A 124,482-nucleotide genomic window follows, 5' to 3' on the forward strand; every position below is an offset into this window, starting at 1 on the left:
ACATACTGGTACAGTTTTTAAACATTCGTGCACATACTTATTTTGTTTGTCTTATTTGTGTCCGCATAACTTTTTTCAAGATATATATCTTTAATACAAGTAATCAATTTGACAATGAGTTTAGTCTTGTTTTTGTATAAAATATAATCTCCTACAAAAACCAAAAATAATCTCATTACCGTTTTCAGATTTACAGGGAGCGGAACTCACCGTCATGTTGAACAACACGTGAAGCTGGTTGTGCTTGGAGCCTCTCAGGTTGGCAAGAGCGCTGTTGTCCAGCAGGCGCTCTCACGCAACTTCCCGTCTGAGTACCGAGAAACCATAGAGGAGCAGCTCTTCTACCAAGGTGATGGCTTTTTGCTGGAGATAACAGATACATCAGGGTCGTATAACTTTCCTGAAATGATGAGACTCTCAATTGGCGAAGGCGATGTGTTTCTGTTAGTTTTTTCTGTGACGGACTGGCCCTCATTTGATAGAATAACACGTCTTCGACAGCAAATCATAGAACTGAGAGGACCGGATGTTCCAATGATAGTGATTGGAAACAAGACGGACCTCATAGAACAGAGAGAAATCGCACCGGAAGTTGTAGACTCAATTGTGACAATAGACTGGGAGGCCAAGTACCATGAAACATCTGCTAAGAGTTTTGACCAAGTGGCGGAGGTATTCAGAGACGTTTTCAAGTGTTTTCCCGCCCTGTATGGAGAAAGGCTGGACATAGACGGGAGTAACTTAAGGCTAAGGCGTTCTGCTTCTAGAGAAACCTCAAACAATGACACAATTAAACCAAGCAAGTCAAAACTTCGACGATCTCTCGGTGCCTTATTTAAGAAATTGCAAACAGTTGTAGAACGGTGAGATGAAGTTTTGGCTTTTGTTGTGAGTGCACTGTAGTTAGCAAACACAATGAGTGTAATGTTAAACCCGTTAAAATAACTGCATATTGAATTTGCCGTTTACAAAGGGAATCTATTTTAAGGATCTGAAAATAAATACTAACATCTGCAATACCTTGAATTATTACATACACAATATCAATTCCCTATATATTTCTGTCGTTAACAAGTGTCCGATATCATTTGCTGATGTCGGACGCGGAACTACTTAAAGAGAGAAATTTCGATGAATTAGTGAACAATCAGTTATTTAAATGGGGGTTCATGAGGATCCCAACAATCATGAAAACAGAATACATGTTTATCTTCATAAATACAATTACGGAATGATTCGCTCCAGTGCCAGTCCTAGAAAATAAACAATCCGTTTGGTTTTCCCACTGATTTTCGACATTTTTAAGCCACGAAAAGGACGTTTTGTGTATGAAAAAACCCGTTTTCCTGAAAAATGTTAAATATTATTTATATCTGTCTGACGTTTTTGTAATAAATTGGTATATATTGTATATGAAAAATATTCACTCGTTCTTGCGCGTAATAATAGTATGGTCCTTAGGTCGCGCAATATTACTCCACCACGGGAGCTGTTTCAATCAAGATCTGAGTAGACTTAATTTAGTTCGATTTTAGTCGTAAATTGGACTTATGATTGTGTTGTAGTTTCAGTATATTTTGCCAACAATTTGTGTAAATCGAACTTCAGCTAGAATTGAAAATCAACACAAAGTTGAGCAAATAAGAACAATCTATGTTTTGCCATTCTTGACGTTCTAAGATTTAAGATTATTGAAGTAACGACTTAAATAGTTTATAGAAGCGAGCCCTAGATTCGTGCCTATTTTTTATATATATACATTCAATAACTTGAAAGAACATGCTGTATTTTGCTAACAATGTTTTGATATGATATGTAATTAAATGAGGTTTAATTGAATAAGTTATATGTTTAACAATGTTTTACATTCAATCACTGATTAAATGCTTCTTATATAAGGGTCTCGGTAAATTTTTCGGTGAACATTTAGGTTAACAAAATAGAGCTACCCGAGCAGGTAATTCAAGGTAATAGAGCTACCCGAGCGGGTAATTCAAGGTAATAGAGCTACCCGAGCGGGTAATTCAAGGTAATAGAGCTACCCGAGCGGGTAATTCAAGGTAATAGAGCTACCCGAGCGGGTAATTCAAGGTAATAGAGCTACCCGAGCGGGTAATTCAAGGTAATAGAGCTACCCGAGCGGGTAATTCAAGGTAATAGAGCTACCCGAGCGGGTAATTCAAGGTAATAGAACTACCCGAGCGGGTAATTCAAGGTAATAGAACTACCCGAGCAGGTAATTCAAGGTAATGAATCACTAATACCCTATTGAAGTAGGTTGTGGTCAAAATATTGAGATAATTGATAGCTGAATATTTCACTTGTGTAGTGGGTATCGTTCAGGTGATGAATTTCATTTATTTTCTTGTTTGAATGTCAACATTTTTCAGATAAATAAACCTTAAAATTTGGTAAAAACATTTCAGACAATTTTTTTCTCAACATAATACTAAATTATAAAATCCAGCAATATTTTGTAGTTTGAATTGTTTCGATCGGATTTGATCGATTGTAATACAAATGTATTTAACTTACAAGTCCCTTAATTGATGCTAAATTGGTCTTACTATGTCTATAGGTTTTAAAACAGAATGACGAGTATATGATATGGTCTGCAAATTATGATAAAGTATTTTCGGAAGAAAAACATCCGACGTCTGTCTCTGTTTAAAGAACCCATATGGCGAAGCTCATGTGACAGCATTCTTTTTCTAGAGCACTAGGTCATACTTTAAACGCCATTTAATTATTTCCTTTGTAAAAGCAAGTCACACTGATAACCGCATCGTTGGATGTTGGAGCAAAAACATACCTCCAAATATTCACTCAAAATGACAAGCTGGATGCTGTCAAGAGGACGAAATTGTATAACACATGTGTCATGTAAATTTACGAGTCTCCTTAAATGGTTTAAAATTAGGTGGTACGAAAGGATTTTACTTATTAATTATAACTCGTATAAGCTTAAACAATGGTACATTGACTACATTCATATACGTAGACGCTATTTTATGCTATGTTTAAATGTTTAACTATATAAAACATGGGGGGGGTGGGGGTTGTGACAGTGGTTTGATGCAGGTAAACATATAAATATTTAGTTGATGTATTGGAAGCTATTTTAAAACTGCAGTTTTTTCTATCAATTCACTAGATTAACATATTAGTGTTTATATTAATTTGATTGATAAACAGGGATAGCAATTAGAGTACACATTTCAGAAAGACATTAGTGCACGTACAGGTGTGCGTCCGGTTGATAATGACGACCTTGAGTGCCGCACTTGTTTGAGACCGGTTGCCATTGACGTCCTGAAGTGCCGTACTGGTGTGACACTGTTGACACTGACGTAATGTAGTGCCTTATTGCTGCGCTTCCGGTTGACATTGACGTCGTGTAGTTCCGTCCGGTTAACACTGACGGCATGAAGTGCCCCACTGGTGTGCGTCCGGTTGACACTGACGTCCTGTAGTGCCGAGCCGGTGTGCCTCTTATTAACACTGCCGTATTGAAGTGTGCGCCCGGTTGTCACTGACGGCCTGTAGTGCCGTTCCTGTTTGCGTCCTGTTTACACTGACGTCCTGTAGTGCGGTACTGATGAGCGTCCGGTTGACAATGACCTCCTGTACGGCTTCCGGTTGACATTGACGTCGTGTAGTTCCGTCCGGTTAACACTGACGGCATTAAATGCCCCTTTGGTGTGCGTCCGGTTGACACTGACGTCCTGTAGTGCCGAGCCGGTGTGCCTCTGATTAACACTGCCGTATTGAAGTGTGCGCCCGGTTGACACTGACGGCCTGTAGTGCCGTTCCTGTTTGCGTCCTGTTTACACTGATGTCCTGTATTGCGGTACTGATAAGCGTCCGGTTGACAATGACCTCCTGTAGTGGGGTACTGATGTGCGTCCGGTTGACACTGACGTCCTGTAGTGCCGTGCCGGTGTGCCTCTGATTAACACTGCCGTAGTGAAATATTGTACTTGTTTGCGCCCGGTTGACACTGATAGCCGGTAGTGCCGTTCCTGTTTGCGTTCGGTTTACACTGACGACCTGTAGGGCTGTACTGATGTGCGTTCGGTTGACACTGACGTCCTGTTGTGCGGTACTGGTGTGCGTTCGGTTGACACTGACGTCCTACAGTGCATCACTGATGTGCGTACGATTGACACTGACGGCCTGTGGTGCGGCATTGGTGTGTGGCCGGTTGACACTGACGGCCTGAAGTGCGGCACTGATGTGTGTCCGGTTGACACTGACGGCCTGTAGTGGGGTACTTGTGTGCGTCCAGTGGATACTGACGTCCTGTATTACGGTACTGATGTGCGTCCGGTTGACACTGACGGCATGAAGTGCCCCACTGGTGTGCGTCCGGTTGACACTGACGTCCTGTAGTGCCGAGCCGGTGTGCCTCTAATTAACACTGCCGTATTGAAGTGTGCGCCCGGTTGTCACTGACGGCCTGTAGTGCCGTTCCTGTTTGCGTCCTGTTTACACTGATGTCCTGTATTGCGGTACTGATAAGCGTCCGGTTGACAATGACCTCCTGTAGTAGGGTACTGATGTGCGTCCGGTTGACACTGACGTCCTGTAGTGCCGTGCCGGTGTGCCTCTGATTTACACTGCCGTATTGAAATATTGTACTTGTTTGCGCCCGGTTGACACTGATAGCCGGTAGTGCCGTTTCTGTTTGCGTTCGGTTTACACTGACGACCTGTAGGGCTGTACTGATGTGCGTCCGGTTGACACTGACGTCCTGTTGTGCGGTACTGGTGTGCGTTCGGTTGACACTGACGTCCTACAGTGCATCACTGATGTGCGTCCGATTGACACTGACGGCCTGTAGTGCGGCACTGGTGTGTGGCCGGTTGACACTGACGGCCTAAAGTGCGGCACTGGTGTGTGTCCAGTTGACACTGACGGCCTGTAGTGGGGTACTCGTGTGCGTCCAGTGGATACTGACGTCCTGTATTACGATACTGATGTGCGTCCGGTTGACACTGACGGCTGGAGTGCGGCACTGGTGTGCGTCCGGTTGACACTGATGGCATGTAGTGCGGCACTGGTGTGTGCGTCCGGTGGACACTGACGGCGTCCGGTTGCCACTGGCGGCCTGTAGTGCATTACTGGTGTGCGTCCGGTTGACACTGGCGGCCTGTAGTGCGGTTCTGGTTTGCGCCCGGTTAACACCGACGGCCTGTAGTGCGGTTCTGGTTTGTGTCCGGTTGACACTGGCGGCCTTTAGTGCGGAACTGGTGTGCGTCCGGTTGACACTGACTGCCGGTAGTGCGGAACTGGTGTGCGTCCGGTTGACACTGACGTCCTGTAGTGCGGCACTGGTGTGTGTGTCCATTTGACACTGACTTCATGCAGTGCCATGCTGATGTGCGTCCAGTTGACACTAACGTCATGAAGTGCCATACTTGTGTGCCTCCAGGGAATGTTTCTTTCCAAAGATCTTCGATGGGGTGCTCATATCAACTATATTCAAAACAAAATGTTGGAAGAGAATAAATATGATGCGTAAATTATTATACGTTTTTGGATCGAATATCACTTGATACAATTTTCATTTCGTTTAATATGCCCCATTCTAGAATACGGTGACAAACGTTTTGATAACAGCAAGAAAAACAAGATCCAACAAGAAGCTGAAATAATCACGACAGGCGCCACTAAACTTGTATTTATCTCTAAACTTATGAAAGGAGTCGTAAGGGACACAATTGAAAATCGTTGTAAAGAACATAAATCAATTCAATTCCTTAAAGTAAAAAATCATCTAGTTCCAGAATATCTTTGTGATTTAGTTCCATAAACTGTCGGAAACTGGAATACCTACTGGTTACGCAACGCAGATCATCACCAGCACGTTCCCGCTCGCACGTTGTATCACTTTAACTCTTTTTTTTCTGTCTGTAGTCCGTTGTTTTAATGTCCTCCTTAGTTTCCAAACAGCAGGCTTGATTTCCAAACAGCAGGCTTAGTTTCCAAACAGCAGGCTTGATTTCATTATTCATCATACTTAGATAAAGATATTCCGCATGTACCTGCTCATTATTATTATGGAAATAAAACCCTCAAAGTGCTTCATACGCGGCTTGTAGTGTGCTAAAACATTGTGAACAGTCCGTACTGTATCATATGTGGCGAGGTAGAAAACAGTCATTCCTATATTAAATGGACACGTTTCTCGGCTCCCAGGCTGCAGCTACTTGAGAACATCTCAGAAATTACCACACCCGCTCTAAATGACATCTTGTTTTGTGACCAGACTTTTAGTCCAGAATCCAACAGGTCCATTTTCAAATACGTGCAGATCATCTTTATACGGAAAACAAACAGATTCTAGTTCGCACAATCCAGTCTACTATACTTTTTTTCTTTCATAATGTCGCTCAACATACCTTAAGTCATACTCGTCCTCCTTCCATAGTTTGTTTCCAACTTTAATACACATTCTCAAACAATCATTATTTGTACATTTTCTGATTTAATTAGTTTTTTTTCCATTTACAATTTAATATTAACTGAAACGCCATGATACGCTTAACTTCTGTACAGACTAAACAAGTGAGAAGGACTTTCATAAGATGTTTACCATCTTCCAGTCCGATCCTATATTTTGATATTGAATATACGACCTTTCAGACTCTGTCTGTTACTGCCTTGTATACTCTGTCTGCTACTTCCTTGCATACTATGTATATTACTGCCTTGCATACTCTGTCTGTTACTGCCTTGCATACTCTGTTACTGCCTTGCATACTCTGTCTGTTACTGCCTTGCATACTCTGTCTGTTACTGTCTTACATACTCTGTCTGTTACTGCCTTGCATACTCTGTCTGTCACTACCTTGCATACTCTGTTACGGCCTTGCATACTCTGTCTGCTACTTCCTTGCATACTCTGTCTGTTACTGCCTTGCATACTTTGTCTGTTACTGCCTTGCATACTCTGTCTGTTACTATCTTGCATACTATGTCTGTTACTACATTGCATACTCTGTCTGTTACTGCCTTGCATACCCTGTCTGCTACTTCCTTGCATACTCTGTCTGTTACTACCTTGCATACTCTGTCTGTTACTACATTGCATACTCTGTCTGTTACTACCTTGCATACTCTGTCTGTTACTACATTGCATACTCTGTCTGTTACTGCCTTGCATACTTTGTCTGTTACTGCCTTGCATACTCTGTCTGTTACTGCCTTGCATACTTTGTCTGTTACTGCCTTGCATACTCTGTCTGTTACTACCTTGCATACTCTGTCTGCTACTTCCTTTCATACTTTCATGGGTGTTACCTGTCAATGATGTTAAGTTGAAGGCACTCCTTTTGCAGCTTCCACCAATCATATACTTGCAGACTGAGGAAAGAAAATCAACAGTCATCATCATTAGTTCTGTCTGCAAAATAAATAATCGTTTTTGTTTTACTTTTGCTTTTTTATTCGTTGTGTCACTGGCTACAGGAAGAAATAAATAACCTGTTAAGCGAGGAATTTTAATTTTAGCGAGCTTTTAAAAATCCGAGTGTGATAAAGCAGTCTCTCAAAAAATGTTGACACATGCTTTATGAAATTAATGACTGCTATCAAACCCATAGCTCTAACTCTGAATAAAATACAGTCGAAATTATGCCTACATACTAATAGTTAAAGTAGAACTGAAATATCAATCGCTACCATACAAATGTCATTTTGTGTTTGGACCAAAGGCATTACGTTATTATTAAACATGTTTTTGTATTGAACCGTCTAGGACAGATATTGGACTACAATATGCACTCTTACTCTTAAACAAGATGTACAACAATTAATATAATTCTTTTAATTTACCGAAAAGGATGAATCAATGTCGAAAACAATGGTTCTTATGAAGGATACCGTGTTTAATTTGAAGGGAAGGTATTACTACCTTATGAGACATTAGTTGACCGCTGTAAATCTTTTAGCACACACCAATCATTTAATATTTGTGCGTTTACAGCTATTAAATACACGGTTACAATCTTGTTATCAGTAATTATCATTTTCCATCAATGAATTATTAAGTAAGTAGTTATTTTTAAAAGGTACATCATTCAAAGTTTATGTGTGCTAAACACGTGTGTGTATTGATTTCAAATACGAGTGTCACTTTAATATGAAAGTGTGTCTTTGCAACAAATTAACAGATGGTCTATTGAATATCTCAATTGAAACACAACCTTGGTATATGGAATGAAATTCTTCTAACCAACAAGTGTTCATTAGTTTGAATGGCACCATTATATAAATATCAGATCCCATGAAGGTCGATGGCATACAACATTGAAGTAAAATACTTAAAGTATTTCCATGGCCGCTCGTTCATCCCAACCCGATCGAAGGGTGCAATGCGGAAACGAGATTTACAGCGGATACTGGCAGTGGTTTGGGATGATGGTAGGGGGTTGAGATGATGGTCGGGGATTGGGATGAGGGTAGTGGATTGGGATGATGGAAGGGGGTTGGGATTATTGTAAAGAATTGGAATGGTGGTAGGGGGTTGGGATGATGGTAGGGGTTTGGATGATGGTAGGGGATTTTGGGATGATGGTAGGGCGTTGGGACGATGGTAGGGGGTTGGGATGATGGTAGGGGGATGAGATGATGGTAGGGGCTGGGATAATGGTAGGGGATTGGGATGATGGTAGGGGGTTGGGATGATGGCATCGGATTGGGATGATGGTAGGGCATTGGGATGATGGTAAGGGATTGGGATGATGGTAGTGGGTAGGTATGATGATATGCGAGGCATGATGGTAAGTGATTATGTGATGTTAGGAGATCGGAGGATGCTAGGGGATTGATATCATGCTAGGGGAGGGGTCGTGGTAAGTAATTTAGATCATGGTATGGGAAGAAGGAAGGCAGGAGTTTGGAATGATGATAGGCGATTGAGATGATGGTATTAAATTAGGATGATGGTAGTGGATCGGATGGAGATCATAGTCGGGGATTGATGATGGTAGGGGATTGGGATGATGGTAGGGGATTGGGATGATGAAAGGGGATTTGGATGATGGTGTAGATGATTGGGGTCGTGTTGCGTCGTCCTTCAAAAGTTATATTTCTATGGTGAAGTTACATTTTGTAATGTATGCTTCTGTTGACATTTTGAATTGTGCAATCACTGCATGGGTAACTTTCATACCACTCGGTCATACATTTTTATCCATACATAATCTGATTGGGGGTTTGTGTTGAAGTAGTCATTCATAATAGAAATTCGTTTTAACAGTATTTATCGATTTTAGTAATTACTTAAGATGTCACGGAACTGTCATTTTTCCGCATTGTTTATTTTGGAAACTGCATAGTGCGTCGTGATACATTATTGCCTTTTCAAAACATGAATGTTATTTCCAGCTTTTATTTTCATTTCATAATTACAAATCATATCTTTAGTTGAATACAAACATGCATTTAATTAATGCATTTCATTACTTGCTACAGTTAACTGCCATGTCATTGCACTATTTTTAATATCCACGCGTTTTAGATCTGGAATCATAGGGCTATTTAAAATACGTATGTGTGTTGTGATAACTGCAAATGTTTCAAGGCAAATGGCAGTAAATTGATTTCACTATGACAACAGTTACAGTTACTGCACTTTGTATGTAATTATATGTTTAACCCGATGCTTTTATTAGTGATACCACTGGCTATTTCCTCGACCAAGTACTGTCGTTTGGAACTAGGATTTTCTCGACTAAGCCAATAAGCTTATAAATTCCTAGGGATTTTTATATTGGTCAGAATCCATAATTCCTGAATTTCTAGCGGGCTGTCGGGTATATACTCGGCTCGTTTTAAGAATCTGCATTTCATTTGATCTGATCTTTTTTATCAGATCTCTTTTGATAACTTTAGACCAGACACACATATTGATTATGTAAAGTCAAGTAAATATACTTAAATGGCTTTGACATAAATCTATGGAACAGTTACTGTATTAATTAATATACCGATCCATTGTATTTTGCGCTGCTAATGTTATTAAGAAACCACAGTTGCTTGAAGTTGTACCTTATGATTGAACTTGAAAGAAACTTACTGAAATGGAGACTTTGTCTCTCCTTGTTCCACACCGGTTTATTAAACGCCATTCTGTCAGAGACTAAATATAGCCATTGCAATCTGGGTTTTTACTTTTATGACACTGGACAAGACCATACATTATTGGGAAGTGGGTGTGTCCATGTAGTTTATTGTTATGTTATGTGTTTAAATGGTTAAAGCCTCTACTTATCTGCCCACTATTCAGATGTGAGGTACCGTCGACTGTCACAATCAGAAGCAATGTTTCTAAGTGACAAAGTTCCATCATGGCGATCTATATAAAAATAAATCCGGTGCCCATGTCATATCGACGACTTTTTTAATAAATAGTATGAAACAAACGGCCATAACGTTTATTTTTAGCATTTCTAACATTGCATATCAATAATATTAATTACAGTCAAACAAACTTCAAACATCTACATTGTGTTACAGAGAAAATTCTAACAGTTTTTTTCATTTCAAATACACTAGTCTAGCTGAGTGATAACGGCCGTTACGTCATATGAAGTTGACATTACCTTGTCTTGGTAAATATCGTGTTGGCCGCAGGTGTGTTTTTGCATTAAAGGAACTCGCTTATGTTTTTATAAAATGCATTTTTATGTATGCATGTATGCATGTTTGTGTGGCAAATTATTAGGAGTGTTAAAACTAAGATACCAAAAGATGGAACCCTTCAGCAAATGTAAATATCGCCTTTGTTATCAATGTATTGTTAAAAAGTCAAAATATTCATCACTTTTGTATAAGTCTTAGTAGCATAGGGGTTAAGGCGTCTGTTTTCTATTTTTCTTGATTTGGCACCCCATTTAAAGCCAAATACATTTTTACACTATAATGGTATTTTTCTGCAATTATGATAAAAAATTTATCATAGAGTAATATAATGACAAAATAAGTGTTTTCAGATGCATAAACAGGAAACGGATTTTTGGTCCCAAAAATATGAGCAAGTCCTTTTAACACGACCAAGGTATAACATTTCTCAGACAGAGAAAATAAAGTTTGTACAGAAAAGATATTCTTGTTACCATCACAATTATCCTCATTTAGCGTAAGTAAATATTAGTAAAGAACAGACATTTGAGAAGTGATTATATTCTATGACAGAAAAATGTGCCTACCCTAAATCCATTTATATCTATTTTACAACAAACAAAGAACTTGAGCACAAGTCAGTGCACAACCATCGGATATTAAAACAACGGACACATTGGTAATGATCCGCGATAAAATCTTTCTACTACTGTAACAATAGATATCAGGAGAATAAATAAACCACTCTGCTATTTGCATGTTTGAACACAGTCATGAACGAATGTACCACTCAGTCTACAGTAATCTTTCATCTAAGGACGTTTTATCTTATTTATCCACCAGATTATTTTGTTCTATTATTGTTAAATGCTTTTCATATATCCTGTTCATCATCTGAATAGTATACATGTTCATTAGCGCGTTTTTGCACAAGTTCTTCTTTCGTTTCATAAACAGGTTGTCCATATTGCGAGAAGTAGTCCGTATTAATTTTGACAGGTTCATCATATCCATAACCGCTGTCGTCCACTACTCTTCCATGTTCTTGAACGCTACCATTCTGCTTGGTGTAATCTAACTTCTGATCGTAATCCTCATATCCGTAACCGTATCCGTCTCCAGCAATGCTATTGCTTTGCACGGTCCCGTTTGGTTTGGCGAAGCTTTCTTTACCCAGGCTTCCATACGAAGTGGTCATGTCCTCAGATTTTAGCGTGTCTTCTGGTTTCCACGATTCGTCGTTTGGCGGGTCCGCCCATTCCTGTTTGTCGCCGGAAGCGAAAATGGCGTAGAAGATGACGCCAGCAAAGTGGACACAGCTGGCTATGATGAAAACCCTCTCCCAATCGTCGGCAGTCTGAATGATTAAATTGTCCATGTTACGCGTTAGTTTAAACATTACATTTTTTACAATTGCGAATTGTGAAGAAAGTAGTGATAACTTATACTAAGTCACTCTCGTTGGCACGATGTTGCGCGAGTGTGTAGACTTGTGTTGTGGGTAAAACCGAAGTACGCGGAGAAAACTCACTCATCCGGCTTGGTGACCACTAACCAAACTCACATGCGACCAGGCTGGGAATCAAACCCGGGTCGCCTTGGTGAGCGCTAACCGGACAACTGCCGGGCATCTTATGTAAATTACAGTACAATCGCATAGTTTTAAGAAAAGTTAACTAAACAATTATTCAATCCAGAGTTATGGACCTTTATTATAATGTTTGTCTTGTTCTGTTTGCAATTTGCACTCGAATATATCGAACCGTTTTTTAATACGGCCAAAAAAGACACGTTCGCATGCCGAGGTCGTTAATGACGTTGAAAACGAGAAAAAAGATCTCGGTTTCTTCTTCGAAAAAGCAACAACAAAGGAAGTTAAAATCTGGATTCAGCATTCACTAAACATACATCACCGTAAAGGTTGGTCTATATTTAAGCGTGTAATACCTCGTGTTTGGTGAGGGACTCCGTGATGATAGGACACAGCATGCCGGCGATGGTGCCGAACCCGTTACTGAAGCCCATCAGGATGCTGGCATAGCGAGGTGCAATGTCCAGGTGGTTCACGTTGAAACCTACAAACAAATCAGCTATCAGATGGAAGGGTATATCTTTATCAATGCCATTTGTATTATGGTATATTGTCCTTGAGTTAAAATGGAATAACATGAAAACACCGTGCAACAAAACAAAGTTATGTTTATCAAATGTAATATGACACCAAGACCATGTGGCTATGAGATATTGATGGCATGAAGAATAATGTCAAGTTTAGATGTCGCTTGTATTTTACTACACAAGACACCATAAGCGCAAATAACACGTAAACGGTAAAAAAGGGAACATTGTCAGTAATTTTGAAACGTCAATGTGTTCATACCGAATTACAGATACAGAAGGGACGGGGAAAACACCACTGTCAAATGCCTCATTTCGTCAGGCAGAGCTCACCACTATAATTATGGTAATAATAAACACAGTTTATTAAAACTGAAAACTGTTTAAGTCTGAAATGGCGTGTGGGGCATCAGAATACGCCATATCGCAATTTAGTGAGAAACAAGTGGCATCTGGTTCTTTGAGACATTATGATCTTTTTACTGCCATAAAGGGAAACAAACAAATGTTTTGCGAAGATGTGATTAGGTTTCAGAATGTGTCGTTTTTGATTGAGATACTTTACTGTTTTAACGCTTATTATCATAAAACAAGATTTCCAAACATATCTGACTACTCTTTTGTATAGTTTATATCCATGTTGTTGTAGTCTATTAAAACAGTTCGAAGAAAAATGCCATAAAATATGTTTAAATCCAATCAAATTCTATTCGCATTGATGTAATATCATACCTATATCCTGAGAGTAGGATTACATGTATAATTTTTGGTCCCAGCTATATCAAATTATGAAATAACCACAGTTAGTGTCACTTTCACGAAATATCTATGATGAAGTGAAATCATCTGAAACTTATAGCAATGTACTTCTCAGTACGTTTGTCTGTTTTAGAAAGTCGCACCTTTTTTACGCCACTTTAACATTCGTACGTATAAAAGATATTTTGTAAGAGATTGATGTTTTTCCCGTAAATACAAAACAAACAATTCAATGTTTGCTAAGAAATTATTTTGTAGCAATTAGAGACCAGGCTTGAAAAGCGAAGAGCATTACAATAAAGCGATGAAATTGTAAGTAAAGCTTGATAAGTAGCGCTGAACGAACGATAAAAACACACCTATAACATTAACTTATTCAGACAAAGGTGCCGTAAAATCATGAAAGGTCAGTATATGTTGGAAAATCGTATTCGGTGATGACGCTCATGTCTCCGCAAATGCGAAGGCGGACGTATTCTGATTAACCATTAAGAAAGCTTCCGACGAGAATAACCAGATGTCCATTTAGTAATTACATTATTGGTACGCAAGTGTTTTGCTTTTCTAAAGAATTAATTCGGCAGCTTGGTTTGTCCGGCTTAACCCGAATTAATGGTTAAGTAAAGAAAAGAAAACACTATTACTTGATATCTTCTGACACTTCTATTGGAATCACACATAGTAACCATTGTAACGGAGCACGTGAGCACATGAGCGCGTGCCTTCCATGTTCTCATTGCGTCACATGTGTTTAAATGAAGTTCGACTTGATAAAAACGTTTTAAATCTTTTCATCAGATAGTACGTCTATTTACCTTATACACGCATTTCCATTTTAATTGCATACATTAAAAAAGCGCTAAGTTAAGACCGTGTGTGCTATAGCATGACACGTGACTAGTTTCAAGTTTGGTCTGATCCCGTTTGTCCATTTAAGTTATAACAGAGAAAAATGGTTGCTTCATGGAACTCTGCACTAATTCCCTGGGTACAGAAATAGTCCTGGAATATTTACGGGGTCTTTTGTGCAATGTGTTGATTCCGTTCCTCATTGCAATTGGTTATAAAACCGATACATTGTAATACCTATTCAACACTTGTTTTCAGATGTCACGTTTTTGAAGATGTAGGTGACTTATTTATTGTAACACAGGCATATTCATTGTCCGTGTTAATACAGCACGATTTCAGTGTTTAACCTAAAATTGGTTTCCGTGTCTTTATTTACTTAAACACAAAGGGTTCTCAATCGGAATGCGCCGTAAATAATGTGGCAGTTATTATTTCACACTTGAAATGTATTTATTTCGAAATGTACATAGCATTTGTTTTTCTAACATCGTTATCTGAATAAAACATTCAGGGAAAACGGGCTAAACAGTCTGTTGAAAATCAGTATTGTATATAATAAGTAAACGATCCAACTATTTATAATTTGTTTGTCATTCCACTATGCGCTGAGTCATGTGCCCAACTCATCCAATATATCACTATATCTCATATTATGGGTTCAAATCGAATATTTGTTCGCATTGCTCAGTGAACGTGAAGTATAATAATTCTAATGATTAAAATTAACTGGGAAACGCGCACTTTTCTGCCGATTGCGATGATATAATTATGATTATTAATGAAATTTAAATTCTACAGAAATGGCAAGAAAAAAACCCCATAAACTATGTCTTATTATTCTCTAGTTGACATGACCTTTCGACGATACGTCTTTAACGTAATCTGTTTAAATATCTGGTGTTTGTGTTTAAAATAAACGTTGAAAGTAGTTTTAGAGGTAATTAGTTGTGTTTTTGCCTTGTGGTGTTATCGAAATTCGGTTAAGGTAATTAGAAAATGAGGTCTTATCCCATTTCAACGAAACCATAAAGGCTCTACATAATTATATTATGTGTGTGCATTTTCTCCCTTCATTATATGTTTTTATACATTGTTTTGAACAATGCATCATGAATTACGCAATAAACAAAGCGTACTGTCACGTATCGTATCGTTCTATGTATGATCAATTTACGTGTAAATGTAAAACACCTATAAAACAGACTTTCAGGTTTCAGTTGATTGTTGATCCATCTTATGATATGATTATCTTTCGATAGTAGGCCACACATTTTCTATGACCTTCCACAGCCAATGGAATAAATTGTCGACGGTTATCTTCCGGCTAGGTTGCACATTTTTAAATAATTTCATTGGTAAATAATAATTATTGGGTGAGTATTGACCAATCAATTTACATTTCGAATACCTTTTTTGATAAGTGTCTTTTTGACCTGGATAATTTAAGACTACTAATGTTGTCCCTGTAGTTTAAATAATTATAAAATCCATTAATGGTTCATTCACTTTAGTTTCCACGGTTTTATTAAAGGTTCATCCACTACAGTTTTCAAGGTTTCATTAATGGTTCATTCACTGTAGTTTCCACGGTCTATAAATGTTTCATTCACTGTAGTTTCCCCAGTTTCATTAATGATCCAGTCACTGTAGTTGCCATGGTATCATAAATGATTCATTCACTGCAGTGTAGTTTCCATGGTATCATTAATGGTCCATTCATTCCCCGGTTTCATTAATGATCCAGTCACTGCAGTTTCCACGGTTTCATGAATGGTTCTTTCACTTAAATCTCCACGGTATCATTAATGGTTCATTCACTATAGTTTCCATGGTTTTATTAATGTTTCATACACTGCAGTTTCCATGGCTTCATTAATATATCATTCACTATAGTTTCCACGGTATCAATAATGGTTCATTCACTGTAGTTTTCACGGTTTTATTAATGGTCCATTCACTGTAGTTTAAACGGTATCATTAATGGTCCATTCACTATGGTTTCCACGGTTTCATTAATGGTTCATTTACTGTAGTTTCCACGGTTTCTTCAATGGTTTATTTACTATAGTTTCAACGGTATTATTATTGGTCCATTCACTTTAGTTTCCATGGTTTTATTAATGTTCCATTAACTGTAGTTTCCAAGGTTTTATTATTGGTCCATTCACTTTAGTTTCCACGGCTTCATAAATTGTTCATAAACTGCAGTGTAGTTTCCACGGTTTTAGTAATACTTCAGTCACTATAGTTTCCACGGTTTCATTAATGGTCCATTCACTGTAGTTTCCACGGTTTCATTAATAATTGATAAACTAAAGTGTAGTTTCCACGGTTTTATAAATGGTTTATTCAGGGTAGTTCCCACGGTTCATTAATGGTTAATTCACTGTAGTGTTGTTTACAGTGTATAATAATTGTATGGTTCATTCACTATAGTTTCCACGGTTTCATTAATGGTTCAACCACTGTAGTTTCCATGGCTTAATAAATGGTTCCGCCACTGTAGTTGCCATGGTTTAATTAATGGTTCAGCCACTGTAGTTTCCACGGTTTCATTAATGGTTCAACCACTGTAGTTTCCACAGTATTATTAATGGTTTATTTACTATAGTTTCCATTGTTTCATTAATGATTCAACCACTGTAGTTTCCACGGTATTATTCATGGTTTATTCACTGTTTTTTTCCACGGTATTACTAATAGTTTATTCAATGTAGTTTCCACGGTTTCATTAATGGTCCATTCACTGTAGTTGCTATGGTACCCATAATGGTTCAGTCACTGTAGTTTCTATTGCAACATTGACATATTCGATTTACTTTTCATTTAGTGACCATTGAATGCCATTTATAAGAACTTTAGCTCTCTCTTGGTTAACCAGAATTACACTAAACAAGTGGCATCTGGTTCTTTGAGACATTATGATTTTTTTACTGCCATAAAGGGAAACAAACACATGTTTTGCGAAGATGTGATTAGGTTTCAGAATGTGTCGTTTTTATTGAGATACTTTACTGTTTTAACGCTCATTATCATAAAACAAGATTTCCAAACATATTTGACTACTCTTTTGTATAGTTTATATCCATGTTGTTGTAGTCTATTAAAACAGTTCGAAGAAAAATGCCATAAAATATGTTTAAATCCAATCAAATTCTATTCGCATTGATGTAATATCATACCTATATCCTGAGAGTAGGATTACATGTATAATTTTTGGTCCCAGCTATATCAAATTATGAAATAACCACAGTTAGTGTCACTTTCACGAAATATCTATGATGAAGTGAAATCATCTGAAACTTATAGCAATGTACTTCTCAGTACGTTTGTCTGTTTTAGAAAGTCGCACCTTTTTTACGCCACTTTAACATTCGTACGTATAAAAGATATTTTGTAAGAGATTGATGTTTTTTCCGTGAATACAAAACAAACAATTCAATGTTTGCTAAGAAATTATTTTGTAGCAATTAGAGACCAGGCTTGAAAAGCGAAGAGCATTACAATAAAGCGATGAAATTGTAAGTAAAGCTTGATAAGTAGCGCTGAACGAACGATAAAAACACACCTATAACGTTAACTTATTCAGACAAAGGTGCCGTAAAATCATGAAAGGTCAGTATATGTTGGAAAATCGTATTCGGTGATGACGCTCATGTCTCCGCAAATGCGAAGGCGGACGTATTCTGATTAACCATTAAGAAAGCTTCCGACGAGAATAACCAGATGTCCATTTAGTAATTACATTATTGGTACGCAAGTGTTTTGCTTTTCTAAAGAATTAATTCGGCAGCTTGGTTTGTCCGGCTTAACCCGAATTAATGGTTAAGTAAAGAAAAGAAAACACTATTACTTGATATCTTCTGACACTTCTATTGGAATCACACATAGTAACCATTGTAACGGAGCACGTGAGCACATGAGCGCGTGCCTTCCATGTTCTCATTGCGTCACATGTGTTTAAATGAAGTTCGACTTGATAAAAACGTTTAAAATCTTTTCATCAGATAGTACGTCTATTTACCTTATACACGCATTTCCATTTTAATTGCATACATTAAAAAAAGCGCTTAGTTAAGACCGTGTGTGCTATAGCATGACACGTGACTAGTTTCAAGTTTGGTCTGATCCCGTTTGTCCATTTGAGTTATAACAGAGAAAAATGGTTGCTTCATGGAACTCTGCACTAATTCCCTGGGTACAGAATTAGTCCTGGAATATTTACGGGGTCTTTTGTTCAATGTGCTGATTCCGTTCCTCATTGCAATTGGTCATAAAACCGATACATTGTAATACCTATATTCAACACTTGTTTTCAGATGTCACGTTTTTGAAGATGTAGGTGACTTATTTATTGTAACACAGGCATATTCATTGTCCGTGTTTATACAGCACGATTTCAGTGTTTAACCTCAAATTGGTTTCCGTGTCTTTATTTACTTGAACACAAAGGGTTCTCAATCGGAACTCGAGATTCAAGTATTGCGACGTAAATAATGTAGCAGTTATTATTTCACACTTGAAATGTATTTATTTCGAAATGTACATAGCATTTGTTTTTCTAACATCGTTATCTGAATAAAACATTCAGGGAAAACGGGCTAAACAGTCTGTTGAAAATCAGTATTGTATATAATAAGTAAACGATCCAACTATTTATAATTTGTTTGTCATTCCACTATGCGCTGAGTCATGTGCCCAACTCATCCAATATATCACTATATCTCATATTATGGGTTCAAATCGAATATTTGTTCGCATTGCTCAGTGAACGTGAAGTATAATAATTCTCATGATTAAAATTAACTGGGAAACGCGCACTTTTCTGCCGATTGCGATGATATAATTATGATTATTAATGAAATTTAAATTCTACAGAAATGGCAAGAAAACCCCCCCATAAACTATGTGTTATTATTCTCTAGTTGACCTGACCTTTCGACGATACGTCTTTAACGTAATCTGTTTAAATATCTGGTGTTTGTGTTTAAAATAAACGTTGAAAGTATTTTTAGAGGTAATTAGTTGTGTTTTTGCCTTGTGGTGTTATCGAAATTCGGTTAAGGTAATTAGAAAATGAGGTCTTATCCCATTTCAACGAAACCATAAAGGCTCTACATAATTATATTGTGTGTGCATTTTCTCCCTTCATTATATGTTTTTAAACATTGTTTTGAACAATGCATCATGAATTACGCAATAAACAAAGCGTACTGTCACGTATCGTATCGTTCTATGTATGATCAATTTACGTGTAAATGTAAAACACCTATAAAACAGACTTTCAGGTTTCAGTTGATTGTTGATCCATCTTATGATATGATTATCTTTCGATAGTAGGCCACACATTTTCTATGACCTTCCACAGCCAATGGAATAAATTGTCGACGGTTATCTTCCGGCTAGGTTGCATATTTTTAAATAATTTCATTGGTAAATAATAATTATCGGGTGAGTATTGACCAATCAATTTACATTTCGAATACCTTTTTTGATAAGTGTCTTTTTGACCTGGATAATTTAAGACTACTAATGTTGTCCCTGTAGTTTAAATAATTATAAAATCCATTAATGGTTCATTCACTTTAGTTTCCACGGTTTTATTAAAGGTTCATCCACTACAGTTTTCAAGGTTTCATTAATGGTTCATTCACTGTAGTTTCCACGGTCTATAAATGTTTCATTCGCTGTAGTTTCCCCAGTTTCACTAATGATCCAGTCACTGTAGTTGCCATGGTATCATAAATGATTCATTCACTGCAGTGTAGTTTCCATGGTATCATTAATGGTCCATTCATTCCCCGGTTTCATTAATGATCCAGTCACTGTAGTTTCCACGGTTTCATTAATGATTCATTCACTGCAGTTTCCACGGTTTCATGAATGGTTCTTTCACTTAAATCTCCACGGTATCATTAATGGTTCATTCACTATAGTTTCCATGGTTTTATTAATGGTTCATACACGATAGTTTCCATGGCTTCATTAATAGATCATTCACTGTAGTTTTCACGGTTTTATAAATGGTCCATTCACTCTAGTTTAAACGGTATCATTAATGGTCCATTCATTATAGTATCCACGGTTTCATTAATGGTTCATTCACTATGGTTTCCACGGTTTCATTAATGGTTCATTCACTATAGTTTCCACGGTTTCATTAATGGTTCATTTACTGTAGTTTCCACGGTTTCTTCAATGGTTTATTTACTATAGTTTCAACGGTATTATTATTGGTCCATTCACTTTAGTTTCCATGGTTTTATTAATGTTCCATTCACTGTAGTTTCCATGGTTTTATAAATGGTCCATTCACTTTAGTTTCCACGGCTTCATAAATTGTTCATAAACTGCAGTGTAGTTGCCACGGTTTCATTAATGCCACGGCTTAATTAATGGTTCATAAACTGCAGTGTAGTTTCCACGGTTTTATTAATACTTCAGTCACTATAGTTTCCACGGTTTCATTAATGGTCCATTCACTGTAGTTTCCACGGTTTCATTAATAATTCATAAACTGCATGGTAGTTTCCACGGTTTCATTAATGATTCATAAACTAAAGTGTAGTTTCCACGGTTTTATAAATGGTTTATTCAGGGTAGTTCCCACGGTTCATTAATGGTTAATTCACTGTAGTGTTGTTTACAGTGTATAATAATTGTATGGTTCATTCACTATAGTTTCCACGGTTTCATTAATGGTTCAACCACTGTAGTTTCCATGGCTTAATAAATGGTTCCGCCACTGAAGTTGCCATGGTTTAATTAATGGTTCAGCCACTGTAGTTTCCACGGTTTCATTAATGGTTCAACCACTGTAGTTTCCACAGTATTATTAATGGTTTATTTACTAAAGTTTCCATTGTTTCATTAATGATTCAACCACTGTAGTTTCCACGGTATTATTCATGGTTTATTCACTGTAGTTGCTATTGCAACATTAACATATTCGATTTACTTTTCATTTATTGACCATTGAATGCCATTTATAAGAACTTTAGCTCTCTCTTGGTTAACCAGCATGTGGCATGACATCTCGATTATGGTTTGCCTATGCAATATATACCAATTGGGCCATCGTTTCAACGAACGTACGGCGAAATGACGTAAGGTCAAGAATGTCAGATATTATTTTATTAATAGTATTCTTTTATCAACAAAATAATCAGAAGTTTGAAGTGCAAGTTCAGTTAGTCTTTGGCTTGTATCTTCATCGGAAGTATTTGATTCGAAATATGCTTACTTACTTACTCATGTTTAATAAATATTCCGCTACAGCGAGACTACCGGTACAACACTCAAGTATGATATTTCAAACATATCTGCTGTTTATCTCCCATGGTATCGAGTTGGCTTTTTGCAAATACCAGTATATCAATATGTCTATCAACACATTCCTATGAAATCAAAATATTTCTAGGTATGATTTCAGGGAAACGTTCTTCGAACTGCGTGTAGAGAAAGTTGCAAGTCATTTAGCTGCTGCGCTTACAAACGAATACAGCACTTGGTTTGTCTACTTGGCAGTTCAGCATGTTAATCATTGCATATACGATCGTTGCCGTTTTGGGGTGGAGTTCGACGGTGTCTGGAGATCTAGAACCACAGTGTACGTCGAGATTTGATTACGACTATAAACTGTTAAAAACACTGGTGTCTTTGGAATCAGAGATTGAAAAGTTGAAGGCGCAGCAGCAGGAACTCTCAGACGCTCTTCAAGGTGAGTAAGACTTCGCTTTACTTTCTGTATTAGTAGTCTGGTATGTTCATTGGGTTTGACTTGTTAATTTGAAAAAAAATATTGATTGTAGGGTTACAAAGAGGCCAACCGAGAACTGCCTTTACCGCGACCATGTCAGCTGATAAGTCAGGCATACCCAACCACACCACTATCGTGTTTGACGTGGTCATCACAAACAAAGGGGGAGCTTACAGCCCATCTAATGGGATCTTCACCAGCAAAACAGCGGGCGTGTATGTTTTCTCCTGGGTGACAACTAACAAGAACCGCACATGGATGAACACAGAGTTGATGCTGAACGGTGAAAAGAAGGGTACGGCTATGTCGGACTCCGGCGACATCAACGACTACAGTGTGGCTGCCAACACTGTCTCATTGGAGCTACAGGTTGGCGACCAAGTGTGGGTACGCGCCGGAACCTGGCATAATGGCAAACTGGCGGGAGAATGGCGCACTACCTTTACTGGATGGCAACTATGATGGAGTTGCTACAAGTTCAAGTTCGCAATATTTTGTTTGCAGAAAGTTGAACATGCATGGCACTATAGCCACTATCACCAGAGTATTTGTGCGCAGCTATTTGCCTCTAGTTAAGGGAGTGGATAAATAAAGGTTCACTCATGATATTTTATCTGTCTACCAAATTTAAGACGTGTTCTTACATAACTGCCTGTCACCACGAAAGGAAATGTGTAGATTGTTTTATTTCTGACAGAGAGAATAAACATTATTTTTCGCCGACCTGTTTTAGAAGCTGATTAAACTAATTTGTTTTCCCTCTTTACATTTCCCTGATGCTAAATTCGTGTTTTCATATACATGTACTAAGTATGTAAAAATAAATGATGTCTGATCGGTTTTTAATCACTTACAATAAAGTTTCCTTATAAATGTTATATATGGTTCGTTATACGTTTACTCTTACCGGATATTGCAAATCCGCTGAAGCCGACGGCCAGGGTCAGACAGACAATGGCGGTGGTTGTGTTTCGAGTGAATCCCACGCCCAGCAGAAAAACCGCCTCCATGCCGAAACCTGTAAAACATATTTCGGCTGACAACTACAGAAAATATAAAACCTGAATCAATAACAAGAATTAATATATACAAATCCACAAAGTATTTCAGCAGATAGTAAATACTCTATGTACTCACGGGTGATATCATAAACAATTTAATTAAATCAAAACTCAATAAGATAACTGTTTTGATTAATACGAGTTTAGCCTTACAGTCGACCTTGTACAATTAATCAGTTTAATTAAACATGAAAATCAGTGAAAGTTTGCTCCGTCGAAGTTACCTCCACAGTTAAAGATCTTTCGAACAACAGTTGTGGATAGAATGCCGCGCCTACGCAAGAAGTCGGCAATAAAACCACCAATTGGAACTATAATGGCCATAATCAAATGGGGCAACGCCGACAGTATCCCGCTCTGAAATGGAACACGCATATAATCAATGTCTGCTTTTAAATGCCTCATAATTTTGGGAAATATTTGAATTTAATGTTCTTGTGAAAATATTATTTTCTCGGTGGTCCATTTCTAATCGACTTTTATGTTTGCAATCATGCGATTACATTATTAGTGAGTCCCAAGTGCCAAGAATGTTGGTGTTATGATGTGACCTAGAAGAAAACGCGCTCTCTGTTATACTGACCTTGGAAATGTCAAAGTCGAAGACCTCGCTGAAGTATGATGGCTGCTCGATGATAAGCAGGTAGAATGTCCACGAGCGACAAAAGTTCGCCACCATGATCGCAATCACCGGAAGTGATGTCGCAAACTTCAGCCATGGCGTCTTCATCTCCTGAATGCGTGTTTACGTTGATTATAAGACGTTTAATGTGTGCTGATGACATCATTATTTTTGTTAACATATCATGTATTTACGTTGATTATAAGACGTTTAATGTTTGTTGGGGAAAATATTTTTTCTGAGCGGATTGCGCTCACACACACGAACGAGTGTGCTTACTTTAATTTAAAATATTCTTCTTCTATATTCTAACACACAATGAACCATTTCGAGGTATATTATAACTAAGTTATTTTGAGGTATTCCGATAAGTTGTTTTCAGAAACTATTTTCTTGCTCATGTTGAACATGACTTTTAGTAAACAATAATTTAAACATATCATGGACACCTGCCTACCGTTTTCAAAACGCTGGTGTTTTCCCCGATGCATGTCTCAATGTAGACACGCTCGTGCTCGGTTATATATGGATGCTTACTGGGCCTCTCAAAGGCTAGGAACCACCAGACCACGGCCCACACCATCCCCATAGCACCTGTAACACAACTCATAAACCTATCTATATTGTAATAAAATCATTCAAAATACAGGGGATATCTGTATAGCCTACAATGTAGCCATTTACAGGTACAAGGATCGAGGCCAAAACTAGAGGTGGAAGCTGTGACGCCTACAATGTAGCCACTAACAGGAACAAGTATCAAGGCCAAAACTACAGGGGATATCCGTGTAGCCTACAATGTAACCATCTTCAGGTACAAGAATCGAGGCCAAAACTACAGGTTAGAGCCGTATAGCCTACTATGTAGCCACTTACAGGAACAAGGATCAAGGCAAAAACTACAGGGGAAAGCCGTGTAGCCTACAATGTAGCCATTTATAGGTACAATAATCAAGGCCAAAACTACAGAAGAAAGCCGTATAGCCTACAAAATGGCCATTTGCAGGAACAAGGATCTAGGCCAAAACTACAGGGGATATCCGTGTAGCCTACAATGTGGCCATTTAGAGGAACATGTACAAGGATCAAGGCCAAAACTACAGGGGAAAGCCGTTTAGCCTACAATGTAGCCATTAACCGGTACAAGGATCAAGGTCAAAACTTCGGGGGAAAGCCGTGTAGCCTACAATGTAGCCATTAACCGGTACAAGGATCAAGGCCAAAACTACAGGGGAAAGCCGTGTAGCCTACAATGTAGCCATTTACAGGTACATGGATCAAGGCCAAAACTACAGGGGATATCCGTGTAGCATACAATAAAGCCATTTACAGATGCAAGGATCAAGGCCAAAACTGCAGGGGAAAGCCGTGTATCCTACAATGAAGCCATTAACCGGTACAAGAATCAAGGTCAAAACTATAGAAGAAAGCCGTGTAGCCTACAATGAAGCCATTTACATGTACAAGGATCAAGACCAAAACTACAGGGGAAAGCCGTGTGGCCTACAATTTAGCCATTTAGAGGTACAGGTATCAAGGCCAAAACTACAGGGGTAAGCCGTGTAGCCTACAATGTAGCCATTAACCGGTACAAGGATCAAGGCCAAAACTACAGGGGAAAGCCGTGTGGCTTACAATGTAGCCATTTGCAGGAACAAGGATCTAGGTTTGGCGTCATAACTGTTTTCTATAATATGAACCACATTGATGAATGTAAAATGAAACTCCTTATATGGCTAGATACGTAATAAGGCAAAGTTACCATAACAATGAACTGAGACGGACGGGTGGTTCACAGAAATAAGAAAAAATGTCTAGTACAACAATGTTTTTACCTTGAACTATGGTGGTGAAACAGAAACAAGTTATAATGGTGGGTAATTGAAGTTAAACAATCCAGTATCCAACATACATACTACAAAGACCAGTTTGATATGCCTTATACAAAATACACATCCAAATTAATCACGACCACAGCCACAGAGTTAAAAGGTGTACACGTACAAGTACGGTCGCAGTCTGTAGGCTGGCAGGATTCAACTTTCTTTAAGGATATTTAATATCAGCGCCAGATATGTACGTAAAAATGGCGTATAATTTAGTACAGACAGTAAGAAAATATTGTATATCTTTACTTTTATTTTTTAAAACGTTATTGTCGTAAGCGCATATCGAATGGCCAATAGAGCTGAGCGAGTGCCAAGGATTTCTAAAGACTCCTCTCAATGAGGACATGGTGTACATCAAATGCCACATTATCTATACAACATTTTCCAACACATGCCAAGAAATACCAAAGTGCTTGCAATGCAAGAAAATTTGACATAAAGTTTCGGTATATCATAATTTCCATACGCATATTGTGCTCGAGCTGTATGTTGAATATATTAATATGTTTTATTAGTCGATCTGGTTATAATCAAGGGTATCATAATGACATGCCGGGGGACAATATTACATTTCTCTCGTGATGATCATACTGAAGCTTAAGCTTATGAGTGATAACTTAAAGGTCAACTTCCATGATCACAAACCTTTCAGGAAAGTTATAGATTTACAAACTGTGTCATTAAATGCTTCCAAACCTCCTTAGATATAAAACGGATTTAAAATGTGTTCCTTTAATGGGGCACTATAGGTGTGGTTTTGTTTTTATTTAACTGCATTATCATGTTAAACTCATTTTACTTTAATGATCAAACCAAAAAAACAAAACAATATAATTTATGTACAGATAAAAAGAAGACTTGTGTACAGATTTAAAGAAGATTTGTGTACAGATTTAAAGAAGATTTGTGTACAGATTTAAAGAAGATTAAAAAAAAAAACACACACATTATTTTCGTACTGATAAAAATTAAAAACCCATATGATTTTTGTACAGATAAAAAATAGACTTTATTATTAACAGCTACGTGGTCACACATTTCTAAGTTGAAAGAGAGCAAAATATCGCTAATATTTTTATCACAAACATATCCTTTTTTTGTTTTGATCATAAATGTATAATAGACCGGATGGATTAAAATTAGAAAAAAACAACAATTTTTTTTGCATCAACATGTATCTCCAACTATTAAATATCGTTATGCTTAATTCATTCTATAATTTAGCAAGGTAGACGAACTAAACACATTGGATTCAGACTGACAGCCGAGTGTTGAAGATTCAAAGTGAATTTTCCAAAGACATAGAATCCGGACTGCCACACGACTGTTGAAGTTACAAAGTAGATATACCAAATACATAAAATGCAGACTGACAACGTTCAAAATAGACTTACCAAAAACGTAGAATCCAGACTGCCAGCCGAGTGTTTTAGTGAGGATTCCTGAGAGGGGCATCCCGATCACGGCCCCTGCGTATGATCCTAGCAAATAGAAGTATCAGGATTAGGGTTTTACATTAAGTGACAGTAAAATGGTGGTTTAGTGATAAAGGTCCCCTTCTCTCACTTAAGTGGTAGTTCGATCCCCACCAAGGTCGCTTTCTCATGGCCACTTAAAAACGACACCAGTACTGGTTTCTACCCAGGTAACGGACTCAAGAGGGATTCTTTAAGCTGTCAGCTCTCTTCACAATCGAGATAAAATAGATAATTATAACGTAAACTAAGTGACATCTACGCATATGAATGTGAACGTCACAATATGAGATAAGTACGGTGGTACACTAAAATTATGCTTTGGTCACAAGATACAAAGTTGGGGTCACAAAAAATAACGGTGTAGGCACAAGTTATTAAATTGTGGCAACAATTTTTCAAATCGTAGTCAAACTTATTAGATTGAGGTCACGACTTAGTTTAGCCAATTAAAACGGCCGTTTCATCTTTACCGCTTTATGGTAAGAACTGGATGACTAGACTTACCAAAATACGACTAATTACCGAAATACGAAAACAATTACTGAAAAAAACACAAGAACGTACCGAAAGAGGCTTCGTAGTCCTTTTTGAATTAACCTATTCATATATATATATATAAACGTCTTGTAGCCAAAAATTACACAAAATATTTAGAAATAATTTATTAACATACGATTTTCGATAATTTAGCCAGTAAGAGTTATCTCCCGTCGCCAACCGAAATACGATTTAACCGAGTATGGTTTTGTGTCCGTAGGCAAAATACATTCGCCAAGCATCGTTGTCGTCAACGATTTCAGTACTCTGGGCAAATGACGTAAACTAATTTGAATTCCCTCTAGCCCTGTCTTCGTCCAGATTATTCATTTGTTTTGGGAACAAATGACACATTAGTATCAGGGTTTACCATAAATCGTGGGTTGCAACGGCTTTCGATTGGCTAACCTAACTCGTGGCTACAAGATTTGAACTGGTCACGAGTTGATAATTTGTGGCCACGGCCACAGGTTACTAACGGTCTTTGGCGAAAGGATTGGCTTACTGACACAAGGTGTTGCCACAATATAAATAACATTTTGTGGATGTCATCTCTGTGCCACCGTAGTTAAGTATTCAATACAGCATATCATGACTATTTATACGATTTAAACATATTCTGAGTATTTTAGAACATCAAACCTACACCAATGTCATGTATGTATGCGTCATTATCAAAAACAACATAAAACTCAAATGGTAAAGGAGATCAAACATTCTGTCACATCCCTGGTTCGCTGTTAAATGTGAATGCGGCAAGCAATAGTACACAGTTAATAATGTCGAGTTACCAAAAAAGTATCTTACAAACTTTTGTATAGATTACTTTATTTTTTTCTCGCCTGGTGCCTACCGGTGAAGAAGTACAACTCGGCGTAATTTTAACTACGATTTTACAATATACTTTATGAGAGCAGATTTAAAATTCTAATTCTTTCCCGGAAAAACATTAGCCCTTTATGTCTGAAAGAAGAATTTAATTTCGATGCAAATTGAATTAAAACCACCGGGACAGGATTCACTCCTCTGTTGCCTCCCACGAGACGCAATACAGACGAGAACACCGTAATCGCTCGCGCACGGTGCATCGCGAGACTTGCAGCGCCATCTCAATACAATATGCTGATGAAACCAGGACCAGTTAACGGAAAACGGATTAAATATTTTTTCGTGATGGCAGCATCAACGTCAGAATTAAAAGAATAGACAGTCACTTGATGCTATACTTTAGATTCAGATACTCCCACTGAAACCGTCTTTATTATGTCTAGCTACACATACACCAATTCAGGCTTTCCAATGTTTAATCAACAATTTGTTGATGAGATTACATGGCATTTCTGCCTAACAAACCTATTGAGGACGGTATGGATTGAAAATAACTCTAAAATCACATGAAGCTAGGCTTATTCTGATCAGAAGCAATTTTTCAGCGAATGTCGTCGAAGACTAAAAGCTAAAAGCTCTAAAATATCTCTCTAAAAATAATATCTAGACATTCTGTATGCAGGTCCATCCATGTGTCAGCTTAATATTGTCAGGAATCCGCCGGTCATTCGTGCACTCTCCCCGCCGTGATTGATTAACTGTTCATTCACCGACCATGCCAACAATATACGTATCAATGCGTCATTAGCTAGATTTGCGAACTCAATGGCCTGTACTACCATAAAATGTGCCCTTATAGTTTAGCTATAAATCTGTATTCCTATATAACTTTAACGTTTACACTGGGTAAATATGGATGGCGTAATGCTCCAGTCAATTGAAACCACGCCCCACACCCCCCAGGTCCGGAGAATAGCGGGGACTTTGACTTTCGGTTCAGCCAACCCCGGCTAAAATCCCCGCCCTGCGGGGGTGAACTGATGGTAAAATCCCCGCGAAATGCCTCCGCATCCAAGGGACCTTACGTTAGGACAATTCCCCGCTATATTTTGTGCGAAGACAAAACCACCGCATCGGGGCCACCTGAAAGGTAAAAACACGGTCCATTTCCCCGGCTATCCCCGGTATACGCCCAGACCTGGGGGCCGTGGTTACATTTGACTGGTGCATAACCTACCGAGTTTTTTTTTTAGATATGAACACACATTTCAGATGTAAAGGGTCGTAAAAGCAACTTGTCTTACCACAGAAGGCAGTCGTGGCAAGCTTGGAGCGCTCAAGTGGAGGCGCCCAGTGGCTCCAAATTCCATGGCACGCCGGATATGTTACACCCTGAAGGATACAAGTATAATCTAAGTATATAACATATACATTATGTGAATGATTGAACTTGCATATATGTATCCTAACGATCACATGTTGTTCTAGACTACAATTATAATGTAGTTACAGCTTCAGTTGAGATTCAATGCTGCATCTAAGACTGTGTTACGCCTGGTTTGTACACAATGAGCCGATTGCTCAGAAATTTATTTAAGTTAACAACGTTGTTAACGTCATCATTGTTAACTTTCAATTGTTTTAACTACTCTGGAAGTTTTATACTTCTTACACGTTTTGGGACATTTTTTACCTGAGCTTGTTTCATTTAAATTAATCAGCAAGTCATAAAGAAGTTCACCATTAAAAGTTAATAACATCGTCTTTAAACAAAGTTGTTAACATTTACACCGTTCTTAACATTCGGTCTATTGACGCAATCTCACCTCAACAAATCCTTGCAGAATGCGAACAGCCATGACGACCCCAAAGTGGATCCTAGCGGCCGAAGGGATGAACATGTTCAGGAAGGCGGACGTGCCGATAGCTAGCCCGAATATCCTGGAAATAAAGCTTGTACATTTTAATCACTCGTATATAATGCATTCTTTTATGCAGACTTTCAGTCTTATTTGTCAGTTAATACAATGATATAATGACATGCGATGTCAAGACTTGACTATCTGCACAAAGATTAGGGTTAGAAGCCGATAGATGACACAAACCAGTTGCAATTCCATATGGTGATAAAAACATGTAATTCATATAATGCATAATAAAATGAATTTATTATTCTATATTAGAATTTAAATAATTATAAATATTTCAGAAAACAATTCCAGAAGAAATATTTATAAACATGTAATGTCTTAAAGCTGCACTCTCAAAGATATACCATTTTTACAACTTTTTTATTTTTTGTCTTGGAAAGAGCAAATTTTTGCGTAAATATCTGCAAACCAATGATAAAAGATTGCTGACAAAAGATCATATCGCGGATTTTCATATTTCCGTTCGAAAATCAATGTGTTATTGCTTAAACCGTTACTAACGGTTTAAGATAAATGCATAAAACATCAATTTTTGAATTTAAATATAAAAATCTGCGATCTAATTTTTTGTCAGCAGTCTTACATAAATGGTTTCCATGGATTTACGCAAAAATTGGCTTGTTTCAAGACAAAAAAATAAAAAAAAAGTTGTCAAAATGTTCAATCTGTAGGAGTGCAGCTTTAAATTAACTTAAATGTATTGCATTTCTTACATCAGACAATGTCAATACAATTAGTAATATTGCTGTTTATGTTTGGGACGGTATGGAAATATATATCCTATTTTGAGGGCATCATTATATTCATTATTATTATTATTATTATTATTATTATTATTATTATTATTATTATTATTATTATTATTATCATTATTATTATTATACTACTACTACTACTAGTAGTAGTAGTAGTGGTAGTGGTAGTGGTAGTGGTAGTAGTAGTAGTAGTAGTAGTAGTAGTAGTAGTATATTATAATTCTTTTAAACCTGTTTCAAGTATAAAATGCCTTATTTACTATTTATTTGGTTTTTAGGAGTTGCTTTCAAATACATCAGGTGGTGTGTCAATGCGTACACATGAACATTTAGAGCGTATTTCAGTGAGGTCTGTGTTATAGTTAAAAGTATCTTAGCGAAACGAACTTTACCAAAAGTATCAAGTACTGTTGACCTTATTGATAATGCATACTTTTATGTTAAAGCGCACTTATAAAAACATTTATTTTCATTTCCCTAAACGTGTTTTTAAAAATTGCACGTTTGATTATTTTATTAAAGTCGAATGTCGCATGACACATAGCAATATTCACAAGGAAGAAATTATTCGAATGTGCAAAACATAATCTGTCTCTATTTGATTTCTGAAACGAGAGTCCTAACTAATATCAGTATTTGTCAAGAAAAACACAATTGTGATGAAAGTCATTACGGGATAGAGACAGGGCCTATTCAGTTTAGGAATCCGGTGTTAACATCATTTACCGACTTTCTGAAAGCAAATGAAAGAGGTTGATTCCTTGACACGAACTTTTCCGGAGACTTGCCACGTCCATTATCTATCATACTTTTTGCGAAATTTAATAAACATGTATTTTTGTGAATAGCGTCCTTATTCAGTGTGCAATTTATGTGATGAAAAACGAGGTTTTAATGAAGTCATATTTACATATTTTTTTTCCAATTCCAAATTGAAGCTTAAGAAATGTGTATGTACATAACGCATTGCATCCTTATCATGATTTTTTAAACATATCAACTGATTTGATTTGATCATTCACGGCACAAGTAATGCACCAGTCAATTGTAACCACGGCCCCCAGGTCCGGGGGTATACCGGGGATTTCCGGGGAAATGGGCCGTGTTTTTACCTTTCAGGTGGCTCCGCAGTGCCGGGTGAATGCGGTGGTTTTGTCTTCGCGTAAAATATAGTGGGGAATGGGCCTTACCTAGGGGCCCTGGGGTTCGGGGGCATTTGTTGGAGATTTTACCATCAGTTCGACCCGGGGTTGGCTGGACTGAAAGTCAAAGTCCCCGCTATTCCCTGGACTTGGGGTTGGCGTGGTTACAATTGAATGGTGCATAACTCGAACGCATCGTCATTTAAGTTTATATTGGAGAGAGAAGAACTGTTAAATTTGCATAATCTGTCATTCATCCCTCGCTTGACCCACGTTTTAATGAGGCTGTCCCTATCCTGTGCTGGTATTCAATAATGATCTTAATTTGATCTACGAAGGATGTAGCTAATCGGATTGATTGCTATTAATAAATGACCAATAAAGTGAATGTAGTTAATGGTGTATGACCATAAGATTTACTCAAATTGTATATTGAATGCCACCCGACCGTAACTGCGGATGCGTGGTCTATTGGTAACACACTTGACTGTTAATCCAGGGGTCGAAAGTTCGATTTCCCGCTGCAACACTTAGAAATATGAGTATAAATATGCACCACCACAACCCCCGACCGCCAATAACAGGAAAACCAAGGTCAAGAATGCCCCTTGACATGTCTGGACTTCGTGTTAGTTTGTGGCTCGCCATCGTAATATAATGTTGTACAATTAAATTATCTATTAGAAATGTCTGCATTTAGAGCAGGTTTTAAAGAGATCCATTGATTGTGTGAACATTGCGTCTAGGTAGGGAAAACGGTCTGGCGGTACACATACATGAGATGAAAGTTATTTTAGACACAGACAAGGAGTGCACCTAGACACGGTATTATGGTGATACCACAAGACCACGTGCATTCTTTGCTCTTGTAATTGTTTTGACTGACCTTACAATGCGGCCCCAAAAATATTAGCAGACGACTTATAACATTGGCATCATGTATGTATGTTTCATGCATTGCAGGATTCTTATTGGTAAAGTTCAAAGGCGAGTGATATTTCACGTACACGTGATACTTCGTGCATGACATAGATTGGCGTCCAGTTCAATTCTTCACACTTAACTTAGTTAATTGTAAAATGTAAAACCTTTTGTTGAGAAGCCTATGAATAAAGATGTGTTTATTCTGGTCGGCTTTGTTCTTGTTGCCATAGGATCGCGGGGCTGCAAAACTAGGTTTCGCCAATTTGCCTGCAGATGGATTGGACCGGAAGTGACTTTGGCTTAGATTGGTTGCGGGGGCGTATGTGCTTGAAAATATGATAAAACAACGCTTCTGAAAATGTTTGGATAATTTTATGATACGAACCTAGTTGCAGAGTATCTGGAGGCAAGGTAGCCCCCGGGCACCTGGGTGAGGATATAACCCCAGAAAAACGAGCTGTCAACTACCCCGATCGTCTCCGGCGTCCACGTGAATTCTGGTTGCTTAAACAGAAACACTACACTTACAAACTATTTTATGACATTTTAGTATTTGAAATAAAGTTTTTTAGGGGGCTGGAAGAAGAACACTAAATCATTCATTCCTTCTTAAACAGACACAATCATTAATAGTCTTAACTTGCTTCATTACACAATTCCAGTTCAAGATTTTGTAATAATTACATTCGCTATGTTTCCCAGGGATGAAATAAAGAGCTCTGTAAAGAAATGTTTCTGAAATATTACTGACATTCCCATATAGAGAGACTTGTTTATTGGTCCCTGTGCCCCCATTCAGATGTTTTAAGACGAAAACGCAACCGATAATATAATTCTCCGGGACCACTAAATCTGCGTTTTTGGATCAACACTTAGCTTGTAATTGCTTTTCCTCGTTTATCCAATTTTGTAATACAAGGAGAAGGAACAACATTTGAAGATGGCATTACGTGTAATATGCAGTTTGCATCTTTAAACGGTAGACCACTAGCACCATAGATACAATGTATGTTTTCACTTAAATTTAATGAAAGTTTTATTATGTAGCAAATTTGAACTCGCTTTCAGACAACAATGGTTTATTGCCATCGATCTCTTTTGTCAACGAAATTTATTACCGAGAAACAAAATGTTGAAATTAAATTTATTGTGGCCTTAAAGTAAATTATAATGCTTTCAGACAGTAACAAATTTCCCGTAAAGTTTGAAGTCCCTTAAGAATACAAAAAACATTATACCAATTGAAACAAGTATATTAAAGGAAACAGTAAGCTTAAAACCATAACTTAAAGAAAATTATTTGAGGAAATAAGGAATGCTTTGAAACTATAAACTTTGGCATATCGATAGCTTTCGTCTTGTATTTGATGGCTATATTTCATGGTGGATATTCATCTTCGTGTTTTTGAAATCATACCGGAGAACACAGATCTGTTAAATAGTTAAATCTGACGTTTTAACATTGTGTTTGAGGTACTGATTTATCTTGATGCACGCACATCAAATACTTACGTTCAAGAGACCGTCGCCGTTTGTATCCGAGGTTTCATTTTTGGTCATGCTGACTATAGCCACGCCCATATTACAGCGAATTCCGAACGAGAGCATGAAGCCGATACTGCTTAGAATAGCCATCTGGTAACGGCGCGCGCAGAAATCGCACCTGCAGAACCACGCCATCTGGAAAATACGAAATGCCGGGAAAGAGCTATTATTTACAGTAAAGGCAACATACATGAGTTATAAGATGCAAGCGGTACAGCTATTACATATGACAACACACATAACTACTGATACCATAAGGCTCACTCCATAATAGTGGTGTATTTCTAATGCGTACACGTAACCCGGTGTGTTCTATCAAATTAGTCTTTTTATTCTATTTTTTCAGATACTCTTGCTTTAAAATTCATTTCAATAAAGCTTGCTTTCGACTTTGGAACGCAAACCAATTTAAGCCCTTGTCTTTAAATGTCGTTTAATTTCACGTGTAATAAACTCGTTCGGTGAAAGTGGGATGTATTGCATGTTGACATGATAACTAAATCCTCGGAGAAAAAGGAAGGAAATTTTCAGGGCTTCGTTAAAATCCATACTGTAACCACCTCTTTGACATCTGTTTAAGCTCCGCTTAACTTGTGCAATTATGTTCAAAGGAGTGAAAGTCAAAACACGGATCGAATTTAAACGTTGATCTCTTTATAAATGCTCAGAATGTTTAAATACTTCCCATAACACTTAAACCTCTAAATTAACATTGTTCATTAAAGTTATGGTACGTGATACTTACGTTGTTACAGGGGCAGCGCGTGCACAATTTTGGACAGTTGGACTCTGGCCGAGCCTCCCGTGGCTCCTCATCGTCAGGGCCACCGTACACCTCGTCCAGCTCGTCATACTGAGCGAATCCCTTCTCCTCCATCCCACGCTTGAAAGGACTGCAAAACAACGTGTAGCAAATGTACTAAGTAATCATAGCTTTGTCGATATTGTCATCGCCAACCGAGGAGGTAAATGGTAGGGTTTATGCATGTTCAATGTTTGTAAGATTAAACATTACTTAGCATAAATTAAAATGAGTTTTTGGATATATTTTTCATCGGTAGGACACCGAGTCGTGTATCGGTGATATCGGTGATATATTAAGTCATGTATCGTTAGTACATTGGCCACCTATCGGTAGTCCATTGAAACACGTATCGGTAGTACATTGAATCATGTGTCGGTAGTCCATTGAGTCACGTATCGGTGGTACATTGAGTCACTTATCGGTAGTACATTGAATCATGTGTCGGTTGTACATGAAGTCACGTTTCGGAGTCATGTATCGGTTGTACATTGAATATCGGTTGTAAATTGAGTCATGTATCGGTTGTACATTGAATATCGGCTGTACATTAAATCATGTATCGGTTGTACATTCAATATCGGTTGAACATTAAGTCATGTATCGGTTGTACATTGAGTCATGTATCGGTTGTACATTGAGTCACGTATCGGTGTACATTGAGTCATGTATCGGTTGTACATTGAGTCACGTATCGGTTGTACATTGAGTATCGGTTGTACAATAAGTCATGTATCGGTTGTACATTGAGTCACGTATCGGTAGTGCATTGAGTCACGTATCGGTTGTACATTGAGTATCGGTTGTACAATAGGTCATGTATCGGTTGTACATTGAGTCATGTATCGGTAGTGCATTAAGTCACGTATCGGTTGTACATTGAGTCACGTATCGGTAGTGCATTGAGTCACGTATCGGTTGTACATTGAGTCACGTATCGGTAGTGCATTGAGTCACGTATCGGTTGTACATTGAGTATCGGTTGTACAATAGGTCATGTAACGGTTGTACATTGAGTCATGTATCGATCATTATTTCTTGAAGAATGGTGAAAAAGAATATATTATAAAAACTGTCATAAACTTCAAACAGTTGTTTTAATTTTACAAATGGATAACAACTAGGTAGCATGCTATTTATCATCGTGCAAAAGCAGTAGTTAGTTTCGGTAACATTCTTGTCTGTTCTAGTAACATTCGTTGAAGATGTCCATTATCAGGTCATAACCAACTGAACTAGCACGGCAATAACCAGGCGGAGTCGCAAAACGTCCCGGCAATCCGACTTATTGTTGCGCTTCCCTTTTCTATTAAAAGCTCTTACAATCCGATCAATCAAGCGATAAACACTCGACATGACAAAATAGCTGTGGAAAAGTCTCTTCATAGAAATTGATTTTGGATAATGTCTTGTAAGAAGATTTTAAAAGTAATCCTAGGGAAATTGTGTTCGGATTGGCCGGGACAACCTACTGGATCTCACTAGGACCTGGCGGCTACCTGCTATCAAAGAGGCGCTTTACTGGCAAATAGATAGGCATAGAAAAGCAAACGATAAGCGTAAAATCTATGAAACCTTACCGATAGTCCACACGGACCTGAAACAACGATTCGGCTAAGTATGATAAAGCAGAGTCGAAAAAACGTGAGTGAGAGTAATTTAATTTGAACAAAATTAGTCCTGAAAATGTGGGTGTCTCAGACAACACATGTAAGGCAAACCGTGAATAGTCTCCAGAGATATTGTGTCGATAACAATTTCGCACACTATTTGATTTTGTACCAGTTAACACTCAAAACAGACAATGTATACACTAAACGTTCTAAGGAAGAAACCCCATAACGATTTATTTTGTTTACATGTGTGTTTAATGCTTAAGAATGTCCTGTGAGTTTCCATTAAAATCTTTGACTGCTTGATTGGTATGCTTGATTTGTCTGCTTGATTGTCTGTTTGATTGATCTGTTTAATAGGTCTGCTTGATTGTATGCTTGATTGATTTGCTTAATTGGTCTGCTTGATTGGTCTGCTTGATTTCTGCTTAATTGTCTGCTGGATTTCTTGCTTAACATGTCTGCTTGATTGTCTGCTTGGTTGGTCTGCTTGATTAGTTTGCTTGATTGGTCTGCTTGATTATCTTCTTGATTGGCTGCCCCATTAGTCTGTTTAACTGTATGTTTCAGGAAACAATACGTATGTGTTGAGGTATACGTTATTTAAAATATAAATATCGAAATCTACAGGTAAACAAATTATAATACAGTTCAGATAAATGCAATAAATACCATCAAAAATGACTCATAGGCTCTTAAAATCATTGAGGAGGTATGAAAAACATATAATCTACATTGTACTAGACAGTAAACAAGTTAAAACCATAAAACATACAGTTGCATGCGTCCACTACCCGCTGTTGTTCCATGCACGCGTGTTTTTAAGTATGAATCATGTGAAACGAGAATATAATTATAGAATATTTGCATTTCAATCTACACTAGACTATTGTTCGCAATATTGGAAACTAAATGATGAAATTTAATATCTGAAATGAGAATGCAGGTGCCAACAACCAATAGAAAAATACTGATTAATAATAAACGAAAGTGAAATATAAGGACTTGCAAAACATGACGTACGCGGTGATGATGTCCTTCCCGCTACAAAAAATGGGGTAAAGAATTTTTAATAGAATTATTGGTATCTGACTCGAAAGTTAGTCGAAGCATGGAGGGTTTGTATTTAACCCGTCGCAGCATTGGTTTATATAAACATCCCTCATTTAGACATGTATAGTAGGGCAATTATTATTAAACATATGTGTCTTTCTCTCTATCAGCATACCTTCTCGTTTTCTGTACACAAAACCCTTTCAAATGATACCAACAATGATACAGCGCATCTACATTTCACATATGTTATTGGTCAGATACTTTAAACATGCAGCTATGAGGCAATGTTCTTCTCATGTATCGGACAATTGAAATTCCATTATTGCTTTCATAAAGCAGCTTGTGTATGGCGGAAATATGATATTTACAATGGAAGTCAGCGTAGATTGGATAAGGCGTTTTTGTTTGCCCTTTCCAAGCTATTGTTTACCCACGTCCCTGGCAACTTATGGAGCGACTCTGATGGCTGTTTTAATCCTTATTTATAATGCATAAGGCGCTTATGTCTGTCAAACTCTGAGATGCGCGAAAAAGACTGTGTTGACACTGTCTTACTGCCTTCATAAATAATGTATGTAGAAGGCGATCACTTTCACCGCGCGTCACTTGTTTTCCATTAGCTTTGTTTAGTGACTTCATGTACTTATAGGAAACATATTTTTTATCGAAAGAGTTTTCTTATGCATTACGTTATACTGACCTGACATCTTAGTTGTTCTTGAGTGACGAACATATATACATAATTATGCATTTTAATATAAGAATTACAGTAAAAATACTGCTTCAAAAAAGTAGTAACGATAAGTTCTATGTTCGTATTGATAACGTATGAAATGTTGTCTTTATATTTGAAGTAATAGTATCGATTGCCTTATAAAAACATCATGAATTTAACTTTCATATATTTCTTATGTTTGTTCTTATTGTCATGTCCTTTCTCAAATATCACACAACTGTTGTCGTCACCATGTTCATGTTATTTATTTAATGTGAAAAAGCGTCTAGCGTTTGTTGTGTAAGGCTATGGGCTTAGCACTAACATAGTTGTTTTTGATTGTTGGATCCTTGTGCCAGTTAACAGGATCACAGTTGGTGTTTGACTGCCGCTTGCCATAAACTTGATCACAGTTAATTATTGACTGCTGGATCCCCATGTCATAAAACAGGATCACAGTTGGTGTTTGATTGCAGGATCCCCGTGCCATCAAACTCAATCACAGTTGGTGTCTGACTGCTGGATCCCTGTGTCATAAAACAGGATCACAGTTGGTGTTTGACTGCAAGATCCCTGTGCCATCAAACAGGCTCAGAATTGACGTTTGATTGCTGGATCCCCGTGCCATAAAACACATTTACAGTTGATGTTTGATTGCTGGATCCCTGTACCATAAAACAGGATCACAGTTGGTGTCTGACTGCTGGATCCCTGTGTCATAAAACAGGATCACAGCTGGGGGTTGACTGCCAGATCCCTGTGCCATAAAACAGGCTCAGAGTTGATGTTTGATTGCTGGATCCCTGTGCCATAAAACAGGATCACAGTTGGGGGTTGACTGCCAGATCCCTGTGCTATAAAACAGGCTCAGAGTTGATGTTTGATTGCTGGATCCCTGTGCCATAAAACACAATTACAGTTGATGTTTGATTGCTGGATCCCCGTGCCTTAAAACAGGATCAGAGATAGTGTTTGACTGCTGGATCCCCGTGCCATAACACAGGCTCAGAGTTGATGTTTGATTGCTTGATCCCCGTGCCATAAAACAGGTTCAGAGTTGATGTTTGACTGCTGGATCCCTTTGCAATAAAACAGGCTCAGAGTTGATGTTTGACTGCTGGATCCCCGTGCCATAAAAAAGGCTAAGAGTTGATGTTTGATTGCTGGATCCCCGAGCTATAAAACAGGCTCAGAGTTGATGTTTGATTGCTGGATCCCTGCGCCATAAAACAGGCTCAGAGTTGATGTTTGACTGCTGGATCCCCGTGCCATAAAACAGGCTAAGAGTTGATGTCTGATTACTGGATCCCCGAGCCATAAAACACGATCACAGTTGATGTTTGATTACTGGATCCCTGTGCCATAAAACAGGATCACAGCTGATGCTTGACCTCTGGACCCCTGTACCATTAAACATGATCACAGTTGATGATGGGCTGTTGGATCCCTGCGCCATAAAACAGGGTCGGAGTTGATGTTTGATTGCTGGATCCCTGTGCCATAAAACAGGGTCGGAGTTGATGTTTGATTGCTGGATCCCTGCGCCATAAAACAGGGTCGGAGTTGATGTTTGATTGCTGGATCCCTGTGCCATAAAACAGGGTCAGAGTTGATGATGGACTGCTGGATCCCCGTGCCATAAAACAGGATCACAGTTGATGATGGAATGATGGATCCCTGTGCCATAAAACAGGATCACAGTTGATGATGGACTGCTGGATCCCTGTGCCATAAAACAGGATCACAGTTGATGTTTGACTGCTGGATCCCTGTGCCATTAAACAGGATCACATTTGATGATTAACTGCTGAATCCCTGTACCATAAAACAGGATCACAGTTGATGACTGACTGCTGGATCCATGTGACATAAAACAGGATCACAGTTGATGACTGACTGCTGGATCTCTATGCCATTTATCAGGATAATTAAACATGAATCAAGAAGACAACATCACAGTTTATGTCTCACCACTGGGTCACTGTACCATTACACAGGAACACTCTTGGTGTGTGACTGTTTGTTCTTTAAGCCATGAACTAGACCACAGTTGATGTTTCACCGCTGGATCACTGAACCATTGAACAGGAACACACTTGGTGTGTGACTGTTTGTTCTTTAAGCCATGAACTAGACCACAATTGATGTTTGATCGTTGGATTCCTGTGCCATGAAACATGATCACAGTTGATGATTGCCTGCTGAATCACTGTGACATTAAGCAGCATCAAGAGTTGGTGTGTGACTGTTGGTTCTCTAGGTCATTAAACAGAAACAGAGTCGGTGTGTGACTGTTGGTTCTCTAGGGCATTAAACAGGAACAGAGTTGGTGTGTGAATGTTGGTTCTCTAGGTCATTAAACAGAAACAGAGTCGGTGTGTGAATGTTGGTTCTCTAGGTCATTAAACAGAAACAGAGTTGGTGTGTGACTGTTGGTTCTCTAGGTCATTAAACAGAAACAGAGTTGGTGTGTGACTGTTGGTTCTCTAGGTCATTAAACAGAAACAGAGTCGGTGTGTGAATGTTGGTTCTCTAGGTCATTAAACAGAAACAGAGTCGGTGTGTGACGAAATAATAAACGAAAGTGAAATATAAGGACTTGCAAAACATGACGTACGCGGTGATGATGTCCTTCCCGCTACAAAAAATGGGGTAAAGAATTTTTAATAGAATTATTGGTATCTGACTCGAAAGTTAGTCGAAGCATGGAGGGTTTGTATTTAACCCGTCGCAGCATTGGTTTATATAAACATCCCTCATTTAGACATGTATAGTAGGGCAATTATTATTAAACATATGTGTCTTTCTCTCTATCAGCATACCTTCTCGTTTTCTGTACACAAAACCCTTTCAAATGATACCAACAATGATACAGCGCATCTACATTTCACATATGTTATTGGTCAGATACTTTAAACATGCAGCTATGAGGCAATGTTCTTCTCATGTATCGGACAATTGAAATTCCATTATTGCTTTCATAAAGCAGCTTGTGTATGGCGGAAATATGATATTTACAGTGGAAGTCAGCGTAGATTGGATAAGGCGTTTTTGTTTGCCCTTTCCAAGCTATTGTTTACCCACGTCCCTGGCAACTTATGGAGCGACTCTGATGGCTGTTTTAATCCTTATTTATAATGCATAAGGCGCTTATGTCTGTCAAACTCTGAGATGCGCGAAAAAGACTGTGTTGACACTGTCTTACTGCCTTCATAAATAATGTATGTAGAAGGCGATCACTTTCACCGCGCGTCACTTGTTTTCCATTAGCTTTGTTTAGTGACTTCATGTACTTATAGGAAACATATTTTTTATCGAAAGAGTTTTCTTATGCATTACGTTATACTGACCTGACATCTTAGTTGTTCTTGAGTGACGAACATATATACATAATTATGCATTTTAATATAAGAATTACAGTAAAAATACTGCTTCAAAAAAGTAGTAACGATAAGTTCTATGTTCGTATTGATAACGTATGAAATGTTGTCTTTATATTTGAAGTAATAGTATCGATTGCCTTATAAAAACATCATGAATTTAACTTTCATATATTTCTTATGTTTGTTCTTATTGTCATGTCCTTTCTCAAATATCACACAACTGTTGTCGTCACCATGTTCATGTTATTTATTTAATGTGAAAAAGCGTCTAGCGTTTGTTGTGTAAGGCTATGGGCTTAGCACTAACATAGTTGTTTTTGATTGTTGGATCCTTGTGCCAGTTAACAGGATCACAGTTGGTGTTTGACTGCCGCTTGCCATAAACTTGATCACAGTTAATTATTGACTGCTGGATCCCCATGTCATAAAACAGGATCACAGTTGGTGTTTGATTGCAGGATCCCCGTGCCATCAAACTCAATCACAGTTGGTGTCTGACTGCTGGATCCCTGTGTCATAAAACAGGATCACAGTTGGTGTTTGACTGCAAGATCCCTGTGCCATCAAACAGGCTCAGAATTGACGTTTGATTGCTGGATCCCCGTGCCATAAAACACATTTACAGTTGATGTTTGATTGCTGGATCCCTGTACCATAAAACAGGATCACAGTTGGTGTCTGACTGCTGGATCCCTGTGTCATAAAACAGGATCACAGCTGGGGGTTGACTGCCAGATCCCTGTGCCATAAAACAGGCTCAGAGTTGATGTTTGATTGCTGGATCCCTGTGCCATAAAACAGGATCACAGTTGGGGGTTGACTGCCAGATCCCTGTGCTATAAAACAGGCTCAGAGTTGATGTTTGATTGCTGGATCCCTGTGCCATAAAACACAATTACAGTTGATGTTTGATTGCTGGATCCCCGTGCCATAAAACAGGATCAGAGATAGTGTTTGACTGCTGGATCCCCGTGCCATAACACAGGCTCAGAGTTGATGTTTGATTGCTTGATCCCCGTGCCATAAAACAGGTTCAGAGTTGATGTTTGACTGCTGGATCCCTTTGCAATAAAACAGGCTCAGAGTTGATGTTTGACTGCTGGATCCCCGTGCCATAAAAAAGGCTAAGAGTTGATGTTTGATTGCTGGATCCCCGAGCTATAAAACAGGCTCAGAGTTGATGTTTGATTGCTGGATCCCTGCGCCATAAAACAGGCTCAGAGTTGATGTTTGACTGCTGGATCCCCGTGCCATAAAACAGGCTAAGAGTTGATGTCTGATTACTGGATCCCCGAGCCATAAAACACGATCACAGTTGATGTTTGATTACTGGATCCCTGTGCCATAAAACAGGATCACAGCTGATGCTTGACCTCTGGATCCCTGTACCATTAAACATGATCACAGTTGATGATGGGCTGTTGGATCCCTGCGCCATAAAACAGGGTCGGGGTTGATGTTTGATTGCTGGATCCCTGTGCCATAAAACAGGGTCGGAGTTGATGTTTGATTGCTGGATCCCTGCGCCATAAAACAGGGTCGGAGTTGATGTTTGATTGCTGGATCCCTGTGCCATAAAACAGGGTCAGAGTTGATGATGGACTGCTGGATCCCCGTGCCATAAAACAGGATCACAGTTGATGATGGAATGATGGATCCCTGTGCCATAAAACAGGATCACAGTTGATGATGGACTGCTGGATCCCTGTGCCATAAAACAGGATCACAGTTGATGTTTGACTGCTGGATCCCTGTGCCATTAAACAGGATTACATTTGATGATTAACTGCTGAATCCCTGTACCATAAAACAGGATCACAGTTGATGACTGACTGCTGGATCCATGTGACATAAAACAGGATCACAGTTGATGACTGACTGCTGGATCCCTGTGCCATAAAACAGGATCACAGTTGATGACTGACTGCTGGATCTCTATGCCATTTATCAGGATAATTAAACATGAATCAAGAAGACAACATCACAGTTTATGTCTCACCACTGGGTCACTGTACCATTACACAGGAACACTCTTGGTGTGTGACTGTTTGTTCTTTAAGCCATGAACTAGACCACAGTTAATGTTTCACCGCTGGATCACTGAACCATTGAACAGGAACACACTTGGTGTGTGACTGTTTGTTCTTTAAGCCATGAACTAGACCACAATTGATGTTTGATCGTTGGATTCCTGTGCCATGAAACATGATCACAGTTGATGATTGCCTGCTGAATCACTGTGACATTAAGCAGCATCAAGAGTTGGTGTGTGACTGTTGGTTCTCTAGGTCATTAAACAGAAACAGAGTCGGTGTGTGACTGTTGGTTCTCTAGGGCATTAAACAGGAACAGAGTTGGTGTGTGAATGTTGGTTCTCTAGGTCATTAAACAGAAACAGAGTCGGTGTGTGAATGTTGGTTCTCTAGGTCATTAAACAGAAACAGAGTTGGTGTGTGACTGTTGGTTCTCTAGGTCATTAAACAGAAACAGAGTTGGTGTGTGACTGTTGGTTCTCTAGGTCATTAAACAGAAACAGAGTCGGTGTGTGAATGTTGGTTCTCTAGGTCATTAAACAGAAACAGAGTCGGTGTGTGACGAAATAATAAACGAAAGTGAAATATAAGGACTTGCAAAACATGACGTACGCGGTGATGATGTCCTTCCCGCTACAAAAAATGGGGTAAAGAATTTTTAATAGAATTATTGGTATCTGACTCGAAAGTTAGTCGAAGCATGGAGGGTTTGTATTTAACCCGTCGCAGCATTGGTTTATATAAACATCCCTCATTTAGACATGTATAGTAGGGCAATTATTATTAAACATATGTGTCTTTCTCTCTATCAGCATACCTTCTCGTTTTCTGTACACAAAACCCTTTCAAATGATACCAACAATGATACAGCGCATCTACATTTCACATATGTTATTGGTCAGATACTTTAAACATGCAGCTATGAGGCAATGTTCTTCTCATGTATCGGACAATTGAAATTCCATTATTGCTTTCATAAAGCAGCTTGTGTATGGCGGAAATATGATATTTACAGTGGAAGTCAGCGTAGATTGGATAATGCGTTTTTGTTTGCCCTTTCCAAGCTATTGTTTACCCACGTCCCTGGCAACTTATGGAGCGACTCTGATGGCTGTTTTAATCCTTATTTATAATGCATAAGGCGCTTATGTCTGTCAAACTCTGAGATGCGCGAAAAAGACTGTGTTGACACTGTCTTACTGCCTTCATAAATAATGTATGAAGAAGGCGATCACTTTCACCGCGCGTCACTTGTTTTCCATTAGCTTTGTTTAGTGACTTCATGTACTTATAGGAAACATATTTTTATCGAAAGAGTTTTCTTATGCATTACGTTATACTGACCTGACATCTTAGTTGTTCTTGAGTGACGAACATATATACATAATTATGCATTTTAATATAAGAATTACAGTAAAAATACTGCTTCAAAAAAGTAGTAACGATAAGTTCTATGTTCGTATTGATAACGTATGAAATGTTGTCTTTATATTTGAAGTAATAGTATCGATTGCCTTATAAAAACATCATGAATTTAACTTTCATATATTTCTTATGTTTGTTCTTATTGTCATGTCCTTTCTCAAATATCACACAACTGTTGTCGTCACCATGTTCATGTTATTTATTTAATGTGAAAAAGCGTCTAGCGTTTGTTGTGTAAGGCTATGGGCTTAGCACTAACATAGTTGTTTTTGATTGTTGGATCCTTGTGCCAGTTAACAGGATCACAGTTGGTGTTTGACTGCCGCTTGCCATAAACTTGATCACAGTTAATTATTGACTGCTGGATCCCCATGTCATAAAACAGGATCACAGTTGGTGTTTGATTGCAGGATCCCCGTGCCATCAAACTCAATCACAGTTGGTGTCTGACTGCTGGATCCCTGTGTCATAAAACAGGATCACAGTTGGTGTTTGACTGCAAGATCCCTGTGCCATCAAACAGGCTCAGAATTGACGTTTGATTGCTGGATCCCCGTGCCATAAAACACATTTACAGTTGATGTTTGATTGCTGGATCCCTGTACCATAAAACAGGATCACAGTTGGTGTCTGACTGCTGGATCCCTGTGTCATAAAACAGGATCACAGCTGGGGGTTGACTGCCAGATCCCTGTGCCATAAAACAGGCTCAGAGTTGATGTTTGATTGCTGGATCCCTGTGCCATAAAACAGGATCACAGTTGGGGGTTGACTGCCAGATCCCTGTGCAATAAAACAGGCTCAGAGTTGATGTTTGATTGCTGGATCCCTGTGCCATAAAACACAATTACAGTTGATGTTTGATTGCTGGATCCCCGTGCCATAAAACAGGATCAGAGATAGTGTTTGACTGCTGGATCCCCGTGCCATAACACAGGCTCAGAGTTGATGTTTGATTGCTTGATCCCCGTGCCATAAAACAGGTTCAGAGTTGATGTTTGACTGCTGGATCCCTTTGCAATAAAACAGGCTCAGAGTTGATGTTTGACTGCTGGATCCCCGTGCCATAAAAAAGGCTAAGAGTTGATGTTTGATTGCTGGATCCCCGAGCTATAAAACAGGCTCAGAGTTGATGTTTGATTGCTGGATCCCTGCGCCATAAAACAGGCTCAGAGTTGATGTTTGACTGCTGGATCCCCGTGCCATCAAACAGGCTAAGAGTTGATGTCTGATTACTGGATCCCCGAGCCATAAAACACGATCACAGTTGATGTTTGATTACTGGATCCCTGTGCCATAAAACAGGATCACAGCTGATGCTTGACCTCTGGATCCCTGTACCATTAAACATGATCACAGTTGATGATGGGCTGTTGGATCCCTGCGCCATAAAACAGGGTCGGAGTTGATGTTTGATTGCTGGATCCCTGTGCCATAAAACAGGGTCGGAGTTGATGTTTGATTGCTGGATCCCTGCGCCATAAAACAGGGTCGGAGTTGATGTTTGATTGCTGGATCCCTGTGCCATAAAACAGGGTCAGAGTTGATGATGGACTGCTGGATCCCCGTGCCATAAAACAGGATCACAGTTGATGATGGAATGATGGATCCCTGTGCCATAAAACAGGATCACAGTTGATGATGGACTGCTGGATCCCTGTGCCATAAAACAGGATCACAGTTGATGTTTGACTGCTGGATCCCTGTGCCATTAAACAGGATCACATTTGATGATTAACTGCTGAATCCCTGTACCATAAAACAGGATCACAGTTGATGACTGACTGCTGGATCCATGTGACATAAAACAGGATCACAGTTGATGACTGACTGCTGGATCCCTGTGCCATAAAACAGGATCACAGTTGATGACTGACTGCTGGATCTCTATGCCATTTATCAGGATAATTAAACATGAATCAAGAAGACAACATCACAGTTTATGTCTCACCACTGGGTCACTGTACCATTACACAGGAACACTCTTGGTGTGTGACTGTTTGTTCTTTAAGCCATGAACTAGACCACAGTTGATGTTTCACCGCTGGATCACTGAACCATTGAACAGGAACACACTTGGTGTGTGACTGTTTGTTTTAAGCCATGAACTAGACCACAGTTGATGTTTGATCGTTGGATTCCTGTGCCATGAAACATGATCACAGTTGATGATTGCCTGCTGAATCACTGTGACATTAAGCAGCATCAAGAGTTGGTGTGTGACTGTTGGTTCTCTAGGTCATTAAACAGAAACAGAGTCGGTGTGTGACTGTTGGTTCTCTAGGGCATTAAACAGGAACAGAGTTGGTGTGTGAATGTTGGTTCTCTAGGTCATTAAACAGAAACAGAGTCGGTGTGTGAATGTTGGTTCTCTAGGTCATTAAACAGAAACAGAGTTGGTGTGTGACTGTTGGTTCTCTAGGTCATTAAACAGAAACAGAGTTGGTGTATGACTGTTGGTTCTCTTGGTCATTAAACAGAAACAGAGTCGGTGTGTGAATGTTGGTTCTCTAGGTCATTAAACAGAAACAGAGTCGGTGTGTGACTGTTGGTTCGCTAGGTCATTAAACCGAAACAGAGTCGGTGTGTGAATGTTGGTTCTCTAGATCATTAAACAGAAACAGAGTCGGTGTGTGAATGTTGGTTCTCTAGGTCATTAAACAGAAACAGAGTTGGTGTGTGACTGTTGGTTCTATATGTCATTAAACAGAAACAGAGTTGGTGTGTGACTGTTGGTTCTCTAGGTCATTAAACAGAAACAGAGTTGGGTAGTGAATGTTGGTTCTTTAGGTCATTAAACAGAAACAGAGTTGGTGTGTGACTGTTGGTTCTCTAGGTCATTAAACAGAAACAGAGTCGGAGTGTGAATGTTGGTTCTCTAGGTCATTAAACAGAAACACAGTTGGTGTGTGAATGTTGGTTCGCTAGGTCATTAAACAGAAACAGAGTCGGTGTGTGACTGTTGGTTGTCTAGGTCATTAAATAGAAACAGAGTCGGTGTGTGACTGTTGATTCTCTAGGTCATTAAATAGAAACAGAGTCGGTGTGTGAATGTTGGTTCTCTAGGTCATTAAACAGAAACAGAGTTGGTGTGTGAATGTTGGTTCGCTAGGTCATTAAACAGAAACAGAGTTGGTGTGTGACTGTTGGTTCTCTAGGTCATTAAATAGAAACAGAGTCGGTGTGTGACTGTTGATTCTCTAGGTCATTAAACAGAAACAGAGTCGGTGTGTGAATGTTGGTTCTCTAGGTCATTAAACAGAAACAGAGTCGGTGTGTGACTGTTGGTTGTCTAGGTCATTAAATAGAAACAGAGTCGGTGTGTGAATGTTGATTCTCTATGTCATTAAACAGAAACAGAGTCGGTGTGTGACTGTTGGTTCTCTAGGTCATTAAATAGAAACAGAGTCGGTGTGTGACTGTTGATTCTCTAGGTCATTAAACAGAAACAGAGTCGGTGTGTGAATGTTGGTTCTCTAGGTCATTAAACAGAAACAGAGTTGGTGTGTGACTGTTGGTTGTCTGCGCCATTTAACAGTATCTGAGTTGCTGTTTGACTGTTGTATCCCTGGGTCATTAATCATGATCATAGAAGGTGTTTGAGTGTTGGAACCCTGTGCCGTTTAACAGGATCACAGTTGGTGTGTGACTGCGTTTGGAGTATCGTGATGTACAATATTTCATATATGCTAAAATCAAGATATGCTTACATGTGTTGACACATTTTATTTCTAACGTTTGAACGTTTTCCCGTAAGCTAGACCTAGCCATTGCATGATGTTTATTCTACTTGGCTTATCCCTATAGTTTCAGATATAACGGGTGTTTCAGGTACTGTTACATTGGCACCCAGTCTTGATACGCTGGCCAGTTCTTCAAACGACGTCCTGTTCTTGATATGCTAACCATTTTTTGAAACGCTGACTAGTTATTGATAGACCAGGGCACATGATGCATATCATAAGCAGTACGGATATTATGTAATGGTTAGTTTAGGGTAACATCCTCCAATCTACTAGGTAGGGTTGATACGGAATTTGATTTCTATTTTTATGTCATGAAGATATATTCCGTGCAAATGATACTTTCTTGCAAAATCACTTCCATATATTGGCCTTATTCTGTCAAATCTTGATGTCAGACAGTAAGGCGTTTTTAACCATTTCATGTTTATTGGGGAATACGAAAATGAAATAAACTTGTTCTATAGTTTAAAGCTGTGTGAAGTTAGCTTTAACATACGACATTGGACATTGGACATTCAAAATCGAATGTTGTGCTGGCACGACATTGGACATTGGACATTCAAAATCGAATGTTGTGCTGGCACGACATTGGACATTGGACATTCAAAAGTGAAAGTCGTGCTGGCACGACATTGGACATTCAAAATCGAATGTTGTGCTGGCACGACATTGGACATTGGACATTCAAAAGTGAAAGTCGTGCTAGCACGACATTGGACATTGGACATTCAAAATCGAATGTTGTGCTGGCACGACATTGGACATTGGACATTCAAAAGTGAAAGTCGTGCTAGCAAGACATTGGACATTGGACATTCAAAATCGAATGTTGTGCTGGCACGACATTGGACATTGGACATTCAAAAGTGAAAGTCGTGCTAGCACGACATTGGACATTGGACATTCAAAATCGAATGTTGTGCTGGCACGACATTGGACATTGGACATTCAAAAGTGAAAGTCGTGCTAGCACGACATTGGACATTGGACATTTAAAATCGAATGTTGTGCTGGCACGACATTGGACATTGGACATTCAAAAGTGAAAGTCGTGCTAGCACGACATTGGACATTGGACATTCAAAAATGGACATTGGACATTCAAAATCGAATGTTGTGCTGGCACGACATTGGACATTGGACATTCAAAATCGAATGTTGTGCTGGCACGACATTGGACATTGGACATTCAAAAGTGAAAGTCGTGCTAGCACGACATTGGACATTGGACATTCAAAACCGAATGTTGTGCTGGCACGACATTGGACATTGGACATTCAAAAGTGAAAGTCGTGCTAGCACGACATTGGACATTGGACATTCAAAATCGAATGTTGTGCTGGTACGACATTGGACATTGGACATTCAAAAGTGAAAGTCGTGCTAGCACGACATTTGACATTGGATATTCAAAATCGAATGTTGTGCTGGCATGACATTGGACATTGGACATTCAAAAGTGAAAGTCGTGCTAGCACGACATTGGACATTGGACATTCAAAATCGAATGTTGTACTGGCACGACATTGGACATTAGACATTCAAAAGTGAAAGTCGTGCTAGCACGACATTGGACATTGGACATTCAAAATCGAATGTTGTGCTGGCACGACATTGGACATTGGACATTCAAAAATGAAAGTCGTGTATCAACTTGCAGGAGTCACGATGCACAGAGAGACGCACTATTATGCAGTACTTCAATCAGAAACCTTTGGAAACGTGTGGTATGACGGGCTGGTCGGACAGCTAGGTCCATTACCACACGACCTGCACACTTGGACACCGTCTCACGCTATTTTTTGTCAAGTGTAGAAGCATTCAAGTTTATTTTTTTTTCTCAAGAATCACATTATGTAGCCTATTAGTATCTTCCATGGCCGAGAGTGTAAGATGGGTTCAGCCCAACCCGAGCGTAGGGTCTTTTGCGGAAACGAGGTTTACCTGTTTCCGCAGAACACCCTGTGCGAGGGTTGGTATGAACCTATCTTACACGAGCGACTATGGTAGATGTTTTTCTCTCTCACCGCAGTTAAACAAAATAATGTAAAAATGTATTTTATCGCTGGAACTTTTTTGTGCGTAGTGAAAATAATGTGCGCATAGATATATGACAATTCCTGGTTGTCATAGATATTCGCGCAGTGATTCAGATTATGTTAATAGTCAAATCGTTCTTTAAATAGTTCTGGATGCAGCAAAGTGAAGGCAATAAAAAAGAGTTCCATACGGGTACTTGTTTATCTTTGCCCGTTGGGAAGATAAGAATTTCACGCATGGACAAATGTTTGAATCTACTGTTCTGAGGTGGCAGAAATATATATATCCGAAATCTTGGACTGGTGATAAGGCTGCAATTCTAATTTGTCCATTCAAATTATTGTGTTAAATAACGACATTCAACTTGGCTTTTATTTTTTAAAATATGGTTTATAATAACGTATATCTGTCTATTCATAGTGACCAAATATATTTTAGGCATCCATTGGAAGTGGTAAATATTAAGAGAAAAAATATAATGAAACGACAACCAGTATACAAATAATAATTGTTGGACATAGGTCATTTTTACTCATTAATTATCTGTCAGGAGTACCCTTTAAAATAATACCAAAATTATATGGGATCCCCATGCATCAAAATGTAGCATTATCGCCAATGGTTTATGCATTGACAAGCTGTGTGTATGTTGCCTTAAGTCACATCCATTGTTATTGAGAGTTGTATTAAACAATCCTTTCGATTGATATACATACATATTCCCATGTAAATCCAGACACATGCATTAATGTAATATAATTATTCTAAAGCTCTGTAGATAAACACATACTGAAGTGCACATTTGTAGGGTTTATATAATTATTTGCGCTTTGTTTCCTTTCAACCCTTTAACCATTGTCAGTTCTGCCCAAGATGCCATTTCCAATGGCTCTGGTGTCACATTTTACATGTATAAATTGTATATTCTGTAAAACCTATAAGAACTTATGTCGTATGTGATGAAGACGTCATTTTGAATTCTTTAATGTCGATGCGATTGATTATAAAACGCTTTGTGTAATTCTGTCGACTTATAAATATCAAAAAGGTTTATCGAACACAATTATTTCATATAAACTTTACCAAATGAAGACGACGTAGCATGTTCGACTAACTGAGTCGATAAAGAAACAAGTCGACAGGCAGGAATAGGTTACTTTATCGACTCATTGACAATATTTTTTTGTGTTTACGTAAAACCAGATAAATAAGATGTACGGACGATTACATTTATACTTGTAGGAATCATCAATGCATGTCTATATTTTCCATATGTCATTATATACTGTGGATATAAATATCTTCACTTCCTTTATAAATGGTACTAGATGTGTAGCAGTGGTGTGTAAACAATTAAGCTTATTAAAAATATGCCATTTTGAAAGCATTATCACTGTTTGTCTACATATAATCCACGACCATTCATAAGTATATTCATTTGAATCTTTCTCTGCATATGTGACATCTTATATATCTGATTCATGCTTAAGTTTCAAATATTTCGATGGAATCGCCATGACAATGCTCTCTTGGTGCTAATAAATTTTATAATGGTTCATTGCTTTGTGATCTCTGACCCTTTTCAAATAATTTCAAGACAATATCTCAAACAAACAAAAAATCCGAATATTGCATGCCATCAAAATTAATTTAAAGTCGGTAAAAAAAACATTCATTCATAAAACATGTCATGCATTGATTTGAATGTGCTAACTGCTAGCACGACTTTCACTTTTGAATGTCCAATGTCCAATGTCGTGCCAGCACAACATTCGATTTTGAATGTCCAATGTCCAATGTCGTATGTTTAGCTAACTTCACACAGCTAGTTTAATTACTATAATACCGACATTTTAAACCAATGCAGTATAACACAAATAGTTTTGCTTCTGAACTGACATATAAATTGAATTACACATATATAGTATTTATATAAAGTAAAAAGTGAATAGCTCAGTTTGGTTTGGTGGGGGGGGGGTAGAGTTATAGAAAATATTTGTAGCCAAGCAGGGATACTTACTCACGATTTTCTGTATAGCAGTCTTTACAAAAGGTCTTGAGTTCAAATCCTGGCTAGGGTATACATTTTTACCCCAATCGCGTTTAATACTTATATTTTGTTTACAAAACTTATTAAACTAAAAAACTGACCTATCAATTAACCTAAAGGGATATGATAAAGAAAATTATCTGACGAAATACAAAAATATATATTCAAATCTTGTGAAGAAAAGAAATTAACTTCATAAATTAAAGCTTTCGAATATTTCGATTCTTTTCATTTAACTATATGATCAAATCAATGATAATTGAACGATACGCTCAAGTGACATTGACAATAAAAATGAGTAAATAAAATCACACTGATTTTTTTAACATCTAACATAATTCCCGGTGTTTGCATAATATATTGGCTTTAAATTTTAATGATTTAACCTTTGTTATGTATATTTGGGCAAAAGGGTTTATAAAAAAACAACGTATTTCTATTTCCTCATGCTCTTTAAACTCTAAATGTTTGGCAAAAGAACATTTATTTAAAAAAGGTAAAAATGCTCTCAGATTTGTTCCACGTCGTATACTTAATAGCTTTGAGGCGAAATTCTCTTAACTCCCTGTCCTTTCCCTTCAATAAAATTCACTAAATCACATGAGGGTAAAATCGAGACAGGGAAAACTATGCTTGCTAATCTGCGATTAGTTAACCAAAGAAGAAAATAGGTAGAAGGGCTTTAAGATTTTATTTTTAAATTGCCATTATTTTTGTTGAAATGTGTATGTTTTTTTCGTCGTATCTCCCTTTAATATCTTATTGGTTTTATTGTCGCAAGGACCAGGGGCCGTATTCATAAAACATCTCAACTTATTTCTTAACTTAAGTCAATGCCCTAAAACCAAAGTCTTGTTTTAACAAAAAGTATGTATTTTTAATCAAATTAACAAACATGAAGTGTAAAATATATTTTTAAGTTATTTTAATATGATGAGTGAGAAACTTGACTTAAGTTAGGAAATGACTTAAGATATTTCATGAATATCGGTCCAGGGACACTGTTCATAAAGATACATCTAAAGTCAGTTCTTAATTTAAGTCATGTCCTTATGTTAAGTATATTTTTAATCATATGGTGTAATAACTTACTAATTTCTAAATTTCTTTCCGGTCATTGCCTTTAATGAAAATAATACTCTTATGATAAAAGAACACTTACATTTTCTCTAAATTTATTTTCAATAGTTAAGGTAATGACACTAGAAATAAAATGACTAGTGCCACTTTTCTTAAAACATATTAAGTAATGCCTTAACTTAAGTCGATTTCCTAAAACATATCAAAGTTGAGTACAAGTTTTATTAAAATCAAAGAATTTAATTTACATGAAATTCATGAAAATACAATATGTGCGGACTATTAAGTTGAATTATCATTGACCATTGCGATTCTAAAGTTGTGAAACTGACATAAGTTAGGAATTGACTTGAGATGTTGAATACCGGCCCAGTGTTTTAAATTAATGATATCTTTATATGAAAAAAATAATCTTCTTTCAAATTCGACAAAAATTACTATCGCTTTGCAACACAGGTAAAACTGCGCCTTAATTAAGGGGTTTATGAGAAATAAGTTTGTTTTGTGATTTATATGTGGTCTAAGAGCGTCAAAGAAGACCGACGCAAGAGTTTTAAGCATTTAAACGAAACGATCGATTTGATCTGACTTTTATAAGCCCTTGATACATCAAAAAGTGAAGATGACGTCATTTTTGAGGCCAGTTTTCTTATAGATCATTAAGTTTGACTAAGTTTCAGTAAATTACATGTATGTAAAAACATTCTGCTGTTTTCTATACATTCTGTCATTATGAACATGGTGACAAACATTCAACACAACGGTTTTGGCTGTAGTAACCGTTACGCGCCGTATAGATTGCGTGTGTACATTGAAATATCGTTACAAATAGTACGAACGCTGAATATTGCAAGGTACTACTGGCAACTGTTCTTTCATGAGAATAATGAACAATTGTAACGCAGAAAACGGTCTCCGATTCGATACAGTGTTCCTACAAATGTTAATATTATCTTTCTATGTCTAATCAAACTAGTTTTAACGTGAAAATATAAATGTGCAATAAAACAGTTCAAGACTTACTTTGATGGTCGGAAGTTCTTCAATTTCATCATCTTCTCGTCCTTTGCATCCTTCAGCTCCACCAACTTCCGCTGGAGGTCCCTCATACTTCCGGTTTACTACCGACTTTCGCTTTACAATCTTACACAAATGTCTCTGGTTTCCGTGGCAGCAGGAATGAATTTAAATTACCATGCCATTTAATTCAATTATCATTTCCTTCCTACTCGAATTAAATTGACGTTAATTCCATTTATTTGAAACACAGTATAATATCTTACCAAGTTTCGTGCTTAGTAATCCGATAGGTCACGAGACAAACGTATTCTACCTATGGCATCGGTTTTATAGTTCTTAAGCTCGGTTGACAGGATCCAGGCAGTAACTGCAATATTTTCTTGGAAAATATTTATGCACAATGTTTCCAGGGAAATATTTATTCATTACCCAATGATTTCAGATTCATGTATTAATATATCAACCATCACTTTGCAACAATGGGATCTCTGTGCCGATGTTGTCCGGAATGTGGCGCGTGCTGTGACACGATATTTCACGTTCCCCTGGGCTTTCTGGCAGAAAGAATATCAGTTACGTCTGCGCCCCGATGTTCCTTTTAAATTTTCCGAATTTGTCATCTAGTTGAAATTCAAGCTGAGCGTTTTCGTTTAGAGGTATTCTGAAAAACAGAACGTAAATGTATTTACTTTAGCATTATTTCTCTATTCTATTGCTGGTACAGCTTACAGTTTGTTAAATATCATATAACACACCAGTCTGATGTTTTAACTGACCTTTCACACACAAACAAATCAATTTAAACAAATTGAAAAATAACACTGGTCCAAATTGCAATAAATATTAACCTTTACACCTACTCTTCCATCTTCGCAATAGTTCTAGATGGTCGGTCACTGAAATGTCTGTTTCCGTAATTAGAGAAGAGAGGAAGCAAGCTTTAACGGACTTCTCCTATGGGAATTATTACTTATATACAGACACAATAGGGCCTGCCGAAATTGCAACACCGTCAATAATTCATATTCATTCATTATTGCTCGCTAGGGCACAGAGTGTCCAATACTGAAGCCACTAATTTATCTGAAAGTCCAGGACTCTACGTGTCCAACTGGGCTCACATTGCGCTGACCATATGGTATGTTATCGTCTATCCATCACAATATGATGTTAAAGCAACTAAATGTATTGTTTAGGTCCATCATGCAGCCATTATAGGGTGCGGGCAGACCTTTATAAACTCAACACAAACATGTATTGACAATCTATCCCCGTATGTTAAAATAGTCGAATTCCCTAATCAAACATATGCAGTTTGTATAAACATACGTATTTTACATAATTGTTTCAGAAAACTGATTGTATGGTCAGAAGTGTTCATTACATGGACAACTTTATTATGATAGAAAACGGTAATATTGAATCTGATAAAGCAGTTGGTAAATTCGTGAAGCGATGGAATATATGTATATACGTTCAAATAATGTTTATTGAAAAAATATCTTAACTGTAAGTATTTAAGTGCTTTACCACTTCTGTCGTGACGAAATATATCAGAGGTAGATTTCTCCATTATTTTTGCCTGAGTACTGTGTATGTTACTATGTTTGATTTCTGGACATTGATATATGTGAATATGTTTTAAGCCTATTCAATTGTTTGTCTGCCGTGTTTTCGCTCAGTAATAAGTAACATCCACACTCCTCATAAAATCACCAGCGGTATGTGCATCGTAAATTCCAATCAGGAGCTCAGTTTGATTGTAGAAATCCATTGTGGGCACAAAACATTAATTTTTAATGGACTCTCCTGTTATTTATCTGTCAGATTTGAAGCTTTATCGGAAGGCGTGATGCGTGATCTTGCTGGTTGCTTTTATTATCCCTTCAATGGTATGTGTCTTCAATGTACTTTCCGTACACCAATTCAACCAAACAATCCTCCTACCATCCCATTATTTCTAAGGACTGGCTCTGCTACGTTTCTTGACATATTATGCACAGATATCATATATTGTTTAAAGCGGTCAATTCTCTGTCATGACAACAAGAACCGCCACAGAGACCCATAAAAAGTCTTCGTTAATCATGTGCCACTCTGTTGCTTCTACAGATACAAACAGCAACATACTATTACACCTATACAAAAGCAACATTTACATGTATTTGGTACCCTGAGAATAAAGCATTAAAGAAAAAATTAGAACTATAGAAGTAAGAACTATAAAAAAATTCAGACTTTTAAAAACTACGAGGTACAGAATAGTTTATTGGTAGATCTAGGAGTTAAAACATTTAACAACACTTACTTACTAGTGCGATTAGGCTATTTTCCATTCGATGTCTTGACTCAAGACCATAAACACAGATTGAGATTGTATTTACGCCATTCGTTTGCCGCTATGTGACAGTAGAAACCTATTTAAGCTCAGATTCACTTTGTGATGAAACATTTCAAGAGTAAAACAAACATAAACGGCATTGCTTAAACAGTCGTCGAGATTTCATTTAAACAGTCTAGAAAATGGCATTTTGCGCTAATGGATCTATCAGTGAATTGTTTGAACAAGACCCCAAGACACAAAGGATGCTGTTCCACTACCGGGGTAACATTTTGGAGTCGATATTCTTTGTATGGACCTATATACGTCAAAATTGGAGCCCGTCCTTCACTTCCGTCAGGCAGTGATAGTAAAATAGTATTTCCCACGTCACAATGGTTGTTTCATGGTATTAATCTATACAACACTTTTATCATGTTTACTTTAAGTGGGTGCATGTGGTGAAATTTGCAAACCTCCCCCGATTCTGAGTAAGTGAATCAATCGCGTAAAATATTGGTTTTGGTCAGAAGGTTTATCTGATGGCAAGGTATGGAATAACGTACTTGCTTAAAAGTCTGTGTTAAATCCGACATTTAACCCAACTAGCGGTTTACTGTCCCAGGCCCGATTCCACAAAGGAACGTCAGTCGTAGAACAGATAAGACTTTTGGGGTTATAATTAGATATTATTGTTACTGTCTAATTTAAGTAAAGGATTTCAAAAGGTTAGAATATAATTTCTTCTTTTTTATTTTAAATGGAATAGAGACATTTATATACACTTCACAATTTGTTTTTATTCAACTATGATAATTTCAATTCTATAAATATGTAGCACGTAAGAATGTTCATGCACGTATACCTCTTACTTGATCTTGTGCTCAAGACGAACTCTATCATTCCAATAAGTCTTTGCACCTGAACAAGCACAGCCACCTTTCCAACCGCATTTAACTAACAAAAACTTATTTCTTTATGCGCATTCTATAATTGTATCCATTTCAGTTGGTGGTATGGTGTAAAGATCGCATGTGTGTCTATCTTTTGATCTATCATATACATCATTTGTCATACGAATGCATATCTAAAGCTCTTGTAACCAAGGAGATACGATAGTTTACAAAATTACAGAGCATTCGCTCAATGAACATCTAATCTAGCTCTGTGAAATTTGAATACATCAAATAATTGCTAGAAAAATCATGAAATCCGACATAACGTGAACACCAGTGAGTACGGTATGCCTACAATATGCAGCAAAAATTAGATTGGTCACAATAATGAGATCAGCAACCATATTCGGAAGTACTTTAGTGACACCACCTGAGGGCGTTTGTGTATAACATCTACTGTCTAGGATTACATGCTGATGCAAAGAATAACAGAGCTGAAATTATATAAATAAAACACTTCTTAAAAGAATACAGCGGTTCCAATCACACATATTGATTGTACAACCTATTTGCCTTTGACTCGAGACACTGAATGTTGAAAGTTGTGCTATTATGAGGCGTTATCTGTATCAGAAAACACCCAAGTAAGAGCACGCCGCTGTCTACGGTGAATGCATGTTGTTGAGACCACTTGCCACTTGTTATTCCCTATTCACAAATGGAAGCCCAGTATCAGTGATTATTCTAGGCAACCATCAATTTGTATAACGCCGACAATGGCCAGGGGCCCCAAGAGATCTTCGAGAAAAAGCTAAAATTATTGATAAACTTCATTATGGTAACAAAGTTAACTGGAAACTGTTTATGGAATAAAGCCACTGTGTTCTTGTCTGAAAAATGGATGTAAACCGCAGAACGCATTTCTATCAGAGAACCTCAGTGTCCATCATCTGGTTTTGATAATGATTCTGCTTGTTCATTAAAATGCAATTGCATGCATATATTTGATGTGAAAACCAAGAAGTCAATAACCAACACTGGGCGATTTGACACTGTAAACAAAATTCATTTGTAATAATTCGATGGCCGTGTTAGTTCAAAATATTAATCTATGGTGTTATATATAGCATAGATACAGTACCTCATACTTTAAATAGTTTGAAACCATCATGGTACATGTATATGTTGGAGTCCCCAGGGGGATGGGCGACTTGTAAGTGAATCATGCAAATGAAGTAAAACACTATTAATATTCATGACGCTCTCACGATAGCCCCTTGTTGTCATTTTCTCGCCATTACATTCAGCTAACCCGGTGTCGCTGAGACGGCCGCGGGGATTTTCGCCAATCCAACATTATTATTTCCTACTGACACTATAAACTTAACTCATCCATCGACGACCAATATTGTTTATTTTCCATTTTGTAGATTTGATTTGTGCCAAGTTGATATATAATTGCCTTAAGGCCTGAAGGGAGTTTGATGCTAGCAGAAACATGGCACATAACAGTGATTTATGATGCCATCTTTTTTCTAAAAAAAAATGTTTTTACACTTTTCATCTCAAACCTTCACTTCAAAAGTTACAGAAAGTGCGATAGAAATACATTTATGTTGTTTTGTAAAACAATTAGAGGGACACGAATGGTTCAAAATACAATCAATTAGCGTATTAATTATTAACAGGAATGGCCAGCTAACGTTTTCCAAATTAATTACTCTGCTGGTCAGCCACGTCCCTGACGGACAACCAACAAATCATGGTTATCAATCTACTGAAGAACCATCGACTTGGTGTGGTATTTGCAGACGATATGTACATCTCAGAAACACAAACACTGGCGTAGAACAAGATGGGGACTTTAAAATGAGTTCGATATGCCCCACCACAGTTTTTTATTGTTCCGCTTCTTTGCTCCACCAAATAAAGAAACCACATATAGTGCCAACACTTCTTGGGGCCATACATTTAATTTATGATGACCGATAGTTAGATAGGCTCCAAGGTGTTGCAACCTGTTGTTTAGTTCTGTGAAATGCTGCATGATTACGGTATGCATGCTTTGTACGCTCGCACAAAATAAGCAACATTCAGTATGCATGTTACAAACAAGTTCAGTTCGTGTAAATATGAAACGCATGCGCTTGCATAAAATATGAAATGTCATTTCTTGTCCAAATATATGGCATGCCTGCATTTCCATGAATTAAACTTTTGACTGTATTGGTCCATCAACAAGCAGAATCCACACTGGCCCCAGGAGTGGGCCCGGGGGACGGATTCTGATGGCAAAACATCGATCCTGCCTAGCAACGAGGTCTATTTCTCCAACGAAAATACTATATCATAGAGTAAATTGCTCTCCAAGGAGCGCACTTTGTCGATTGATGACTGTTAAATATTATGACTGGTGCTGGCAGAGATGGAGTTATGGAATACAGATCAAAATGGATGCTCAGTATATGATATCCATGTTTCATAGTTTAATCATATTCTCCATTACACATTCATCGACTTAGGAATTGAATGCCAAAGTTCGTCATTCAAGCTTTTCAAGATATTAAGGTGGATCGAGTTTGTTTGGAAAACAATATGACCACATGTTTGTAAAACAAGCAGTCTCTGTGTGCATGTGTGTGTATGTGTGTGTCGCTCGTTAAGTGTGGTTTGAGCCATAACCATGTGCCTCCAAACAGGTATCATACATGAATGCTTGACTAATTGGCTTGTCCCTGTAGATTTCATTGTATTATTGATTGAATTTGACCATTGACATTACAGGTTAAAACAAACAATGTTAACGTCTCTGGTGTTGACTTAAACGGTTACCTGTTTTCATAAACTACTAAGCTATGTTCAATAATTCTGAAGAATCAAATATAAGACTTTTGTAACATTTATGGTTAAAAAAGATGCATCCTAAATCAACCCTTCCATATGTTCTACCAAATCTACTGTTTATGCACTTTTAGATATTCTTACTCATAACAACTTGCCCCTGACTACATATCATTTGCCTCACTAGCCGCACCAAATATCCCCCATCGTTATAATTTATAAGAAAAGATAATTTCGTCGAAGAATAACGTTTCTTTCACACAACAGATTAATTAGAATTAATGCGTCAACACCGCATTAGATTAATACGATTCCTATCATTTCCTTTAGCAGATTGATGCCATTCAATTTATCTGTTACATTTGAGATTGCCTTGCTTGTAATTAAAAACCATACGGGATTACATTCTGAGGCCGCGGTCTGCGGGCAATTCGGAATGAGACTTTATGAATCTTACATCAAGCTGAGATACACGATGGAATACAAAACAATTCGATCTTTTATAATAGATATAATATAATATTATTCCAGAATAATTCCAGGGAACAAAATTGCTTGGCAATTGTTGTAAATGTTTGACATCCAAACGCAATTTCAATCATGGAAAGCAAACACTATGTATATAAAGGGAGCGTTTCACCCACACATGGAATTTGAAATTACAATGTGCATTATCAAATCCTAAGAAGTTACTTAAATGTTGGCACGCGTGTGAGGATTATAATTCAAAGACCGGGTTTATTCCCCAGTGATCTCCTGTCTCCAATAGCTCGAGTCCCTTATAACAGGATTAAGCTAAGCTATTTTTTGGTATAAATTCTTTAATACTCTCATTTTAGAGTTTGCGACTATAACAGAAAGCTATTTTAAAGATAATCCTGATAAACTCCTTTTTGATATGCTTATTCGAGTATAAGCAATCTATTTGTGTAAATGAAATAAGGGACTTAAGCCTGCTATGCTGAAGAAGTTTCGAGACTTTGGGGGGCCTGCTGTTACTGACAGTTTTAAGGAAGTAATCTAAATGTTGATTGATATAATATATGTAATATGTGTATTCTGTCGTATGACGTTGTGTGTCATGTTAGCCCTTTACCCATAAGCTTCAAAACAATGTCATAGTAAATAATTTGATGCTGGGCGGGTCACTGAAGTTTCTATTGTAATATGGTATACGATAATAAAGTCATTTGATACTTCTTTATGTTCATCCAAGTGGTTTAACTCGACTTGAGGGGATTTTTTTGCAGATTCGGATCAACTTTTTTAAAACTCCAAGACAGCCCGGATGAAAATGCAGTATTAATAACCCTTTTGTTATTGGATTGTAAATCGTTGAAATTGTTACCATTATTATTATGACGTTTGAATAATGCACTATTTCGCTGTATGACGTCACTTTGACATCACGCAATACTTGCAATACTTGCTATGAAGTGACGTCAGCAGAGTGGAATACGGTCGTATAGCACCAGGTGACATACGGAAAAGTGTATTTTGTATGTATCGCTGACAGATTTACGGTTGAAATATGGTTTGAAAAATGTATAAAAAATTATTACATTGTATGTATTGCATGACTGATGCTCGTTTTTCTCTCGCACATTTACAAAATTGTCTAGATGGCATGCCACATGTAACTGGTATCGGATATATTCTATGATTGGAGACACAACATTCTAAATGAAGAAATGTAGGTTAAACATCATCCTCGATGATGATTAAACATATGAGAAGGTATCTGTCATTTTGTATTGCTTGACACCATTTAAATTAGCTTTTGGCTTTTATCTCCAGAAACTTGATTAAATTCAATGTTATGAGGTAAATGGTCATTGATCTTTAAAATGTTTAGTTTACTCGACAAACTTTTCTGTTTTAATCTGAAAGGTCATATAGATCAATAGACTTTAATTCTTGCATTTCATGTCCCATAAACAACAATATTAGGGCCTCAAGTCTTCAACATATTCCTCAGTGTGTGATAAAAATCCCGATGTTGTTAAGACCACTCTTGAAGAAGAAAGTAACATTTTGATAAACTTTTTTACATCCCAATCAAATACAGGCTAACCCTGTCAAATTTCAAGCAATTTCAGATGGCTCCAATTCTGTTAAAGAAATAAAGCAATTCAACACACTTTATCCAACTATTTTTTGTAAAGAGCAAGATATACTTAAAGGTATTGAGGTAGATAGTTTATTAAATTGTGATACCCAGATTTCTAACATGTGCAAAGAATCAGCTATTTTACTGAATATCCTTCAAAACTACGGAAATTTCTGACTATCAATACTTAGCTTATTTCTGTTAAATTTTTTATCAGATCCATTTTCAATTACTGTCCTGTTGTTTGGCATTTTTGTAGTATTTCTGTACGATTAACACAGAAAAAATAGAAAAGATTCAATACAGAGCTTTAAAAATTGTCAATAATACACCTCAACTTATGAAAATATCTTTCAGAATGCTCAATTTCCAACGTAACATCTGAGCAGGGTAAGACACATCGCTATTGAACCTTACAAATGTCTGTACGTTATCTTACCAGAATATGTTCAAAACCTTGTAGCTTTTAAGACATGTAATTGTAATCTCAGATATGAAAACTGTGTAAATGTGCCGAAGACAACTATAAAAAAAACTCTTTCCGCTCTGAGGTCAGTCAGGTATGGAACTGCCTCCTAAAAGAAATACTGTACTCTCAAAACTACATAGAATATATAGAAGGCTGATCCGCACCTTGACAATTCCATCTTGTTAATGCTCAATGTGTAATTACTTTTCTTCAACGATTTCTTTCTAGCAAACTAAAGTAAAAGAAATTAACAACAACATGTAATTTATAACATTTTAACCAACTATACTACTATACCATTTAAAATGTATACTATTATTATCTTAATTTATCCTCTTAAAAGAATTAAGGTTAACCATTTTACAGTGGAATGTCAACTAGCGGAACCGTGTGCGTGTGGACTGGCCGTACAGCCGGGAAAACTAGTTCATATGGTATCATTGTATACAGTGCTCGAAGCCAACTTACTTTTTGTAATTGTTTGCATGATTATAATTAGAGACAGACTTTGTAAATACTTGTTCCAATAGTGTACCTTTTCAAAACTATAAGCCTTTACTTCCAGGTCACCAGCTCATTGTTATATTTTGTAATGTTATGTATGTTTGATATTCATGTCGGAAAATAGCTCATTAAACTAATGCTCTAACGTTTCTTGTTAGCATATACCCGACTTTAAATTAAGATTCTTGTTTCTTGTATCTGCCTTGCCTCTTGTTTCTTGTATCTGCCTTGCCTCTTGTATCTTGTATCTGCCTTGCCTCTTGTTTCTTGTATCTTTCTTGCGTCTTGTATCTTGTATCTGCCTTGCCTCTTGTATCTTGTATCTGCCTTGCCTCTTGTTTCTTGTATCTTTCTTGCCTCTTGTATCTTGTATCTGCCTTGCCTCTTGTATCTTGTATCTGCCTTGCCTCTTGTTTCTTGTATCTTTCTTGCCTCTTGTTTCTTGTATCTTTCTTGCCTCTTGTATCTTGTATCTGCCTTGCCTCTTGTATCTTGTATCTGCCTTGCCTCTTGTTTCTTGTATCTTTCTTGCCTCTTGTATCTTGTATCTGCCTTGCCTCTTGTATCTTGTATCTGCCTTGCCTCTTGTTTCTTGTATCTTTCTTGCGTCTTGTATCTTGTATGAAAACTATGTTTATGAAAGACGAACAAATATTAACAAATCTGGGCGATTATAGTTTAAAAATAGTGCTATCTATATTTAAATGTAAGTATCTCCCTTCATAATGGCAGCGATTTTAGAAATTATGTTACTTCATGTACCATAATGCGTTACTTCATGTACCATAATGCGTTACTTCATGTACCATAATGCGTTACCTCATGTACCATAATGCATTATTCATCCAACAGACGTATACAGTTTTATTTATTATTATATTTTATAACGAAAGTAGTAATTTCACTTTGATGAATGAGATATGAAGCTGTCAGTTTACGCGGTACAATGTATTTCTGGGCAGGGAACAAGTACTTGGCCACGTGATAAATGTTTTCCTGAGGCATTGATATCGCTGTTGGGGCATAACTAAAACAATAAAGTGGAATAGGAGCCAAACAAGGCAGACTAATGTCTCTTTGTAATTAAATGTCGCGGACTTATTGTTTTGTTCTGCAAACATACTGGCAGAGGATACGTCTATTAGATTCGCGCTCCCCGGGGGCGAGAGTTGTCATCAGGAAGTAAAGTCGATGTCTTTGATATGAGGAAATGTGTGTTTGTAGCATATATGCATGCGAAGCGTCAAACTAGGTTGACTATAGCTAGTGTATAGTCCTGCTGCTATAATTCGGATGATTAGGTAAATGCAGTGTTATATCTAGTAAAGGAAGTATGCTATATTTGTGACAGTGCTCAAGACTTCAGTAATATATTTAATCAAAGTAGACACCCAGTGATCTTAAATCGGTGTAACTGAGTCTGTGCCTATATATGTATAGACTTTCCCGTTTCAAGCTAAATATTTGATACGTAAATCTATAAATATCACCAAACTCAATAGGCCTTATATAGAAGACTCTGCTCAATTAAGTCACATCGTCGGATACCCCCGAAATACACTACGCTTTGCTTCGTTATGTCTGTAACGGAAGAATGTACCGTGGTTGCCGACGATGAATTAAGTCATTGATTAACTTTGCTTTCTAGCGTAGCATTCTTAAAGACTAAGACAAGTATGAACACCATTAAATTTTAATCTACATGTATATGGAATACAACTACCCCACCTTAGAACTAGGTGGAGCATTTAACCTTGCTTCACATGCTGGCAAGTGTATGTGTGTCGGGCAAGAACGGCCAGTCATACCAGCTGGATCAATTTAATGACTATAAGTATCTCTCATGGCCGACAGTGTAAGATAGGTTAATCCCAGCCCAAACATAGGGTGTTTTGCAAAATCAAGGTCTACCGAGTTTGCGCAGAACTCCCAGCTCGCGGGTTGGGATGAACTTATTTTACACGAGCCGCCATGACAGCTAAGTGAATGTTAATATAAAAATGTTTTTACATTTCATCGTTTTACATACGGGTACCATTTTAATTTTGCCCGTGGGCAAGGTCAATATTTCCAGTAAGGCCAACTATTTGGATCTACTTATCTGGGATTGGACAAAATGAATGAACTAGTTTGTTTCATGCTGTTAATACAGATACTGTTTTATATACATTCTCAATCATGATATTCTTTACTTAAATCATTGTGTGTATTGTGTGATTTGTTTTAAAAGAAATTCACTCAGGACGTCAGGAATCACAGTAATAGGAGTCTATAGAAGTATTACATATAACCAATGACGTCTTTTCAATATCAAATTCCTTGGTACAGTGGGGCATCCGAGCATGAACTTTGATTTACTTTATATTTTGTGTAAGAAAACCCTTTACACCTGTAGGTTTTTAAGCAATACGCAAATGATATGGATGATAAATCATGAACACTCTCTTTTACTAGTGCATTTACCATCTCCTTGAGATTCATGTGTAGACATATTGCTCATGGATTCATACGACGGACGCCACCTTTGTTTACTGCGAAACTGCAGTAAACGTTTGGAAGGGATAACGCTAAACAAACGTTCTTAAACAATGTGACAGTTATAAGTGGACGTAACAGCTGTCAAAACATCAATGAACTTGTACGTCCGCAATGGCAACATAACATGTCTTTGACGGTTATATGATAAGTTGGAAACATTTTGATGCATCCAAATTGACCATTAGACCACGCCACAAAAAGGACATACATATTGAGCAAACAAGTCAGGAAATGGTATGTTTTAATTGTTCCAAAGGAGCTGTATCATTCTAATTGGCAAAATATGTGGTAACGATCATTTATATTGAAATAAAACCAACCGTGCAGAAATGTTGTCCTTAAGTATGTTAATTTTCTCCTGTTTAAAGCCTTACTGTATTGATATAATATCAACGCTTAAAAATAACAATAATAATAATTGACCTTCAATAAAATGTTGGCTTCATTGCGTCTGATATCATACATCAGTAAAATGTCACTATAAATTGTAAGGCAATATCTCAGTGTTATTTTCCCTGCAATCCACGGCACGGTCGTGCCGTCATGAAGCCTCGAGCATTGCGTGCTGAGACCCAATCCTGGAGATCGCCTAATCACAAAACTAATAAAACTCAACAGTCTTCGCTCCTTCTAAGGAAACCTGCCTGGCACACGCGACGTATTCATTAATATGTATTATTCGTTTACACATAGGAGTAAGATTCACCATATAAATCAATAGTTCTGTCAAATATATCGGGGGTAGGTCGCCTTCCCAAAAGTTAATGAGGACGTAACCTTAGTCTTACATAACGAAACCAATGGCAATGTCATCGCGTCTTTTCGATATTATTCTTGGAATAAGTGGAAAAATATATTCTGCTTTTATTTGACGTCAATGTACTGGAAACTAGTATGTGCAGAGACAGATCCTTAAGCAGACTATTTCGGTTTTATCTTTTTAAGGGCACAAACAGACACACAGACAGACAGACAAGCAACCACAAATGTCGTCTGCTGCATTTCCAGCTGTTACAAGGTGTGTCCTGTAGTATTTATTGTATTGTTTTACTAGTATTTTAGAGGTGAAAAAAGTTGTTTTCATTCATGTTATCATCAATGGATGCACAAAAGTAGGTTTCAATGGCTTTCCACGGCCGCTAATAGTAACAAGAGATCCGTAAGCGGATGACATCGCTCGTACATTTTGCTCTGTCGGCAAAGGGTGATCGCTTGATACTTATATTAGCTATAGATATGTAGATGGACGCATAAACTATATATGAAAATTGGCAGTTGATACACTGATGCTTGATATATTTCATGTGTTTTTGAGTCATAACCCATGTTAAAGAGTTAACAAGATGACGGCGACGATGCAGCAACGGCGACACCTGAATTATTACATATCTCGAATTATGTCTTCGGAAAGGACGAATTAAAATGTTGCATACGTTTTTTTTCATGACAATATCGCATAAAATGCTATTTAAATGTATACACTATCTGCCATTGTCAAAGTAAAAAAATCTTATACGAATAGAATTGTAGAATTTGACTAGCAGTTTTATGATTAATACGGGAAACAAAAGACAGTATGGATAGACACGTCCACAACGACGTTGTAATCAGATTCCAGAACGATGGGGAGGTTTTGATACCAGATCCAGGTTGATGGAATCAATGAAAATTGCGTTACGCTGTCTTCCTTTTCTTTGTAAATCAAGTGATAATAAAATTATTGCATAGAAATACTCCGTTAGCTCTCAACCGCCGTATCGGGGCACTAGCTGAAAAGACAGCAAATATATTGCAGGAAATGATTATTTAATTACAATTGATTAGAACGGTCAATAAGCATATCTGAAAGTGTCTTTAACATCTCTGGTTGCGTAATTAGTTAATGTCATTTACCAATAACGCTGGTTTTGGCTGTAATGGATGTGCTGTTGCATGTTCAACAGAGACTGACTGTTTTGCTTTCCCCTGTAGTATCTTTTATACCTAAAGGACCAAACCCTAACAGATACTTATCTACATACATGCAGGGCAAATTCCTAACATGACATTCATATACAAATGTATTTAAATCCCAATGTAACTATCCTATTCAACCTTTTAATAATGTGGCTTTGCTCATTGACTACAAGTAAAACCAATTTCTATTAGAAGCACCAACTTTTTGTATTCAGATTTTTAACATAACTTTCGAAGTTTCACAATGCCTTAAAATGAATGTTCTCGTCCTGACAGAACATGTTATTGATCCACGGGAGGGCGATCGCCAGATTAGGTGGTAGGATGAGCCTCATAACCCGACCCCGTACAGACCAGGACTGGCAGCTGATATATCTACTTCAACTAATTAACCACCTTTCCGTCCCACTTTCCCGATATCACACATTTAGATTTGTACCAAAAGCGGCTCTCCTTGAAATGGTGGGTATTCATATTGGCCTTGGCTCGCACAAACAGAAGGATTTATTGTGTTTAAAAACTTTAAGACAAAGTGTGTGTTGTTGTTTTTATTTCCAATACTTTTCTTTTATCTCATACCTCTGACTGAGCGAAATATGGAATGCCTTACCTACATTAGCATGAACCTCCAAGGCAGCTGGTCTGTCCTTTTCAATTAGATGTGTGTATTTTTAAGATTAAAATGGAGAATGAAATTCCAAATTAATTATGTAGGCTTTGGATTGAGAATCCTTTTAAAACTTCTGTCATAGGTTTATAACATTTCAGCCAAGTTTGGAGGTATTGAATTACGTTTCTAATTGTATTCACAGTGTGTCAAGCTGATGATAACATTTTAAATGTCATTTCAATCGCATTTGAAAACAAGAAAGTTAGGTAAGAACACCAACAATAAGAGCACCTCAACAATAGGACCATGCCTGCTACCTTACCGTGGCTTTGGGGAGGTTGACTTATAGAGTTAAAATGACTGGCTTTGAGGAGGTTGACTTAAAGAGTTAGAATGACTGGCATTGGGGAGGTTGACTTAGAGAGTTAAAATGACTGGCTTTGGGGAGGTTGACTTAGAGAGTTAGAATGACTGGCTTTGGAGAGGTTGACTTAGAGAGTTAAAATGACTGGCTTTGGAGAGGTTGACTTAGAGAGTTAGAATGACTGGCTTTGGAGAGGTTGACTTAGAGAGTTAAAATGAATGACTTTGAAGAGGTTGACTTAGAGAGTTAGAATGACTGGCTTTGGAGAGGTTGACTTAGGGAATTAGCATGACCTGACTTTGGAGAGGTTGACTTAGAGAGTTAGAATGACTGGCTTTGGAGAGGTTGACTTAAAGAGTAAGAATGACTGGCTTTGGGGAGGTTGACTTAGAGAGTTAGAATGACCTGCTTTGGGGAAGTTGACTTAGAGAATTAGCATGACCTGACTTTGGAGAGTTTAACTTAGAGAGTTAGAATGACCGGCTTTGGGGAGGTTGACTTAGAGAATTAGCATGACCTGACTATGGAGAGGTTGACTTAGAGAGTAAGAATGAATGACTTTGGAGAGGTTGACTTAGAGAGTTAGAATGACTGGCTTTGGAGAGGTTGACTTAGGGAATTAGCATGACCTGACTTTGGAGAGGTTGACTTAGAGAGCTAGAATGACTGGCTTTGGAGAGGTTGACTTAGAGAATAAGCATGTCCTGACTATGGAGAGGTTGACTTAGAGAGTTAAAATGAATGACTTTGGAGAGGTCGACTTAGAGAGTTAGAATGACTGGCTTTGGAGAGGTTGACTTAGGGAATTAGCATGACCTGACTTTGAAGAGGTTGACTTAGAGAGTTAGAATGACTGGCTTTGGAGAGGTTGACTTAGAGAGTAAGAATGACTGGCTTAGGGGAGGTTGACTTAGAGAATTAGAATGACTGGCTTTGGGGAGGTTGACTTAGAGAGTTAGAATGACTGGCTTTTGGAAAGTTGACTTAGAGAGTTAGAATGACTTGCTTTGGGGAGGTTGACTTAGAGAGTTAGAATGACTAGCTTTGGAGAGGTTGACTTAGAGAGTCAGAATGACTGGCTTTGGAGAGGTTGACTTAGAGAGTTAGAATGACTGGCTTTGGGGAGGTTGACTTAGAGAATTAGCATGACCTGACTTTTGAGAGGTTGACATCGAGAGTTAGAATGACTGGCTTTGGGGAGGTTGACTTAGAGAGTTAGAATGACTGACTTTGGAGAGGTTGACTTAGAGAGTTAGAATGACTGGCTTTGGGGAGGTTGACTTAGAGAGTTAAAATGACTGGCTTTGGGAGGTTGACTTAGAGAGTTAGAATGACTGGCTTTGGAAAGGTTGACTTAGAGACTTAAAATGAATGACTTTAAAGAGGTTGACTTAGAGAGTTAGAATGACTGGCTTTGGAGAGGTTGACTTAGGGAATTAGCATGACCTGACTTTGGAGAGGTTGACTTAGAGAGTTAGAATGGCTGGCTTTGGAGAGGTTGACTTAGAGAGTTAGAATGACTGGCTTTGGGGAGGTTGACTTAGAGAGTTAGAATGACTGACTTTGGAGAGGTTGACTTAGAGAGTTAGAATGACTGGCTTTGGGGAGGTTGACTTAGAGAGTTAAAATGACTGGCTTTGGGAGGTTGACATAGAGAGTTAGAATGACTGGCTTTGGAGAGGTTGACTTAGAGAGTTAAATGAATGACTTTGAAGAGGTTGACTTAGAGATTTAGAATGCCTGGCTTCGGAGAGGTTGACTTAGGGAATTAGCATGACCTGACTTTGGAGAGGTTGACTTAGAGAGTTAGAATGACTGGCTTTGGAGAGGTTGACTTAAAGAGTTAGAATGACTGGCTTTGGGGAGGTTGACATAGAGAGTTAGAATGACTGGCTTTGGGGAAGTTGACTTAAAGAAATAGCATGACCTGACTTTGGAGAGTTTGACTTAGAGACTTAGAATGACCGGCTTTGGGGGGGTTGACTTAGAGAATTAGCATGACCTGACTATGGAGAGGTTGACTTAGAGAGTAAGAATGGATGACTTTGGAGAGGTTGACTTAGAGAGTTAGAATGACGTTGACTTAGGGAATTAGCATGACCTGAATTTGGGGAGGTTGACTTAGAGAGTTAGAATGACTGGCTTTGGGGAGGTTGACTTAGAGAATAAGCATGTCCTGACTATGGAGAGGTTGACTTAGAGAGTTAAAATGAATGACTTTGGAGAGGTCGACTTAGAGAGTTAGAATGACTGGCTTTGGAGAGGTTGACTTAGGGAATTAGCATGACCTGACTTTGGAGAGGTTGACTTAGAGAGTTAGAATGACTGGCTTTGGAGAGGTTGACTTAGAGAGTAAGAATGACTGGCTTTGGGGAGGTTGACTTAGAGAGTTAGAATGACTGGCTTTGGGGAGGCTGACTTAGAGAGTTAGAATGTCTGGCTCTGGAGATGTTGACTTAGAGAATTAGCATGACCTGACTATGGAGAGGTTGACTTAGAGAGTTAGAATGAATGGCTTTTGGGAAATTGACTTAGAGAGTTAGAATGACTGGCTTTGGGGAGGTTGACTTAGAGAGTTAGAATGACTAGCTTTGAAGAGGTTGACTTAGAGAGTTAGAATGACTTGCTTTGGGGAGGTTGACTTAGAGAATTAGCATGACCTGACTTTTGAGAGGTTGACATAGAGAGTTAGAATGACTGGCTTTGGGGAGGTTGACATAGGGAATTAGCATGACCTGACTTTGGAGAGGTTGACTTAGAGAGTTAGAATGACTGGCTTTGGAGAGGTTGACTTAGAGAGTAAGAATGACTGGCTTTGGGGAGGTTGACTTAGAGAGTTAGAATGAATGGCTTTGGCGAGGTTGATTTAGAGAGTTAGAATGACTGGCTTAGGGGAAGGTTGACTTAGAGAGTTAGAATGACTGGCTTATGGAGGTTGACTTAGAGAGTTAGAATGACTGGCTTCGGGGAGGTTGACTTAGAGAATAAGCATGACCTGACTTTTGAAAGGTTGACTTATAGAGTTAGAATGACTGGCTTTGTGGAGGTTGACTTAGAGAGTTAGAATGAATGACTTTGGAAAGGTTGACTTAGAGAGTTAGAATGACTGGCTTTGGGGAGGTTGACTTAGAGAGTAAGAATGTCTGGCTCTGGAGATGTTGACTTAGAGAGTTAGAATGACTGGCTTTGGGGAGGTTGACTTAGAGAGTTAAAATGACTGGCTTTGGGAGGTTGACTAAGAGAGTTAGAATGACTGGCTTTGGGGATGTTGACTTAGAGAGTTAGAATGACTGGTTTTGGGGAGGTTGACTTAGAGAGTTAGAATGACTGGCTTTTGGGAAGTTGACTAAGAGAGTTAGAATGACTTGCTTTGGGGAGGTTGACTTAGAGAGTTAGAATGACTAGCTTTGGAGAGGTTAACTTAGAGAGTTAGAATGACTGGCTTTGGGGAGGTTGACTTAGAGAATTAGCATGACCTGACTTTTGAGAGGTTGACATAGAGAGTTAGAATGACTTACTTTGGGGAGGTTGACTTAGGGAATTAGCATGACCTGACTTTGGAGAGGTTGACTTAGAGAGTTAGAATGACTGGCTTCGGGGAGGTTGACTTAGAGAATAAGCATGACCTGACTTTTGAAAGGTTGACTTATAGAGTTAGAATGACTGGCTTTGGGGAGGTTGACTTAGAGAGTTAGAATGAATGACTTTGGAAAGGTTGACTTAGAGAGTTAGAATGACTGGCTTTTGGGAGGTTGACTTAGAGAGTTAGAATGTCTGGCACTGGAGATGTTGACTTAGAGAGTTAGAATGACTGGCTTTGGGGAGGTTGACTTAGAGAGTTAGAATGACTGGCTTTTGGGAAGTTGACTTAGAGAGTTAGAATGACTTGCTTTGGGGAGGTTGACTTAGAGAGTTAGAATGACTGGCTTTAGAGAGGTTGACTTAGAGAGTTAAAATGACTGGCTTTGGGGAGGTTGACTTAGAGAATAAGCATGACCTGACTTTTGAGAGGTTGACATAGAGAGTTAGAATGGCTGGCTTTGGGGAGGTTGACTAAGAGAGTTAGAATGAATGACTTTGGAGAGGTTGACTTAGAGAGTTAGAATGACTGGCTTTGGGGAGGTTGACTTAGAGAGTTAGAATGTCTGGCTTTGGAGATGTTTACTTAGAGAGTTAGAATGACTGGCTTTGGGGAGGTTGACTTAGAGAGTTAAAATGACTGGCTTTGGGAGGTTGACTAAGAGAGTTAGAATGACTGGCTTTGGAGAGGTTGACTTAGAGAGTTAGAATAACTGGCTTTGGAGAGGTTGACTTAGAGAGTTAGAATGCCTGACTTAGGAAAGGCTGACTTAGAGAGTTAGAATGACTGGCTTTTGGGGAGGTTGACTAAGAGAATTAGCATGACCTGACTTTGGGGAGGTTGACTTAGAGAGTTAGAATGACTGGCTTTGGGGAGGTTGACTTTGGGAATTAGCATGATCTGACTTTGGGGATGTTGACTTAGAGAGTGAGCATGACCTGACTTTTGGTAGGATGATTTAGAGAGTTGGCATGACCTGACGTTGGAGAGGTTGACGACTTAGAGAGTGAGCATGACCTGACTTTTGGTAGGATGATTTAGAGAGTTGGCATGACCTGACGTTGGAGAGGATAACTAAGCGAGTTAGAATGACTGATTTTGGGAGGTTGAATACAAGAGTTAGCATAACTGACTTTCAATTTCTTCTCGGACAACCAGTTGATTGAAAATGTTTTCAACACAAACGCGTGGATATTATACTTGTTAGAGCACTCATGATATTACTCGCAATGTGTTTGTGGTTTAAACTGGCACATAAGTCCGAGAACTCTAGCTTGACACTAAATATTGACTAAAAAACACCTATGAATAATGAATTTGGATTGTTTGAAGATTCCCATTTGTTGTTCATTCTGCTCAAAACATTAGCAAGGGAATACATTCATGATTACTATGACGTCATTATTGTGTTTTATCACTATTCGAACTTACTAATAATTCATTATGAGTTTGCAATGCTGAATAACACATGGAAAAAATATTATTCCTAGTAACAAATGTTCAATGATACTTTTCAATGGTAATTTACAAAGATGACCATTCTTTTTTGAGCACACAACATGAAAATAACAATAGTGTTAAAGTTAATAAATTGATGGTTATTTTACAGACAGATATTTTATAATCTTTAATGATTTATTTATTTCAAACAGTGTAATTGTTTAGGCGTGACCGGGATAGAGGCGTCGTCGTGTACCTGTTTATTATCATTTCGTTTAACACTGAAAATTAATTAAGCGGAGGACACGCCAGAAAAATCATCCATGTTCAAGAACCATAATCGATACTGAACCAATTAATTCCAAATAATCATTTTCCGGAGTTCATTTAGATAGCATATGTAGTTGATCAAAGTCTCTCAGTAGGATATCGAGCGTTTCTTGTTGACTGGCAGTGTCGTCTGAAAGTAACGCCGGTAATTAAGGCAGACCCATCTTTTTTATGTTACCCAGTTCTAGGTGCATTAAACCCACGGACCAATTGAAAATACATCATCCCATATAAATCACGAGAAAACACAATCACACACAAATTAACCCTAGGGGATGGAATGTAATGACTTATACATATCCTTTTTTTAAAAAAAAAAAGAGGAACATAATGATACCATGATAATTATATTATATATTACAAGAAAATATGTATACAATACATAAGAACGTCGATTACAGTTTCTTAACGTATAATCTATGTTTTGTTAAAGCGCATGATATACGTCATAATTGAAATATAATCTCCTAGAAATTTACTATCAGAAAAGGCTTTATGTTTTCAATTTCGTTCGGTAAAATAATCCGATATTGCAAAAATACCATTCCCCGAGAGATAAGATGTGCCATGCATTTATTCGCTTTAATTAAGAATGATAAATTGGAATTAATTTTAAATTGAATAAATATGTTATTGGCGGAAGAAGAGAATGACATCATCTATCTAGTTTTAGGGAAATACAAGCAACATATCAATTCGTCTCCTCAGGCTCTGTCAACGGGATCGGGGTTGGGGATTTCTGATTTATCAGTCTCGTCTTGCAAAGCGTGGGGAACAGGTCATACCAAAGAATTATTGCGCCACTGGGAAATGAGGCTTATGTTAACACAGTTTGTTATTTTTTGTAGATCAGAATTGTGCCCGAAGAAATTGTTAACATCACAAAACAAATTTAATCAAATATTAAGTTTCGGTGGTAATTCCATAAAAAACCTGGGGCTCGTTTCATTACTCATTTACTCTTTTACTTAATACACCCTCATATTTGTAAAAATCGCAAACAATCCAAATACATTATGCTTCTGTTGATAACGAGTATTTAAATGGCAAGGCATAGTTGAAGCATTGCGATAAGATTACCAAGTCGACAGCATATAGTTCAGTAAGTAAAGCTTCAAGCCCGCGGGTCAGTGGTGCCAGCCGCAATGTCTGCTTGTTTTACAATTAAAATGTGATTATATGAAATTAATTTGCATGTTTACCACCTGTTACACGAATTAGCCCAGAGACACTGGAAAGAGAATTATACAGCGTTTTCTTTGTGAAAGTCTAGAGTAACACATTACCTCTTTTATACGAGGACGTTTTTTGCAGGATACTTTTAAATACCATGTACGTGTAAATAACAGAATTCTGTAAGCATATTCCGGTATGTGAATTGCACGTTATCGAGTCAGATAGGTCTATCAAATCCCAAATTATCTTCCCACATTCAAAACCATGAAAGTATATCAAAAAGAGTTTAATTATCAAAACTTGGTGCAGTAAAAGAAACTGACATGTCAAAATTTTCCATTTCGACCATTTTTGACAGATTCAAATTTAGATTTTTTTAAAGTGGTAATTTGAACTCATACGTATTCCTTATTACATGATCAAAAAGATAAGTTCAATTATAAATAAATACAACGACTACAAAAAAAGGTTTGAATGTGAGACACAAACTATGTAATACGATCACTATTAGTAATCAGTAACATACATTAAATTAAGTTTGTATCAAGAATTGTTTAGATGGACAAACACGCGTTAAGCAAACTATTTAAGTTCTTTTTTAACGAACAGAGACATATCATATGACAAACATGTACATTGTAAACGTTCATAATGTATGAAGAAAGCTATATTTGCATATATAAAACATAGTCAAGTTTTAAATGTTAGCCTTACACGAGGTGAAATTGAATGCAGAATAATATAAACAATGTTGTGAATTGTTTGAATCTTTTAGAAATAAATTTGCACAGATTCAGTTGAATGGAATAGCTCGTATCTTGCTTAAGAGCAACTTATTTCATTATGCTGGACCTAATAAAGTATTTTCTTTTTAAATATGTTCTAGGTATATTATCAAATACATTACAAACACAAACAAAGTGAAACTCCTCTTCAAAATCACCACTTTTACAATGGTGCAACAGCGTTGGTTATTAGCAATTTTTATATTGTTACCATAGTTTCAAAACGTTACTGGTGCGATGAAAGTCTCAATTTAGTTAAAGGAATTCGATACTTTGAAGCAAATTTATCGAAATACTCAGTGGTTTCGTTAGATTTTTTTAAAAGTACACAAAACGGGGATGTTATTCATCGAGTTGTACCGATATGGTTTAAAGTGATCAAAAAATCTTTCTTTAAAAACTAAATAGAAAGATCTAAATATTTAAATGAACAGCTGAATCCATCAATTTTGTTACATTACTAGCCCAATTACACTTTCCTCTGTAAGACTGCTACAATGAACGAACGAAAGTTTATTCAATGAAAGGCCTCCAGCCCATAATACATGTTACAATGCAAATCAAATTTAACAAAATGCATATATGTAACTAAATAAGAGTTGTGTCTCTTGGTTAACAAGTTAAGTGTTATCTATAGCTAACATGAGTTTATGAATGTAAAGAGCAATGGATTTAATATGGGTAACATTTTCCGATGCCATCATATTATAGAAATGAAAAATGTCAGTATTTCCACGAAACCAGGAGAACAAATAATTTTCCCGGATGTCATTAAATCTTGAACACTTAAAAAATACATGATATTCATCTTCAATAACAAGTATGTCTTTATCCAATAAACAATAAATACAAAAGCGATCATTTCTATCAATACAAAAAAATCGACCAATTTCAATATGAAGTTTATGACTAGATGTTCTAAATCTTGCCAATGATTTTCGTACAGGAAACGGTTAACTGATATTTAGGTATCTTTCAACATTCAATAAAGACTTAAAGCATTTATAAGTATCACAACGTGAGGAATTATTTACATCACCAAGCCATGTTTGTCTACAACAATCATCGGCAATACCAATATATGGTGAACTTGGAAGATACCAATTGCATATAACAAGGTATGCAAGGATTTTAAAATGATGGTGTAAAACTGTCAATAACGATAAATATTTAGTCAGCACATTGTATAATGGTCATATATTATGATAAAAAAATCTGGATAGTTTAGGTAGGCGTACTTGGGCAACTTATATAAAAGAAATATTGTTTACATATGGCTTTGGGTATGCTTGGATTGCCCAGGATGTGGGAGATATAAATATAGCTATGTGTCATTTTAAAATAAGAATTGTACAAAACTTTAAATGAACCCTTTCAATCTCTGTTTAATTTTTCCAAACCCCCAAAATTCACAACCATAATTCAAATCTGGTGATACAAATGCGTCAAAAAGTTGACATAACGCACTTGGTTTTGGGGGCTTGTTTTTAAAAAAAAATGAAATAAGGACATAAATAGCTTTTAAGCCTTTACCCGCAAGTGTATATAATTTCAACCATAGACCATTTTTATACATACCGTCAAATGCCTTCTTAAAATTCTTAAGGCACAGGCTAAGCGCTTGTTTCCATTTCAAAATTTACTTATGGCAGCATTCAATACAAAAATATAATCAACAGCTGAGCGACCTCTCCTAAAACGAAATGATATCGTGATTTTCATCCCGCTATGTAATCCATTTGTTGAATATCCCTGTAAAGAATTTAGAAAAACAGCAAACAATGTAATACCGCTATAACTGTAAACATGTAAGGGATTATTGTTCTTAAATTAGTGAACAAGAATACCTTTCATCCACATTTTTATATGATTTTGGTGTCTTACACGCAAGGGTATTTTTGCAATAATTGGTTCCATATTAATATAGTCTACATTAAAACGTTTCAATTACCTTTTTGGTAGTAATTGTTCAAAACGCAAACGAAAAATAGCCTAGCATTTATATGTGTAACTCTCCAAAATCTTATATTATGTTTTCATGATTATCTACGTTTCAACACCTCTTCCTCGACAAATTCTCAGTGTCCAGTTACCTTAAAATATGTATATTTAAACATTAACTTCCATTCCTTAAATGAGCGAACACATGTATTGCGAATATTTTCCGATTAATCTTCTGATATGTTCGGATTGCGAATCATCGCGTTTTTATAAAAAAAATATCTAGTTATTGTTTGTGTCAGAAGGCCATGAATTACTTAAACCAACATGTTGAAAAGTGGGGAATTATGAGTTAACGTTTTGAAGTAAAATAAATCCTTCGGTATTGTGACGTCATGTGATAAACTGTGTCCGGTTGACCCCGATAATAACATCAATCACGTACTTCATTCCTTAAGTAAACGTCACAAATGAAAGCAATATGATATTTAAACTCATCAATTTGTCCACAACGGGTCAAGAAAATTCTCACAAATTTCAAAATAAAAATCAAATTGACTAAGAGATTAACAGAAACGGGGTCGTTAATGAATAAGAACTAGGCAAACCGAACATGGTAAGAAATTACCAATAATTATAGTTAAAGTTATCACATTGGAGCGGTTAGCAAAACTACAATCAAAATTACTGGAGGTTAAACCGGTTTTCTATTAATTAACCTCACAATTTTTCTTATATGTATTTAACACTCACGTACTTGGTGTATTTTGACTGAATCACGGCAGCCCTGGTTGACCTAGAGTGGTGATATCTCTGAGACACGGATTCATAATGCTAATGTTGATAAATGAAATAAACATGTCTGTATCTATTAAAACGATCATGTCAGCAAAGTGGCACAGTTGTCATTTAATATTAATGGTGCTTCTCCTGTTCTGATTGGAACAAATTATTTCAATCGATTGCATGCACATGTGCGAGCTCAAGATAACGGAGGAAATGAATTCAGTTTCATAAGAACGTTTGAAATATTCATTCTAAATGTCTTTGTTTTTTTAATGTTTTTTACCAAATCATCTTTCGAAAGGTTTAGGTTAAGATTAAACGCTCAAAGATTTAAAAAAATTCAAGAATATAAAGTCGAATTAAATAATAAATGCCACCAGTTTCACCCGGTCCATTGCCCTACGAGGCAGATGAAATTCATGTTTAACAACTATCAATTATATTTGAAATGAAATGCAGAACCTACAACTGTTTATAGCGTTTCAATTTCACAAGCAATATAACATTGATATTTCAGATCACAGGTTTAATAATGAAAACTAAACGTGCCTTTGAAGTAGAGATAATATTAAAGCTGCTCATAATCGTATTAGAGAGTAAAGAAAACTGAAAAGATAGAAAAACACAACGGCAGACAATAGTCAGTGTACTGTTTACTTATAAAGATGCCGGGAAAGACACATTTTGAGCTTAAAAAATTTAGTGTTTATTTTATCTTGTTCAAAGTTAATTCTATTTGCGTGGCAGAAAACCTGCAGGCAGCAGGTAATTTGATTCATTGTAGCAGGCGTATGTTTGAGTAGGGAACAATAAAGCAAATCTAGACTTTTAAATCGATTATCGGAGCCATTAGATAACTATTTGATGTACAGATAATTACACCGAGATATTTTCAACATGAAAGGAAAAGAATAATAGCATGTTCATGTCCTTGCTTGAATTGTTCACTCTGAAACTCGTATAAGTAGACCGATTTTCATCGCAAGTTTCCCCCGACAGATCCCTCTGATAGCAGGCCGGAAGCACCACAAACCACGAGTAATAGTTTTCCGGTGCACGCATGATCAGCCTTCGATCCTGCTTGGACGGGGACGATCGTTCGCACCCGGGTATGTTTATTAGGGTATATCACGCATGCGCATTGATTTGTCTGTGAATACTTTACGAATTGATGTTTTTTAATTACTCAAAGGCTTACTTGAAGCGTGTTATAGGTTGCTCGAGGGACAGAAAAGAGTTTCATGGGCGCAGATACCAGGAGCCGCATCCAATATAAATCTTTGGTTAACCATTTATCTATGTCGAGTATTGTTTGAATCATATCGAGGGAAAGGAGACTTATAATAAAAGAAAGCAAATGCATTAGTCAATGCCAAAACAATTGCAAGTGGATGTGTTGTAGGCTCTGACGTCATTTATAATCACCGTACTCGCTGCAACCCATCCCGCACTCGACACCATAACTTGAAACCAAGATAGAACACAGTTTCGACAGATCGTAATTCTCAGACGCTTACTGGAATTAACTTTGGCACTTAAAGCCTTCATGTTCAATAGAAATTTGAAAATTCTGCAATGACATCCACAATTGTATTTAAGCCCAAGTTGCATAAATTTCCCACTTTCGGGAATTAGTTTCATAAATGGTGTAATGGTGATGTTAAAGGGATACGTGATGGTGAAAATGCTGTGAGCATACGTATTTAAAGGTGTTTATATGAATATATGTGGCTTTGTACAACAATATCAGCCATTGCGTACCGATGAAACAATTTTAGATAACATTTGGACATTCTTACTTATAATTAATAAAAGCGTTTGTCCTGAAACAGAACAGTGTAATCCCAGACGAAAAAAGTATTTTGCCTGGTCCCTTTGGATGTATATACCAGGGTTAAAAGGTTTAAGTCTGTATAAGTCCTGTAGCGTTATGACATGTTGCAGACAGCAGTAATTGTATGATTAGCAGCATCTCACAGCGACGGAAGACGGTCAATCCGCCATCAAAACAGTGGCACTGACAAGAAAATTACAAGGTTTCGCTGAAAAACTCCTTATATCTCCGGTTTTATTAGATCAAGTCGTTGGAAAAGAAAAACAAAGGCGTTGTAATAAGAATGGAGAGATAACGCTTTATTTGTCAGTCAGTATTCGAATTTTGTCATAAAGAACGCCACAGACAATATATGCGTGACAAGTGATAACAGAACATTATCATTTTATAATCATTGGGGAAATGTTGCGACTAATCATTGAAGCGATATGTGCCTTTGTTATGCGAGTCTTCCTTGATATTGGTGGTTTATCCTTTGTTATTGTTGAATAAATACTCTGTACACAATAAAATCGTTTATTGTTTTCGTTTGGTTCTGGAACAGGCCCAGCAGATACGTTTACTATAAACGTCATATACGTTGCGGTATCACCAAGCCAGGAAAGTTTCTAGTTCAGTGAAAACGACAAAGGTTTTAGAAGGCGAAATTCCTTTACACTCGATAATCAACTGTCATTACAAACACAGCATTGTCCCGACCAGTAATTGAATTTTGATGCTAAAATCGCTTTTCTGAATAAAGCAGATGAAGCTATGGTAGTTTGTTTGACTAGAACAGACAGACGCCGGAAATGCGGATCTCTATGACGGAACTCAGTTAGAATAGTTAGAGTTTTCAGGTCGCCCGAATGTCTGGCTCGTAACTGTATACGCGGTGTATTTTACCGAAATTATCATCTATAAGACGCTATATATTTTCTGAGGGACAGGATATTGCATATGATACTTGTCCATGCATAACTGGTTTTTTTTTAATTAAAATTCAAACTCACTATATTCCTAACCTTGTAATGCCATAAGCATTATGTTAAACGTGTTAAGCTATGTTAAAGGCGCACAATATAGGTTGTAGCATTTTTAAATTGCATTAACATGTTTAACTCTTTTGATTTTAATGATCAAAACAAAAGAAAGCATATGATTTTTGTACAAATAAATATATATAATAGCGGTATTTTGGCGCTTTTATAAGTGTGGGAGGTTGTGGCCACGTAGCTATTAAATGGAGAGAAAAACACACCATAGAGTCAACCAGTTAAACCAAGCTATAAAACAACATAATGCATTTAAATCAATAACAATGTTCAGCATCACCCTATATCTTGCGCCTTTAAAACGTATACTTAGAAGATAATATTTCCCATTTTCTGGCTTCCATAACTTTAATGTAGATATTTATTTCTTTTATGTTTACTACACATTAAAACACGTCCCAAAAGGTAATATATATAACGTGCTCGCTGAAGTTCTTTATCTGCCCATTTTCAAGCATTCGGTGATTGTTTGCCGGTGAAATACCGACACCTTTATAAACAAAATAGTTTAATGTTCACACAGTTAAAACATATTTTACAAATCGACAAGAAGTTGCTATAAGTCGTTTTGAGAATCAATTTTGGTTCAGTCTGAATGTACGTGTCACCTTCTGACATGTTCACAACAGTACTACATATGATACCATTAGAACAAATTCATGACAAATGCAGATTATTTATTTCAAATTATCTCCATTTGAAGTGAAATCGGTGTTTAATTCTTTTTCTAAAATGTTAACATAAATCGTATCTACACATTCCTTGCTAAAGGTAAACATTTTACTTTTAAAACATATATGACGTCATATGTGTCGTCAACGCCTGTGTATACACAAATTTGTCTCGTGCCTACAAAGACTTGATAATAAGTGTGAAGTTGATGTGGAAAAGAAAACAAAAAGTGAAGTTGATGTGAATGGTTGTACGAGGAAGGCCTGACAGCTTGGACTGTCAGCCATCTGCCTGCGAGCTGATGCTATTCATCACTTTTTGTACATACCTGTTAATTACTGTTTGTTTTGTAACTTTGTTCATCGAAAGTTGTGACCCAGATTCATATCATTTCAAACAAACCCTCATTCCACTCATCCTTCATATGAAAGTGTTCATTTCGTAACTTTGCTCCCCCCTTCATAATACGGTGTTAGATTATTAGTTAAACGTAGGAACATTTTACAATTACTTAAAAAAGCCAAGGTGACTCATTGTGAACATTCCAGTGACATATCGTGGCATCAGTGTAAATATGTGACTTTCATCTTTATCTTTTCTAAAACATATTTTGTACCTGTATATATAAGTTCCAGTTAGTTTTGTTCATGTGTTTTGTCAATGCATGTTTGGTGGGGCGCTCTAAACCCCACCCTCATGTTTGTTTTATATGAATAAATTTTATGAAAAAGAAAAAAAAGTGAAGTTGATGTGGACTTAAGCGGCTGATTTATTCTTTATTCTGTGTTTGAAAGAAACAAAAATATAAAAGTATGAAAAAATACACATTCTCACCCAACTACAAAAAAATCGAAACAAAATAGCCTCTTGTAAAACTTGTAAAGGATCGGAATATCTTAGAATATAAGTTGGCATCAGTTGCTGGAATTGGTAATGCACCAGCAATTGCCAGGAAATATAATAAACGCTCAACAGGTCGATTTTTTCAATCGTCTAGGGAATATATTAAATAAAAAAAATACTTCACCGTAAATAATAAATGAACAAGTTTTGCAAAAATGGCAGTGTAAAATGACAGTTACTGATAAATATTGCAAGGAGGATATAGAGAAGGAGATCTGCTTCTGTTTCCAGAGCGAATATTGTAGTTCAATTATTATGTGCATCTGGGGATTTAAGTCAAACAATTTCACGCCCTTGAATGAAAATTTGTTGACATTTTAAACAGATATTTTTTTTATCTGAAATAAGTTTTTCGCCTTCATCCATCAAATATTTTTCATACGTACGTACACTTACTACATGCATGCAGCAGTGAACAATGTGTATCGATATGAGAGATATATATATATTTATATATACACACATATATCGTTATTGCTTATTAAATATTCTACATTTAGTTTGGAACACTCATATAGCCTTGTTGTTTTCTTTTCCCGTCATTTTTCGCAATCAATCTTCCTTTAGTTACTAGAAAATGAATGTCTATTTGTAACACAGCTAATAGAAATTATGCAATAGGTTTGGCGATATGTTTGTAAAAGAACACCATGTTTTATTAATGTCTGCATGTAAAGTAGGTATTAACTAAATTTACTAAAATACGTTTATAAATCAAGTATAAGCAAAGCAAACATAATATGAAAAGTAAACGTACCGTGAAACTGTACAGGCAAAAATGCTTTAAAATAACTCCATGTTTCTAATTGCCATTACAAGACGAAATAACACGGAACACTAGATGATGAGCGTCGATGATTTCCGTTGCCCACACGTGGTCGCTGGCCTCTGTTCCTCCTCCAATACCAACAGTCTTGTATTGCCTGCAACAGCTCTACCGAAAACAGTTACAAACGGAAATAGACTATTACGCATGCCCGATTCACTTTCCTGCAAATCGTAAATAATTAATTCTCGCGCGTTTAAAGTAGTGAGAATATAGCTTTTATTTACCAGCTCTCTCATGAGACCATTAGGAAATTGAATTTCCTGAAACAAAGCCGCCAATGGGCTCCAATTGTTATCAAAGATACTGAACAAGTCAATGACGCTATGCAGAGTAAATGAAATCAGTAGTAAAACTCCTGCGCTCCATATTTAGAGTTTGATCCATTGATTAGAGAGGGTCTGGAAACCTACATGATGCACTTCTTCATCTCTTAAATGATTTTCCGACTGTGTCTACACAGCAGACACGAACACGTCTGAACAGAAGACCGAGTTACAATAGGGAATACTAATTATTTTATCTAAATGCTTATGAATATGTTCAGTTATTCTGACTTTTGTACCAAATATTTATGACAGAAGAGTTCATATGTTATCATTTACTGTAGAATGCATACAAAGTACTATCATTTCAAACCAGGGAAGTACTGAGCTAAAGATATATATAACGATACTTTCCAACATCCATCTGTATAACTCAGCATCTTTAAGGGGTTGGTCAATACCGACAGTACTAAATTAACATCGTTTTCCATTAACAAAGGGCGTGTATAGTGTCCCAGGGGACGGGCTATCTTCTACAAGTCAATTCCAAGCAAAGAGCTTGCGTAAAATGGTGACTTTATTATTTGTGCGGTCATTATTCCAATATGTCGGTGTGCTGGTAGAAGCAAATCCCCCGGGAAGAGTTGTCATCCTCGATTTATGTTAAGGTTCGTTTCGACAAAGTAAACCTAGATAAATATCAGAAATATTAGTGTTAGTTTGACATGTAAGATGATTTATTTCAATATAAAATGTTTATGATATTCATTCTAACCAAAAGCGTTTTTGAATGCGTTTTAATAAACGCTTACTAGTCGGCACAATGCAATTAATGAGTGCGTCACCGTTCTCAACAATTGTGGCATCCCTAACAATTTAAACTAAATGTCTTCGATGATATGATCTAAAGCCATATACAATACTTATGTGAAAAACTACAGAAACAAGCTCAGTAGCCAAAAGTTTCAACATAAACCCCGTTTAATGACACGTGATAAACGCTAAAGAACACAAAAACAAAAAAATCACGAACAAGAAACATGGAAAAACAGCACAAAATTCCACAAACAACACAGTGTATATATGCAAGTAAACAATCGGTATGACAACTTCAAACTTTGAAAATACGTTGTACGACATTTCATAACAGACTAAAATGGAAATTTGTGTCGTTCTAAACTTCGGATCACTCGACGTCTTAACTCGGACCCCGGCGTCCTCGAGCGATCGCAGTTTTACTATAGTATAATTTTCATGTATGAATGATATCAGTCAACCAATGTCTTTCAAATCTGTTCACATCAAAACACAAATTGACTAAGCGTTTAAAAGTAAAACAATGATGCCTTAATGAACAGATCAATAGTAAGTAGAATATCACACGAGACTGGGTTGAGTACTTCTGCTTTGAAAGAGACATTAACAATTATGTCTGAGCAAAGTATGTGATAATTCAACCAAAAAACACCTTTTGCCAATACATATATATACACACCATTGTATTTAACAAATCCCATTGGTCATATCACAGCGAAAAATTACAGCCACCACATGCTGTTATGCGTTCAACGCGTTGTAGTGCCAATAAGTAGAAAAGGTCGGTAACTGTGTGTACTATTTTTAGAGGTTTATATGAGTACTGTGACATATCTTAGAACCAATGTTGAATGAGACTTGAATCGATCCTTTTATTAAACTACGACGATCATTTGCAATCAAGTATCAATTTATCAACCAGCGAATGAGCCTTAAAACTCGCAAATCTGTGTGCTATAGTCTGTCGTATTTTAAACAGATTGATGATAATATTAATTAAGTTCATTGTGATTTTGATTCATTGAATTACTTCAGTTTTCTCACAGTTTATTTCCAGCTTAATTACCATGCACGAGCACCACAACGGTTCATCACAGCGTTCACAAATATATTTTTTAAAATTTGTAACAAGTCAAAAAATTACAAACATGAGGGAATTTTTAAAACTTCGAAAATCCAGAGATACACGTTGTGAATATCAAGCTATAGCAAGTCCCATGAAGTCATGCTAGTTCTAGCTCGAACCTGGAACTGTACTCCCCGATTTCTAAATTTACAGCCTCGGAAAGGGAAACCTAAATGACACTGCAACGGTAGATGTGTTGGCACATTTTAAAGGCATGACACAAAGGCGTGACTCTAATGGTTGCCTGTTGTAAACATCATCTCTGAGTATGAATGAGAAGATAATTTCATAGACTGCACATAGTTCTTACATAAATTAAGTCAAATTGATATTTGTTCATTGCCGGATATCATGTTACATATAAACATCAGCTATGTAGACTTTTTACGGCCAGTTTCATTTAGCGTATAACAACAGGATACCATATGGATTAAAGTCATTGCAACACGTTTCTAAAAGGATATAAGAAAGACGTATTATGCATTGGCAAACGTGAAAAATAAAATGTCTGCCATGAGGAAGAATTTCTTATGTAAAACATAATAATAATAAAAACTAAGGTGCAATTAGAAAGGTCAAACTGCACGCCAACCCCCGGTTTAAACCATTAAGTGGTTAAACTGCCCATGTCATTTTAAACCCCATATTTACACAATATTTGGTTATAAGAAGCATCGGGACCTATTCTTTACCTTTGTGAGTGACCCAGCATGCATAATAGGGACCAGCATCCCTGCAACGCAACATGTCTTTATGCATGGACGTCCAAACAATACAAAGCGTTTTTAATATTTCTGCAAGCTTTCCTACAGTCCGTATCCTGCGCATGCTCAGATCTCGTTGATCCGATAGAGGCGTGCTAAATTTGTTAACAGCAGTTAAATGTAGTTCAAAGCAAAACATAGTTTAATCTTCCAAAATATGTTCAATACGATTACAATTACATTCGTCCATGTAAGCTTCAATTACTTTATTTCATGTCAAGGTTTCTAGTAACGCATCGAGCAAACTGACTCTTAAGACAACGACCCAAAAAAGTGTACGTTTTCATCACAGGAACGATGTGTCACAACAGTGAACAAGACCCACTCAAGAATGAGGGTATGCACATTAGCCTCAAGAACCGGACCACCCTTCTCAGTCAGTTGTCGGGCTAGCACAGTGGTTAGTGCACTCGCTTTTCACCTAGGCATCATGGTAAATTTGGCCATTGGACTTTTCGCTTTAGTTTCCATGTACTATTATTGTTAATTGTCTTAGATCACACCAATCGTATAAGATCTGAGATGTTTATAATCGTGTTTAATGAGAATCGCCTAAATGAGCATCAACAACTGATTTTAACGGTTGGCCTCTTCAATAGCACGATCACTTTCATCACATTTTATTTGGTCATAAGTAATTTACAAAAAAAGTAAACAGTGTTAAAATAGGTTGTAATAACAACTTAATATGACATAAAATTGTTTAATAACACTATGCATAGGACATCTACCCACTTACCATAGAGGCACTGCCGATGATCAGGCAAATTAAACTTGTAATTTGGTTTATAGAATAGCTAAGCTGCCTTTGAATTTATCAAAGTTCCGTTTAACTGTCTGTTACTCGAATCATAGCAAGTTAGGTCCTTAAGTTCATTGCTTCTTCTATATAATTATGCAAAACCAAAGCATCAAGCTCAGATTATTGGTACCTAGCAGCCGTAGAAGGTACTCTACCATGTGTATCCACCTGCGCCGGTATTCATAAACAGCTTAAAACCTTTCTTAAACTTAACTTCAATTTAAGTATCTCACTTCTCATTTGACATACACACTTAATTGCTTACAAAGTTAAAACCTGCACTTAAACTGTTCTTTTAATTTTACTATAAAAATGTAATGAAATCAACATAAGTTAGGAAATTACTTAAGATGATTTATGCATGATCTCGGCCCTGGACCCGGGTAAGCTACTTTCACATAACAATTGGTTCTCCATAACAACTAATCGTAAACCAGATGGTTAATAGATATTTGGTGTGAAGTTTTAAACAGTGATTCTCAACTAACTGTGTTAAATTTAGGCAAAACATCAATTATCTAACAAAAATACATATAAACACATATTATGTTATTCATATTTCTTTCATGCTTTTAGATGAAATATGGGGTTTTAACAGTGAAATAACAACAGTGAAAATATAAATTTGATATTTTCACTGCAAAATAAGGAGGGAAAATATCAACTTTCAGAACTACTTTTAAAATCATTTGTCGTAACTTCCCCTTCATCGAAACAGAACACTTCACTTTGAACCAGAAAATGTTGGCCAAACATGTTTAAAACTTAAAGAAATGTTTTATAAATTTAAATAAATATATATTTGGAAATTAACAACTTACCGTTTATAACCGGTTATCCCGTTTTACAAACGTTTTCTTCATCTTGAAGCTGATCGAATGTTCGAACATTTGCTTTCATACCAAACAAATTACAGACGAAAACAATAGTTCGAACATAAATAGAATTTTATAACATCGTTCAAATGTATTTTGAACTGTTTGTCGTTGTAATACGTAAAACGAGCTTTCCGGAAAATTCACACAACAATTTACAAATCTGATATTTTTTTACATCATCCACGCCTCAAAATTTGTCAACAAACTAACGTGGCAATCACTCTTCACAATCATGGAAAACTAACCTGTTTTCAAGCGAAACAGACTGGTCTCTGAAAGTAAGATGACTGAATATCCATGTATCATGAAAAACGGTCTAAAACTAAGAAAAAAAAATCCAATGAGTATCCGCATTTGTTTTGCTAACACATTTGACCTTCCAAATTTTCATTCAAAATGGCGGCGTAGTAATTTGGTTATGTATTCATGCCCCGCTTAAAATAAAAGTGTTTTCGTGTATTTGGAACATATTTGCACTTATAAAACTTCATTGAATACTGTTCATAAAATCACTAAAAAAACGTGCGAATAATAAACTATAAAAATAAATAGAGAGAACCTTTTCTCAACAAACCGGAAATAGAAAAGTTGACAGCTATAAGTTTGCGTGAGGGGCGTAATTAAGAAAAAAAAACTCCGAAAATAAGCATAATAGAAACAGAAAATTTGTTTATTTCAGTGTAAGATCGAATTTTATTTCACTCGTGAAATAAAATACGATCTTACAATAAAATAAACAAATATCCTCTATATCATTGATAGCTGAAAGCTGATATTTTAACCTCACTTCATATGCGTCTTTTGCGACGAACTGTCCCACTAAGGATCAACTCAATTTGAAATTAAACGTCAGAATTCGGACGGTCTTTTGAAATACTTTCAACTACATGTCCTGTGTGATACGTGTTTAAAATAGTTTTTTAGAATAAATATGCCATTACCCTTGTGCAAAGTACTGCTATTTAGGCTCAAACATATATGAAAAACTTCGCCTGAGAATAAGCCCACAAATTCCGCGACCGTCTTACAAAGATAGTGTACAAAAACAAAATGTGAGTTGTAACTAAGATCTTAGCAAAACTGACACATCTTTCAGTCGAGTTGTAAACATTTCAAGCCGTTTAGTGAAAATGTTTCACTGGAAAACATGTGCGTCCCTCGAGTATTGCAGAACGCATTGAACGGAAGCTTCGGTCTCTTACTTTCAACGGTAAGAGGAATTGTTGCACACAGAAATTTTGAAGATTTGCCGGGACTCGTCTGAACCAATCACGTGACATATATTAATCGGAAATTCCCCATTTAATAATGTTCTCAACAGTTTTATTGCCACGCTTTTATTATCAAAAGTGTATGTATTTATTTCTGACTGTGCATGCTTTAAATTGCCAAACCAACATGATCTGGAGAAAAGTTTGACATGCCTTGATGACAAGTTGGAATGGTTTCCGTCGCAGTTCGCGTGTGTACTCTCTCAAGGGACGCTGTGCCTGAACAGTGGATAACAAGCTTGTAGCACCCACACATGTGGAAATAAAGCGTTCCCTCGGAAAAACGCTTAGAACTGTTAATCCTTGTCAGGTCGTTTGTAAAATTGATGAATATTTTCACTGTGTGTCACTTTTACATTAAGACCAATGTCATTTTAATACAACTGTATTCAATTTCCATATTATAAAGCCTTTAGAGCTTTTAATTTTGGTCTAATGATTGGTTTGTCTTTTAAATCTTAGGCCACATAACACGTAAGGTTAAAATCATTGCTTTGAATATTATAATGTTAGGTTGGCAACCTATCTTGAACGTAAAAGTAATCCATCACATAAACATTTTGGGTAGAAATTATCATTATTAATATGTCATGTCCTTACTACGTTTGCTGACAAAAATGAAACAAGTCGATGCTATTTAAATGAATATCTGCTCTACAATGTATTGGCATACATGAAAGATGTCTAGTACAAATCTACACACCCGAATTATGTTCGATATATTAATATAACAGAAAAGAACGACAATTTATATCATTTATTTGTTGTTATACGTCTATGAAAGTAAAGACAAAGCACAAGTCATACATGTACATATACTAGTAAGACCGGCTCATTAATTTTAAAAATAGTTTTCAAGAATATGATATCAATTCAATAATCATCATGTATACAAATCATCAATGTTATATGAATACAAAAACTATTCATGAAGGTTAAGATAAATAGTTATCCTGTAATAACATAATGACTATAAAACAGCATAAACAGTCGACAAACAGCGTCCATATTGAATGGTGAAATAGAACCCAGTATGATGGACTTTAGTGACATTAACTTTGAGGCAGCATGTTGACAATAGTATTAGTTATTATCAAACCTAATATATAACACTTCATCATTAATTTCTGACATTAAGCGTAACAATAAATATTCCATCAAAACCTATGAATTTATGGGGTATTTCACAAAACATACAACTTTAAATGATGGATAATATTTGCCAAACACGGAGTCATAGGATCGTGTTAAAATCATTTTTTAAAGCAAAACGCAAATCACTGTAAGCGTACAAAACAACAATATCACAACAACCCAATCTATGCACCACAAACATGTCTCCTTACAAATACGCTCTGAATGGACATACACCTATATACATGTAAAATATCCTCACATCATATTATCATCGAACAAGCAACAAAACGTTAATAAAGAGCTGAATAAAGGATTGTACAGTTATCTTCCCTGAGGAATAAATACAGTGATGTAACGGTAAAACTTTTAAAGTTAAATACACATAGACATAAAAACGTAATAAAGTGCTAATATATTTCCTCTTTCAATCATGTAAAAATCACATTCATTCGCGCAATATTGCACATACAAAATTAAACGAGGCTGAGCAAATAATGTTTTCGGTTGTTCAGATAAGGACTAGTATGAAACATAGTACACAAAGAAAAGTGTAGGTCTAAAATACTCCAGCGACTTTTCAAGGAATATATCCATATACTGAAGTGTTAATACACTGACACACTCATGACGGATTTAATAAAATGAACGACAACTATTTACCATGTAGAATGTAGACCAACGGCTTTGGGTGATTTTTTTTATAATATTGGCTAAAGTATGTCAAAACATGATCGCATTTCAAATTGAAAAAAATGGGTTCAAAGGATTTTAAAATGTTCTTGAGAAAGTACATTTCCCATTGAACAGTGACTTAATCGTAAAAAAAATCCATTTTCAAACCCTACCATTTTGCATGGAAAAGGTTCCTAGAAAAGTAAACATTTCGCTAAAAAATCCATGTTACCTGTTACTATGTCAGCTGTGCGATCCTTAAATATATACGTTCGCACACCGAATTAATTACATAAAACATAGATTATGAAACACACAAAAGATACCGCAGAATACTGTTAGTAAACTTCAAAAAAAGGTTGTAAAATATAACTTAATATTAGAGAGAAATGGTTTAGGTATACTGTCCATCCATTAAATCTCTGATTGTGTTAAAATAAAATAGCCATTGGCAAAATGTTTGAGTTAAAAACATAAGTTAAGAGGTGAAAGGCACCTTTATGGGCTAAACCCATACAATGAATACTTTGCAATAAAATCAATATCACAGTCTTCCATGATGGTTGGGTTCACCGGAAGAAAACAACCTACTGGCCCCTTCTTACAGAAACATCCGAAGTCCCTTATAACAGGATCACGGTAAGCTCTCTTTATTTGTTTAAATATAATTTCTGTTAAATTTACATACTTACTAAGAGTTAAAAACTTAATATAATCACTATAAACATAAGTATACGAAGTCAAATTTTGATTTCGGGAGAATACGCTACTTACGCTTGGTATGCTTAAGAAATTTCGAGAAATAAGAGGCCAGCTAATATCTTACGACAGTAATGTATAATACAACCATGATTGATACAAAATGATAAAAATAGGTGATAAACATTATTTCGCTGTTCAGTTTACGGTTGATTGCACGCGGCGTCAATCAAGCATGTGCGAATCACGCGGCCGGAGCGGTGTCATGGAGAGCAGCCCGAACAAACGCGTTCCACTTCACCTCCCACGCCTTGATGGCTACCACTTTCTCCGCGTCAGTCATCGCGCTGTAACTGGTGGGAGAAGGACAATATTTAAAATATCACATATAACCAATGTGTTTTATGGTATCAATATTCAGCAACGTCCTGCGATTGTTACCCGAGCTCATAGGAGCATGTAAGTGTGGAAATTACTTCGAACTGACAAATTAAAATAAGTTGCCCATGTTCAACCGAGATTCAAACGTTTTACTATTATGAATAAAAGGACCCAAAGAACAATTATAGAATACTGCTATCTCCGATTAATATTGCTAGACGAGCACCAGTAGTAATTTGAGTAACTTTTAAGCTAATCAAAGGGGAATAACTTAGAATACGGATTAGGACCTTACATTAGAGAGTTCATCGCGAGCTGCTTGAGCACTGGAAGGCCATCGTCCTGGCCGGCGAGCGCCATGAAGGCCGCGTAGAAGTCGTATGAGAGGCCTGTGGCGCCCCAGATCACGGGGTCGTCCGAGCTGATCACCACCGGATATCCACCCGCCAGCAGCGCCGCGCCCGGGTGGTTCTGCAGGTTGTCCACTAGCTTCAATACCTGGGAAAATGTAGATATTAGATGGAAGTGGTTTGGAAAGGGAAAAGAAAACATTTGACTTATTGCTGTATATCGCCAACTTAATAATAAGCGTAAGTTATCATTAATGTCAAAATGTGAAATATTAAAAATAAGACAAAACAAATTCAAACCAGATCAATCTTTAAAAAGTCTATATCAACAACAACAACAACAACTACAGCAACAACAACTACTACTACTACCTACTACTAATACAACTACTTCTACTACTACTTCTACTACTGCCACTGCTACTGCTACCGCTACTACTACAACTACTTCTACTACTACAATTACTACTACTACTACTACTAATATTTATAATAATAATAATTGATCTTAGTTAGGGCATCAGGCATTAGAGTTGTTCACCTGGTTAGAGATGGGGTTTATTTCTATGGCGATCTTGTTATTGCGGATGACCTTTAGCACTTCCGGGTGTTTGGTGGCGGCGTACCCGTGGCCTATCCTGCTTGTGTTGAGAAGCACCGCGTCAACCAGATTGTCGTCAACCTTCGTGCCCTGCCAGGCTGCGGTGGAGAAGAGATTCAAAAAGAGTCAAAAGACACGTAAAACATACCAAATATGACATATAATCACACGTTTGATGCTGTTCGCATGCAACTATGATAACAAGATTGTCTTAAAAGGTAAGTCAGTATTTGTACATAGCGTATCATATTTATTTAGAAAATAAAATAACCATACTTGTCTCTCCAGCATGGAAGAAGTATGGTAGGTTGACGGGTGGGTCTAGGGTGGACGGGTATAGCAGGTCGTCTAGGTACGACAGCAGGGTGCGGCCCGGGTCCTCTTGTCCCACCAGGTCGTAACCCGCGAAGTGCTCCGGAAACGCTGCCAACAGCTCAACAGACGTCTTGATGTCATCCAGGATAAACGAGTTGTTAAAAAACCTGCAATAATGATGAGACACACGTGACCTCGAGGGTAACACACGTGACCTCGAGGGTACACGGTAAAAATGAATTGATGCTCGGAAGATGCATGGTGTTTAAATATTTCATTTTTTTCTGTTTTGTTAGGCAGCCGACATATAACAACATTTCACCTGATATTCGTTTTGATGATTTTGGCGCCTGTGAAGTCGTGGTTGTCGTGTTTGAACTCCTCGATGGTATCCTTGTAGATCTGCATCACGTCGCGGGGCGCAATGATCGTACCGTTCAGCTCATACACCTGACAAACATTCGACAAATTGCATAAGCAGGGTGTGTTGTACTTGAAAAAGGCTCTACATATTTCTTATACTGTGGCGATATGAAGAAAATGTATTTCTGGTAGAGACACCTTGTAGTCCAGGCTGCAGTCATCTAAAATAATTAATTATTAAGGAGAGAAATGATTGAATTCGTAGTCAGTGGGCTTCAAATGTGATAAGTACTACTGTAACTTGTTATTGATCTATAAACCGTGATTGTGTATACAATTGTTCACATATATTACCTCCGGGAGAAGCGCGCGCAACTCCATGTACTGTACATTATCTGCCTGGAACTCTGTCAATGCCTCATAAAAGTAATCCTTGAAGACGGGTTTGTAGAAGATGAGGCCCTCAGCGCGGATGAGGGCGCCCTCGAACGCCTTCCATATCATGTTAATGTCTCCGACAGCCAGGTCAGGCGTCATCACCATGCTCTCCAGAAGCCTGTATACGATGGTGGATACACAGTAATACAAAAGATGAAACAGAATACAGATACTTATTATACGGACATGATCGAATTTGTTATGGGATGAACAAAACATTTCATATTTCAAAATTTAAAATTGTTTGCCTTATTAAACACAAAGCTTCTTTGTAATATGTTATTTATTGTCTAGTTTTGTAGTTAATAAATTTAGAGACGTACATTTGATCAAAAGCTGTGACATTATTGGACTTCGCCCGGACATCGTTCACCAACTTCCATGGACACCCTGAAACATGTGGTCAACAGATGCCATAGCAGCAGTGGACATTGAGACAGTGTAAAATGTGATAAAGATCGATACTAGTAGTTAATGAATGTATCGGCAGATGTCTATTTGGTTTCCAACCCATGTCCATCGGGCATGAATATCGATCAATACATAACACAGATCCATGTCCATCGGGTATGAATATCGATCAATACATAACACAGATCCATGTGCGATATGTTCTTTATGAAATCAATACATTACATTCGTGCTATGTTTAATAGATAAAGATTATCACTCATATTCATCAAGTACACACGTATTTAAAATGTTCATATTGTATTTGATGACCATTAATTGTATAAGCATTTGTACTTTATGTTACACCAGTTAAGAAAAAGGCAGATGCATAACATGGAATAAAGAATGCGAAACATAACGTTGGTCTTTGAAATAATACAAACAATTTCTACTAATTAAATACCAGGGTTTGATGGCGGATTCTGGAAGAAGTGGAAGACGATGCTGTCGTTGGCGTTAACGTCGTTACACATGTAGCAGTGGTCTCGGTAAGTTACGTTACCAACGAGCCAGTTCACGTCCGTTATTGATACGTCATGTAAGTGGAGAGCACCACCTTCGAATGGAAACAAGAATGGACCAAGCTTGAACGCATTAATATTTTAGTCAAATGGATATGAATGCACTTGTGTTAAAGTAATTCGTGTATCAATAAGGAATACTAATCTTGATTAGATGTATTGTATGAACACAAACATATTAACTCCATTGTTACATAAAGATACATACTTATTTTACCAACCATTTTTTACATACTTACATATAAAAGGGTACAATAAATTAATTAGCCATGCAATCAGCACATATATATACACATGTGGGTGCATGTAAAGTTAGGCATGATCATTCATACATAAGTATCTAAGCATGTGAATTGATGCTTGACCTGAAAGCCCCAGTGATTACTAGGATAATCATACATTTGCAGACTTTCTCATAGGCTTCAATAGTTTAGACCGTCAGTATAACTACTGATGTTACCTGTCTTCAATTTTACAGACACATACAAAGTGAAGCCTGACTTTCACTCTCGATTTGGACTATGACTGCCCACGGTTTAGAAAAGCGTAGTGATTAATGACAAATCGTGAATACGTTCCTTGCTCATCTTCACGAATACTGGTGAGTCGTGGGTGACACTGGTGAATCGAGGAGACCAAACACAGTTTTAAACTGTTAAAAATCGCCAAGGTTCAGCTAATGTATTTTCCTTTATATATTTGTTACTCAATCGGGCACATTCGAACGCCATCATAAAATTGGTCGTGGGGCATCGTGGGTAACCGTGGATGGCCGTCGTTCTTTCCTATCACGATTAAGTACGACTGTTTTCATGATTAGCTTATGTTCTATACAGTACGTTTTTACACGCTCTCTAAAACCAGAATTACATACGATTGGTCACGACCATAATTATAATGATTGACGGAGAAGCCTAATAGGTTTTTGACGATATAACTACGAATGCATCACAATTGCCTACATTGTTTTCACGATTAAGCTCGGAGTAATCGAGCACTACTGATGGTGTTATAAACCTAGGATTTCACATGGTACTTAAACTTACTATGGGGTATAATATTATCACAAATGTTTCATAAAAAATGAATGAAGATGTATTAACAACAAATGCAGGCTCGACTAAATGTGACCTGACGACCCTTAGGATAGATGTAGCCATTGAACAGGTGCTAGAAACTTGATAATGGATGTTTACTACTCATATGCCTTAAACAAACAGACAGATGTAGAAAGGTTGTCATGCGCGCCTTAATATGAATAAATATGTATCGAATCTTCTTGTAACGTTATAAAAGCTTGGCTTGTCGTCGGCACACCGCAATGCATCGTCGGCCATCAAGTATCAAACTACAAACGAGAGTGGTCATAAGTTGTCGCCTGTTATCGTCTATTATCGTAACAAAGGTCTTATCACAATCGCGGCAAACTTTGGTTAAAACGTATCGCCGTACACTCGTACATTTAACGAACTATTTAAAGGTGTACCAACATCGATGGCAAATTCTGAATACCCTAGCCCCGTGATAACGGCTTACCTTTTGGCATTTTCTGAATCAATTTGAAGATGTCACTTTTTTCATACAACGGTTTGGATTGAAGGAAGTTAATTTGTGGAGCAAACGAACCGCCCTGATAATGGGCTGCATCATACTCTTTCTTTTTCATTGCCAAGATTCTATTGTTTAGTGCTTTTTCGTCAAGGTTCATCACTATTTCACCACCAACCCGTTCCTGGGCCTCTGTGTCAATAAAAAGTTGTCTTTTCTGCATGTAATCTTTGTCATTACTGAACTTTGAACCTTTGTATACACTGTCCATTGACATCTCTGAAACGAAAATTGGTCCTCCCGAAACAGTTTTGAATGAAACACCGAATGATCTAGCCATTATTATAATTGCCACACACAGAATAAAGTTAACGTATTCCATTTTCACAGATTTACATGCAGAAACTCCCCTAAAATGTGTAAATTAATCATATGACAACTGAAAAAGTGAACAGCTGATCAATACACAACCATTGTAAACAATTCTTTGTCCAGCTACGTGTAGTTCAGTGATTCAATTCCGTTTTCCTGTGAATGGTGTTGGAAAGAGTTTCGTTTAGGGTTTAACAAGAACTTTGAAATATTTGTTCTCTTACGAATATGTCATTTCCATATTCATATGTTCAATCTTTATGTAAGTCACAAGGTTGATCAGTTAATTTCATGTATTGAGATGGAAGATTGCGATTGCTGAACTGGACGTATGTCTGTGTTATGGTCAATTATGTAAAGTTGTTAAACGTGTATTGGTTGGCTAAAAACTATTGGTTAACCAATCAAATTTACTGTAACAGAATATGAGAAAAACCATGAAATTTGTAAACACGACATTTCAATGTGGCAAAAGTTAATATTAAATAGGTTTTCAACGTGATTTGTATTTTCTTTATCCAACATAGATAAATCTATAACCCAATGTAAAGATACACGTCCCAGCGATTGAAGCGTGCGTTTGATAAATGAAGTCAACTTCTTTGATTCACTGCCAGTAGTGGCACAGGCGCAATTATTAAGTCACATAATCATAAATCGGCCTATATATATATATATATATATATATATATATATATATATATATATATATATATATATATATATGTATTAACATAAACATTAATAAGATATATCTTATTATAGTATATAGCCCATATAGAACATTAAAAAAAGTTTGTGTCAAGTACCTGTGAGTAGTGGGGTATATAATCCCATGGAGGAAGTTACAGAATGCCGTTAGGATCATCGCCTGTGAATGTTTTTATATGAAACGCGATACTCGATAGTACGATGATGAAAACGCGAAATCATGGAACTACGGTAGCGAAAACGCGACAGTACGATGATGAAAACGCGACAGAACGATAACGAAAATTCGATCATACGACAGAACGATGTTGATCATGCCATATACTATCGTGTTTTCTCCGGCATCGTATTAAGTCACGTTTTCACCATCGTACGTAGTTTCGTGATTTCGCGTTTTCATCATCGTAGTATCGTATTGTCGCGTTTTCATCATCGTAGTGTCGTGTTTTTATCATCGTACTGTCGCGTTTTCATCAGCGTACCGTCGCATTTTCATTATCGTTCTGTCACGTTTTCATCATCGTACTATCTCGTTTTCATCATCGCACTGTCGCGTTTGTATCATCGTACTGTCGTGTTTTCATCATCGTACTGTTGTGTTATCATCATCGTACTATCTGACATAGAAGCCGAATTCGCCCTCCATGTGACAAAACGTCGGTTTCAGCGGTGCGTGCATTAAGTCTTTGAATCATATCTTCAATTGAAGATTCTATCACGTATTTTGAATTGATCTGAAATACTGTTTATTTAAAAGTTTTAACAACTATTGACACTGTAGTGTATTAACATAGTAAGGGGGACTACTTATGTTATCCTATATTTAGTAAGACAAGCAATATGAGTTACGTCCCTTGCATGGGATGAGGAATTCTGGTAATTAAAATGGTAACCTTGAATGGTGCATGTTATGGTTTACTCCTGCTAGTTATCCATTAACATCGGCCTAGAGCCGGACGAACATTACATAATTTGGCGACGAGGATAAACTTTAAACATTTATCTGAGTTTTGATCAAGATGACATACAGACCACAGGCACATGGTGCATACAAAAACAGAAATGGGACAGAATATGGGAAAGGTCAGAAATGCTATGCATGTGGATACGAGGGGCATATAAAGACAGATCCTAAGTGTCCAGCTAGAGGAAAGAAGTGCAGAAAATGTAAAAAAGAAAATCATTTTGAGTATTCACTGTATCAAGCCAGTACATGAAAGGAGACATACATGTTGACATAGGGGGGAATAACCATTCCCGTGATTATAGATTCGGGTCCAACCGTGAATATCATTGACAGAAACATGTGGGAATACATGCAAGAAAGAAAAGTGAATTGTAACACTAAACTGACAAATAAAAAAGTGTATGCATATGGTAATGATAAACCTTTAACTGTAGCTGGGAGTTTCACTGCTGATGTAACAATGTCAAATTAAACTGTAAATGCTGAATTCATTGTGGTAGAAGAAAATGGACAGGCATTGTTAGGTAAAACGACTGCTGTAGAGCTAGGCATTTTACACATTGATATGCCGAGTATGGTGAACAACGTTATGACTGATGCTGAAAGGAAACAAGACCTGTGCAAGAAATTTCCAAAGTGTTTTGATGGTATTGGCAAGTTAAAAGATTATCAGCTTCACATTCCAGTTGATAATGACATTGAACCAGTTGTACAGCCATTGAGAAGAGTACCGTATGGGTTACGAGAGAAGCTTAAGAAGAAAATAGATGAGTAAGAAGAGTTGGACATTATTGAAAAAGTAAACACAACAAGTAAGTGGGTAAATCCAATTGTTGTCGTGCCAAAGAAAGATGATATAAGACTTTGTATTGATATGAGAAGAGCCAACGAAGCAGTTAAAAGGGAGAGATACCCTATTCCAACAACAGAAGAAGTTTTGCAAGATCTGAACAACTCGACTGTATTTTCAAAGCTAGACATCAAAATGGCCTACCATCAAATTGAATTGGACCAAGAATCTCGAGAAATTACTACATTCATGACTCATAAAGGAATGTATCGGTACAAACGACTTATGTTTGGGGTCAGCTGTGCTCCTGAGATGTACAATAAAGTGATTGCACAAACATTGAGTGGTCTAGAAGGTGTGGACAGTATATTCGACGACATTATTGTACATGGACGAAGTGATGATGAGCATAATGCAAGACTTGAAGCATTGTTAGAACGTCTTGAAAAGAAAGGACTTACGTTGAATCTGGAGAAATGCCAATTCAATTTGACTCATGTAGATTTTATGGGCATGGTTTTGTCAGACCATGGAGTAGGTCTTCACGAAAGTAAGGTGAAAGCTGTTCTTGAATTTAGAAAACCAAAAACTGTATCAGAAGTGAAGAGTTTCCTAGGTCTCGTCAATTTTAGTGGACGGTTTATTCCAAATCTCGCATCTATTGCTGAACCTTTGCGAAAGTTGACCAGAAAAGGACTTCCATTCACATGGGATGCTGAACAAGAGGAAAGTTTCAAAGAACTAAAAAAACAGTTGTCAAATGCGAAGAACCTTGGGTATTTCGACAAGAAAGATAAGACTCAAGTAATTTGTGATGCAGGGCCAGTCGGAATAGGTTGTGTTCTGGTGCAAGAAAATGGGCAAGGTGAATCCAGAGTGATTTTATATGTGAGCAGAACTTTGACGAGTATAGAACGGAAGTATTCGCAAACGGAGAAAGAAGCACTATCCATTGTTTGGGCGTGTGAGAGACTACATATGTATTTGATCGGAATCGAATTTGAACTGCTGACAGATCACAAGCCGTTGCAGTTCATATTTTCTCCAAATTCCAAACCATGTGCTAGAGTAGAAAGGTGGATGTTGCGATTACAACCATACACATATAAAGTCAGACATATTCCAGGGCATAAAAACATTGCAGATGCACTATCGCGTCTAGTGCCTGAAACAAGCGTTCCAAAAGGAAAATGTGATTTTCTTAACACGGAGGAGTACGTTAAATTTGTAGCAACCGAGGCGACACCAATTGCCATGTCAACAAAGACAATTGAACAAGAATCAAAGGATGATAAAGAACTAAAAGAGATTCTGTCAAACAAGAGCTATTTGCCGATAAAGCATGAATTTAGGCTATTTAGTACTTCGAGGTACTAGAATCCTTGTACCCAAGACATTACGAGAGGACATTTTATCTTTGGGACACGAAGGTCATCCGGGCATTGTTTTAATGAAACAAAGATTAAGATCCAAAGTATGGTGGCCAGGGATAGATAAAGAGATAGAGAACTTTTGCAAATCATGTTATGGGTGCCAAGTAGCTAGTCAAGTTACTACGAAAATGCAATACGTCAAGTACGTACACTTAATTTATGTCATTGACATCGTTGCATTATTGTTTTTATAATTATCATCACGCAAGTCGTGGTCGTCAAATTATCATTAGTATTATCAAAATTGTCGACGTTGTCGCATCATATTTCCTATCATCATCACTATCACCATCACCATCAGTATCATCATAATCGGCATCGGCATCATCATCATCATCATGTGTTAAAGCAAGCAAGCTAGCAAGTACTGATTATTATGTCGTGCTTTTAGAACAAAAGCGTCTACAATGATCCACAAGTGCTTTTGGATTATATTAGACGCTTGTGTTCTAAGACTACAACGTATAAGACCGATCTTTTCGGGGTCCCCTGTTTACCCTACCTCTCTGGGACATCACGTTAATCCCGGATTACAGATAAAATAGCAGCATAAGCAGAAAATACTCAATCAGAATAGAGACCGCGAGTAGTAGTAGTAGTAGTAGTAGTAGTAGTAGTAGTAGTAGTAGTAGTAGTAGAAGTAGTAGTTGTAGTTGTAGTTGTAGTAGTAGTAGTAGTAGTAGTAGTAGTAGCAGCAGCAGCAGCAGCAGCAGCAGCAGCAGCAGCAGCAGCAGCATAAATAATATCATTCATACACGGGTGCTTTTATGAGGTTAATATGACGTGATGTCATTTTACTTCTGACTGTCTCATTCGCTTTAACGCTGCGCCATCGTTTTTTTTCCAAACGACTGGAGAGTTTACAAGGCGTTTCTTAAACGCCTTAATAACTATCATTAAGTTGGTCGTTATTATGATCGTACAGTTACGATTATAGCAGATCGTAAAAATTCTCTCAAACGCACCCCTGCATACGACATTTTGTCACATGGAGGGCAAATTCTTCTATGCGCATGCGCACCGAAAGGCGATAGTACGATGACGAAAACACGACAGTACGATGATGAAAACGCGACAGTACGATGGTGAAAACGCGACAGTACGATGATGATAACACGACAGTACGATGATAAAAACGCGACAGTACGATGATGAAAACACGACAGTACGATGATGAAAACGCGACAGTATGATGTTAAAAACACGACAGTACGATGATGAAAACGCGACAATACGAAGATGAAAACACGACAGTACGATGATGAAAACGCGACAGTACGATGATGAAAACGCGACAGTACGATGTTAAAAACACGACAGTACGATGATGAAAACGCGACAATACGATGGTGAAAACACGACAGTACGATGATGAAAACACGACAATACGATGATGAAAACACGACAGTACGATGATGAAAACGCGACAATACGATGATGAAAACACGACAGTACGATGATGAAAACACGATAGTATATCTCATTATCATCATCGTACTGTCGCATAATCGCATTTCCGTTATCTTACTGTCGCGTTTTCATCATGGTTCTGTCGCGTTTTTGTTATTGTAGTTTCGTGATTTCGCGTTTTCATCGTCGTACTATCAAGTATCGCGTTTCAGATCAACACATTCACATGCGATGGCCCTAATGACATTCCGTAGAAAATCTTTGTGGGGTCGATTTCACATATAAGAATTTTGTGTTTAGGTTTATCCTTTTAATCAACTGATACAAAACATTATATAGGAAGTGAATGACATTGAGTTCAATACATGTAACACGTTTGCAGTGACTCTGTTTACTGAAATTCGACTTATCAAATAAGCTACTCTCGCTTGGTACGCTTACGAACTTTCGAGAAATTGGGGCCAGATCCAAGATAGTAATGTAAAATACAAACATGATTGATATTAAATGAAGAAAATAGGTAAAAACATAATTTAAGTGATGTTTAATGCACATGGTGTAAATCAAGCACGTGCGAATCACGCGGCCGGACCGGTGTCATGGAGAGCAGCCCGAACAAACGCGTTCCACTTCGCCTCCCACGCCTTGATGGCTACCATTTTCTCCGCGTCAGTCATCGCGCTGTAACTGGTGGGAGAAGGACAGTATTTGTTAAAGCAACATTTAAAATATCGCACATAACCAATGTGTTTTATGGTATCAACAATGAGCAACGTCCTGCGATTGTTATCCGAGCTCATAGGAACATGTAAGTGTGGAAATTACTTCGAACTGACAAATTAAAATAAGTTGCCCATGTTCTACCGAGATTCAAACGTTTTACTATTATGAATAAAAGGACCCAAAGAACAATTATAGAATACTGCTATCTCCGGTTAATTTTGCTAGACGAGCACGAGTAGTAATTTGAGTAACTTTTTAGATGATAAAAGGGGAATAACTAAGAATACGGATTAGGGCCTAACATGAGAGAGTTCATCGCGAGCTGCATTGTCGTCAACCTTCGTGCCCTGCCAGGCTGCAGGGGAGAAAAGATTAAAGTCAAAAGAGACGTAAAACATACCAAATATATCATATAATCACCCGTATGATGCTGTTGGCATGCAGCTTTAAATACCAAGTCAGTATTTGAACATAATTATGTTATCATTTTTATCTGAAAATCAAAATGTGAGGACAGTATAACCATACTGGTCTCTCCAGCATGGAAGAAGTATGGAAGGTTGACGGGTGGGTCTAGGGTGGACGGGTAGAGCAGTTCGTCTAGGTACGACAGCAGTGTGCGGCCCGGGTCCTCTTGTCCCACCAGGTCGTAACCCGCGAAGTGCTCCGGAAACGCCGCCAGCATCTCAACCGACGTCTTGATGTCATCCAGGATATACGAGTTGTTATACACCCTGCAATAATGATAAGGTATTCGTGACTCTCCACGGTACACAGAAGAAATGAATTGATGCTCGGAAGGTGCATGGTATACAATTATTTCATTATTTCTTGTTTTGAATCTTTCAGTGTTAAACAAACTAAGGCAGCCAACATAGAAAAATACTTCACCTGCTATTCGTTTGGATGATCTTGGCGCCTGTGAAGTCGTGATTGTCGTGTTTGAACTCCTTGATGGTGTCCTTGTAGATCTGCATCACGTCGTGGGGCGCAATGATCGTACCGTTCAGCTCATATACCTGACAAACATTCGACAAATTACATAAGCAGGGTATGTTGTATTGAAAAAAGCTCTACTTTGTTCTATCACTGTGAAGAAAATGTATTTCTGGCAAAGACTCATTGAAGTCCAGCCTGGCTGCAGTCATCTAAAATAATTAATTATTAAGGATAGAAATGTTTGAGTTTGTAGTCTATGGAACGCATTTGTTGCCTCATTATACTGGCCACGTACTATATTGTGCTTACATAACACATGTTCATGATGATCAGGTGCATTCTCCATTTCGTTATGTGCACACTGCATTATGTTATGTGTGTTATCATCAATGTTAGGTGTATTATCCATTTCCATTTATCTGCACAATTCATTATGTTCTTTTAGGTCCGTGGCTCTGTGTACTGATAAAAATGTTAGATGTTTCCTCTATTTCGTTATGTGTACACTTCATTTTGTTATGTGAAACGTACGATTACTGTATCCATTTCGTTATGAGCATACTCCAGTATGCTATGTGAACCGACCAATGTGAAAGGTGTATCTCTATTTCGTTATGTGTATACTTCGTAATGTTACGTGTTATGCTTACGCATTCGCTTTCAAACAAAGGGAGGGAATTTGATGACAATTTGAATCAGAGTTGCGTTTTTTTAACTTTCAACGGAGCCATATTGCCATTAGTATATTGATGTTTCAAGTGTCAATTCCTTTAAAAACTTTTAATTTTAGTCTCTTTTTTAAGTAACAAAGCCCTATTAATCCGACTATATTAAAGTTGGAGTTATATAACTTGCCAAGAGCATATTGCTAATTTGAGTAAGACAATGAAGTTTAACTGAGTTTTTATCATCAATGATTAAAAAAATAATTAAGTAAAACAATGTGTAATTTTTAAACATTTACAAAAGACTATAAATCTTTCAATATTTAAGAATGAGTTATAAAATTTGTCATGATTGAGCATACTATCAGTAAGTGTAAAAGTTATACATGTATATATATGTAATGGTTGAAAATGCGTTTTTTAAAGTTATAAAGGACCATAAATCTTCCTCTTAAAGTTGGAGTTACTTGACTTGTCTTTAAATGAATATATACACAATGAAGTTGATACATTTAATGGTTGTAAAGTAATGAAGTAAAAACAGGAAAAAATTGCACTTTTTTAAAAAGCTACAAATGGCCATAACCCATACAACATTCAAGTTGGAGTTGTGAATTTGTCATGAAAGAGCACATTGTAACAGCGTATTAAACATATAATTGATATCATCAATCGTTGCAGCTATTAAGAAAACAACCAATAAAAATATGGACGGACAGACAAACTGACGGACGAATAGACAGTCGGACAGGGTGATTTCTACAGGGCATCCGCAATTCTTTAGCTCTAACTATAGCGGGCACCTAAAACATAGGTCGGTTCACATAACGTAATGAAGTAAGCACATAATGATATAGCCTTAATAAGACAGAATGATCGTTATACATAGAATAATTAAGTATGCACAAAACAAAATGAAGAATGCACTTAACACATTTGTTGGTTCATATACCCAGCAAACATGACCGTATCGGGCCGATATCAGCTGAATATCGGCAAATCGGCCAGTGTTTGCCGATTTCGGCCCGACATCGTGCCGATATGGGTATATTGACATTGTATGCGTAATAATACTATACGGCTAAGATTTGAATGTTTAAAAATAATTACATAAACAATATCCCTTTTTTTGGACAAAAAACGTTTTATAAATATGCCAATATCGGGCCGATATTGCCCCGACGTATACATAGTATTGCTTCAAGGGAGAGCAATGCTTTTGTTGCAACTTCCACAAGCAGGTCATTCCCCTTGCGATTAATACATATTCAAATTCATTATCATTAAATAATAAAACCAATATAAGTTTATATGTTTTTTTTTAATGAATTCTGTAATTAAAAGGTTCAGTTCATGTTTATTTGATTAATACGAAATTATTTAGTTTAATATTTACTGCGGTGTTTGTGCCATTTCAAAAGAAGTTGAAAGTCATCATATTTTTGTTTTTGGACTAGGGCACTTGTGGCCTAGTTCATAGCCATAACCGCGATGTCTGCATTTTCAAGCCGCATCTGAGGGTTCACTGACGTAATGTATTCATACGCTGTATTTTGATTGGATTGCCGTTAGCGAATTTGAATAATCAAAGTAGTACCAGAACTGATTACAATCACAACATCCAATAAAAATAGTTCTCCTAACAATTCAAGCTAACTGTATGTTCTTTTAACGAAGCACAATAAATGCATACGTAGCGAGTGAGTTAATCGGGTTAACCACATGAATTTTCTTGCATACGGTCAGATTATATGCAATAAGAATATGAACATATTGGAAAAGTAAGCATCGAAGTTTTTCCGTTCAATGCTCTGTATTGATATACTGGTACCATCTTTCTCTTTTATCCGAAAAGAAATTAGTAACCGTGGTGCCCGTCGCGCATTCGAAATGTCTTGTGAATTCATACGTTTTAAAAGCGAATAAAGCGTGCGGTCTAAGTAGAAAACAACCAGGAAAGTTGGTTCAAAAAAGTAGTGTTATCCTTTGTATACAATGTTGGTATTCCGAAGTCGGTCCCTGATCTTTTTTCGACATAATTTGCATGTTTCCGTGATATTTTCTTTTCGATACAAAGTTTTTTTAACTAATCATCGCATGGCAATTAGTAATTTTTAAATACCAAAATGATTTTTGATATTTATTGTTCAAATACTATTAATGTTAACTAAAAACCATATGCCGCGTACCTGTATAACTTTATATTTTTTAGGAAAAGTAAATCAGGGTACCAGTCTACTTATTGACCTCAAAACTTACTCTGATCAGAGCGGCCGAATGATTCAGACATGTATGTTATCACTACTTGCGGATGTTGATGATGTGAATTTCATAATTTTATTGAGGAAATTTATCAATAAAGCCGCCATTGAATGATTACAACCATCAAACGGATTTATTTTCATCTTACCGTGGGTAGCATTTTTAATTTGACACGTTAATTTTCAAGCAATACAAGTTCGTTTGAAAAAATCATGTGATTTCAATTTTGCAAAATGGAGATAAAAAAATAAAAAAGGTATCCTTTATCAATAAATGCAAATATACATAAATGACTGTGCAAATCTTTTTGTATCATCCAAATATGAGTACCTTGCAGGGTGAATGTTATTTGTAAAAAATATACTAAGTGAGCTTTCAAGATTACTTTTCCAATCGCATACACAATGCAGTTTGAAACCTGAATAATTAAAACAAATCTTGGTTGTAGACCATTACTATTAAATATTTGATAAGTCACAGACATTATAAGGTACAGTTTAAAGGGGCTGTACTAAGTTAATGATGAAAAAGCAAAAATTTAAAGAAAATTGTAGAAAATTGACATAAACTTGGTATCGATGTGTACAATTAATGCATTGAAACTTACTACTGATGATCCCCATAGTTTACAAATGATTTATTAATAGCAGTTATTTCGTGTTTTTTCCATTAAAAATGATTATATTGTCGTTCCAAGACAAAAAATAAAAAAAAGTTGTCAAAATGAGAGTGCAGCTTTAAACACATAATAAAATGTCAGTGCACTTCATTTGACATAATTTTAAACAGATGAAAAAATGTTATTTTTAAAAAGCACAATATATCTTTTATGTGACCTTACATTATAATGAATTTATTCAGATCAGTGACTTTTCTTCACTTAAATGTGAACAAGAAAGCTTGGGATTGAACACTAAATGAAACAGGAATGAAATGAAATGAATCACAAAATATCATCAACTTTATACACACAAATGTTCTTTGATATACCAAAAAATTAAACTTTTTAGACATACAAAAATTTAACATTTACTAAATACGGTTATAAAAAATGATGAATACATTTGTAGGATTTGATATCCTACTAGATGTAACTCGGCTTCGTTCATTTTTCTAAACTTTCTCTCAGTGATGAGGAATAAATTTTATTCACTGCAGTTGTGTTTTCTAAGTTTATGAAAATAAGAACAATTGAAACAATTCATTAACTACTGTTGATCAGTGCAGATTGTGGGAGGTCATGGTTGATTTCAATTAAACACCAATAAGCCCTGCCAAAATTGGATACTGATTGGTCAGTCAGGCGCTTTTGGTAGGCATGATTAGCATGAATGTTAATTTTAACCATCATTTATGAATGTTTACACAATCATTGAATATTGAAATAACAAGCGAAATGTTAGTTTGAATGATGAAAGCCATGAAATATGTGAAGTATTCAAGAAGAGACCATTTTTTCAGCTTGTGTAAAAAATGAGAAAATTGTTAAGTAAAATTATTTATTGTTTATCAGGAAAATGTTGAAATCTAATGTTTAGGCCTATAGTGATCATACTTGATTGCTATGTTATTGGCACTTATTGCAATATGTTTTATTCATTGCAATATTTATGTAAAACATCAATTATTATATTGACTTAAGTTTGTAGATAAGAACTAATGGTATTGGTGATGTGAGAATGATCTCATAAGTCTTTAAAAACCCTTTTGGTATTGTGAATTTTTTGCTCAAGTCTTGTTCAGTTTAGCTTTTTAAGATTTTCAAAGTAACTGCAAAACAAGTCCAGCTGTCTAGAAAGACTATGTCAAACCCTGACCAGATATAATTTCTTGACTTTTCAAATTACCAACTTGGCAATGGTTTTATCATAACATAGGATATTGGTTTGAACATGTTAGTGTTTTTGTATATGGAATGAAATATCATAAGTGGCACTAAATTGAACATAATTTATAGTTCTCATTGATATTACACATAGCCCCAAGTACATGTTGATCTAAGATTTAAGGCTTGGATGGAGTCAGGGCAAGAAAAATGCATGTTAATGCATTGTACTTTCCAGCACAAGAACTGCTTGTTTATTCAAGAAAATAAAGCAATCCCAACACCAAGGAACTGCAGTGTTGCATAACCAGCTTAATTGACATTATGAGTTGGAGTTCAAATTGCTGCAATTAAAGGCACATCTAGTTTTCAGAATTATTCAAACTCCGATTTAGCAACCTTAATTTAGTCATATGAACCTATTTTGTGAAATGAAAGCTTTTTTAGATTTACAAGGACGGGTGAAAAGTATTTGCCAAATGTACTGCAACACCTGATACCTGTTGCCTAGGAATCCAACAAATTATTGGCACTCCAAATGTTACAGTACTATTCAATTTGGAGTGCCTGAAAAGAAAGCTTCTTGATTCTACATTCAACATCTTCTTTCTGTATTATATATTGACATATTGGACCAGGGAATCATGAATCTAAAACCTTTTGCATATATTGAGATAGGGAGCTATCAGGACAGTGACAGAGGACAATATAAGAATGGCCAACTGCTGCATTTATTGAGTTATCTAATGCATACAAATTAAGATGGAGAAAATAATTCTAAATTTTTCCAAACTACTTCCTTAAGCATCTTGTACATGTATGTAGTTGTCTGTTACAATGATTGTTCAAAGTTACAATGGCCCTGTGGGTAAAAGATGCTCTGTCCACGGGGTAACAGGTTTTGTACATAATAGGGTTATAAGTACTGCGTTTTGATCCAGGAGGTTGTATTCGACTCAAGTAGATTTTTGCAGATTCGGACACCACAAGGCACAAGCTGAGTAAAATCAAAATCTACAAAAAACTACCAGAATCAAATATTACATTCCGCCATATCCGGATCAAAACGCAGTTACCACATTTTAGCATAAAATGTTATAATTATGGGAACTACTTTTATGCGCAGTCACCCATAGTCGCATAGGTGTTAATCCGATCTGGTCATTGTTCAGTTTAATTTCGTCCCGTCCAGACGTCCAGTATTTGACTTTAAAAAATGGCGGCATCAGAAAATGGCGCTCGACCGAAGACAAAGGCTTCGCGAAAAGTTCAAGAGGCCATAGAGTCTCTAGTGGAGGAAAACAAGGAAATACAAGAGGAGCTTGTGAATTTGACTCAGAAGAAGGAGACCTCTTACGACTCTCTGCCCAGCAAACAATTGACGTTGGAAAGACGTTGTAACAACGTCAGAAACTGACGTTGGATAAATGTTGTATATTGGTTGAAAATGAAAGTTTTTTAGACGTCGAAATCACGACGTTGAAACAACGTCGGAGTTACGACGTTGAAACAATGTCGTGAAAACGACCAAAATCCATAGCATAAATATGCATACCACACAGGTAACAGGTAATTAGGAATTACCGCAGCATTCACCTACATTAATTAACAAACAACTCAGAGGATGTACAAGTTTTATTTTCACAACAAATCTGTACAGACACTAAAAGTATTGAATGATAAAGGCACATTAAATTATTAAAATGACACATTGTTAATTGAAAGTTTAGAGATGTATGTTAATTAACTTGTGTAAATAGTTCGTCGTCCTCCACCTCCTTGTCTGTCTGGAGCGTACTTCAGACAGGATCCAATTGCCCCATCAACCTCATGTTCAGTAGCAGTAAACACAGTGACACTTGCTGAAATACATAACAATCTTGTCAAAAAAAATTATATTGACTTGAAACTGCTGAGAATAAAGATTTGATATCAAATTCCACACAACAAAATTTCCCCAGTTTTGGTACAATATTTGCTGTATTTTTTCATTATCTTTTAATTGTTTTACTTATTTCAGTTACTGGAATCTGTGATCAAAGCTATCGCTTATGAAATCAATTCCAGTGAATCATTGCTTTGTTTTCCTTGAGCGGGCACAAGTGGTATTTTTATAAGAGGTGAATGCACAAGATTATACCTGGTACTCACTTTAATAATAACATAATTAAATGATTACTGTCAAGAAGCAGATTTGACTTGGCAAGTATTACCTTGAACACCTTGAAAAACTGCTTTTGGAAAGTCATTTTCTCCTTTTCCCCTTCACGGTAAAGCTAGGCATTACATTATCCGTCATAAACCTGTCAAAAAGGGGTACATAATAATATGAAATTGATAACAATATATATAATTTTGCTGGATGACATTGAATTTAACAAAAACAATTGTAAATAACATGGGCCTTTCGGACCCTGATCAAAGATGAAAATTACACAAAAACTACTAGTATTTACAGACATTATTCAAGAGAACAATTAACATTGTTTTTTCATACTAAAAAGTACAAATCGGCGCGATGTCAATTGAGGGCGAATCGGGTTGAATTACATGTATGCTAACATTTCATTGAAACAACCTTGTAAAACACCAGAAAATTATTGCTATAAACCGTTCATCATGCATTGTATCAACTTACCTTGTTGTATTATTTAAAATATGATCCGTCGAGTCTTTAGAGGAGTATTTGACTCTTTCTCTCTCTTCAATATTCGTACACCTCATGAGCAATATGGCGGATCGAAATGGGTTCAAAATTGCGCGCGTCTATTTTAAGATAAGGAATTAAACATGCATTTTTTTCGGAATTATCTAAATGACATGATTAGAAGCTATCGATATAATTATTTATGCTAATTTTTGTTTAACAAGATGAATTTTAACAACAACAAAAAAAAGAAAGAAAAAAGTCTATAAACATGCGACACCATGCGGAAATTCCAATTACAGAAACCAAGGGCACAGACAAGGGAAGCAACTTGAATAATAACATGATCGAATTTTAATATTTATTTGCAGCAGTATCACGATTTTCGAGCAACTTCTTGTTACATCATGTGTATATCATGTATTAACTTGAAAAATACAACTTATTACAAACAATAACCAAATCACAACGTCGGTTCGATGTCTAATTGCGACGTCGGACTGACATCGTGATTTTGACGTTGATACAACATTTATCAACAGCACTAAGTTATCATGGTAACATGTTATATGAATTAAATACCAAGCACAAATTAAGAGGGAGAAAATAACTCTTTAACTTTTTAAATAAAAACTTCTTCCTAATAGTTAGCATTGTGTATGACATAGGTGTACAATGTAGATGTCTTTTACAAAGATTGTTTAAAGTATGGCCCTGTGGTTTAAAGTTCCCCTGAAAAAGAGGCGACATGTTTCCTATATAGTATATAATTACATCATTGAAAATCTTCTTTGAAACTGCAAATAACAGTCCTTTGATATAAAAGGAATTGATCAAATTAAAGAAGTATGTGTGCCAACCACGTAAATTAATTTGTACAAGTCTGATTTAACGACTTTAACAAATTCAAAAGAATTATGACTTTATCTGATTTAACGCTTTAGCCCCCCACCCCCCTCACTCTACACACACTTAACTAGATTTTTCAAATTTCCTTTGCAGCTTGCAAGCAGTTTTAGTCTAAAGTTTAAGCTAGCCCATTAAACAGTCACCCCTTGTGATGTGAGCCGATTTTTTCAATGCTTAGAACATGGTTGTCAACATTCCCCTGAATGAAGCCCTAGTACATCAGTGCTTTCAGCACTTTGATTATCAATGGTAAGTACTGTTTGAATCGTTGTTGAGCGCGTGAATATAAGGAATGTTTATAGTACTATTCTTTTTGTATTTAGTTTTTTTTTTCTCGAAAGTAATAAATACTTTTATTTCAAGTAAATATGTTGAAAAGAAATTCGTGTAATATATTTTCGTGACTAGTTCTCTTTGTTGTTTTATCAGTTTGATTAAAATCAACATTAAGGTAGCATGCGAAATCATGTGCACACAAAGGCAAAGTATAACATTGATGATTGGGTTGGGTTTGAACGATTAATTTATCTGCTTCCATTGTAGACAAATTTAAAAAGAACATTTTCTTATCAATTATGAATCATAATTGACACACATTTTATTTAACAGTATCGTATAACGTGGAAAGATCGAAGTGGCAGAGAGCGGACAACTGCAAATTGAGATTCTGAAAATGAGGAATAAAGGCGATCATAGGGGAGGTATGTCTATGTAACCATTTATATTGAACTTTTTCATACTATGTTAGTAACCTTCAGTCTGTCAGGATGGTATGTCTGCATTTATGTATTTTTTGTCAAGTAAATTAATTTATGATACATCATTCTGTTTATGAATTAAGATAGAAAGTATTGATAAAAAGTAGGTGATATAGGCTATTTCACACTTAAGAAAAAGCAAGTTGACTATGCCAACCTTTAAATTTACCTAAAGGGGAGAAATGATCAGAATAACCGAGAAATGCATATATAAATGTCAGTGACAACACCACCAAGGCCTTTAAATGTGACAGTGGCAATGGCAGGACTGTTCTGCAAGCATCACAACAGTAACTTCAAGATCCCCCAACAGTTACACCATATCTGTGTTGTAAATACCCATATCCTGAAAAAACTTATCTCTACCTCTGTATTGATAGTACAAGTACTTATTCCACAGGCTGTTGTGAAATTCCGAGGGAAATGAGGCAGGCGCAGATGTCTGAGTGCATACTTGGAACACCAGGAGGAAAAAAAAATCTTATGTTAAAAACCCTTAATGTTTAATGCAGAAGCTTTACCTTAAGTAGTGTTCAATGAAATTAATCTTATTTCAAGTCTTATTTTGTTTGTTTATTTATAGAGTGACAGTCTATGTGTATTATGGCATGTCTGTGTATCATAACTTGTGCATTTTGATAAAACTGTTTAAGGGTTTTATCCACATTCTGTGATAACCCTATTGTTTGAATATTTAAAGCAATGATAATAAAAAATTGTAAGATCAAATAGTTTATTTTCTTATGCAGGAATATGTGAGTTTATAATGTGCCTGTAGGTTTATGGAAGGTTTTCATCGCATAAATATGTTTCTCTCTGACAAACCAAGACAAAATATTGTGTTTAACTATCATGTTCTGTTGTCATTGAGCATGACAATCAGGCTGTATGAGAATAGGGACGAAATAGGATCTCGGCATCATGCTGGCTAAATGTCGACTTTTTACAATATGCCGACATCGGCCCGATGTCGAGCCGTGTTGCACATCCGACATCGGCCCGATGTAAATGCCGATGTCGGGCCGATGAAGTTTTCCATATCAGCCCGACATCAGGCCGATATAAAATGTTTGCTGGGTACTAGATGAAGTATAAACGTAACAAAATGGACAAATTATAAGACACAATGATTGGTACATATAAAACAATGAAGTGTCCACATAAGGAAATGGAGAACGCACCTAAAATATTAATTAGTACACATAACATAATGAAGTTTGCACATCACGAAACGGAGAGTGCACCTAATACAATGATTAGTACACCTAATATAATGGAATCTGCACAAAACGAAGTATAAAACGTACATAACATATCAATCAGTAGACATAACATAATGAAGAATGTACATAACGAAATGGAGAATGCACCTGGCTTGTGTACTTAGCAGAATGGGGTAAGCACACGATAGTACGTGAACCAGTATAAGTATGGGGAAGCAACGGCGTAGTCAGCAGGCTTCAGATGTAATGGGTACTTAAGCTTAACTTGTAAACCTAAGCCGCGATTGTGTATTATTTGTCCGTATTGATTACCCCAGGAAAAACCGCGCGCAACTCAATGTACTGTACATTATCTGCCTGGAACTCTGTCAATGCCTCATAAAAGTAATCCCTGAAGACGGACCTGTAGGAAATGAGGCCATCAGCGCGGGTGAGGGCGCCCGTGAACGCCTTCCATATCACGTTAATGTCCGCGTCAGCCAGTTCAGGCGTCATCACCATGCTCTCAAGCAGCCTGTTACGGAAAGTTAAATGTCTGTGTTTTCGACAGTCTTGTATGTAGCAGTTATAAAAAACATGGATCAATCTAAATAAAACGTCCTTCTTATTACAAACGTTATATGGTATTTGATAAAAACAATATGACAACGTTTGAACTTTTACCCAACATGTCCAGAAAGGAAGATCAGGTTTCAATGTTTCTCTCCTCAGACTAACAACATGACAGTATATCAACGTCTAATATCCGAGCACAACTCAAGATTATACGTAATAAAACAAAAAAGTTAAAATATGTAGTGAGATATTAATTTTCTTCAAGCAAACAATAATTTAAAGTACATGTTTTTTTTATTTACTTCTACAGAACATTTGAACTGTTCACACGTAGCGCTCCTAAGATTGTACAGTCAAAGTAAGTTTTACAAATACATAAGCGATGTATGAAAGAAGTAACGACTTTACTCGTAATGGCTACATTCGTACTATGAATGGATATGTACATGCTTAATAGAAAAGAACAGGACCTCATATTTTTTTAGAATTGTACAATGCACATCGTCTTTGTAACAATAATATAATAAATAAATAAAACACAATGGTGAATACACAGTGATACAAAAGATGAAATAAAATACAGATACTTATTATACGGACATGATCAAATAAGGTGAGGTCGAACAAACATTTATATTTTAAAATACAAAAACTGGTTGTCTTAAAAACAAAGCTTCATTGTAATATGTTATTGTCTAGTTTTGTAGTTAATTTTTTTAGAGACGTACATTTGATCAAAAGCTGTGACATTATTGGACTTCGCCCGGACATCGTTTACCAACTTCCAGGGACACCCTGAAACATGTAGTCAACCGATGCCATAGCATCAGTGGACATTGAGCCAGTGTGAACTGTGATTACGATAGATACTAGCTATTAGTTAATTACTGTATCGGCAGATGTCCATTTTGTTTGCAACTAATGTCCATCTGGTATGAATATCGATTAACAAATAACACAGATCCATGTGCGATATCTTCTTTATGAAATCGGCAATAAATTATATTCGTCCTATCTATGATATATAGATAAAGATTATCATACAAATTCATAAAGTACACAAGTGTTTAAAATGTTCGTATTTTATTTTATAATCATTAATTTTATAAGCATTTATATTTTATGTTGCGTCATTCAATAAGAAACATGCAGTTGAATAAAATAGAATAAAGAATGCGAAACATGACGTTTGCTTTTGATATACTACAAACAATTTCTACTTATCAAATACCAGGGTTTGATGGCGGATTCTGGAAGAAGTGGAAGACGATGCTGTCGTTGGCGTTAACGTCGTTACACATGTAGCAGTGGTCTCGGTACGTTACGTTACCAACGAGCCAGTTTACGTCCGTTATTGATACGTCATGTAAGTGGAGTGCACCACCTTCGAAAGGAAACCAGAATGGATTAAGCTTGAACGCATTTATATTTTAGTCAAATGGATATGAATGCATACATGTGTGTTTTTGGGGTTGTTCAAAAAATTAAATGACCATGCATTCAGCACGTATGGGTGCATGTATTGTTAGGCATGATCATTCAAACATAAGAATGGTATATGAATTGAAACTTGAAATAAAAGCTCCAGTAATTACTCTCATAGGCCCCAATTGAGTAGACCGTCAGTAAAACTGCTGACGTACGTTACCTGTCTTCAATTTTACTGAAACATATACCGTGAAGCATGGCTTTCACTTTCGGTTTGGACTTTGATTGCCCATGGTTAAGAGAATCGTGGAGGTTATTGACAAATCGTGAATACGTTCGTTGCTCATTTTCATGAATACTGGTGAGTCGTGGGTGATCCTGGTAAATCGTCAAGTCCCACGACAGTTTTAAAGTTTCAAAAAACGCCGCGGTTTAGCTAAGGTATTTTCCTTAGTATATATGTAACTTTATCGGGCACATATGTAACGCCATCAGTGGTCGTGGCACATCATGGGTAACCACTAGCGGAATTAGAGGGGGCGCACCTCTCTAAAATCACTTCTTATATCAGTGTCGGAGAAAAAAAGTAATAATATACGCTCAAAATGCACAATTTCCGACTAGATGGTTAAAACCCAAAGAGAGTAGCCCATAATCACCATGCAAACAGTTAATGCCATCTACTTTCGGTTCTAAGGGAGGGTCGCATCATGGTCAAAAGGCTGCGCCATTAAGTTACGCCCCCTCTAGACAACGTTAATTCCTGTAGCCGCTCCTGGTTACCGAGGATGACGTACCGTCATTCTTTTCTATGACAAATCAGTACGACTATACTCAAAATTAGCTCATGTTCTATACAGTATGTTTTTAAACGCTATTTACAATCAGAATACGATTTGTCACGGCAATATTTCTTGATGGAGAACTTTAATCGTTCTTTGACGATAGAACTGCATGCACGAATGCATCACACTTGCCTTAATTTGTTGTTTTCACAAATAAGCAGGGAGTAATCGAGCAATATATAAATCTATTATGGGATGTACAATTATTACAAATAATTCATAAAATAATGAATGAATATGTATTAACAACAAATGAAGGTTCGACTACATGTAAACTGTCATGAAGATCATTAGGAGAGATGAAGCCTCTGAACAGGTGCCAGGAACTTATTTATCAGATGTGCACTGCTCAAATGTCTTCAACAGACAGGTGTAGAAGTTTTCATACGCGCCCTAATATGGATAAATATGTATCGAATCGTCTTGAAACGTTTTAAAAGCTTGCCTTCCGCAATGCATCGTCATCGGCCATCAACTATCATACTACAAACGTGAGAGGTCGTAAGTTATCGCCTGTTATCGTCTATTATCATTGCAAGTTCTTATCACAATCGTGGAAAACTATCGCGGTATTATCCTACGAAAACTGCAGTTTATGTTGTACCAACATGGGTGGCAATTCGTTATTATCCTAGCCCTGTGATGACAGCTTACCTTTTGGCATTTTCTGAATCAATTTGAAGATATCACTTTTTTCATACAACGGTTTGGATTGAAGGAAGTTAATTTGTGGAGCAAACGAACCGCCCTGATAATGGGCTGCATCATACTCTTTCTTTTTCATTGCCAAGATTCTATTGTTTAGTGCTTTTTCGTCCAGGTTCATCACTATTTCACCACCAACCCGTTCCTGGGCCTCTGTGTCAATAAAAAGTTGTCTTTTCTGCATGTAATCTTTGTCATTACTGAACTTTGAACCTTTGTATACACTGTCCATTGACATCTCTGAAACGAAAATTGGTCCTCCCGAAACAGTTTTGAATGAAACACCGAATGATCTAGCCATTATTACAATTGCCACACACAGAATAAAGTTAACGTATTCCATTTTCACAGATTTACATGCAGAAACTCCCCTAAAATGTGTAAATTAATCATATGACAACTAAAAAAGTGAACAGCTGATTATTATACAACCATTGTAAACAATTCTTTGTCCAGCTACATTGTACGTGTAGTTCAGTGATTCAATTCCGTTTTCCTGTGAATGGTGTTGGAAAGAGTTTCGTTTAGGGTTTAACAAGAACTTTGAAATATTTGTTCTCTTACGAATATGCCATTTCCATATTCATATGTTCAATCTTTATGTAAGTCACAAGGTTGATCAGTTAATTTAATGTATGTGTAGCATATGGCAGCTGAAAAAGTGGGTTCGGTTAACGCGTAAATTTCGCTGTTTGTTTCCCCGATTGCAGTGTATCGTTGCGTTGCAAGAGGGATACAAAACGTTAGCCACTCGCCATACTGAACTATTGCGTTCTGTAGGGCGAGCGTTTACGTCTGTAGATGTCACGTACGGTTAGTCTGAAACGCGATACTCAATAGTACGATGATGAAATCGCGAAATACCAATGGTGAAAACGCTATAGTTACGATAACGAAAACGCGATAATACGACAGTATATATGACAAGAAAAAAGTTGATGCATAGCATCAAGTCGGCGCAATGAAATTAGAAGAAAAACATGCATGCAGATAACCAAAAATGGTTATTATTTCAATGATAATATTTTGTTTTATGTTGGGTGTACATATGCTCGAAGGACATTATGGTTATTTTTTTCCCAAGCTAATCCTCCGGTTAAAACTGAATAATAACAAAAATATACATACGTTTCTTCGGATTAAATAGAGTCAATGGTCTAATACATAGATTTCAATAGCATGAAATTCACCTTTTATTTGTACCGGCATGTTCTGTGAACTCCTTGCTTTATATTTTGTACAAGTTTATGTAACACATTTCACTCATATGAGTATATAGAATGGGGGTAAAAATACTATATATCAAAGGGGAATTATCTGGAGTTCATTCTTTCGAATGGCATTTTCAAAACAAACAAATAAGCTCAAGGTTAATTTTTCAAAACTCGGCATTTTTGCTGTCACCAAGGGAGATTACTGCGTAGGAGGTTTACAGGCATAAAGGATATTTTAATAGTACCGTGTAACCTTCATCTATATCAATCGGAACACCTCGGCCTGTATCTATCTCGGAGATGATAGATACTACTGGCACGTACACTTTGCAAGCAAACAAACACAAATTTAATCAACACTTGGTTAACCCAACCTGTACCCTATGCAACCTTGGCCCTGAAGATAGGGAACATTTTCTCACGCAGTGCTTATCACTGCAACATGCCCGGCAAAAAACACATTATACGTCTTGCCCATACCCTGACAAATGAACTTAACATTAAGGTTAGTGATACCATTACAAATAACCCAACACTCCTTACTCAGTGTATTCTTGACTGCTCCGCCCCAACCATTAGAGACATTATTGGCACCAACAGTGAAACTCTATTGCAAGTAGAGAGAATTAGCAGACAGCTAGTGTATGACCTGCACTCTGCTAGGAACTTTATACTGAAGAAACAGCAGTGCCAGCCCCCGTAGTTGAACTGTCTCGCGCCAGGAAAACTGCTATATTCATCACTCAATTTCTCAACTGCTAGTCTGAACATTATTATTTACTGCCAGCTGATATTATCAGGCTTATTACCGTATACTTAGCCATAGTATTATACCATACCATGCGATAGACTTATATGGTTACTGTGTAGTGGCTCTAGACTTATGTGTCGATAAATATATCGTCAAACGTTACTACGTGTGTGTACATATCTGTTAATCAGTTTTAAGCAATGTTTTTTAGTTTTACGTAGCTAGTGTAGTGTGACTAGTACTGTAACGGATCTTATCATACTCGTGATGCAGTAGTTTTTTAGTGATTTAATGACTTATGCCCTCAAGGCTCTATTATTATCACATTCTATGACCGACATCCCAGCTTAACTACAACAAATTTAAAATATACACAACCAGACCTTAACGAAAACTTCAACAGCAGCAACCAACATTACCTATTCCGATAGGGTGCTCCGATCAACTAGCGGAGGAATCTACAATAACAACAACAACAACAACAACGATGGCCGAGTTGCTATGATTGAGTTGGTATTTAAAATCAAAACGATAAGCAGGGCTATTATAATTCAAGGTTTCATGATCAATTAAAGTGTAAAGTTTTATAAAACAAACTAAACTTCATATTTTATCATGCAACGTGGAAACTATTGAAAGCATTGTTCTGCAATATATGAACTAGTCCCTAAGTTGGAATATTTCTAAAGTAATATCAAATATAGTCGGCGCCCTTCTACTAATAATGCAAATGCGATTTAATGTCGTGTTTTCACCATCGTCCTAGCTTTCGCGTTTTCACCATCGTAATATCGCGATTTAAAATGAATAATTATGGAACAAGTTGCCATCTTGTATCGCACAGATTAAGATATTACCTGTTTTTAAATTGCTAGTAAAGAATCTTTTTTTTAGATAATTTGGCATAATTAGTTATGCTATTAAAAAGCTTTTTTTTCATTTATTTATTTAAAGATTTTCAGTAAAGGAACTCTTTTAACATAACCTCGTATTTTATAAGTACTACATACTGTCATATTCATACTTTAATGTGATAGTTATATATAACTTTCTCAAATATAACTTTATGTTACTAAAATATGTAAAGTGACTGTGATACAACTACGGCAATATTTATTTTAATGCATAAAGTCTAACTTTTAATATATTTGTGCAATTTCGATTACAGCTATAGTATTACTTAAATTTTTAAGTTTTCTCTTTTGTTTTTGTCATCCTTGATGTGGTGTGCCTGTCATGGCTATTGATAATATCATGTATGTATAATGCTATTTACTATACATGTTGTTTATTTTAAATGTCCATGTATGTGCATTCCTTGCTAAAATAAATCTATCCATATCTATATATTTCGCGTTTTCGTTATCGTAGTATCGTGATTTCGCGTTTTCATTATCGTGGGATCGTAATGTCGTCTTTTCATAATCGTAATGTCGCATTATCATCATCGTACTGTAATAATAATAATAATAATAATAATAATAATAATAATAATAACTTTATTTAAAGAAGGTAACACATTAAGACATAGGCATCATATATTTAATTATAAACAAACATAACACACGACTTATTTACAATGTGGCCTTCTGAAAGAACATACACACGCACACACACATAAATGCTTAGAATGAAAACGTAAGCATAAATTTATGTTATTTCAAAAGGGTACGTATTAAAATGTTATACGAAAACATAAAGAAACATGAATATAATACATTAATTATAAGATCAATGCCGAACAATACATCAATTTGTACCTAAAGGTTAACAAATCGTATCATTAAAATTTATTAACTGAGTAAGTAGGACAGTCACACATGTATTTAACACCTTAATCGAGATATATATAATGTAAAAACAATAGTCATGGAATTATGCGTACAATTCTTACAACGTCGCGTTTTCATCAACATATACAGTACTGTCGGCGATTTCATCATCGTTCTGTCGCGTTATCATCATTGTATTGTCGCGATTTTCATCATATCGTACTGTCGCAGTATCATCATCGTACTGTCGTGTTTTCATCATCGCATGGTCGCGTTAGTTAGTGTCGTATTGTTCCGCATTCATCCTAGTACGATAGCCTTCCGATGCGCATGCGCAAAAAGATTTTACCCTCCATGTGATTTGAACGTTTACTGACATTGTAAACATTTTTTCATCCAGCTACGAATAGTTCAGTGACCCAATTCTGTTGTCCTGTCAATGATGTTGCTAATTAAGAGTGTTGGCTAGA

General features: G+C 36.8%; 5 protein-coding genes and 1 long non-coding RNA gene across 7 annotated transcripts in view; 2 read left to right on the forward strand and 4 right to left on the reverse strand.

Annotated features, from left to right (window-relative positions):
• Positions 1 to 867, forward strand: part of LOC128231056 (GTP-binding protein Di-Ras1-like) — a 1,085-nt gene extending 218 nt beyond the window's left edge. Inside the window, exon 2 of the mRNA XM_052943476.1 lies at positions 189 to 867. Coding sequence (XP_052799436.1) covers positions 189 to 867 — 679 coding nt within the window. The remainder of the gene's footprint in view (positions 1 to 188) is intronic.
• A 9,514-nt stretch (positions 868 to 10,381) lies between these two features.
• LOC128233069 (vesicular glutamate transporter 1-like) lies at positions 10,382 to 85,773 on the reverse strand. 2 transcript variants are annotated; one of them, XM_052946946.1, is made up of 15 exons: positions 85,639 to 85,773; positions 55,796 to 56,453; positions 38,268 to 38,288; positions 35,575 to 35,722; positions 34,797 to 34,964; positions 33,670 to 33,788; positions 30,359 to 30,473; positions 29,837 to 29,924; positions 27,084 to 27,170; positions 24,258 to 24,394; positions 23,762 to 23,911; positions 23,403 to 23,535; positions 23,025 to 23,135; positions 12,577 to 12,704; positions 10,382 to 11,986 (listed from the first exon to the last, which is right to left on the reverse strand). In XM_052946946.1, exons 2-15 carry the CDS (start codon positions 55,879 to 55,881, stop codon positions 11,504 to 11,506), a joined length of 1,974 nt encoding a protein of 657 aa, XP_052802906.1. In that variant the 5' UTR covers positions 55,882 to 56,453; positions 85,639 to 85,773; the 3' UTR covers positions 10,382 to 11,503. The 2 variants fall into 2 exon arrangements, with proteins under 2 accessions (XP_052802906.1, XP_052802907.1); XM_052946947.1 differs by lacking the exon at positions 38,268 to 38,288 and having other exon boundaries at positions 10,384 to 11,986.
• Positions 21,789 to 22,987, forward strand: LOC128233070 (complement C1q-like protein 2). Its single transcript, XM_052946948.1, has 2 exons — positions 21,789 to 22,078; positions 22,170 to 22,987. Exons 1-2 carry the CDS (start codon positions 21,892 to 21,894, stop codon positions 22,577 to 22,579), a joined length of 597 nt encoding a protein of 198 aa, XP_052802908.1. The 5' UTR covers positions 21,789 to 21,891; the 3' UTR covers positions 22,580 to 22,987.
• Positions 85,774 to 92,373: 6,600 nt separating the features above from the next.
• LOC128229644 (adenosine deaminase AGSA-like) lies at positions 92,374 to 99,582 on the reverse strand. The gene is made up of 9 exons (XM_052941413.1): positions 99,097 to 99,582; positions 97,443 to 97,595; positions 96,910 to 96,976; positions 96,503 to 96,704; positions 96,108 to 96,235; positions 95,747 to 95,952; positions 95,411 to 95,568; positions 94,815 to 95,017; positions 92,374 to 94,491 (listed from the first exon to the last, which is right to left on the reverse strand). The coding sequence occupies exons 1-9, from the start codon at positions 99,488 to 99,490 to the stop codon at positions 94,383 to 94,385; spliced, it is 1,620 nt and encodes a 539-aa protein (XP_052797373.1). The 5' UTR covers positions 99,491 to 99,582; the 3' UTR covers positions 92,374 to 94,382.
• A 5,551-nt stretch (positions 99,583 to 105,133) lies between these two features.
• LOC128230436 (adenosine deaminase AGSA-like) lies at positions 105,134 to 120,701 on the reverse strand. Its single transcript, XM_052942700.1, has 7 exons — positions 120,225 to 120,701; positions 118,529 to 118,681; positions 118,026 to 118,092; positions 117,055 to 117,256; positions 106,406 to 106,533; positions 106,043 to 106,248; positions 105,134 to 105,478 (listed from the first exon to the last, which is right to left on the reverse strand). The coding sequence occupies exons 1-7, from the start codon at positions 120,616 to 120,618 to the stop codon at positions 105,465 to 105,467; spliced, it is 1,164 nt and encodes a 387-aa protein (XP_052798660.1). The 5' UTR covers positions 120,619 to 120,701; the 3' UTR covers positions 105,134 to 105,464.
• On the reverse strand, positions 112,807 to 113,919 carry LOC128230437 (uncharacterized). Its single transcript, XR_008260217.1, has 3 exons — positions 113,844 to 113,919; positions 113,419 to 113,508; positions 112,807 to 113,067 (listed from the first exon to the last, which is right to left on the reverse strand). It is a non-coding gene; the product is annotated as an uncharacterized LOC128230437 (long non-coding RNA).
• Positions 120,702 to 124,482: the final 3,781 nt, after the last annotated feature.

The sequence above is a fragment of the Mya arenaria genome, chromosome 4, assembly GCF_026914265.1.
Source record: "Mya arenaria isolate MELC-2E11 chromosome 4, ASM2691426v1".
Lineage (NCBI taxonomy): Eukaryota > Metazoa > Mollusca > Bivalvia > Myida > Myidae > Mya > Mya arenaria.

Coding starts and splice junctions, on each gene's coding strand:
- LOC128233069 (XM_052946946.1), bottom strand. CDS start 55,881: ATGAGGGACCTCCAGCGGAAGTTGGTGGAGCTGAAGGATGCAAAGGAC. Junction 38,289..55,795: donor AAGAACTTCCGACCATCAAA/GTAAGTCTTGAA, acceptor CATTTTTTGTAG/CGGGAAGGACATCATCACCG. Junction 23,912..24,257: donor ACACCAGCGTTTTGAAAACG/GTAGGCAGGTGT, acceptor ACACGCATTCAG/GAGATGAAGACGCCATGGCT.
- LOC128230436 (XM_052942700.1), bottom strand. CDS start 120,618: ATGGAATACGTTAACTTTATTCTGTGTGTGGCAATTGTAATAATGGCT. Junction 118,682..120,224: donor GATTCAGAAAATGCCAAAAG/GTAAGCTGTCAT, acceptor TTCCTTTCGAAG/GTGGTGCACTCCACTTACAT. Junction 118,093..118,528: donor GAATCCGCCATCAAACCCTG/GTATTTGATAAG, acceptor TACATGTTTCAG/GGTGTCCCTGGAAGTTGGTA.
- LOC128229644 (XM_052941413.1), bottom strand. CDS start 99,490: ATGGAATACGTTAACTTTATTCTGTGTGTGGCAATTATAATAATGGCT. Junction 96,236..96,502: donor TGCGCGCGCTTCTCCCGGAG/GTAATATATGTG, acceptor AATGTTTGTCAG/GTGTATGAGCTGAACGGTAC. Junction 95,953..96,107: donor ATCATCAAAACGAATATCAG/GTGAAATGTTGT, acceptor TCATTATTGCAG/GTTTTTTAACAACTCGTTTA.
- LOC128233070 (XM_052946948.1), top strand. CDS start 21,892: ATGTTAATCATTGCATATACGATCGTTGCCGTTTTGGGGTGGAGTTCG. Junction 22,079..22,169: donor ACTCTCAGACGCTCTTCAAG/GTGAGTAAGACT, acceptor TATTGATTGTAG/GGTTACAAAGAGGCCAACCG.